The 114,739-nt window shown below is 41.2% G+C and overlaps 2 protein-coding genes across 2 annotated transcripts; one reads left to right on the plus strand and one right to left on the minus strand.

Moving 5' to 3' along the window:
• Positions 1-24,509: 24,509 nt before the first annotated feature.
• TMEM266 (transmembrane protein 266) lies at positions 24,510-82,218 on the plus strand. The gene is made up of 12 exons (XM_082290353.1): positions 24,510-24,639; positions 25,750-25,850; positions 26,836-26,942; positions 28,977-29,165; positions 39,598-39,752; positions 43,468-43,541; positions 52,905-52,961; positions 54,710-54,848; positions 56,330-56,445; positions 63,807-63,993; positions 74,395-74,445; positions 81,105-82,218. Exons 3-12 carry the CDS (start codon positions 26,929-26,931, stop codon positions 81,695-81,697), a joined length of 1,575 nt encoding a protein of 524 aa, XP_082146479.1. The 5' UTR covers positions 24,510-24,639; positions 25,750-25,850; positions 26,836-26,928; the 3' UTR covers positions 81,698-82,218.
• Positions 82,219-82,350: 132 nt separating this feature from the next.
• Positions 82,351-111,945, minus strand: ETFA (electron transfer flavoprotein subunit alpha). The gene is made up of 12 exons (XM_082290354.1): positions 111,861-111,945; positions 105,911-106,060; positions 104,057-104,138; positions 103,873-103,955; positions 102,290-102,389; positions 100,994-101,104; positions 99,747-99,848; positions 98,874-98,942; positions 97,789-97,871; positions 86,746-86,811; positions 83,307-83,387; positions 82,351-82,448 (listed from the first exon to the last, which is right to left on the minus strand). The coding sequence occupies exons 1-12, from the start codon at positions 111,897-111,899 to the stop codon at positions 82,410-82,412; spliced, it is 1,005 nt and encodes a 334-aa protein (XP_082146480.1). The 5' UTR covers positions 111,900-111,945; the 3' UTR covers positions 82,351-82,409.
• Between the last annotated feature and the right edge of the window lie 2,794 nt (positions 111,946-114,739).

The following is a 114,739-nucleotide window of genomic DNA, read 5'->3' on the forward strand; positions in this document are numbered from 1 at the left end:
CGGCACGGGCAGCGGGACTCTGTCGTGCCCCGGCGCGGGCAGTGGGTCCTGCCGTCCCCAAACGGCGGGACTGTGCCGTGCTCCGGCGCAGGGAGCGGGTCTGTGCTGTGCCCCATCGTGGCCGTGCGCGTTGTGGGGACCCCTCTCCCTCCGCCTCCCGGTGCCGCCGCCCGCCCCGCCGCCCCCGGGGTCGGGCAGGGCGGCCCGGCGGGCTCCCCGCGCTGCGTTGGCGGGGGCCGCGCTGGCAGGGAAGCCCCTCCGAGACGGACAAAGTTTGGTGGCGGGCGCCGCCTCCCGCCAACTTGCCGGCGGTGGGGCCGGGGTCTGAGGGCGCTCTGCCGTGGGCCGGCCTGTGGCGGGGCCTGAGCCCCCTCGCGCGGGGTCAGTCGAGCTGCGGCCGGGCCGGGGGCGGAGTGAGGGTCGCGGCCGCCTGTAGTGCGGGGCCGCGGCCGCGCTGTCGCAGCTGGAGCGGCGCTACTCCTGCAGGGGAGGGGGCTGCGGGGGGCTCTCGAAGCCGGCGGCCGCCTCACGCACCGTAGTCCCCCGGCACCGCTCGTCAGCGGGGCCCGCGCGCCTCCGGACGGGCCCAGCTGGACAACTTTTGGTGTCAGGATCCCGCATACAAACAGCCCCGGTAATGCCTGAGCGTGAAAGTTGCTTTTATTGTCTGCGTGTATGCAAACCCACCCAACGGTGGTGCCTCAGCAGTGTCTTCACCCAAGAGTACTCTATATTTGTAAGTTGCTGCAGCGCTTCTTGGAAACCCCCTGTCCTGGAGCAGCATCATTGCTTGCCCCAACGAGAAAAAGAGTAGTAGTTTATTTTCTGGAGTTGAAATCCATTTAAAGTGGTCTTTACTAGGGAATTTTCGGTTTGCCTTCCATAAAATGTAATAAACTTAATAGGCCTTTTCTGTTAGATTTGTAGAGGTGAAATCTAAATTGTGGGGATTGATGAGCTATAACAGAACAGCATGTCACTGTAACTTTTCTTTAAAATAGTAGTACATGGACATGCATGGTTTCTGAGCTTGTTAGTGTACTGAAGTTAGGAAAAGGTTCTACTAAAGGTGTCTCCAGAATTTCCTGGTTCTTACATGCAGATTTAAGAGCAAACCGATCTACAAGCTCTGTATTAGAGCATGCACCTGACACCAATTGTAACAACTGCAGAAGACTGTACTGTAACAGAAGTAAAATGAGTAATGGTGTAGGGGTATTTACACCTGTGAATATAATCAGCAGAGAAGGCTCATTTGTCTGAACACAGGGCACCTGTGATAGGCACACAGTCAGGAACTGCCGCTTTGCGATGTCATTGTTAGGAATCCTGCTATTTTTGCAACACTTATTACTGGACTTTGCACAAAGTGGGGTAAGCAACCCATGTACTTTTAATGTGCCGTAATAACATTATTAACCGAGTCTAGATTAGATGAAACAATACTGATAATCGTTTTTTGGTAGTTCCTGTGAATATGCTGCAAGTTCCTGCAGGACACTTGTAAAAGGGTTATTGTTACCACAGTCACGTTAGGTGGGAATTATAAATTAGACCATACAATAGTAGCACATAGGTGCTTTGCAACGAGATACTGCGATTAGCATTGTGCTGCAAGTATCCTGTATGGAAAAATTTGTGTCTTGATGTTGTGAACAATGTCTGTCTTGTGAGGCAGAATACTCTGTGCAGAAAAGGGGAGGAATACTTCTCATTTACAGGGGATGCGGAATAAGAAGCAAGTGTGTGCTGCTTCAAACGTGTTATGGTTCTTAAATGCTGGGAAGAGTGTGCCTACAGTCAGTGAAGGGACTGTGTGAGCGAGGAGCCCGTTCCCGCAGCGATGCATGCGCATACTCATCATACTCATTCCTCTTATGTTTCTGAACAAAGTGGAGTTTTTGCAGCTCTGTCTTGATGCTACTTACTGCAAAATTGTTTAGTGCAAGGTGGGGTTTTTGCCTGAAGGGTGAAAAGAGCTGGAAGTTGCACACAAAGTTAGATGTGGTTAGTGAGTAGTAATTGTGTTAAAGACATAAAAGCAGTGGACAACGAGGACATGAAGCAAGAGTACGCATCAGCTATTTCAGCCACGGAACTGGAGTAGTAGGTGAGCTAAAGATCTGAACTCGCACTGGTTTATGAAAAGGTCAGTAAGAAAATTAAGATGTGAGCTATGTATGCTTGGAGTATGAGCAGCAGTGCAAGCCTGCTACTCAGCTGAAGTATTTTCAGATCATGATTGACAGCATAAATGCAGAACATAACACACAGTGTAGCTGTCTCCCCTCTCACTGTGCCGGTTCCCAAAGGTTAGTTGCATGTAAGTGTGATTACAGTTCTGAAGGTGCCCTGTACGAGATGCTTACAGCTCATTACACTTTCCCTCTCCTGGCCCCCAGTGTTGTGCTGTTACTCCAACATGGGTTCAGTGGTGACTCCCCAAAACCTGGCTACCTGGCAGCTTGCTGTTTGTCTCTGATGGTCTCTACACTGCGGAGTCTGACGCTGCAGTAATATTGCGTCACAGATTACTTTTAGCATGGAGGGACAGAACTAGCAAAATCTCCAGCATGATGAAGTGCATGGTTTCAGTGTTATTACACGTGATTAGGTCCAAATTAGGAGGAGAAACTGCATTGCCCTACGAGATCCTGACATGACTAAAATTTACCTGTATCATTAGTATTCATTTAAATTAATTGCATTATCTGGCAATAGCACAAGAATTAATAGAATTGTGTTATGCAGGACAAAACTGCATATTTTATCAGAGCAACAAATGGGGTGTTACTTCAGTTATAGTGGCGCTCAGCTGAACTGCTTCCTGGACAATGGGATTAACTAACAGAAAAAATACTTTATGAGCACTGCAGAATCAATATTGACATGGGACACTGAGCTGCCCCATGTATTAACATCATGAGTGTCCAATAAGTGCTATTTGAAGAATCTATGTTGCCAGTTGGTATATGACAGGAAGACTGAGATTTGATTCCTCTTTTTCTTCTCCTTGCTGGTTCTAGAGTGATACCGTGTGCTGCTGAAAGGTGTTTGCCACACTCTTGTTAGGTTCAGTAATACGAGGGGTAAGTCTGGAATCAGGGGTGTTGGAAAATGGGAAGTTTGGGTTTTTTTTACTTGGAAAAAATTTCTGAACTTTTTGGGAGTATTTTTGTAGTGTAGGTGGATATGAGCATACTTGGTGAAATGCCATCTTCAAGAGAAAACTAGTAAAAAAAATAGTAAAAAGTTGGCTTCTTATCACTCTGGGGTAGAGCCTTGCTGTTGTTCATTCTTTGGCTCTAGAGGTTTCTGTCCAAGGTGAATTGAAACCTTTTTTCCTCTGAATTCTTAGCTGGTCTCTTGTGGGCAGCAGCAGGGTTACACGTCAGTCTGTGTCATATTTCAGCCCACCGATTTGCTGGGCTTAGGATTTGGTGTGACAAGTTCACGTATTAGGGTTTAATTCTTTATTTAGTTATAAGGTCCCAATGAGGTCTGTTATCTCCATGTAATCTCATTGAAATCACTGGGTTTGCATGAATAGAGTGAGATCAGGCCTTCTTGTAAATTCAGGTAGCAATAGAGGTTTTCTAATGGTACTTGTGTTATCAACTAAGCATTATAAAATGCAACATTGGCTTATTTCTTGCTTTATTCCTCTGTCTCACTTGCATTTTATCATGTCTAGGGTTCAGTGTTGCTTTGATGTGTTTCAACTAAAATTTCTTTGTGGCAATTATTATATCTTGCATCTGTAAAGCATCGTGTGTGCTTAGAGCGTTACAGATGAAATGACATTTGAAAATGTATCTTTAAATACACTGGTTGCAGAGTTAGACCTGTAAGTCAGCAAATACCTGATTTAAGGTTGTGCAGATACAGTTCAGTGTTGTGAGCCACCCTGCTCACTGAATGAGATGATGATTTGCAGGAAAAGTAGTATGTGATCTTAATAGTTGACAGGACGATTCATGCAAATGGAGCTAAGGTAATGCGCTGTTTTAAACGTGGTGCTTCCTAATTTTCAAGAGCTTTACTTTCAGCCCAAATAATCTTCTTACAAATTGGTTTCTAACATGGAACCTCTTGGTATTGGGAGGCTTAGCCTGTTCGGTTGCTTGGTTGGTTTGGGGGGGTTTTTTGTAAAATTACACTACATGGAGATATAAACTTCTCTTGTTGACCTTAAAAAAAAATCCCTGAATGGGATTTGAGCCTTTAGTGGTGATTTCTAATTCAGGTAATTGCCTTACTTGGTAAGGTTGTTACTTGATGAGCAGAGGAATTACCTGTGGGTTCTCTGCTTTGTGTAGGGAAACAACAGGTGAAGTCTGACCTGTTTCATCCTCCTTTTTGCTCTCTGTTCTCCCTCTGCTTTCTAGCTTCAGCAGTCTGCTAATGCTCACAGCACACTGCCTTTGGTCTGTCAGAGCTACGAGGTGCCCAGCCTTTGTGTACAGGGAGTTCATGTCCATTTGGATTGGTTTTTGAGAGGCCACCAAACACTTGATTAAAAAAAGCAAGCAGGCATAGGAAAAGAGTTCAGTTTAACTTGAATGGATTGCCATGAGACGAAGAGCATCTCTGCCGTTCCAGCGAACTTCAAAGGGTGCCTGCAGACGAGGCAAGTGTCAGAGCTTCTCAAAAAAGTTGTGAAAGTCTTTGTAGTGGAAAGTGTTATGTGTCTGATATTTAAGTGTGCCTACCAGCTTTTTTCCACTAATAGAAAATGAAAATTCATGTATAAAAATAGCAAAATACAAGTTTTATTGAAGTTAGTAAGACTTTTGCTGTTGAATTATTTTGTAATTTTTCCTTCAATGTTTTTGTTGAAGTTTATCAAATAATTTCTTACAGAAAAACAGCCATTTGGACTACCAGTCAATTTAGCTGATGGTACAAATGTAAAGACAGCTCTTCTTTAAGTGAACTGAAGAGCTCCTGTCTGTAATAATTAAAGTTAGCAAACATACAGGATGTAAACATGAGGCATGTGGTGTGTCTCAGCAAGCAGTCCATAATTTTTCTCTGTATATAATAGCTGCCTGGATTTTACAACCCACATATAGTAAATAATTGCATTTTTATCTGGAATGGTAAAAGTAGACAGCTTTGAAAGCAACTTTTTAACAGGAAAGTGAGATATGGATCAAGGTTCACATGTTAATTGCACAAGTGTATATTAAAAAAGCCAATCTGAACGATTTTTCTTGTACATACTTGCTGTTTTTCGTCTGTTGCCAGCAACTGCCACCTCCAGAAATCCAAATGCCTTTTTTTTTTTTTTTTTTTTTTTTTTTTTTTTTCTGTTCAGTCTTAAGAAGAAGGACTTTCAGAGCAGGAGCAGTAGTGTAATTAAATAGATATGTTTTACTTGGAAAGGTGTTATTTTTAGGACTAGCTCAAAAGGGCAGGTACTCCTTGGAGGCATTATAATATGGCCAGATTGTCTGCTTCAGCTAAAGAGCAGTACAAGACATGGGGAGCATCAAGGTTTACTTAAAATTTTTTGACACGTGTTACTTCTGGGCAAAAAAATTTGAGAGGAGGCTGCAGAGTGGGCACAACTTCTGATCATCTGGGCTCTTGGTGCTTCATGGGAAAGAGTGCAGCTTCCAGAGAGGCTGCCCCGTGGAGGGATGTCCTTGTTCCCTCACTTTCTCAGGGCCATGCTGTTGGTTCTCTTCCCTGTGCTTGTACACTGGCTCCTCTCAGGAAGGCACCACTGCTGGCTGGAGCACAGAGATGCACCTGCCCAGCAGGGATTGTGCTGGAGACAGCAGCTGTTCTGAGCTGCCCTAGTCACTGCTCCCCTGAATGTAGATCCTGAGGTAGGAGGAGCAGGGAAGTTTGTGCATGCTTCTGGTAGGAAAGGGTGTGTACATTAATTAATGGGCATACTGCAGAGATATTTTTCTCCCTACTCTCTGTTCTTTTTTTGTGGTTCACATTTGCTCACTCTTCCACCTCTGAGCAAAGGGGAGCATATGGCGGTGTGCTGTCCATCTGGTTGCCACTTACTTTGAAATCATTATGCCGGCAAATTTGGCCCCATCTTGAATTTCTTAGGTAGGTAAAACTGTTACTAGAATGACAGCTGAAGTGTTTATACTGAGCTGTAAATGTGAGTTAAGCACAGAATGAACACAAAGGGCTCTTTCTGAATATTTTCAATCTTCTACATAAAAATCCCCAACTTGTGCTATGCTAGTATTTAAAGCAAATAGGGCTGGGATTCTCATTGTGAGAAGTAGACTCTTCAAGTATGGATAAAAGACAAGTCGTGTCCCAGAGGATTTACAGTCTAAATACATTTTAATGAGAATATAGTGAATGGTGACAGATGCTTAGGAAAACCTTAGTTACGTAGATAATACTGTATGTATGTCATGAAAAATTCCATTGACATTTTTGCATCCTAGCACAAGCTTGTCACATAGTCTCTTGAAATGCATAGCAGATGTTAATTCAGGTCTGTGCATTTTGGGTATACCCAGGTATTTCTTGTATACTTGCATATCAAGGATCAACACTGGCAAAGAGAAGTCTTAATATCTTTGGCACCATGAGCGTGTGTACATTTATGTTATCACATTTCACTTTGCAAACATTGAAATAGTAATAACCTAGCTTTCCTCTAGTTATCTAAAGGAGTACCACTGAAAAAAACAATTAGGTGATATTTATGTTGTAATATTCTGATATCTTACCTGCAGACAAGAGTACAGGCTGAAGTATTTTTAAAATTCAATTTATTTTATACCTTGGAGGGCTAACTTTTGTACATTTTCTGAGTCATGAACTTGTTTTTCATGTAGCCACATGAAAAAGTCTGTATTTTTTTAAAATTGGAACAGGTGGCTATAGAAATAGAAAATAAGTCAGAGGAAAGTAATTTTTCTGAAACCATCTTTCGTGCTGTTTAGATCAGGCATCCTCATTTTTTATTGTTACATGCATATTTATCATGTAGTACTGCTGCAGTGATTCCACTGTGATATGTAATATGAAAGTGCTTGCGGACTGGAAAGAAGAATTTTGTGTTTGTGGAGGAGAGTGGCTAGAGTTTGTTCACTGCATTCTTTAAAGTTTTCATTTTGTTTTGAACAAAAGTGGTCAAGATTTTTAATATTGTAAGTATTGAGACTTTTTGCCTTTTTTCCTGCAAGAGCCTATTTAAAGGACTGTAAATAGCTTTCTGAAAAATTTTTATTTGGTACTGCAACATGCAATGAGAGAAGTTCATTTTAAGTTTTAAAAAAAGAATCCTGAGTTTGAGACTTACTCCGAAGAAACTGTGTTTGAACAGATACTCTGTGCATTATTATGTCTTCCAAGTATTTTACAATGGCAATTCAACCCTCAGTACACAGCTGTGAAACTAGGCTGACAGTGGGAATTCTGAGTAGATTTGGAGAGGAGGAAATATTCTGTGGCTTGTTTTAGAGTCTCATGAGAGCTGTGGCCTATCTATCGGTGATCTATAGCCAATACCTGTTGTAGCAGTACTGCAACTGAATGCCAGGGTCTGCTAAATCACTGCTGAGCTGCACCTTGCACTACTTTGTTGAATGACTTGTGGTCTGTGGAATTTTTTTCCAGTTCTAAAGAAGAAATAAAAAAGGAGGGGTGGCACAGAAAAATTCAAAGCTTTTCTTTCAGCCCCAGTTCTTTAGCTCAGAACATCGGAGCGTACTTCCTGAGTAGTAGTTGGGGTTTTTAAATGCATGGTGTCATATGTCTTGTATTGAAGTTTTCTGAAGTATATTTTATTCAGGGGTTTGTTGTAGGGTAAATCTGTGATGGATCTAAATGTGACATGCTGAGTAGGATTTGTGGACATCTTCACCACACTTGTTTCCCTGCTATTGTTTTTTAATGTGGAAATGAGGAAGAATTCCTTTAGTAGTTTGCTTCTCAGGAGATAGAAGAAACTGGTAAGGCAGTTTTTCTCTGGTTTTAGAAGTCGGCATAGTCACCGTAGTGACTCCTGAGACTAACATTTGAAAAAGATTATGTTTAGTTAAAGATTCTAAAGGTTTTTAGTTTAATGATACTGGCCATCTTCCTGCATCTATTATTCTGCTGTAGAAAAAGAAGTAACTGTTGTGCAGGTAAAAAACCATGGTTCTAGCTAAGCAAGAGACTGTAACAGTTGTCTTGAAGAAGCTGCTTTTAGGCTGGTACCCAGGCTTCATATCCTGCCAGAAGGTGGGAGTTTTGATGTGTAAATGAAGGTATACTTTAAAATGCTGGGAAGGCCTGGAGTGCCAGGCAAAGGATTCCCTCAACAGCCCAAGGAATAGGAGCTCAGGGACTGTTACAACCCTTTGAATCTCAGCTACGGACTGTCCAGTTGTAAGGGTGATATTTGGTTTATTTTTTAATTACATTCTCTTTTGATTAAAAATGCTTGTCAGCAGCTCCCGTGTCTCCCTTGTGCTTTTCTGAAATTTGGGAGCGATGGAAAGAAACTTAGTCTTTTTTCCATTAGCAGTTGGATGTTTTACCCAGTCTGACTGCACCGCTTCATTCTGAAGCAAAGATGGGCTTGTTGCTTTTGAAGAACTTCTTCCAGTAGAAGATGATTTCCCTTTTTGGGGGGAAGGGAAGGGACTGCAGTCCAAGTAGCTGGTAGCCTGCCAAGGTCTGAATCTGAAAGCACTGGGTACAGTGAACTAGCAAACAAAGACTAATTGGTTATTTGTTTGACGCATTTGGAAATGCAGCCAGGTCTCGGAGTGCCCAGGTGACTGGCAGCAGCTGGTATCTGATTGATGTTTGCTGGGTTAAATGAAGAGGTGTATCTCTAGTGAGAAGTGTTCCACAGCCTCATCCAAGAACACTGTTAACTGGTGCTTTCACGGGCTGCCTTGATGGAGAGATTTTATGGACTGAGTGAACACCTGAAGTCAGCAAGCTTTCTTCTGCTTCATGCCTCCAAATAAGGATTAAGGTACGTGGGACAAATTGACTGGGAAATACAGGCTTGCACAGTTCATTTTGTTAAGAGAGGGAGGACTTTATGCCCTAGTGCCTGTGTATTTCACAAGCTTTAAAAATTGCTTTTAAATGTACTCCCTTTTTGTTGGTGGCTGTGTGGGGCAGGAGCTTTCTCTCCTGGTAATGTCTAATGAAATTAAATGTTTATCTTGGTTATAATGTTATCATAAGGCAATGCCAAGTGTTCCTTCCTAGAACGAAGATAGAAAAAAGGGAAGGCCAGTGTTCAAAACATTAAATTATAAAATGGAGGATTCGATATTAGAAGAAAAACTGATAGCGGTGGTACTTTCCTTCCCTAGATGGACATCTGATCTTGGGGCTTTTACTGGTTGTGTTTAAAGGATTTAGCAAAGCAGTTCAGTCTGAAAAAGACTTTTTCTCTTAGTTTCACTGAGTATATAAAGCACGCTGCATGAACAACATTTGGCAGGAGAAAAGCAAAATGTATCTGAAACCTTTAATTATATACTGTAGGCAGCTCTGTCTAGGTCAGAAGACACTGTATTATCAAATAACGTATTACAGGCACTCAGAACTTGCACAGTAGCTTGATTATTCCATGAATAATTGGTCTTTGTTAAGCAGATAATGGCACTGTTTGCATTCAGAGCCTAGGTTTGAAGTATATGACACAGAATATTTGTATTTTAAATCATCTGTTATCCCGTTGATGTAAGAACTAAATAGAACAGAGTTCAGTAGAAGCTTTTAGGATGGCAGACTGCCTCTTCTGCTGTACATGTCTCACTGACTATCATACCTGCAGTTCTGAAGGTGTCGAAGAGATTTTATTTTGTTTATTGAATTTAATTTTATATGGGTGTTTGCAGCAATGCTTGGGACCATATAGACTGTATTAAAAACCAAACAGAAAATGCCCTGAAGAATGAAACAGTTTAGAAGCTTCCCAAACTGCTTGTTGGCAGAAAGGGAAGAAAATAAATAGTGAAGGAGAGCAAGTGTATGAATAAGACAGGCAAATAGGATTTATGAGAGAAATGGCATGTCTTTCTCTGTCACACACCACACCTTATTTTGCTTATCTAGAGGAGAGAAAGTATTTCTGCCTTATGAATATTTACTTAGGCTTTTTAATCCTTAAGGATCCCAAGGTGGAATACGAAATTATTGACTGCAGTGTCAATAGCTGATAATTTTTACAAGTATGTCAGAATATGAGCTCAAGTAACTTTGCAGGTTCCTCTGGGCATTCATTTATGTAAGCTTAGGCTTGGAGGTAACTGTCAGCCTGGTAGAATCCCCAGTGCTACAGTACTCTGTTTTGTACAGGCTGGGGAGCAGGTGATGATGAACAGACCTTTTTCATCTGGATTTTATCTTACTTTCTTTTTCCCAAGATGGAGTTTAAAAGAAAAGCAGTAAGGTGATAAAATTATTCCCTTAAAGGACAACAAAAGTGATCAAACCCACTCAAAGTAATGTTTTTTTGTATCAAGTGCAGCATAGTCAGCTAATCAAAACACATGTTCTCTATCTGTGACTGTTTAGCCTGCAGAAGATCAGCCTGCCTTACAGTAGAGAAGTTGTATTTTCCATATGAGCTCAATGCCTGTTTGAGCTGTGATCAGCACTCTGCCTTCCCTAAGGAGATGGCAGTGATTGTAGCATTTATCATACATAAAGGAATTTGTCTTGCTCTATATATCTGCCAAAAGACATGTGAAAAATAGAGACCAAGGCAGCAGCATCCATGATCTTAGTAACCCCTCAGACAACAAGACTGATGGTGAACTAAAGAAATCACTTCTCCACTTCTCACCCTAGCCCCATATTTAGCCACAGCAATAGTTTTGAGTTCGGCTGATTTAGAAGCCTGTCTGTAAAGGAATCTGCTAGCAGAATATTGGCTGAAAGGTTTGTGTAGTGCATGAAGCTGTTGACCTGTGCTGCAGAGACATGCACCTCCAGGTGAAAACAAATTCTTGTTCACACCAGAAATTGTGTACCTGGATAGAATGCTGCAGCTTACGTTAAAAATGGTTACTTGAAAATTAAATGACATAGCGGGCAAATATTGGAATTGTTGGTGTTCAAGGAAAAATTGTAGTGCATACCAGTATTTTAATAAAAGCAGGGAGTTTGTCTGGATTATTTAGGAATGAAAAAAGCACAGAATGTAATGCGTGTTCTGCTATCATCAGGCAGCCCTGTGACTGAAGCAGAGACATAAAACCAAGGGCAAAAGTTCTATTCAGGGAAGGAAAGATGGAGCAGGCTGAAGTTGCAGAGCACTTTTTTCATGGAAAAGCACTGAGTATTAGAATTTTGCTTTAGTCCTCTGCTTTATAACATGTAGCAAAAATGATGGATTGGTGATTCTTCTGACTTGGCAAAATTAGGGCTGCTCCCTGGAAAATGCAGCAGAAGAGCCTCAGAGGCTGCTCTGGGTATGCTTACAGATTTGTGCTCCAAAGAGAAGTGTGTGCCTTTGCAAGGAAAGGAGAAACAAAGGACTTGCAAGCCAAGATCAAAACAAAAAATTATATATAAAAGGTGCCATACATGACCTGTTTTTCAATTCTCTGCTACGGGCAATGAAGCTGCGCGGTACGTAATTTCTAATGATTTTCCTTGTACCAAGCTAAACATTCCCTTCGTTTTTCCCTCTTAAGGACTGAACTATGAGGGTTCTTGTGATTCGAGCAAGGACAGACATATATGTAGCAGCAGCAGCTACTGGATCTACATGCTGGTCTGAGCTGCTTCCCTTCTTGCCTGTCATGGTGTGTGGTGTCAAGGTGTTCAAGTTGCTGATTGTTAAATTAAACATCCACATGAAAGGAAGGAGGACAACATTTGTATGTCCATAGCTAGAGTTTGCGTATCCCCTGTGCAAGGTGTATGGCAGTGTTTTTAAGCTTAGATTTTTGTCAGTTGTGATGGTTTTGTCTCTGTTTTGGTGCATGGATAAGTGCATGTTTAAATTAGTTTTCATCTTTTCTCTGAGATAGTTTTGCATTTTTATAATCATTTATAACTGATTGTTACAAATTATATATTATACAGCTGGAGTGTTGGAGGAAATCATTCAGGCATAGGTTTTTTAATGAAGTAAGATCTAATAACACTGTTCACTATTGCAATTCATTTGCCTAGAAAATCTAAGTCTTTTCCTTAAATAAACAGGTAAGCTCTCTTTCCCTTCCCCAATTTTCACAAATTTCGACACTGTATCTGCTGACAAAGTGAGTAGGTGGGGTTAGGAAAAGCATTTCTGCAGGTGGACTTTTTGTCATTATCTCTAATGTGTGTATGTACATGTGGATCCTGTAATTTTTCTGCCGTCTGGGCTCTCATTAGCTTTGTTCTGCTGCAGAGCTTCAAGTTTGATTCGTACTTTCCACCAAGTTGTCTCTGGGGTAGCCTCTCATCCCATTGATTAGCTGTGATATTTTTATGCTAACTAGCAAAAGGAGATTTTTAAGGAGAAATATTTTAAGAATTGTAAATGTGCTTTTCATCTTCTGGACACAAACTGGTACAGCAAAGGGGAGAAAAGTCAGCATAATGTGACCAGCCATTTCTGTAAGTTGTTGATGGAGGAGAGTTTGAGAACATCTGGCCTGTGAAATGCACCTCTTGAACTTTCATTGATTGGTTCCTTGGGCTGTCAGCCAGGAAGTGTATTTTTAGATACTTGCAGCAAATCTTATTGCATGTGAGAGAATGCCAGATCCATAGTTTGTCAGCTGCTGTTTTTCAGTAAGTAGGGAAAATGGATTTGTGTTTAAGTTAAATAGTTAATTTGGTGCTGCATTGCAGGCTGCAATTTGTACAGCTGTACCTGAGTTAGCTTTAAACTGGGCGGCCTGGCAACTTCTCCCAGAGTCCAGCATGAACTGTGGTAATCCTGAGTGCTAATCCAGAGAGGAAAACTATTGGCCTGGACACAGTAAAGTGATCTTTTCTTTCACTTAGCTATGGCCTCTGAAAGCAGAGATGGGAAAAATGTGTGTGTGTGTTTAGTTCTTATGGTTCACCATATATTTTTTTACCAGAACAAAGGGTAATAATTTAGTAATAAAAGGGCATAGTAATTTAATGGCAAATTGACTCCTTGTATGAGTGAAATGTGATGCAATGCTACAGTTACATAGCACACTAGAATACAGCTATTCCTTGGGACTTTTGAAATGGGGCATGTTCTTGTTAAAAGCAGGAGAAAATAGTTCTGCCCTTCAGCAGCAGTGGGCAGGGCAGTGGTGAAATGTATTTAAAGTGTGGGGCTGCCTGAACTGATCTAATCTCACTGGTTGCCTTGGTCCCATTGCATTCTGGAAGAGTTCTGCTCTTGGCTGAGGGTGCACTGAGTGGTTTGGCCTGCCTCTGTGTGTTGGATTTTTAGCCTTTGGATGCTGCTGGACACAGCTTCTGAGTAGTGTTATTCTCTGAAGCTCATTACACTTGGTTTGGACACCTCTCTGTTTTGTACTCAGTAGAAGAGTGTGTCCAATATTACCAGCTCTTGAAATTACTTGTTAATGGACTATCTTGTCAAAACCTTGTTGAATCTTTGATTCAAGACAGAATTTTCCTATCCTGAAGCATTCCCCATTTTTTCATGCTGTCTATCCTGCAATTTCTCCTGAAAGATCCTCTGTTCAGCATCAGTGTGGTAGGTCCATTAAACCAACCTATGTTGATAAGGTATTTAATCTGTGCTTGCTCAAAACTGTGTGATCTTATTACTGCAAACAATGCCTCAAATTAGATTAAGTACTTTGGAGCAGGTGTTATGTCACTTTAAAAACCACCTTCTAAATCACCTAATGTGTCTCTAAGTAGCATGTGAATAACTAAAGTATGGGCCAGCTTTCTTGTCTGAAAGACTGTTCATTTCTAGGACCTTAAAAAGCATAGGATTCTGATTGTCCTTTTGGTGTCTCTCCCATCTTGGCCTGCAGTGGACTCCTTTTGTCAGCTCTCACTGGGAACAGATGCACGGGACCATCTGAAAGCTTTCTACCCTCTACTGTTCAAGTGTTGTGAGCTTTACAGTTCATAACCTGTCAATTGTCAACATCATATTTTAAAAGAATATGTTGAGAGTGAGAAGAATTATACAGGAGAATAGGTTTTATTAAGGACCAGTGTTTTGGAGCTATGAAGATGAGGGAATGAGGGTTCACAAGATACTGCCCCTTTAAATCCCATATTGGTCTTTGCAGTAGGTTGTCTTGTTTCTAGTGCTTGTTTTTACTGTGACAAGTACAGTAAATCTCTCACCTGATGCCAGTATCATCTTAGTTCCTTGTAGGTATTCTTGGTTTATTGGAAGATTTGTGTTGATTTTGATTTTTGTATTTCTATTTCAAATAAGATTTCAAAAAGCAATTAATTTTTATTTTTTAAAATATTTGTGTATGTAAAAAAACAACCTACGCTTACAATACTGGAGGCTTTTCTTTCTTTTGGAAGGTGGCAGGATTTTTACCAACAGAATGCTCAACTGAAAGTCAGAAACTTGAGTACTAATCTAGATTTTGGCATCCGTTTCCTATGTGGTCTTGGGCTTTGTGTTTAGTTAGGAAATATATACTCATTAGCTTATTTAAATTCTATTGAAGGTGCTGGGGAGTCTTTGGCTGAGAATGATAGATTGTTTAGCAGATAATGATTGGGTTGGAGGGATTACTGCAATGGTGATACATAAAATATTTCTGAAAAATTTCTGAGCTGTTTTACCAACGCTTCATGGTTTTAATCTGGAAGCTAATACAGATGTAGCTTCTTTTCTCTCATCTGTCTGTCTTTGAACATGGTTTTCTGAGTTTCCTACCTCCTAAAAATGTTTGATAACTAGACCAGTAAAGTGGTTTGAGGTTTTTTTAAATAAAGATGAGTTGATAAATCTTGCCAAAAGTCTGTGTTTGCAGCTGTAACAGATGCAGTTCTGTTACAAGCAGGTGACTGCTATGTGTTATAGGTTGAAGAGCAAAAATGTGTTTTATTTATATCTTGACATTTGTTTACTGTTCTGGGGCTTGCACTGCAGTATGGATCCCTTGCATAACGTTTGCTTGAAAAGCATCCTTTTATCTGCTCAGTGTATTAGACAGAACCTCCTTATTGGATATGGGTCATGGGACTTGAAGTACTAAATAAGATACTGCTAAAATAGAGCTGAGGAGGGTGGCAGGATGACTGCTATGTTGGGTCACACAGTGGCCAAAGCTTTTCTGCCTCTATGGTGCCACAGAATACTGAAGGATAGAGAACCAAGATTTTTTTTTGTGGGGCAGTGTTGTTGGGGTTTGCTGTTCTCTTTATGATCTTCTGTTTTAAAGAAAATAGATACTAAATAGTCAAACATGTGTTTTATATATTCCCTGTGCTGAACTCTAGGGTAGCAGAGTTTGTTGCATAAGCTTCCATTGTACATTTCTCCAGCAGACACTTTCACGTGTGATAGAAGTGTTCACAGAAAATTATTGTATCTCCTTTAATAGATGTTTGTTGTAATTATTTAATACACTGGCAAAAGCCACTGAGGTCTGATTTGAAGTTACTGCCAGGCATTTTAAATGGGAATAACTTCTCTCTATCATCCCCCTAACTGCAAATGAACTACTATGGCTGTATATTAAAAGAGCAGCCTAGGAATTAACATGCATGACTTTTAATTGAAAATATGTGAGAGATTTTTGTATGCTATTTATTCCTTCCCATCTTGCTATGATTTGATAATTGATTCTACTGATTGGGTAGAGCAACTACTGCAAAGTTTACTTGTGGGATTGCTGGAGAAACTGAGGGCAGGTCCCTCTCTTTGCCAGTCCCTGTCGTGTGCTTTCTGGCTGTGTTGTCCGTGACAGCAGGAGCTTGCTGGGGCAGAACCTTTGGGATTCTTGGGGCCACTTCAGGAAGGCTAGCTCCCAGGCAGGGACCCGTTTTTTGCTAGATTCATCAGTTTGCTTTCCCTTATCATGGTGTCTTATCACTACAGTTCCTTTAAATTTATGACCAAAACTTTCCAAAGGCAGGGAAATTCTTTCTTTTTTTCTTTTTCTTGTTTTTACTTTTTTTTCTCTCTCTTCATTCTTCTTCTTCTCCGTGAAGGAAAAACTGGGGTTGAGGAAGCCACGGTCTCGTCCTATGAAGGTGCCTGAAGTGGCATTCAGGCACCAAAGTCCAAACAGCTGAATCAGCATCAGAGCATTAACACTTCTGTTTGCACCATGGTGCATATTTTATCTGCCTCTAAGATATTGTTGTTCTTATTGCTCAGTGCCTCTCACTTGCTCATGTTCTGCTGGGGCTGTAGTTTTACCATGTGTCTTTAAGGCCCTGGTTCAGAGTGCGTTGCAGAAGCCTGAGGGAATACTGAAGTAAATTTTTTATCTGAATCCCAGAGTACCATCCTCTTTGCTTTACAACATGAATTTCTTAGTATGTTAGCAGTAGCACCAAATTGGTGTGCCACAGGAAAAGCTGGTTCTAGGCTCACAGTTTTAACACAGTTTTAAATCACAGTAAGAATAATTTCCTATTGAAGAGTGAACTTTGTGAGCCTTTAGCAACTGAGAAGTTGATTTTAAGTTTATCTTGCTGATGCTATCAGTGGAAGAACACAAGCTGACAGTTCTCCCCTCTAAATCAAAGGGAGTTTATGGGTGGGTGTTCCTGCATCATCTTTGAAATTTATTCAGTAGCTTGTGATGCTCTGCATTTCCTCATGTGACTAGAGTATCAGTCCTCTCTGTTCTTGCAGAGTTTAAAAGAGATGAGGGCTAGGCAGGGATGGTGATGTTAGGTATTCTTGAAAGGGGAAAAAGATAAATTGGACATTTTTACTTTCCATGTATGGTTTATTTTATTACCAGTAGCTGAATGCATTTTAATATGTATTTATATGAATAAGCAAGTAGCTTCATTCTGAAGGAATTCTGCATGCTGTGCAGATCAAATGCTTTTTAACATTTTCCAAAAGTACTTCTCTTGCATACTTCATTGTTCCTTTTTGCATTCCATACGAAATAACTAATGAATCAATTACCTTTGTAAAAGAGCCCTCACTTCCTATCCCTTTTCCAGGTGCAGTGGGAAGAACTGTTGCCTTATCTGTGCAATTTGCAGTGGACAGGCTAGGCAGACTCCAAACACGGGCTGGCCATGTGTGTGTCCCATGTTTCAGGCCTCAGTTAGAGGTGAGGGAGGAAGGCACACACTCTGCTGCAGGTGGGAATCCCTGGCCAGCTGACAGGGCTGCACTGGGTGGGCTGTGACTCCAGGTGCTTCACAGGACTGCTTGAACTGGACCTGCTTGCTCACAGCTTGGACTGAATCCCTCACCATCAGTACTTTGTGGCAGAAACCTGGCCTGTAATTTGTAGTAAGTGCATTCCATCACCTGCTGAGGGAACCAGGGTGACCTGGTTAAATGCACCAGCCATAGATTAAATAATGGCTGTCTATAAGACATGCTATAAGAAGGTAGTTAAATCTTGCCTTTTAGGCTCCTGGTGATCAGGAAAGACTTTGCCAGTCAAAAGCAGTTCAGCTGTTGTGTCCCCACACCTCTGTGAGATAACTTGCCTCTGAAGTACAAGACAGATGTGAATTTAAGAATTTAATGTGTTTTTGCAGAGTGGAGTTTATCCTGCATGCATCACCAGGATTAAATGCTGCGACTATTCATAAATTTGCATTCAAAACAGCTGGGCTGTTTGTTTCCAAAAGCTGAATTAAAAAGCATGACACTGTCCGAGAGAAGAGCAATAAATTTCACATCAATGGGCTAATTGTTATTTACTTGCTTTTAAGATACACAATAAAGCCATAAATTCATATAAATTTATTGCATTTTGTCTGGAAGGTTGCCCATAATACTTTCCAGGAATGACAAAACATATGTATTTCTCCAAAATATATTTGTAATTTACCTGGTTCTTAGAATGAAATCTTTGGTTCCAGATGCTTGTTTTGGTTTGTGTAATAACTGGGTTTAGTACCAGTCTAGTTAGGTTTGTTATGATTGTGTGAGAGACAATTGGTCTAAAGGACTCTCTTCTCACTCTCCTTCCTAGATAGAAACATAATATTTATGGGCCTCACAGAGCGGTAGTTGGCAAGATGCTTGGAAATCCTCAGCTTCAAGAGATGCCAACAATTTCGTGTGAGATTTTCTCTGTGCTTTCCCCCATTCTTATTGTAGTGTTGTGAATCTGTTGTATTTTGGTTGGCATTAGATCCTCTAGAAAACTAGAGGATACTTTTAAAGTTTCTAAAGGCCTTTCATTCCAGAATCCGTTAGGCCCAGGATCTGAAGAAAATTAAAATTAATAGCTTGAGGAAGAGTCTTAAGGTTGAAGGCTAATGGCTGAAAGACAGTCTGAAAGTTACATTAATCTAAGGGTATGGGCAGAAACTCAAGCTTGTATTTATTGGAAGGTTAACCTCCAAGTAAGATGGGCAGCAGATACAGTGGATGAAAATTAAAATGTAGTGAGTTTTGCTCATTTTCCTGACAGACAGGTGGTGACAGGCGCTGGTACTTTCACGTGACTAAGACAGATTGCCAGTGTCACCCCCCTGTACTGACACACACCTTGCACTCAGGGTGTCTCAAGGATTTGTGTTACTCTGCTGCTGTTGTTAAAAGCCTGAGTGAAATTCTGGCTCTGTCCAAATAAAATTTCCTCTTGGATTCAAATGGACTTCTGTTCTTACCTCAAAAGCCATTAACTGACTGCAAAAATTAGGTTCATGTGTGGTAAAGTCAAATCTAATCAGAGATGACCAGCCAGGTATCCATATAGACCTAGAAACATTCATTCTAGCATGTTCAAAAGGGTATGTATTTTTTTCTTCACTATTCTAAAAAGTGTCTGGACCGGTCTTGCTTGGCTTGAAAACAAAAAGATGTCGGTGCACATTTCTGGTTTGGCTTTTCACTGCAGATCCAGGGAGTAGGAAAAGAAGAGCTAAAAGCAACATCCAAGAGTTGACTCTTGACACATGAAAGCAAAAGTCCAAACTTCTCTGAAACTAAATTGCTTCCAGTAGTAATAATTTGGCTTAATACAAGTTGACTAGGTTAGTGTCATCCCCAAACATTTAAAATTCAGAAATGCAATTGTTGTTAGCCAAGCAAATACAAACCCAACTTTGGGTTTCAAATTTAATATTTTAATATATAATCCAAGGGAGATTTGAGGGGCATTTGGTGTTTTTTTTCTTTGTTTGAGGGGGGCTTTTTGTTTGGTTGGTTTTGGTTTTTTTTCTTTTGAGAAACAGAATTTGTGACACAAAAAATCATGACTTGTGGGGGGAATGGCTGTGTTATGAAATTTGTCCAAACGATCTTCTGACTATATGCTGTCTGAGCCCAGAGTCATTTAGTTTCCCAGACCAGAAAAAGCCAGATGTTTTCAGTCCAGTGGAGCTGTTGATGCCAGTCTCTTTCCTAGCAGCATGTGCAGTGGCACATTTCAAAAGCAAACTAATCCTGAGCTTCCCAACAGTGAGCCCAGAAGCAGCATTCGCACGGCATCCTGCTGGAGCCATTTATCCAAGCCCGTGGTCCCTGTTCATATCCTTGTGCCATGCTGTAAAGAGGGATCATCTCCCTGGGAGCCCTGTCTGGCCCAGGTGGTACTGCTCTGTGTGTGCAGGTTTGACCTCACATTCCAACCAAGGTCCCACAGCTGCAGCCATAGGCAGAGCAGGAGATGTTCAGGCACGTGGTGAAATGCTGTGAGCTGCCAGCCCTGTGCCTAATCCTGATGGGAAACACTAAGCCTGCTTTTAGGCTCTCCCTGGCTAAGGAGGCCCAAACTTTGAAGACTGAACAAATCTGTAAAGGGGCCTTTTAGCTATGTGATTGCTCTGTTTTGTTTGTTCTCTGGACTCAAGAACCCTGTGGTGTGGAGACTTTTTCTACCACATGCAGAAACTATAGATAGCTGTTGGGATCACCAATTTATTACAGCTAAATGAGAGTGGTTTGTAAAATGGATAGGGAAATGGCATGCTTGGAATTACTCCAAGAGAGAAAGAGATCAAATTAATAATCTGGCTGAATGAATGCCTGTTGTTTATTGAGGAGCTAAGAACAAACTTGGTATTTGGGTAGCCTTTTTAGATGGACAGGTTTTGCACACTTTTGAGATCCATATTACTCTCATTATTTACCATAGTATTAAAATTCCTCAAGCAGAAGACCCTCAGTGCAGAGAATACCTTTTCTCTGCCCCATGGCATCCTCTGAATTAGCAACACTGTGGATTGCTGCAGTACCTGCCAGACCTCTGCCTTTTCTGGAAAATGTTGGGAGTGTATGAGAACCATGAATTCCAGCAGTGCCAGTGTGCACTGTGTAGCATGAGCTGAACGAGATCCCAGAGGAGCTGTGGGGCAGCTCTTGTGCTGAAAGCATATTGATGCTGGAGTATTTGCAGGGCCCAGAACCTATCTGGAGACCTGCTACACAACCCCTGCCCTCCCTCCCCAGTTCTATGTGAAGAGAGAGCACAAGGAAAAAGGAGCATGAGCAGAGTCTTTTCATAACCTTCCCAAACAGAGCAGCTCCTCCTGTTTCTTTTGGTCTGGAAGTACCATGTGCTGCACACCTGCAAGCTCCTTGGAAGAGGGTGGGCTTGACTGGGCTCTCCTCAGTCTTTTGGATTAGTCCTCTTCTAAAGGCTTGCTTCCAGCTACTGTTATTTGTTCTGTAGTCCAGATTTGCAGTACTGAAATGTTCAGGATTCAACCAATGATCATGTTGCATTTGTGAAGAGTTTATTGTAATTGTGCACAAGATCATTTTTCTTTTTTTTGGCCCATCTAAACTTCTCTCTAGAAAGTGTGAGTTACACTTAGGAATAATGAGAGTCTTTAGTTACATGATTACATGCTCTTTTTTTCCTAGAACAGCATTCTGCTTAATTTCAGCATATAGGATGATTCCACAAGGGGATAGAATTATGACTGCATGAGCAAGTGCAAATCTGCCATTTCCTAATTAGTGAATGCCTGATGCGTTTTTTCCCCCCCAATCTAAATACCTTTCCTGTGATCAAGGGGTTTTTTTCCCCTTTTTTTGTAAAAAGTGGTGTATTTAAAAACTTTGCTGTCAGTCCCTCCATGAAAAAGATGCAAAATTCAATGTCCCTTCTTCCTTGCAATAAAAAGCTCCATCTCTTGTGCCTCTTTTCTTTTGAATGCTGCATAGGAATGTTAAAGATTAAGGAAGTTAATTTGCTGTTTTTCTGTGTGGCACCTCAGCATTCATATTTTTTTGACAAATCTAATACTTTATCATGCTCTTCTCTTAAATAAGGCATTAGGTCAGTTTAATCAAAAGAAGGTTTTTTTTAATATCATAACCTGTGATTTTTCCCATTGGGGAAAAAAGAAAACCAATTTTGTTTAACCTGAAGCAAAGCAGGGAAGTGCTGGGACCACTCCTGCAGATTTGTCAGGCTTTCCCCTTCAGATGTACAAGTTGCTGGATTCCTGAAGCGAACAATTTTGGCATACATTACCAAAAAAACTTTCTAAATGCAGATGATTGGAGCTAATTAAAAATCTCGGGACAAAACCAGTTGTGATCCTAGGGAGCCTGGAAATTTCGGTTCTTGGAGAAATGGAACTTGCAGTAGTAGCAATGAGTGATCACATCAGGTTTGTGGTGATCCTCAGGATGATATCTGTGGTGTTAATCACCAAAAAAATTTGGCTGGGCTAATTCACAAGAGCTAAATACAGTTACCCCATAATCACTCTTGCCCTTTCTCTTTGAAAGCTTCTGGGGTGCTGTCTGTTTAGATGTTTCCCCTACTGTTATTACTCTCATTTCAGATTATTTCTTTTCTTCCTGTTTTTCTGAATAGCTCTCTGACCTCCTTAGGATTGCTCAGCTGGCACATGAGTAGCCGTCATTTGCATTTGAGCTTTAGAGTGCATAAGGCTCTCAAGTTATAGACTGAAATAAGAATGTGACTTGTTTGTACAAAGGAAGCAAAAGTCTATTTCTTGTTGTGGACTAGATTCAGAGGAAAAAGCTCCATTGTGACACAGAAGGAGAAAAACCCCCATGGAAGCCCTCTTCCTTTGCACCCTTTCCCCAGTCTCTTCAATGATTTCATGCTGGGTCTTTGCTCCAGTTGAGTATTGCCAATGGCCAGGGCTCTGCACATTGTCCTTCAGTAATTGTGTCTTTCTGCTCTGTGGGGTTTGTTTCTGTGCACAATGCCTTGCCCTGTACTCTCACTTTTGCTGACACAACTATTTTTGGAGCTGTACTATGACCTGTATCAGGGAAGCCATCCTGCTTTTTTTTTTTTAAATGGATGGGGTGTGGGCAGAGGAAGGAGCCAGAGCTGGTGAGAACACCAAAACCCCACATTGCAGCCGCAGCAGTGTCTCCTCAAGTGGGGCCTGTGGCATTTCCTTTGAATGCAAGCTCTGAGCCTGTCCATGTGTCTTAAGCTGCTGTTGGGGGACTTACTAGAAGAACATGTCAGAATTTGGTTTTGTAGCTACCTTGTAAGGGCACAAACTTGGATACTTCAGTTAGCATCTGAATTTTGTACAGGAGCTTACAGCTTCATGATAATACGCCTCAGAATATAAGCAAGTGCAGCAAACAGCTCTGAATCATGTTGTCTTGACTTCAGCTCAGCTGAATAGGGTACAAGTTAGTAGGGACTTTGGTACAAAAGGCTTAAATTAAATCATCTTCCTACTCCCCACCCCCAACTGGGCCCACTACATTGTGACACATATTTTGTAAGACTGTGCTTAAATCAATGCTAAAAGCCATAGTTTTCATGTAACAGTGGAGTATGGATTTTTTTTTTAAGTTTGCTCTTGGAGCTTTGTTTTGGTTTCTTTTTTTTTCTTTTAGCTTAGAGTGTATGTGCACCATGTGCGATGCTTTAGCATACATTTTCCAAACTCTGTTCTATGCTTTTTGTTGTTTCAGCTGGATTTTATCTCCTATTAGCAAGCTCCAGCCAAGGTGAGGTGACTGACAATAGAAGGTTCATCTAAACATTAACAAATTAACTCAGGCGTGATGTGTGCTGGGCAAGGCCAGCAGCCCGAACCTTTGCTCAAGTGCAGCACATGACCCCAGTGCCTGGCCTGCACAGCCTGGGAGCTGTAAGCAGGTGCTTGCCAGTGCCCCTGCAGAGGAGAGGGTGAAAAATCATAGTCAACACAAGGGCACCTCACAGAAGCTTTGGGGAGCAGTGGCATGTGTAGTAAGTAAGGGTACAGAGAACAGAGCAAAGCTGAAGGGCTGGGAAGGCAAGGACAGTACTTTTAAGTATTTTGAAGGTCTTGCCTCAGAAAGAGCTCAGTGATTGGGGTACAACTTCCTTCAGCTATTGCAGAGGGGTGAAGAGCTGAATCATCTTGGCTGAGATCTGAGCTGTGATCCCACACATTTTAAGCTGGGCTACTAGTCTGCAAACTTACACACTTCCCATCAGATTGCACTGTCCTCGTGGTACATAGAGGATGTCAGTCATTTAGTCCAGTGGATGTTTCTGGTTGTTATACTGCTTGAAAGCTTGTACTAGAAACTAGTGGGACAATTCTTTCCTTTCTGTTATATCTCCCTTCTAAACTGTTTCTGTTAAACTTTGGAAACTGTGCTCCTTGTACAGCCATCTCACCTGGAAAACACACCACGGAACGAACAGAACTGCTGAACTCTCAGGGAACAGGCATTGCCCATGCTCATGTGGCAGCTCAGCATGTACTGTGTGCTGCCTACTCTCAGTTCAAAGTGGGGAAAAAAGCCAAAACCCCTGGACCTGGACCTGTTAGTAATTCCATCAGTTGAGACTATGAGAGATAAAGCTTTTTTGTCTACTGAACATTGAGTGTGTTAGGTGGGGAAAGGGCTGTATGGAAAAATTTTCACTCAGGTGTTGGATGGAATACCCAAAAGTTGCCCTTTGCCCATCTTTGGTGGCCAGGAGAAGAGCAACATCATTCCACTTTGCCTACAGGAAAATCCTGTAGGAATGCAAGTAAGAGATAAGTTTAAAAGAATAAAATCTCCCTGCTGATCCCTGCTGCCTTTAAACACCACTCAGTTGCACAGAAATTTCATGTGGAAGTTGCAAGTGGTTTATGTTGCTATAAAATGTGATTTTTGGAAGGAAGTTAAAAACAGATGAGGTGGAGTGGATGGTAAAAAAATACGTTTTTGCAGAATACCAGTATATGTTGAGATATTTCTATTGCTTGTATATAAAGCCTGGACAGAAGCATGAATCACAGTAATCCATTTAGGAGATAGATAGATACATATACACAACCTATTACATCTTTTTTGTCCTCTTATTTCACTTACTAGCTCTACTTGTCTCTTCAAATCATTAGATTAGCTAATACATTAGTCATTTTTACCAGAGATTACTCACGTTTTGCCACGTTTTCTTTTAGGAAGGTTGCACTGAGTCCTTTGGAGAGTTGAGTCCTTGTCTCTCCTTTCAGGTGTCTCGGCGTTGCTCGTCTCAGCCCGGTGAGCTCCTTGTGTCATGGTAGTGATCCCTGCGGCTGCAGCAAGCTGGACTCTGCTCCCTGTGGAGCCAGCAGCGCTGTCAGAAGAGCTGCTGCCCTCCTGCCAGCAGCTCCTTCAGGCCTGGGGTGAGCAAACTTTACCTGTAGAGCTGCCAGCTCCAGTAGGAGGGAGCTGGCCTGGCTTATTGCTGCTGTCACTGGTCACATCTGGTTCAGAGCCCCGGTTGAGTTGTAAGACACAATTCTGTATGATTGCAAATGTGCTTCCAGCTTTGGGAAAAAAAGAGACTGTTCTGGAGGGACAAATATTTAATGTTTGTCTCCTGGCCTGTTTCCTCAGAATCTTAGGGTTAACCAAAAAAATTTGATTTCTTAAATCTAGATGTACAGTTTTTGTCACTGTTTTCTTTTCTAAGTCTCCTTTGGGAGGGAGATTGGAGTTACCAGCACTGTGCTGTCTCCCGAATAAACGGTGAGGTTTTTGCTAGATTGAGAAGCTTCCATATGTATGTTTGCCTGTCTTCAAAGGCCAGTTTCCATCAGTCTTATTCCCATTTCCTAAGTCAGCTGTATGCCCACATACTTTTTATTCTCCAGGCCTGCAAATGCAGTTTGAGCAGGATTCTCAGTTTTCTCAGTCTCACAAGACAGATGCACAGTACCTCATTCTTGACCATTTTCTCGTGCTGAGTGCTTAAAACAACTGGTTTGGGTAAAGTTTTTCATTCAAAATTGTTTGGGGTTGTTTTGTGTTGTAAAAATGTCAACTCAAAGTGAGATGTTAGGGAGCTAACATTTCAAAACAAGCCTGAGTCTTATATTTTAGTTTTGTCGTGCCGGTAGGTGTAACAATTGCTATCAGAAACCTCTGTTTGATTTAAATATTTGTAATTTTAGGCAAATGTTTCAGTATTTTGCTGCCTTAGGGATATAGTAAATAAAGTAATTTAAGGAGTACAAAGGCCAGGGAATAGACTCCTATTGATACTTGCATGGATATCAAATCAAGTTTCTGCTGTATTAGCAAAGCTTTATCTGAAAAACATTTACTTCTTACTCTGTCTTTGGAAGTATTACAAGGTTGCAAATAAATGGAGGGTGTATGTCTTTCTAATGTATGTGTAGTCTTTTGTTTTAAAGTTGTCCTCTTCATATGACTAATTAAATTGCTTTTGGCTGACTTACCGACCTGAGGAGGATGATCACAATGTAGAACTTTTCTTCTTGCATACCCAGGCACATTATCTGGAAAATGTGAAAATGTATTGGCTCCATTATACGTTTTTGTAAAATTACAAAACATGAAGTAAAGCCTTGGAAATGGCTCTACAAAAGATGTAAGTTCAATTTTATTTCTTCGTATCAAGTGATTGTTAAGGATCTTAATGTAGCTACATTTGTATGTCTCCAGTGTAAATACTTAACTAACAATTCAGCCTGTAAGTGACTCTAGGGTAAAGTTTAGTATAAGAGCATTTTCCATGATCATCGGTGTTATTGTAAATAATTCTAATTTGCCAATGTTTATTTCTGCTTAATCAAAGTAAGAGTCTGTTTTTATGTTACTTTTTAAAATTATGTAGCATATACTCTTCACAATAGCTTCACAAGGTCACTCATGATTTTTAAGAGGTTTTGTTTGTTGTGTGGTATTCCTCATTTTTCCTGCTATCAAAACCTGTGTATCAGTCGGTTTCATTCTTACAGGCTTGTCCTCTTTTTCTCTGGTGGCCGTGCATTGCTCCAGGTACAGCACAAGTGGCGAATTTGCCTTTTCCAAATGTGTTACTGGGTTTTGTTGGTCAAAATACAGTCCTGATAACAGCCCATCTAGAATGCTTGACAACATGAATTAATTTCTGGAAGAGACTTCCTGAGGTAGCAAAGGGAGTCAGGAGCAGTTCAAATTGGAAAATGGAGAACAAACCCCTGGACGTCATTGACAATGTTAATGCTCGTGTCTAGAAAGTATAAAAAATTGTAGAAAATTGTTTTCCAATAGAATTTATGCTCCTGAAGTCATGAGCTTTCTCTGAAAATCCGCTTCCCTCTCTGATCTTGGTTATCTTTCTCAGCAATCTAGTGGTTTACAGCAAGACCTGTGTTCTTGTGGAATTATGTATGTGTCTGAGTGTAAAAATAAATGCACTGTAACTGTACAGCTTCCATAATATGGAGGAATTAACCTGGAATAAAAACACTTCGAAAAAGAATCATGGGGGGAATTAAACTATTAGACACATTTGCAACATGACAGAAATCAGTGTAGCTCTTTGGATTTCTTTCAGCTGTGTTTTAGATAACTTTGTTTTGCTTCTGCAGAGACCTAATCTTGCAAGGCTAGAACTTTTATGCAGAGCAGCTGGAAGTAGTTAAAATATTGGAACCACTGCTGATTTGGTTGCATCCTCCAACATGACCAATCCTCAGTAAGTACCATGTGATACAACTTACTTTAAATGAAAGGGAACAGGCTGCTACTTGGAGAAGAATGATGTTGTGACTTCAGGAGGGTTTTGTATTTGTCTAAAGAGTGTGAATTAACAGAAAATAAGTGAATGATGCTGTAACACATGCCTGATGTGTTACCAACAGCAGTGGCTGAAAGCTAGAATGTTATGTTACTTTTACATCTGTTTATCTTTTTCCTGCCACCAAAGCTGTCTGCCAGCACAAGTCTGGTTTTCTTTTCAATCAAATCAGAATATATCTGTCATTTAGTCTAAGAGTACAGAAACTCAATACTGTTTGGGGAGGGAAGGTTGCACCAACTAATTTCCTTTTTCCTTTATGATACTGGAAATTTGATCATTGTGTGCTCTTTCATGCAAAACTGAACCAGCTTGGACTTTAAAACGTAAATGCCCACAGGATAGCACTAGAGGTGAAAATCAAAATTCTTGCTAAAATTAGCTTTTACCTCTGGATTTCTGATTTCAGATTGTTTACACAGGAATACGGTTCTGTTGGAAATTTAAAAATCTCATTACTTTCCGTTATTAGTTACACATGAATAAAATAAAAGCTTTTAGGTTGTTCAAATAGTACTTCCATTTAGCTCCTTTTTCTGCCACAGTATGACACAGCTGCAGTCTTTGCCTACCAAATACACTACATAAAACAGCGTTTTACTTTCTTGGGTAATTTTGGCAGCAGTTAATTCCTTTTAATTCAAGAGTAATGTCTTCCATCTGGAAGAATTAGTCTAATGGTGAGATTGACCAATGGAAACTTTCAACACAGAATTTTAGTTCCTTCACCCACATCCTTAAATTACATCCTTATACAAGACACACCGGTTAAGTGGTCTTCTAAAGTATTCTCTTATTTTTTGGGGGAGATAAAGGAACTACTAATCAGGTTTCTTAAATTGCTGGAAGATTTTAATAAGCTTTAAAATAAAATCACCAATGCAATTTTTGCAGTCAAATAGCACAGGGTTCTAAGAACTTTTTAACTGTACCCCTATGGAAAAAGAGTATCTTCACACCTGCTGTTGAAAACCTCTGACTATAGTCTGAGATTTCTTCCAAAGTTACCAGGCTCCCCCTGGAAGAAAGCTGGAGAAGTTTGTGCTTGCACCTACTTGGAATCAAACAGGGCAAGCAGCTTTGCTGGGTGCTGCAAAGATCAGCCCTTGATGTGCAAGTGGTGTCCTACAGCCCAGTCATCCTGTGCATGCACTTAGTAATGGTAGCGGATAAAGTTCCTACAGAAGTAGTATTTTGTTCTAAATGTGGGAGACATACACATTGTCAGACTGTTTTTCCCTGCCTGGAGTTTCCATTAGTGTTAGTGGGCTGCTGTAAGAATACATGATCAGATTTAGAAGCTGTACATAAGGTTAGTTAAGATAATCTTTATGGAGGAGGCCATACTTCTTCTGAATCATTGTTCCCTTTCAGAACTATTTTGAAATAACGTGTAACAGAATGATCCTTTTTGGGTGAGTGTAACAAAGCTGCCATCCATCAAAACTATTTGAATCAGTATTCAAATCTACAGTGGAAGAGAGGTCAAACTGCCTCAATTAACAGTTGATTTGTGTATAATTAATAAGTCTAGCTGTTCATTGCTCACTGATCTAATTTACCAAGCAGTGAGTCTTTAGTTGGCATAGTTACATGCCTTCTTTCTGTTTTGCACAAATGTTTTCCTTTTGGGTTCATGTATCTTTTCTGTATTTTTATAACACAGCCATTTATATTTAGTGCTTTTGAAGCAGATTCAGCGGAGTGAAGTGTTCTCCTTTGTGAGGTGTCTGTTGATACAGTGAAATCGACTAAAGTTTGGAGAGATTTGATCTGTCTCTTTAATGACAACACCTCCCTCAATGACCTCGTAGAGGCCTTTTAAGTTGCAGGCTCTTTGGGATTCTATGAAATTCTTGTCTCTAACTTTCTTTTACTTGCTTGATCATTTATATTTCTTTATGTGTATATGTGTGTTTATTACGTTTTCAGGCCTACAATTGAAGGCAGTGTTTCGGAAGTTGAGATCATTTCCCAACAAGTGGAAGAAGAGACCAAAAGCATTGCTCCTGTGCAGCTTGTTAATTTTGCTTATCGAGATCTACCTTTAGCTGCACTTGATCTGTCTGTGGCTGGGTCCCAGCTTTTGTCAAATTTGGACGAGGAGTACCAAAGAGAAGGGTAAGTACAAAGGGCAGATTTTTGTTGTGTAGTTTTAGATTACAGAAATTTCATGGCCTGTAAAACAGAAAATCTTGAGCTGGAGAAGTGTAGCCAGTTGTCCTCAAACTCTATATAAAATCATTGTCACAGGATGGAAGTGACCTTTTCTAATAACGCTAATCTGGGCTGCTTTACGGCTGTTTATCATTTTAAGTGGTTCATAGCTACTGTTTGACCACAGTACCATAGTACTGTTTGACCTTGAAGCTTTATCTCAGGAAAAACTAGATGAAACACCCTACCCTGTCAGACAAGCAGAATGGTCTGGTGAAAGCTCCTTGAGAAAGGTGTTTCAGGATGACGAGAGTTGACTGCCATGATTCTTGTACATAGCTGTACATCTCCTGACTGAGAGATAATATCTAGTACTGCTGATTCCAGGACAGACAGTGTACGTGTCAGCCAGTAATTTGAATTGTGTTATTTCCTTATGTGAGAATGTCGTCTTTGATAATGTACACAGTACAGGCATACTGCTCCCGTTTTTGTAGAACGGTGGTTGCAGGTTTACTGGAATAAAAGATCTTCATCAGTTCATAGCGTTTGCCCAAACATAGCCCAGTGTCAGATTATGTAGCATTGTTGTCCTACAGGACATTAGAAGTCATCCTTATGCCTTGTTCAGGCTTGAAGTGGCTGTAGGTGGACTGCTGTACTAAATTCTTTATGAAAGATTTGGGTCAACTGGAGAGAATCCAGAGGAAGGCAGTGAGAAAGATTAGAGGCTCAGAAAACCTGCCGTGGAGTACTGATTGAAATAACTGTGTTTCACATGGAGAAGAGACTTTGAGGGGAGCTTCTAAGAGACTTCTGTAAGGAAGGGAACAGCCTGTTATTGATCTCCATGATGTTTAGGACAAGAACTAAAAAGCTTGAATTGCAGCAGAGATTAGTGAGGGCAGCAAAGTGCTGGGGTAGACTGCTGGTATGTGTGGGAAGGAGGGGGATAGAGGTACAATTGCTGGATGTCTTCAAGAAGATGCATTTGTCAGGAATGATAACACTGTATTTAACATCCTTTGGGACAGAGATGAGGTGAGTGGTGGTGCCTGCCCTCCTGATTCTGTTCCCGGCTGTTCCCTGTGTGTCACACTGAACACAGTAAGGTCCAGTGAGAGCACTTCCCAGTAAGCCGTATAGAATGCTCACTGCTGAAGACTTTAAAAGACTTTAGATAAGCCTCCATTTATTAACAGTTCAATGTGTTTTAACCTGTGCTCTGTAATCAGCAGCGACCTGCTTGATCTCAGCTCAGCAAGTATTTTGTGTGGTAGTCAGGAAGCAAGATGTGGGGAAGGCTCTTGCCTTTAATTTCTTTCCAAATTGGACTTTTTGAGACTTCTCCAAAAAGTTGTTACTCCAAACAAGGGGAAATACGTTTCGAGTAGGTTATATAAGTATGGTACAACTGTAACATAAAATACCCTGCATAGCAAAAGAGGCACTTGAAAATTAATTTGAGTATGCAGGTGTAACCCTCAGGCTATTTTGGTGCTGAGTCAATACCAGTTTAGTTCAAATATGCATTTTTATAGATTTTTATGATATGAAACTCAATTCTTCACTGTGCCAAAGGGCACAGATCTCTAACTGTAACCCTTCGAACAGCTTTGCAGTCTTAAGCATGGAAATAGGCTTGTCATTCTTTTCTTCAGCAGAGATCTCTTCCTTCACACAGACTTCTTTTGTGGCTTTGTCAGTCTCAATGGAAATAAGCAGGTGCCATCCAGACCTCCCAACTATAGAGTAAATGCTCTGAAGTATGTTGAAAGCTTAAGTATGGGCGTCCCAATGCATTTTGGCCAAGTATGTTCAGCCACCTTGTGGGAATGGTGGCTTCTTCCTTTCAGAAGCATTCACTGCAGCTGATGCCATGAGAAATTTAGGAGCAGAGCTGGGCTTCAGAAGCCCAGCAGCAGAAGTAAAATACTATCCCTGTTCCACCTCCTGGCTTGGTTGGGAATATGTCTAGTTTTATGAATGGTGTAGTTTCTTTCCCATGGCTTTGTTAGTTGTAACTGGCTTCAATCAGAGTGAGAAGGAGGTAGGGTGGGTCAGATCAGTTTGATACAGGAACTGGCAGCCACATCTCCCTTATGTTCAAAGAGAGGGATGTGGGGAGGGCAGCACAGGAGGTGGCAGAAAATGTCAAAATCCCTGGAGTTTCTGCCAGCATCCATCTTTGTAACTGAGGCTCTGTTACCCAGTGCTGCTGTACAGAGTGCAGGTGGAGATACCAGAAGATATTGCTGATGCTAGAGAGTATAAAAGATTCCCTTCCCTGGAAGTCTGCCTTTTGTTGCAGACTCCATGTGTTACTTTCTATATGCATTTCCCAGAGAATTTCAGGGAAGGTGCCAGCCTGCATGGACCTGCATGTGTGGCTCTGTTCTAGATCTGCAGCTGATCTAGCCAAGCTGTAGTTGTTTTAATTGCAAGGCTCTGGCACATCCCTGTGCTTGGACAAGACTGGGTAGTTGTTACAAGCTACAGTTATCCATGACCTTGTTGGACAGCATAATTGTCCACAGTCACTAGTTCCTGGTTACTCTGGGCATTTACCAGTAAGTCTTCATTTCCTTCCATGGAGCAGCAAGAGAGACATCAGACTAGAGATGAACGAGAGCACAGGAAAGGAGTCTTCTGATTTAGCGGTTTAGTTGTGTGTGCCTCAAGGTGCACACAAGGTTCTCCTCTATCTTGCCTTCTTAAAGGCTACAAGGTGTTCAGGGTCCAAGCACAGATGTGACCTGATTGCTACCTAGGGGAGCTTTTTGTTTCATCTGAGGGAATGTTTCTCTTAATAAAGCCGATATTAATAGGCAATCAGGAGTAGGTGGGTCATAACCCTCTTTGTGTGCCTGGAAACTGTGAGATGGCATCACACTAGCTACCCCTCCCACAGGACAAGAAAAAAGGAAAAAGAAAATTTTAGTGTGCTTTAACTTGTTAGACAGACCATATGTAAGCTGGCATTCCAATGGCCATAATACTGGAATAAAAGTCTTACTTTGTGCAGTTTGATAGGTCTTTGCTTTTTCAGATCAAATTCTCATGGCAGTCAGTTCCTGTCTGTTGGTGTTGTCGAAGGAATTTTGTGGACAGTTTGAGCTGGTTTTGTCAGAAATTTAGGTAACAATGCTGATCACTGTGCTAAGCAACAAAGAAAGGACTTCATATTAGAGGCACATTAAGTCTGTCCCTGATGTCCACCTGTAAGTAGTGAAAGGGTAATCAGGCAAGAAAAACCGTTCTGCTCTACCTGAAACCCTCAAACAAAACACAAAATGTGTTGTCCTGAATTTACCGGGGAGGCTGTGACTGCACTGAACTCAGTTTGCAGGAAAAGAGTATGCCAACATTTCTTTAAGGAGACTAATCACCCAGAAAGGTGAGATGATTTTTAAATGTTAACGTTGCTTTAAATGCCACTCTTAATTTCTTTTTTTTCCAGTCGAGTATTCTGTTTTTCAAAAAATAGTTTCTCTTTAGTGCTTTTTTTGCATCAAGTCCAATAAAAGTGATGGAGAATAGCAGAAAAATTGTCAACATGCAGAAAGTAATACATGGATAGGGAAAAGCTCTCCTTTCTATATTTTCTGTAAGTTCCAGTTAGGAGGTATCAATCACAATAAATTATTTAAAAATTTACAGATAATTACACTACAGACTATATATTTGTGTGTGTGAAGATAGACAATGAGCCTCTCTCTTGATAAAGATCTGTATTTATTGGGGGTTGAGAAACAAGGGGGGAGAGATATACACCAACTTTTAAATTATTTGTTGTATTTGTTTTAAATTGCAGCTCTTGAGTTTTAATGTTAAACATCTGAAACATGAAGGTGCTTTCAAATACTGTGTTTTACATCAAAAGCTGTAAAGTTTGTGAGTTCACACAGTTAATGTGACTCATTTGACATTAGCTGTAAATAGTCACGCTGTTGTAATTTAATAATTTATGATCATCTGTTCATAGCCTTAGATTTGTTTGGTCACAGCTAGAAAGGGCATTAAATAGTGGGAATATCTGAAAAAAAGAAAACCATAAGGAGAGAGAGAGAAAAGAAGGGAAACCGAAACTGAACAGAGATTTACAGAGATGCAGAAATTAACACAGAGAAGAGCTGTGAGTTCACATTTTAAACTGGTTGCAGGACCTTGCTGGTGAATGTATTCCCCCATCCTGGGAAAGATCTGTCTTCTGTAATTGTACCAAGTAGTAGATGCCATTATTTTGGTTTTCGTATTCATCTTTCAGATATTGCTTGGATCTTTTTGAGGTATTTTACTTGTGCTCTCTACAAAGCTTAAAGGTGCTTTATCTAAAGGAACTTCACTAGATCAAGTGCTCACATTTTTCTTGTTTTCTGCTTTTCTTGTCTTTATCTGGTGGCGTAATTAAAAATAGTCCATTTTCTGAAAAGTTTTGTATACCTCATGCAGATCCCGGGTGCATGGTGAATAATGAGGTCCAAATCCAAGACAAAGTGCAAAGGTTTTGGAGGGCACAACTATTTCATGTAGCAAGCAAGCTCCTTGCATTTACAAAAGTGACTTGTAATTTATTTTTAGCTGCCAGTCATAGTCTGAATCCAGAAAGATGGTGCAAAATCCTAACACGAGGATGCAGTGAATGAGACTGTAGTGCTGATGTGTTCTTTGTGCAGTACTATATCACTGCTATCTCGGTGCTGTGGTCCCAACAGACCTGCACTGCAGCAGAAAAGGAGCATTCAGCTCAACAGAACCTTTGAGGTGCCCAGCTCTTCAGCAGAGAAAACATGAAATTTTGGGCTATGTTACAGGGGTATTCAGTGATCTAGAAATTTCTGTTTCTGTACACAGCCTTTTAAGTGTTTTGTTTTGTAAATTTTGTTTCCCAGAATAACTCATTACTGTGTTTATCCCAGTACCTAAGTGCTTTGAGTGTGTCCCTCCCATGTCTTTTATCAATTGGTAGAGAGAGCAGTACTGTAAGTAAGACAAAGACTTAATTTTCTAGCTCAGTGATTTTAAGATTTTTTTCGGTTTGGAGATATTTCTGTATTTTTCCAAGAGAACTTGCTTTTCCCAGGTAATTTTTGTGGGTAGAAATGTAGCAATTGTAGCCCACAGATCACTGTTTGCAGAGCTCTTTACTGGAGACTGGAAATTACATGGGTCTAATTTGTCTGGCTTGACACTGGAATTAATTGTCTAAATTGGGGAAGATATGGCTTGGGGGCAAAATTTGAAATATGGGTAAGCAATGGGACAGAGGGGAAATGTGGAAAAGAGGAGTATTTGTCTGAAAGGCAGGTCTGTAAAAAAAATCAGCTAAATGCTGAGCAGCAATCTAAAAGCAAATCAGATCTTAGGATTGCTTAGGAAAAGGAGCAAAGAATAAAAGAGGTGTTGTGCTGTTGTGCCTCTCTGTATATCCAGGCTTTGCCCACGTCTTGAACACGAGTGCAGTTCTGCTCCCTGTCAAAAAGGATATGGTAGATATAAAAGAACTGGAAAAGAATCAAAGGAAAACAGTGATCAAAGATGTGCTACAACTTCCATTGGAGATTACTACGTAAACTAGAACTCTGCAGTCTGGAAAAGAAGGCTGACTGAGATTTGACTGATATTACAAAGTCAGTGACACAGAGAGGTTAAAACAGGTTTGACACCCACACACCCCCTCCAAATACAGTCTCTAAGGTACCTTAATAGATTAAGGCCCAGTTCCAAAGAAACAAAAAGAGTTTGCTCTTGGCACAGAGGGCAGTAGATGCCTGAAGATACTTTCTGAAGGATGTGTGGCTGAGAGTAGCTTATCCCCCCAATGGGAGGTTGGATGGGTTTGTGGAAACGAAATTCATTGAAGGTTACTAAATACAATGTGAGAAAACACATCTGTCTCAGGAAGTGACCAAATGGTAAAGAATTGGATGCTGTGAAAATGTTAAGGGGAAGGATTTATATGTTTGCTATGTTCTTAGTCATCTGGAGATATCTACTCATGACCACTGTTGGAGACAGGTTGCCAAGCCTTTGTTTGGTGTGTTCTGGTATGGCTGCTCTTATGTTTCTTAAAGAGAGTTTTTGAGGCTGACGTTAATATTTCACTAAAGATCTTAACATAAAAAGGAAAAACCTAATAAGCAATTTTCTAGTGTGAGGGGTAGAAGGCCAGGTAATCACAGGATGTCTGTGAGCAAAGGGTGTAATATACACCTATAAAGAAAGCACAAATGATCCTAGAAAGCTTCAAGTACTTCAAATAGAGCTGGCAATCATTCATGTAATTAATTAAACCTATTCCAAAATATTATCTATGGCTCCAGTTGTCTGTATTCACATGCAGAAGAGGCTGCTAGGATAGTTACAGAAACTGAGGGTCTGTTCTACAAAAAGCATGGGCTTTAATTAAATTACAGAAGTGGCTGCCATTACTGTGTATAATGCATCGTGGGCAAAATGCCAGCTAGGGAAAAGACCTAATCAAGCTCAAGAACAATATTGGCACAAGAATGAGTGTGTATAAACTGGCCATGGGTGAGTTTAGGAAGAAAAAAGGGGGGAATATCTCTTGCCGTTTGAGCAGCAGAGTTTTGCAGGAGTCTTCCAAGAAATGCCATGGGGCTTGAAATAGTACAAGTTTTAGTGGGGGAAAAGATGAGAGTCTTCTCAATAGTTAAAGTTCTGTAGTTAAACCAAGCTTGTAGAAGTCCAGAAAAGAGGTGCAGAGCTCTGTTTGTTCCTTGGAGTTGGCTGCTCAAGGCCTCCAGCTGCTCCCTGAAGCCTGCTGTGAGGCTCTGCTGTGTTGTCTCAGCCAGATTTTGTATTGTTATTTAGCCTGTGTTCCTGTCACTTCCTGACCATGGCCTTTCTGCTCCTTCAGATAGCAATTTGGATCTCATCCATCCTTCTGTTTTCTGATCATAACCATCTTGTGAGGTGCAAACACTTGCTGTTTAGCCAAAAGAAAGAAAAAAAAGGGTAAGGTATAATGCAGATTTTGGGGTATTTGTTTACAAGACCAGAAAATAGAAACAGTGACAGCTGTTAACAGCTTGAAAAAACTGTTTGTAGTGATTCCTTACCAGATAAATATGTTCAACCCTTCCCAGTTTTGCCTTATGTTCTTTCCTTTCCAAGCTGTTTATTAGTAAGACTAACAGGATGATGACAGATTGGTTTTGCACAAAGCCATGTGTGAAAGTATTTTTTTAAAGAATTACCCCTCGTAAAATTCCACTAAATATATTTTAATGTCTCAGAACAAAACCTTACGGCCCAATGTCACCAACAATTTAAAAATTCCTGTGCTAGTACATTTATTTACTTCATCCAGGCATTGCAAGAAAGGTAAATGATATTTCTGTTGTAGAGACAAAGTAGCTGAAATACCTGATGAATCTGTTTGAAGTCATGCAGGAAAGTTTTCCGAAGTCAAACTTGTCTGTGAGTTCAAGCAAACACAGTCAGGACACCAATAGAATGTGTACTTAATCTCTGAACAAAATAGGGGACTTTGTTACTAGTTTGTGGGGTTTTGGTTATTTAGTTTTTTGTTTGGTTTGGGGTCTTTTGTCTGAAGTGAGGGGGAAAAGGTCTTTTACTTGTCTATGGTTAGTATGAAATCTCTTCATAAATTTGAGCTGTGTAAGTTATATTTTGGTTTGTTGGGCTTTTTGAAAATTCTGTGTAGCTGACTTTCTAATCTGAGCTTAAAATTTTAAGTGTAGCTTTGCAGTGTCACAGGTGAAATGGCCAGAATTTGGAAGGTAAGTTTAAACGCTCACTAATTCTGGTAGGGGTTTGTTTTTCTCCAAAACCATATTTCTCATCTGTTGAATGGATGAGCCCTTGCACATCAGAAGGGAGAGAGAGAGAGAGAGACTACTCTGCTAAAACAGGTTTCAGGGTTAAAGAGGTGAGATTTGTGTATTAGGGGTCAGGGTGGTTAGCATGTCAGCCTGTAGACAGCGGTGTGCAGGTGCTGGTCCCTGTCCATCCACAGGCCAAGTGTCCAACTAAGTCACCTTGGTGTAGCAAGTTAGGATACAGCACTGAAGGTGGTTCTTCAGTGCATAAATTTCAAATACATTTATGTCTTTGAAATCGCCTTATATATGAGTGTGATTTTTTAATATATGACTTTTTCTGAGTGTGATACAGGTGGAATTATGCAGGTGAGCTGCACTTGACTGCTTAAGCTGATTGCTTTTTCAATTGTAAACTGATAATTTAATTCAGAAGCTTTTTAGAATTGGTGTTCTAAATATTGAATAATACTACTGAACAGACAGAGAAAACTCCATGTTATTTAGGACTCTATAAGTAATTAAAGCTTGAGTAACAATTATCGTGTGTATTGTATGTCAAGTATGACAGTTGGTTTACTCTTACTGGTACATTTGGTATATTTAAAAATCTTAACTATGCAGAGCTTTTAAAGGCAGGTACTTGGGCCCTCTACTGATGGTTCTGTGAATAGGAAAAGCTGCCCTGCAATATTAAAACACTGGCATAATGGGTCTTTTGAAAAAGGGAAGATAAATATAAACAGAGAATAGAACTAAAGCCTGTTATGTTTAAACAGAGCCGTCCCTCCTCACTGTTTTTAGAAATAGCTAAAAAACCCCAATCCTAAGCCCAAAATCACAGTTGCATTAAAAACAAGTTATCCTGTTTTGAGATTATGTGAAATAAAATCCATTAAATGATCAAGTTGACAAAAAGGCTTTGTCCCAATGCCTTTTTTTTTTGCTTTGTGTTTTAACACAACCTATTTAAAATCTAGTGCATTCTGTATTCAGGCTGGAGCCACAACAGAGTTTAACCTAAGGGCAAGTTCCTGATAGTAGCACTTGTCAAATCTTCTCTGAAGCTTTGAGAGTCAATTGAGGAGGTCTTTTACAGTCAGGCAATCAGGCAATCTGACTACAAGTGTTGTTGATATGCTTAATTCTGAGAAGCTGCTTGAAAATGTTGAGTCTCTGAGCGCTGCTTGGCATCACTTTCTCCCTCATTTGTGAGTATGTCAGAGAACATTTTGTGGTGTTTTTCCAAGTGTTTGATTATAACATGAGTTATTGAGTCTAGGACTGTTTATTAGGAATTGATCAGTATCATCATATTTTCTTGTACACCACTGATTTCTGTGTATTGATATTTTAGTTAGTGGGGTTACTGCATCACACTTGCAGCTTTTTAAACCCTGTTAAATAAATCATGTCAGCTTTTCATTACCTAATGTGTATTTACAGTGCTTTGAAAATCTGAAGTGTCAGGCAACCATCCCATCTGAACTTTCTGAGGTGAGCCAGTACAGGAACATTGCAGAACACTGTGATGAGAAATGATGTGATACTGCATCAAAGTGACGGTGAGGGGGAGGAGTTAGGAGATAAACAGTATCAGGATGGGCTTTATGCTTCTGAAGTCCCTGCTACTGTTACTCCTATTACCAATACTCCTAAAAGAAAAAAAAGTATTTTTTAGCAACCCTCTTGTAAATGTGTATCAGCATTAGCACAACACTAATGCAACGTTTACTGTTTCATCAACTTCCCTCCAGAGTTCTGGTCCTCAGAACTCAGCCTCCTCACAGCTTCCTGCATCCTGCCGAGACCTTATTTTTCCTCTGAAAAAGGGTGACCTCATCCAAACTAGGTTTGGGAGCGGTCCCTGGTGCATGCTGTCCCTCCAAACTCTGGCAAGGTAATTCTTGGCCTGATCCACAAACAGATTGGTGAGAGTTGGACAAATAGCCAGGTGAGAGAGCCTTGACCAGAGGCTTGACACTTTGCCAGGCTGCGTACCTTTGCTACTATAAAGTGTAGCTGTGGAGTCACTGAGCTTATTCTTTGGTGTTTTCCAGACTCCTGTTGTTCTTTTCCATGATGTCATGGACTGATTGTTGCAACCCAAATTTGGCAGCCCTTGTCGGATCTGTCTCGTAGTAGAGCAGGTATAAAGGTGCATGACCAGAAAATTCAGTAGCAGAGAAATCCTTTAAAAAAAGTCATTAACTTCTAAATAGCATAGTCCTTGGTACTCACTGATAAGTGAATGCAGCATGTATGTCAAGATAAGAGCACATGAACACTAGTGAGATAGGAAGAAAGTGGAAATGTGTATGATAATTAGGGCTGCATGACTCAGTACATTGAAGGCACTTGGACACCACTACATTCCAGAGCTGGGGAGATCCCAGGGCAAAGGTTTTTCTTACATTTTTCTTGGTAAAGAAACTAGTGAAAGTGAACTTTGAAAAGTCTTTGTGCATTATTGCTGAGTGTATCCATAACAGCAGAACTTAAAATTTTGAGTTCACTGCTCTTTAGCTCTTTTCCTTTTTCACTTCTTCTTCTTTTCTTTTCTTGTTTTTCCCTTAATTTTATTTCCTTAGATCTAACTGGCTAAAACCATGCTGTGGGAGACGAGCAGCTGTGTGGCAGGTATTTTTGCTCAGTGCAAGTCTCAACAGTTTCCTGGTAGCCTGTGTAGTATTGGTGGTGATTCTTCTGACTCTGGAACTCCTAATAGATATAAAGCTTCTCCAGTGTGAGTAGGAGGAATTTTTTTTTTTTTTTTTTTTTAATTTTTTTTTAGTTTTGATGAAAAAAGGCTTACCTTGCTGGGCGGTTTTTGAAGGGGGAGGATGTTGGGGATGTTTTTTTCCTACCATTTAAATGATTACTAGGCTAGGTAAGAAATGTGTTCTTGTGGAACCCTGGTATAGTGAAGTCAGTCTCTTCCTTATTAGTCTGACCAAATCCAGGTCAAATAACAAATTCAGTACAGGACAAATTTTCAAAGGATGCCAGCAAAATGTACGTGCAGAGATTCACACGTGTTGTCATTAGTACTTGAAAAGCTCTGTCCTCTACAGACGTATTACTTATGCGCAGAAGAAAAATCTGTGCATCATTAATCTCTGGTACCCGTCACACGTGGATATACAAAAGCGATGAACATATAAAAATAAATAGGGTATTTGGTGTTACCTCTTATTAATTTACTTCTGCTCAAGTGGATAGGAAGTGAAATTATAGCCTTCTAGCTTGTAATGCACTGAAATGATACAGGCTTTCATTCTACTTTGCTAACACACTATGAGTGAAATAATGGCTTAAATGGAGTTTTGCTTTATCTGAATTCACTCTACACAGGTTCCACAATGGAAGTTTTAATGCTGCTGTTTTGCTTCCTAATTCTTTTTTTTTTCCTCTACTCTTCTTTTCCTCCATTCCACCCCTTTTTTTCTTTTTTTCTTTTATGATACCATGTTGACTTGACCACAAACACCACCTACGCTTTCCCCTGTGGTAAATGTTGAGGAGCAGTCTCTAGGATCTCCATGCAATCTCAGATGTGTTGAAATGGCAGCTGGGGTTCAGACAATCGCATAAATGCAAGAATACATAGCACGAAAGAGTCATGGTCTGGTGTCTTCTGTGGCAACTTTAAACTGAACAAACAAAATTTTTATTCTCTTGAAGTCCTTTTACTGTTGTAATTTGTCAATTGATTGTAGTGGAGTAAAGATTTGGGTATTGCAATTGTATTAAGATGACTTTAAGGGACTTTACTGATAATTGCAGCCATTTCATAAAGTCTGTAAGATGAATAAATGACTGTGTGTCATTCCACACTGTTGCTCACCATTTCCACCCATCTGTCCGTACTGCACACACTGTTCTGAGCATGGCCCCACCATTACAGCTGTTTTCTCTGGTCGCTCACCAGTTTTGGATGAGGAAGTCCAGGATTTGGATGAGTCTGCCACTTTCAAAAAAGTCAGGAATGCTCATTGTTGGTGTAAGTCCTGAAGAACTGAACACGGAAGAAGCTTTCAACAATATTTGTTGAAGTGTCACATCTTTTTGTTTATGTAGAGAAGTTTCACTTCCTGTAGAGACAAACAGTTTACAGACTGTTGATTTCTCTGAGTTTTAACAGTTTTGGTTACTCTCCTCTGGAAGCACCCACTTTCTCACCATTTATTTTCTGAAGAACTTTCCAAAGATAGCTTTCCAAAGATAGGCATCATTGCTCCTCTGCATGTCTGGTGCGTATAACACTGTTGAAAGCTCTGCAGCTTACACCTTGTGCACAACCTGTAGGTGTTTGGTTGAGCTGGGTGACTTCACTGTTCAGAGGTGGCCCCTGCCTGGGTGGATTTTCTCGGGATCCATTCCACTTGTGTTACTACTTTACAGTTTAGCTAATGAATCATCATAAAGCCATGAGGCTTTTTCCCTTTGCCAAGTTTGGGTACCTTCCATCTTGTTTTAAATCAGATACAGGCTGGCTGGGAGATGCTGATAGAATTTTTCCAGCTGTGCCTTATGAGGGATGTGTGTCACATTAAGGTTTTGAAAACCCATTAGCCCATAACTATGTTTCTCAAAAATGTAATTATGGTTTTAAAGAGTTCTTTATTCTTTATAAAACCAAGCAGTGCATTAAGATACTTTACAGCACATCACTTCCAATTCTGTCCATAATGACAACTGCTAATCCGTGCTATAGACTGTAATTACTTAGGAAGCCTCCCTTTATTAAAAGAAAACCAAAGCAACCAACCAAAAAAAAATGCAGCAGAAGCAACCTGGTGTTTTCTTTGGCTGTGACATTTTTAGAGCATATTTTTTCTCTGCTACTTTCAGTGTAATCTTTGGTTGCATGATGCACTTCTCCTATGCACGAAGCTTTTGGTTTCAGAGATGGACACCAGATTTGCAAACTAGGACACACACATGAAAAGGTCGGAGACCTTTTAGGGTATTTGGGGGAAAGAAACTCAGGAAATCATGTTAGTACTGCCCTCCTTCTGCAGTCAGCTTCCTGAGCAGTGTGGAGCTGAGAAGCTCTGCTCCTGAGCTGCCGGCCCTGTGCCCTGGCTGCGGCCGTGCAGAGCTGTGCAAAGGGAACACTGCCTGTGCTGCAGCCGAGCCTCAGTAACGCGGGGTTCAGGGCTTGCCCAAACCAAGAGCATCACATACACATGCTTGCAGTGTATATCTGCCAGGAAATCAGAGGGAACAACATCCACTGAAGGCAAGGGTTTCTACTACGAGCTTCTGTAATGGTCACTCAGCGTTTGTCAGGATGCATTTTCGTCCCAAATTCGTGGTTGCTGTATCTTTTTGAGTCGCTAGGGGGCAGATGGAGCCTTTATGTCAGTCGATCCCTGTTGGAAAAACTGCATCCAAAGGGTTTCTGGTTCTTCAGGCTGCCCAGTAAAGATAGTGCCTTAGGATAACTTTATTGTATTTTATTTTGCTAATTTGTTTCACTTTTAAGTAGTTCCTCTGCTGCAGCACAGCAAATGCTCACTCATCCAAGCCCCAAAAGAGCTTCAGCCGTGAGAGTTCCAGTGGCAGCACATACTCAGTTTTATTTGTATCCTGATTTCTTCCTACATCCCTCTCCTCTCCTTCTCATATTAATCGATTCTGATTTAAAAATAAAATTGTTCATTTAGTGTGTGCCCTGTATGTTCTTGGGACATAGTTAATTCTGCCACCGCCTTGCACCTCTATGCACACAGCCACTGCTTGCCTTACACTGTCATTCTGACACTGCAAGACTGCACAGACTGCTCTGGTCTGTCTGCTGTGGAGATGGTAGACTCACAAGTACCCTGAATAAGGAGAGAATGTTTTCTCTTCGTTCCCTTAATCCAAACTTAGGAGCATGTGGAAGTAGGAATTGCTAGCAGTTGAGTTAGTGGGCCGTGTCAACTTCGCATTTTTCTGTCAGCGTGAAATGTATTTTGAAGCCCATTTTGAGCACTAGCTTTTAACTACCTGTTCCAGTTTAAGTACTGATCATCTGAGCTGAATTGTCAGAGACTGAACACGAGAAATAATGTGGGGATTGTAGAGCATTCTGTTTCCTTACTGAATCCTAACTCTGGAATTTTAGGTACACAGGAGTCGGTCACACATCTCGTACTAAAGCAGTGCATGGGGCGAGAACATAAAGCAGTGGCAGAGCATCAAAGACCTGAGCTGTGTGTCTGCCATTGCTTACCAGCAGGAGTGTCTGTAAAAGCTCCAGTGAAGAGCTGCTAACATGGTGAATTAGGGTGAGCAGCTGGCAGGGCTGGAGTTCCATGTCCCATTGCATCCCATCTTCTTTGTGGTACTTCCATTGCAAAATTTAAGAAAGCAAGCTTTATCCTGTGTAAGTTGTGGCAGTACTAATTATACTAAACCTAAGTTGCACTCTGCTACTATAATGACCCTTTGTTGTATTATATTAATTGCAGTTTCAAGTGCTTCCCAGTTTGCAGGAGTAATTCACTGGATCAGCCTAGTCATCCTCTCTGTTTTCTTTTCAGAGGTATGTATAACCAGTCTTTCACCACATACAGAACTGCAAAGTATTTTTAAGTTGTCACTGGAATTAGCAAGAGTTTTACAGTAGTTTGACTGTAATTAATGTAGTACAGTGTATTTTAAGGAAAAAAACAAGCAAAAATGTACTGTTGCTGCTTCTACTTAGCAAACTAAAAAATGTTTTTTAGATTAGCACTGTTTGTCAGTTACTTAGAACTGGTAAGGAAACATGGAAGAGGAGATATTGCCTTACAAATTATAATTGGAAAGCTGCAGAAAGAAATAATAATCTCTGAACCACTACAGGCACTGGACACAGGATAGTTTGATCCATTTGTTATCAGTGTCATTGGGTATAAGGTATAGGATTAAGATGAAGATATGTTTTTCAGGGATAAAGATCCACAGGAGTTTTTACAAAAAGATCTGTTTTGAGAATGGAATTATCTCCTCTCACGGTTTATTAAGGTAGTTTATATATTCCAGGTTGCTGCAGATAGACCTAGTCAGAGAATGAAACTAATGGTGAATTTCTTTGCCAAAATGTGTATGAGTGTATGCATTGGAAAAGGCTCTAATCATGATGTAACAAATGACCAAACTGGAATAATCTGCTTTTCTGAGCTTTCAGCTTTGTTCCAGAAAGAAATCAGTGGAATTGAGACATTGAGTCTGCTGCTGAAATATTCAAAAGTGCTTTTATGGCTATTTTTCAGGTTGTGATATGTGACTTGTCACAAAAACAAGTTTTATGTTTGTTAAGTCGGAGTACAGCTTGGACTTAAATATTTAAAAATATTTTTTTCTGGTTCCATAGGAGAAAATATAATCCACAGAGATTTGTTAAAGTCTTCACTCTGTAGTAAATTTAGATGGTTACAAGGTGAAGGTTACAAAAAACCAATAATCAAAGAGCTGTGATATCTGCAAATGATTTGGATCACTTGTGTTGAATTCATACTCATCATATTATATCATTGGTAATTTCCATGGTGCTCCTGATGAAATACATTTACAGGTATCATTTTGTATTTCTACACAGGGTTTTTCAGCTGGTGTTGTAGGTGGGTGCTTTCTGAAAGGATTGTTTGATGGCAGGCAGGAATCTCAGGCTGCTCTGCATCCCAGCCCTCTGGTGCTGCAGGTATGCAAATAGGTCCTATTACTGTCTCCATCCTTTGACAGTGAGGTGGGCTGTAGGTTACATGTAAGCTGACTGAAAATAATCTCTAGACAATTTTAAAAATTTTGCAGAGTCTTTCCTTTGTGAATTGCATATCCTAATTCCCAAAGACTCAGGTTTGCTAGATGGTGTCCATTCCCTTTAAAGAAATACTTTCCTCTCTCCTCGGTGGGGATTAGCACCCTGGAGCTCCCTGTAATCCTGAGCTTCCCAACCGGATCAGCTTGTAGCTGATGCTACCAGCATGGCTGCACAACCCTGCTCACCTGATCCCCTTTGCTTTCTGGAGCTGGTTACACCAAAAGCCTCTCCTGTGCTCCTCAATTCCTTTCTGCTGGACTGCAGTCTCCAGTTCTGTTTTCATTCACTTGCACCACCAGCACTCTTCTCACACCTGCCACAGTGCCTTGCTCCTATGTCGCTCCCTGAGTGCATAGGTGTTGTCAGGCTGTTTGTGGCACTGCAGACACATCCTCGAGGCAGGGACTCATCTGGCTCAAGGAAGGGAATTAGTTATTTCAGTTCTATTGGGACAGGGTACCCTCCAAAGTGGATGAACTGGTTCAGAAGTATTTTGCAGGAAAAGAGTAACAGAAGTGTATCACAGAGCCAAAACAGGTTTACTGACTCACCATCCTCATTTGGGATCTGTGCTGGTTTTTCTCCTCTCTTTATTAGGTATTTGGAACTACTTTGTCTTCTTGCTGCTCTCATTTATTATAAACTTACCATGCACTTCATTATCTACTTCTGTTTTCCGAAGTATCTTCCTTCAGCTATTTGATTATTGAATTTTGATCAAAGAAAAATGAGGCCACAAGACAGCCGTTGTGAGGTGCACAAACCAGGGTAGATTTTTGGATATAAGTTCATTTGGCAGCTCAGAGACAAAGGTGGCTCCACAGACCAACTGGATGTGCTTCAGAGGCCACCAGTCTGGGACAGAGTTCAGGTGTACCTTTCCTTTTGGGTTTGCTGAGGTTGGCCTTATGCCAAGTTGAGTGCATATCGAATTATGTCTTATGAGAGGGAAAACAGAGGGTATAATTTTCTGTCATCCAAATAATTATTTTTTTTTTCCAAGAGGTTACAAAATACAGCAAAAATTGCAAGTGGCTTTTTTTTTATTTATCCATCATAATTTTATTTACTCCTTTGGTCCCTTCAGGGGATTTTTTTCCCCTCTGATTCCCATACCATGAGTCAGCTGTCTTTGGGATCATTTGTTGAGAAGATCATGTGATCAGTGAGATTCTGCAGTCTGTGACTTCATGCCAGGATGATATACCAGAGATGAACAGGTTTAATTAGTTTGCCTGGATATAAGAGGCAACTGCTGAGGATTGATGAGTCCTTGAGCAATCCTCCAAGCAAGGATTCAATGATTCTGGTGTTCAAAAAAGGTTGTTGCCATAGCAAGTACCGTGTTCTAAGTTTGGATGTGTGCTGTTTTTTCTGTAATTTGGTTCCCATTGGTTGTAAATATGGGTACACAATTCTGCAGAAGGGTCTCAGCTTAAAGAACAAAGTTGTAAAAGACTTGTTAAAACCTAGAAAACTTTCAGCACAAAATCTGAATGTTTTGGAAGCATATGACTGTTTAAAGGTGGTGCTTTCAAAGCATTGCAGGTAATTGCAGTCATGTCGTGTTGGAGTTAAACAGGCACTGGCTTTCTGCTTGGTTAAAATGAGGGGGGCTAAACATGCCAGCAGCTGGCAAATGCCACCAAAACAGCTGCCAACAAAGCTGAGTAGCTGCTCTCAGAGCATCCTCCTGCTCTCCCTAGGTTTGTATTATAGCTACAAACCTTAAAAGCACTCCGTTCATTTTATACTCTGTCACTGTCTGTGACTTTCCAGCATTAAAATATCCTTTTTCAAGTGAAGTACACATCAGCTCTGTTTGCGTTTTTCCAAGTGTTTGAACAGGATTTACTAGTGGTGATGATTGTGTATGTTTGTCTCTGTTTAAGTACATCAGTGTGATTTGTCTGTGCACCAAATGTTACCTAGATGTTAAGACAGAAGAGAAGAGAGAGACACTGGGGGGAAATCCCAGTATCAATAGCAAGGCAAGGCCGGGGTTACACCCTCTCAAGAGGGCGAATTCAACCTTGGTATTAGTTGAGAAAAGGAGGATGGGGAATGTCACTGTGTTTTGGTAAATGGATTGAAGTCTGCTTTTAACAGTCTTATCACACTGCCACAAATACATGGTTCTGTGGCTGTTGTTCAGCCCTGCTTTTCCACTAAGACTGATGAGACTGCGTGCGAGAATGGCGTTCCTTGATGTTAGTTGGTTGCGTTGCTCTGTGTGTGCTTCAGTCAGCCCAGCACTCAGGCCTTCTGCTGAAGGGAAGCACTTGAGTGTTTCCCTGGGAGGAGCCAAGTCTTATGTGCTCAAAGTCAGGCAAGCACCAAACTGTGCCTTTTTTCTGGCATCTGTGTCCAAGAAATGAGTTCTCAAAGCGAGTAGAGTAAGTGTGGGATCCCAGCTGATAAACAATCTGCTTTGTTAGCTATGGCTCACAGGAGGAAAGAACTCCAAGGCTTTTTCCTCATCCTGTATGTCTAAAAGAAGTATTGATAGTAACCTGCCACTTTTCTGCTTATTAATAGCAACCCTTGAAAGGAGTGAAACCTCCAAAGGGAGACTCTGCTGTTAAAGTTCTATTAAAAAGAAAAAACCATCCCAAATGACAGAACTAAGTAAATAATGCCTTTCCCTCAACAAATTCATAATTTATGTTAAAAACTCAGGTATGTTACTTTTGTTATGTTATTTGTGAGCTTCAAAGAGCTGCATGGAAAGACAATAATCTATTAATCTTCTGTAAGCTGTGGTTTCTCTTTTGTGCGTTTACTTTTATTCCATGTACACACAACTTTTCTCAGGGTGCATCAATGCATTTCATTGCTGGTTGTGTATGTTTTGTTTTTTAAATGGATTCATTAGTGGGGTCTAGGAACAAAAATACAGATTTTAAATATTAATATCATTTATAAAGGTAAATTTAGGCTTCCTTCTTTGCCAGCATGTATAAAATAAATACTAATATACTGGGAAATTTCTTTACTAACCAATTTTCTGGCTTCACAAAAAAGTAGTTACCATGGAAAATGGTCCTGTAAAGTTCTAGGAATCTAGGTGGACATCTGCCTGAAATGCCAGTCTGCCCATTTCATTTCCAATAGTATACCTGTCTTACAGTGTGCTTTATCAGTGCTTCATCTGTGCTTTCATCTCTTGATTGTGGCAGTGCAGTGCCTCTTACACCATGTGTTTCAGAGATAAATGTTAATGTTTGTGTGACCACGCCCAGAGAGAACTTGTGATGCAGGGCTGCTTAAGCCCAGTTCCCTGGCTGGTCTGCATATATGGTAGAGTCTTTGGTGAGCCATTCCCATGCCTGAAAAGGCCTGTCAAATCTATACAGAATTATCAGTTGAAAACTCATTGGTTTTCCCCATATTCTAAGAATTAAGATTGTGAGAATATTGGGAGAACATAAGAAGTAGAACTGCAGAGTTTGTGCAGAGGTGCATTTGAGTATGTGATGTCCTGGTGGTGTTAGTGAGAGAGAGCACAGTGTGTTCATGTCTGTTCATGGCTCCAAGCTTTGGCAGGGAATGATTTCTGTAGGACCACGTGCTGATGGAGCCCCAGCAGTTCCAGAGTACAGGACATGGGAGTAGGTTGTACTGGATAATGGTGACGTGGGGTCTGTAGTTTAGCATGTCATTTCAGAGCCTTGGTTGAAGAGAAGCTGTGTGAGGAGAATGCCTGTGCCCTGGAAACAGAAGGATGTGTTGGTTTAAACATGACAGCACGTTCCCCTGGGCTCTGGTGGCCTGGGGACAGCGTGTGCTAGGACAGCTAATGCAGTAGGTCGGGACAGGCACAGCAGATGGCAAAAGAGGATTCTTCTAAGGACTGGATGAGCTAAGGCCTCTGTGGAGTGACCCAGATGAGAGGAGTTATAAATTACAGATTGGGTACAAGGTGTTCTGGGAAAGCTTTCAATAAATACTTGGTCTTATGAGATATATCCAAAAGGCAAAAGCTTAATCTACAGAGTTTCTGGAACCTCTGTAACAGATTAGTTCTGTGGCAATGGAGGGAAGGAGGGGCTTTTCTACGGACATCCTCTCCAGCCTCCCCCATCCTGTCTATCTCCTGCCCAATCCCTACCCCATCTTGAAATGCAGAGTTCCTCTCCTTTGCCTCATGCTGCTGGGCCAGCTTCCCCTCCTGTGCTGCCTCCTGGTGATTTCTTCACACTACGGAGGGATTTGACGCAGTGACTCATTGAGTAGTAAATTGTATATTAAATGTGCAAGCAGAAAAGTACTTAAAATTACCTAATGTACTGTGCAGGCAGCTGACAAATGCAGATTGTGGGAATTCACACAGCTGGCTCAGCAAAGGACTTGGCCAAGTTTCCCTACAAAATTGAGGAGCGAACCTGCAGCATCACACAGCTCATCGTAAACTTCACTGCAGACAGTTAATGTCGTGCAAACAATTGTGTGTCACCAGGAGACATTGTCAATTTTGAAACTGGATTTCTGTCTGAAAAATGGTTTAAAATTTTATCTGGGTTTACTTTAGCTTAAAGAAGTTAACAGAACTGTTCAGTCATTTGCCTTTTATTAGTGCACCGGACAAGACTTTCATGTAATAAATCAGCTTTTAGCAGAAAAAAAAAAAAGTATTTCTGATACAGCTGAAAAATATATGTGTTAAGGGCTTTCTAATTAAAAGATTTCCAGTCAAAAAATATTAAAGCTTTCTTTTTCAAATACAAAAATCCGAGCTGGCAGTGGCCTTTAACAGGAAAATACTCACACTGATACTTAATGTTTTTTTTTTCAAATCTGTGTTCAGAAATGCAGAATGCCTGTGGTGTAATGCAAAACTATGTGTGTGCATTTACTACAGTGCTCAGAAATGCCTGCATATCAGTCAGGAACATCAGTACTACTCCCTTTTTTCCTTTTTTCATGTAGATTCTTGTATTTATAAATGGTAGATTTGACTAACATTTTTGTCTGTGATGAATGTTTTGCAGTTGCAATTCTCTTTTAATTCATATGCGTCTTTCAGTTTGGTCCTTGAACAATGCATAGGAAGTTTCCTGGATTATTAATTTCTGTCTCTGTGTTTTTTCGGATTCTGCTACAGCTCCTCATTTTTAAAGTTCTGTACAGAGACAATATACAATCAGATGTAATATATATATATTTGTTTGAAACATGTTTTTGATTGCTTTGGAAAAAATACGAAAATGTTATATGTAAGAAATACCAATGCTTTCATTGCAGTCAAAGTATTTATTATATTGAGCAATCAAGGAGGTGCCCAATACAGTCCAAATTTCTTTGCTTCAGCCTCCTCTGGGTGAGAGCTGTGTGGCAGCAGCAGTGGATGTTCTCTGGTGCCATGGACACACACAGGCAGAGTGGAGACAGCCAGAGCTCATCTGGAGCTGTGCTGGCCCAGGGGCACCTCAGTGTCCCGGCTGGGACTCACTCGGGTCACCAAGGGAAGTGCCTTGCCTGGCTCTTGTCACTTCAGTGGTGATGGGGTTTTTTTCAGAGTGACAATGCTGGTGCACAGCTTGAAGAGCTTTCATACAGAGCAAATGTTTTCTAAGCTTACCCCCAGTTCTGCCCAGCTGGTTCTGAAGGATGCAGCTCTGGGATGGGGAGCTGGATTATCCCATGCTTACCACTTCACCTTCCTGCAGTGTCTGCTCTAGCTGAGAGCCAAGGTGCTGATCATCTGGGCATGTTTTACTGGGCACCAACACCATTCCTGCATTAAATGTCTGCCAGGTAGACTTCCAGTCACTGCTGACTTGTGCTGATTCACAGCAGCAGAGTGGGAATGAAAACATTTGTGTTAGCTTCCAGCCCTTGGAACTGCTCACACCCCCATTAACATGACAGTAGCACAGTCTGATTTAAACACTGCAGTGAGGAATTAAAAAGACAGAGAGTAAAATCCTTTTTTACATTCCCTTAACAGTCCCATGTTAAATCATATTTAGGGTTGTGAGGTGGTGTTTCAGTTTTCTTTGTGCAGATATGCCTCCTTTCAGTGAAAATACCTTTGTGCACACCTGTCCAAAGGAAGAAAGATTTTAACCCTCAGTTTCTGTAAAGGTGTTAAGTGCTCAGCCATCCTGTAGTTAGTTGCTCATTGACCTGGCACTTCATAAATCCTGCCTAAGCATAGCAAAGAGTAAGCTGTGCTGTCAGCAGGGTGGCTGTAGGAAAGGTGGTACCCCAAGCTTTATAGAAGGCTCTACTTCTCCTTGTGTTTCCCTGTGGCTGCCTGCTGTGGGTCCTGTGTGGGGGACCCCAGGTAACTAATACAGCTGAACTTATGGGCACACAAGTAACTAGTATGTAAGCATTTTGTGCAGCTCCTCAGTGAGGAGTGAGGGAGATGCTGGCAGAGGAGCTGGGATGCTTTTGCCTGGCAGAATTCAGCTCAGTAGCTGAGCTGAGGCTGCAGGAGTACCTTGGCTGGTTACAGCACATGTACTTACACCTTGTGCCTACATCACATTGGGCTGGCCAGTTTGGGGTCATTAGGGACTTGAGCACCTGCTCTTGTGTATCTCTCCCTCCACACAGTAAATAAACCTTGGGCATACAGGTTAATATGGAAAGAGACGTACTCCCCTGCTGCCTTTGTAAAGTGCTTTGGAAGTACAATGTTTTTAGGAGTACAGACATTGGCAGATTCTGCTGTCTGTGTAGAGTATCATCATTTTTTATAGAGGAAAGAGGATGCTGCATTTTGTCTTCTGGCTCACGCCTTGCTTTCTCAGCCAGACTTGGCCTGTGCCTTTGCGTACACCATTTCTGAGTAGGTGTTGGCTGGTTCACTTTCTTGCTCCTTGGTGATGTGGGGCTGGGCTCTGGAAGCACCATTTGCCCCACAGCAATGTCTCCCTTGGCAAAGCAGGGTTAAGTGCTGTTACCCAGGTTTGGAGTGCCAAGAGAACAGAGCAGTCATCCCGGCCAAGTGAGGCAGTTGAGCTCATGGGGTTTGGCAAAACCATGCATAGGAACGCTACTGAAAAATTCAGTGTTGTTCTGCGATTAGGTACTGATGGTATGTTTAGCATAAATTCAGAGTTACTTGGGATTTAATATTTGTATTTGTAGTGAAGAGGAGATACATGTATTTGTTGGAGTCACCTTTTTCTGTGCAATTCCGTGCATGGTTACCCCTCAGCATTGCCTGCTGAGCGCTAAGTCATTATGCTGCTCTTTAATGGAGAAAGTAGCATTTTGGTGGTCTTTGTAAGGCTCCTAGCTGCAGGTAGACTCCTCATGTCTGTCAAAATCTGACCTTGTTGTTGCTGTTGGCAGGAAACATACCTACCAGTTAGGTTTTTATGTGAGTTCAATTTCAATCGCAAGTTGACTGATGGATTTTTTTCTTCTACTGTGTCTTCTGAAAGCCAGGTTAAAAATTAGGAAAGATGCTATTGGATTTTTTTAATGGGAATTCACCATTGGTTCATTCTGTGTTCTTTATTCCTCTTGTTTTAGCTGTTGAGGCTACTTATTGCTGTTTTGCTTCGTAGAGAAGGATCACAGAGATATTTTTCTCCCTTATCCTATGACTTTCTGGGCTCTTACGATAAGGCAATTGCCTTAGACTCCAGTTAAGAGCATCTGCTCTTCAGACTGATGAAATGTCAGTACCTTTAGGCATCAGGACAGGACAGTGCCTCTTCTCTTAGAAAACAAGTAAGTGCTGGCATATCAAAGGTGGCCAGAAAAGAGCATTTTCCCCCATTCTGACTGAGGGGGCCCCACAGTGGTTCTTATGTAGGCTTGGGTCAGGGGCGTGGGGAGGGTTGGTAATCTAAATCATGCAAATCTGAAAACAAAATTTTAGGAAGATGGAAAGACTGATGAGCATTTGAACTTGGAACTTGTTTGTGGAGGTTTTACTAAGTCAATATAGTGGTTGGAAAGCAATATCTTCTTTTTCAATATGGAAATTTAGCTATTTCTAGAACCTGATTATTATTTAGAATAAATGTATAATGCTTAAATAAGACAAAAAATTATGCCCTAAATAGGTAAGGGGCTAAATGTTTACCTAAGACTGCAATAACATTCATAATCTATTTTCCCCCTAATCTATTCTACTAGACTGTTTTGAGGATTGTGGTCCTTGGCATATGGGATTACATTGAAAACAAAATAGAGGTAAGCTCTCTCTCAGTACTGTTTTCCAGGCAGCCCCAGTAAGACCATGAAGAACTGCTTTGGATGACTTTGTTATTAACCTGATGCAATACAGTATCTTTTAAGGCAGATAAATACACACATTCTTCTCCTTATGTGCATTATCCATAGCTGTGTGATGCAGTCCCTTTTTCTGTGAGAGACTCAAAAGAGTGCTATATTTGAAAATATTTTATGAAGGGAGGGATTTTGCCCTTCTTGTTCTATGTGTGTCTTTTATTGTTAGAGCTATGCTGGTCTAACTGATGATACTGCTACCCCGAGATGTAAAAATTGTCACTTGAGTTCTGTATCGCCATTGCCATAATTGAGTTGAATTTAGTTGAGTTAGTTGAAAAATTGCATGTAGTTTCCTGATAGAAAATACTAGCTTGGCAAACCCTGTATTTTTATTGTTAAATTGTTTTGAAAAACACTGTAATTATTACCTCAAATTGAAAATTAGGTAGAACGTGCATACTCTTTTAGAGACAGATAAGGAAATCCATGTGTTATGAGTAATACATAATCCCAGTCTGAGCAGAAATATGGAGATTGGGAAAATTAAAAGCGCTTTCTTGATACTGCCTCATAAACCACTGCTGTGCAGGAAGAACCAGAAGACAATCCAAGTGTTCTTGGAGTTTAGGCAATCTAGAGTCTTGCACGTTTTTGTAATAAAGTTGTAAAGATTTTAACTTATTTTGCTAAAACAATGACATGAAACTTTAATTGTTGATTCAGGTTTTCTTATTATTAAGGCTAAATGCAGTAGTTTTTGATAATTCTTTTTGGTAATTTGGAGTAGTGATATTTTTTACTGCCCATTGAGTGGCTGCAGTAAGAAGTATTTCTTTTCAATACACTGAATTGTTATGCACAGTTCTGAATATGTAGTTCTTACAAAAATCTGTGCCCTGCCTTTTTATGCAAACCATTAATCAATGGGTTTTGGCAGCAGAGGAGGGTCTCAGTAGGAGTGAGAACATGGTACTCTCTTCTACCCTGCTCGGCCAGTGTGGGACAGACACAACACTACGGGCAGTTTGCTCTGAAACATATTTCCTAGCTCATTTCTGTCTAATGCTTTGCACAATTGCTTTTTCTGATCGAATCCCAATACAGCCAGTATCATATAAATCATTCTGAATGGTCCCAGTTGTCAAAATCCTTGCAAAGCTCTCTGCCCCATAAAAGTGAGAGCAGGCAGTCCTTCTGTCTAGGTGCACAGCCATTCCCCACGTGTTGTGTAGTCAGGGAATGGCCAAGAGCCATCAAGTCTCTTTGCTCCATCTTTTTCTACTTGTCTTCTTGATCTCTTCATTTAGACAGTAAGATCTATGGGCAGGGACTGCATCTTTTTTTTAGATGACATTATGCCAAGTAACAGGTAATAAATACCAGTGATGATAAAACTCTTTGACTGCAATAACATTTAGGCTATCACTTCTTCCTGGGGATTTTGGCCAGTATTTCCAAATACCTTTCTCTCCCCCTGCCCTGCCACCACAGTTTATCTCTCCTCACCTCATAAAAAGTACTGAGACATTCTGTTGTGCTACCTGAAAAGGATGCAGCCTTTCTGTGGCTTGGCCACCTCTCATATCCCTTTCAAATAGGTACCACAATTGCATTTCTTTCGGACAAAGAGGGAGTCCTTCAAGATTCCAAAGAGGAATGGCAGGGATATGATTTTAAGGAAAGGTTTGCAAAAACTGATTTCTCTCTAGGTGTTTGATGGTGCTGTCATAATCTTGTCCTTGGCACCAATGGTGGCCTCAACAGTGGCTAATGGCCCCAGCAGCCCGTGGGATGCTATCAGCCTTATTATCACACTGCGGATATGGAGAGTGAAGAGGATCATTGATGGTGAGTAGTGACTCAGTTTGTGACTCCAAGCATTACCTGGCAGGCTGGGAAAAAGTGATTTTAAAAATACAGAAAGATTGCTTGCTACCAGTGTTTCTATCTATTTCTTTCTCTTATTTTGCTAGTACCGAACAGAACAGAGTTATGACTCCCATGGAGGAGAGTAGGTCTCAAGATCATGGCTGTATCTCCTGCTCCTTAGGAGCTTATAATTCATTGGTTTGTTTTCCTGTTAGGCACCTTCCCATCCCCTATCCTGTAAAGTAAATGCCCTGACCTGCTTCATGTCTTTTGCCACCAGGTGTCATTCCCGATTCTGCAAAATAATTTATTTCAGTCTGCTTTTCTGACATTTGCTGCACCCTCCCTGTAACCATACAGCCAGCTCTGTCTTGGGACTTTCTTTTCTGAGTTTTTGTCAGTAAATACGTTTGTCACATTCCACGAGGATTTTCTTACCCTGGGGATTCCCCGCTGGAGTTGCTCTCTGGCTGCTGTACATCCTAGAAATGAAGTGAATATTGGTGGTGTTTTGCACAGACCTGTGTGGGGAAGTACCAGGGGAGATGAAAAAGCCCCAGCAAATCAAGGTTGCAGAGAGAAAAGTCTGTGGCTGGGCCTGGAAGAAAGGACTTTAGTGTAGGTTGCCAATGTTCTCAGCAGCTTCAAGCAGCTCAGAGAAAAGAAATAAATGAATGGTCATTTTGCTCGTTTGTGAAAAATCAGAGTTAAGTTGTTATTTTGGGTTTAAATGCCCAGGAAACTCTGTATTCATAGTTCAGGAGAGGTCATAGCACTCTGATTGAAGCATGAAAGAAAATTTCAGGATCTTGTGTAGCTTCAGAAAACATTAGGAACTGCAGTATGTATTGACTATCTGTTCTGATCAGTCTGAGTTTGCCATAGTTAAGACAGGAGCAAAATTTCTAGAGCCATTCAGAAGACCCATTGAAAACTGGGCTGTAGCTTGGAAAGCAGTAGAAGATAAATGCCTTTTTTGTTTCTTCAAAATATCTTTCTTGGTCTTCTGTGTCCATTAAGGACTGATTTCTTACCACAAAGTCTAGGAAATAAATGCATAGGCTTCTGGAATAGTTCTTTTCCCGAGGGAGCCATGCTGTTCAAGTTCAGAGGTAGTGGGACTGACTCTAAACAGAAAATCATCCTACCCAGCAATTCGGGAAACCTGTGGTAAATACTGGGGAAGAGCTGTACTAGCATGGAATCTGGGAAGAGCAGGCAGCATGCATTTCAGTTCAGCCAGGCAGATGGAGGTCTGACCAAACAACATCTAGACCGTGCATTTCCTATGTTAGAAATTCTTCCCTGAAAAAAGTACTCTAGTGCTGCTTCTATTAGGAATACTCCAGTTCTCTAGATGCAAGGGAGAGGGCTGATGTTCTTTGTCCGGTAAAGGTTTTCTTTCTGATAAAAAACCAAATCACAGCTGGGTTGCTTTAAGTGTTATTTGTGTTTTCCAGCATATGTCCTTCCAGTGAAAGTGGAGATGGAGATGATGATTCAGCAATATGAGAAGGCAAAGGTTATTCAAGATGAGCAGCTGGAAAGACTAACCCAGATCTGCCAAGAACAAGGGGTAAAGTTCAGTTATGTCTTTATTTACACATATCTTGTCAAGGCAAATCAAACAGTTCATGTACTTTGATGCAGGCTGAGCTTTGAGAAGTACCACTGGGACTTGTGTTGTAGGGTGACAGGTCTCAGTGCTAAGGAAGCATTAGCTGCAGCCAGGATATTGTCAGCATGGTATTTGTCAAACAGCAGTCAGCTGTCTCTGCTGCTGTGCTTGTGTTGTCTGAGGTGAGGAAAACAAATGTGAGCAACAGAAAACAAATGGTTCCGGTATGTAATTTATTGAATGAGTACAGCTAGCTTGACATAGTACTAACATACAAAAGCCATTGTTGGAGACTGCAGCTAGTATTCCTAGGAAAAGTATGTGCAGTTAAAAACTAATGAATTTCCCTGCTTTGAATGCAGAAGGCGGCTTCCCTGTAGGTCAGTCAGAGACTCTTGGCAAGTTCAAAATGTTGCAGTAGAAGCTTCCAGTTCCTGGAAGCAAGTCAAGATTTAAGATCCTTCCCAGGCCCCTGAATGTTCAGTGATTCAGTCTAGAGATAGGGGAAGGTAAAGTTTGAAATATCTCAAATGAATATATTTACATGAAAAAGGTGTAAAACCATTTTTTGGGGCAATGAGCCAGGAGTTTTTGCCATTTGTCTTATGCAAATGAGTTCTTGACTGATTTGCTTTAAAGTAGAAACCAGGGATAGATGTCGAGGCTCGGGATGGGTGAGTGTTGAGGTGACCATCAGACCACAACAGAATGATCCCCGAGTGATTTACTTCTTGTTTCAGTTGAAAGGGTAACTATGAGATACAGTTCAAATAAATCCTGAGGATTTCTAGCTTCCACTCCTGGCTTATGGCAGGTACTTTTAAGATACAAACCCATCAATATTTAGGTCCCCAACTGGCTTTTTAGATTTAGGTCCAGATCTCCTGGATCTCAGCCTAGGATTCTGCAATGAACTCCTGGTGGTGGTGAATTGCCTTGTCTGTGTGATGCATTAGGAAGAACTGTAGACAGTGTGTCATTTCATAACACTAATTTTGAGTCTGTCATATTCACCATAACAAATTTCTAAACCTTAGGCTTGGCTATCTGCCAAAAATTGGGTGCCAACTATATAGGTGTCTTTGGTGGCAAAACTGCAGTCCTCTTCATAACACCTTTGCACGATGGTATTTGCACAATGGTATTTAGTGATTTGGGATTCTGTCATGGTTGTGAAATTGCCAGGTAAATGGTATACACCCCATTTTACAAGGGCAATACTATTCTTTGACCAAACCTAAGCAAATTGGTGATTTTTTGAGAACCAGCGCAGTATTTTGTCTGTCAGACCATACTAACGTTCTTGACAATCATAAATTTTAAAACATTTGTTTTTAGGAACTTTGTTATACAGCCAGATAACACCCTCAATCTCTAAACAGTTTTTGGTATTATTGTTTCATAGTCTGAGTAAAGGTGGGCTCATTATCTCAGGTGGGGTTCAGGAGCAGCTCTTGCTGCTCTCCATTCTGAGCCAGGTACTCCTGAATGTCTGACCAGATTAGCCCTGAATCCAAACTCTGATGGTTGTAACACCCCGTACATCAAACACAAAGAAATACTGCACTGGGAGAGGAGTAAATCTGAGAAAACAGAGCAGGTTCTCTTGTAGCTTTCATGTGTGATCTGCTATGGAAAAATACAGTCTATAGAAAGTTGACAGCACGCTAATCCCTCTTACCGGCCTGACTTGATGCCAAACAAATGTCTCAGCTATTTAATACCAGGTAAGTGTACTAATTTGCTGCAGTTAGCAACATAAGACATTGACACAATATTGCATCCTTTATTTGTAAATTATTAGCTTCATAATTCAGTCAAGAACAAGTTGTCAGCATTATAATATTCACATTAATGTTGTGTACAGCATTTGATGGGAAAAATGGCTCCTAATGGTATTTAATGTCTAAAATTCTGCCAGGTTTTTGCTTTTTCGTTTGATCATCTTTCCTGAGCTTTTTAAAGGATTGCTTGTCCGTGGTGTTTCAGTGTGCTTGCCTGTGTTTTTGAGGGAAGGTTTGCCTGCAGTAGTCTGGCTGTGCCCAGATCCAGAGCAGCAGCCAGGAGGGATTGATTCCAGATTGCCTTGTCTGTGTGGTGCCAGCTCTGTCACGGCATGTCAGTGTCTGGGGCTGCCCTGCCCTGTTGCCTCCCCAGTGCCGGCCCACAGGGGCAGAACAGCCAAGTCACTGTGGTTCCCTGCGGCCCAGCAGTGGAGGCAGGCACTGCTTCACCTGAGGCTGCACCTTTGTGACCACACTGGTGATATGCATCTCTTTAATAATTAGAGATGGGGCTGTGAACATTCCTGCTGGAAAGGTTTCCCAGTGCTTCCTTTTCTGGGATCCCGTGTTCAGTTTCTTACTGCTTTGCTGCTGCTCAGGCAAGTGGGGTTAGAATTCTCACAGTCTGGCATATTCTGCAGATGAAACGATCTTGAAAGTTTCAAGCAGAATATTAATTATTTCATTAGAGGAATTGGGAAAAATAGTTAGCCTGTTTTGCTTGGGATTTAAAATAGTTGGTGGCCAGTTCTCTGAGAAGTCCCATGCTGCTTTGAAACTGGTGCTTAACACTGAGCAGACAGAACCAGAATTTCTGTTTTAAATATTAAAAGCAGGAAAGATACAACCACCCTTCATCTTTTTGAATTCTTTTTCTTTTGTCAGTTGTGGGGTTTTTTGACCAGTGATGGGGTATCACAACTATAAAGTACATTTCCATTCCTGACTGACATTGGAGATGTACTTTTGCAAACATGAAAACTCTTTCCACATGTTGATTTTTGGCTAGCTGTACATCTGAAAAACAATATATTTTATAAATTATACTTGCATAGACCCCCACTCTGTTCTCTGTAGTACCCCACTGCAACTGTTTGAATAGTTTGCTTTTTATTTATTCTCCATTGGCCAAAAAAGAGGTTGTTAAACAGGAATGGAGCATGAAGGATTTCTAAAAATGGGTAAAGGTCAAAGGAAAAGAAGTCTCACTGCAGTCACTGTCAAAAATATGCAGAGTATATTGCTGATGGTTTTGTTTTATCAGAATAACTTAAATTGCAAAACAGAGTTCTAAAGTTTCATTAACTACAAATTCCAGTCAGGGGAGATTGCTTTTTTCTTCTGGAATCACCTGTAAAGGAATTTCTATTTGCTATAATGGATATACTTACCTGATCTTTTCTCTTTAACTTTCATAAGAGTAATTCAGCTGAGTACAGCCCAGCCAAGAGTATGTGTTCAGCCTTACCACACCAGAGCTCCTTTTTTGTCAGCTCCTATAGGACTGGGGTTTTCATCATTCTTAACACTGCGACAACTGTGGAAGGTGTAATTTCTTTTTTTATCTTGGAATATAATTTGTAAAACAGCTGCTAGTTTAATGACAGGGCTATTTAGCTGGTAAAATTACCTATTGGAGAAATAACGTATGCTATCCTCTTGCAATGATTTTAATTTATTTCTAACTACCAGTCATTTTCTTGGTGGATGGAAGGCAGCCAAGGTCGTCCCGTGTTTTATTCTACCTGTAAATCATTACTTTGCAACTGTCTCCTGATTTTTATTGTTACCAACAATGGCTAAACTAATGGAAATAAACATTGGATTGTATCCCAGTGGCAGATGAGTTTAAGGGCAGGGCATTCTGTACAGACAGCACTGATAGAATAATAGAGTGGAGCAAAGTTATTGCTCCTGTGTTAGACACAAGTAAGCTTCTGGCTAAAATGTTCATTGATCTCTTTGAAATTATGTCAATCCTACTCTGTTGTTAGACCATTAAAGGGGAGTACTCAATGATTCACTGGTAAGTCTCTTTTCGAGTCTTACATGTGTATTATAAAATATCAGATAGGATGGTTGGCCCACTTAATCACACCAGGCATGTAAACTGAGATGTTATCTAGAGACTGTTATATTTTATACCTCCTAATGATTTATTTTAGCTGCCCCAAACTGCCTGAATGCAGTCAGAGCGATCTCATTAACTCTTTTACACATCAGAACTGCCTGAGGTCAGTGTGCAATATAATCTTCAATAGACAGAAGCACCTACAACCTAATTTGCTCATGCAGCCTCTCATTGCATTTTGCCGGTAAGGAACACGCCCTTAGACTTAACCTTTTGTTTTTAGGGGGTTGCTTTGAGTGGCTAACAGTGTGTTCCAGCATCTGCAAGATCCTGGGATAATTGTTAGGAGACAGTTTGTTTCGAACCAATCTCCTCTGTAGATCCATGCCTTTTATGAACAAAAAGTCTGTTTCTTGTCTGTAGCAGGGTGCCATCAGTACCTGGGTTTGGTGTCCATGACAGGGTGACACTGGTGCTCAGGTTTGGTGTCTGTGACAATGTGACACCAGTGCCCAGGTTTGGGGTGTGTGACAGGGTGACACTGGTGCCCCAGTGCGCTGCCTGTGACAGGGTGACACTGGCAGCCAGGCCCGGTGCCTGTGACAGGGTGACACTGGTGCCCAGGCCCGGTGCCTGTGACAGGGTGACACTGGCACCCAGGCCCGGTGCCTGTGACAGGGTGACACTGGCGCCCAGGCCCGGTGCCTGTGACAGGGTGACACTGGCGCCCAGGCCCGGTGCCTGTGACAGGGTGACACTGGCAGCCAGGCCCGGTGCCTGTGACAGGGTGACACTGGCGCCCAGGCCCGGTGCCTGTGACAGGGTGACACTGGTGCCCCAGTGCGGTGCCCGTGACAGGGTGACACTGGCAGCCAGGTCCGGTGCCCGTGACAGGGTGACACTGGTGCCCCAGTGCGGTGCCTGTGACGGTGCCCCTGGTCCCGAGTGTCCCCGCGGGGGTGGTGGCGCGGCTGCAGTTCCCGCTGTGGCCGGCAGGTGGCAGCAGAGGCCGCGCTGCGGGCCCGGTGTCCCCTGGCGGGGGGATGAGCAGGGCGCAGTTGAACAATAAAACTCACGGACTCTGCCGGTAAAAGCTGCCGCTGACCGGGCATGGAGCTTTTAAGGACTGGCAGTAACCTGTGGTATTTGGAAATGCTCACTTTATCCACTAGAACAGTGAGTGGGCAGGAGAAGTCTGGTCTCTCCCCCATTTCTGCTGTGGGCTCCTTCCTTATCACACCTGTATAATGCAGTGATGCCCTTCAGTCTTCTGATTGTTACAATGCTCAGCAAATCTTTGTAAATGCTTAAGCTCCTTAAACTGGATGTGATGCAGACATAGTTGCTGAGCTGATTTTTTGCTAGTTCTACCTATTTGTGTTAAAAAATACCTGCCAGATTTTTTGTCTTTCATGAAAAAAGGAAATCATACCATACCTCTAAGCCAGAATTAAGCATTTTAATAACAGTATTTCTTTTTCTGACACACGTGAATGTTTTTGAAGGGTGAAATGTAGAAAACCAGAAATGATGCCTAATTCTTACTGCCTATTAGTTTGAGCTAGACAACATGAAAAAAAAATCTCCAAATTTATTTTTTGCCTATCACGTTTGAGTGCATTTCTTCCATTAAACTGAGGGAGTGTCTGAAAGGGTATCTTTCCCCTTTTAAAGGTGGAATATAAGGTATTTTGTGATTCCTTGTTTTTTTCAAGTCAAGGATAAAACCTGAAATTCTCTATGTTCATACTGGCACAAGCACCTTAAGCCTCAGGACGCTTCAGGCTGGCTGGGAACTGAGTTAGCAGTTCTAGTTTGCTACTTCTTCCTAGCAATAGGTTAACACAAAAACCACCCACAGGAATCTGCCATGGAGGCTTCATTGCAGGAAGTCGGGGAGTGGGGCAGTATTTTGACATTTGCTGATTCCACCTGATTTCTGACTGCCACTGCCAGAAGGCCTTTGGTTAAGAGCAATGAGCAGTTGCAGCCAGCTGTTTGCAGCTGCCAGGCCTCTGTGCACTGGTTTGCAAATGGAAGAAGAGCCGTGTGCTTTGTTAGAGCCCTCTATTAGCTGGTTTGAATGTTATCTGGAAAGCTTGAACTGCCCTTTTGTTTTCTAGATTTGAGTTTTGCAATGGGCCTTCCAGTTACTGTAGTTCCTTCCACATGTTCTGGAAAGCAGATAGTCTCCAGGTGTGGCAAACTGGAATCCCTTTTTCTTTCCTAAATCTGGAAGTTCTGTCTTATTTCCCCTTCCCGGCGTTTGCGCCACGTCTGACTGCAGTGGAACAAACTGGGTCTGCAGATGGGTTCCAAAATCTGCCAGTGAAGCAGGTTTGAGTCACATCTGAGGGACAAGAAGCACAGCCAGGTGCATTCAGCCTAGGGCTGTTCCACACCAGTTTTCAAGCATGGAGGTGCCAATTCCGTGTGTGCTGTAAATGTGGAGTGGTGGCTGCATCACGGCTGCTGTGGCCTCCTCCTCTCCCATGGCTCTTCAGGCCCTGAAGCAGGGCAGGCCCAGGAATGCTACATTTGGAATGTGTTTGTCTCTTCCTCGCCTCCTTTGTGTTTCCCTCCCAAACTCTAGAATCAGACATGACTTGGTCACTGCTGTACTACTGATTTTAAAGAGTTTAGAGGAAACTCTTCCTTGCAGCCCCACAGCTGTGCTGTGTGGCACAGGGGATTTTGTCCTGCTTATATAAGGATTTAAAGGGTTTCTGCAGCCTCTGCAGAAAAATTGTTTTCTTTCTTGCATTGTGCAAGATGCGTGGCCATCAAAAACAATAGAAATCTGCTGTGTCCTTCAGTCAGATTGTACCTGGTAGCTTCTTGTCAGGTGTCTGCTTTATAACACCAGTCATGAGGCAAATCCTCTCCTGGCTGCAGAAATTCTTTAACTGGCATGGCTCATGTGTTTGAGCGGAATGGCCAGAAAAGTGGTAACCTTCCCCAGGGTTTTCTGCACACTTCTGAGTACAGAAGATTTCAAGTCAGAAGAGGACTGTGATGTCCTCCCCTTATCTAGTTAGTGAGGGAGGACCATTCTGGGTGCTGCTCAGAGAACCTCCCCTCATTACAAAGTCTGTTATGGGATATTTGTCATGAACCTAAATCCCTAAATTCCTGTTAAAAGTGATCTTTTTCTATAAAGGTTACATGAAGTTTGGCAGTAAGACTTGTTAAAATTGTCCAAATTCTTAACCTTCAGGACACAGCTGTGCAAAATAGACCAGCATGAGGCATTGTCTTTAGATTTTGTGAGCAATAGTCCATCTCACATAGGCTGTGGGAGAGCACCAGCAGCTTGGACTCATGTCCTGGCTCATCCACATTGTGTTTGTTTTATCAGACTGTAGTGTTTAGTGATGAAATGAGTAATAGGTCCCCAATTGTAGCATGTAAACTTCTGGCCATGCTCACATTACATCAGTATGTGGTGTTGTTTTTACCTCTAGTTTGAAATCAGGCAGCTGAGGGCCCACCTTGCTCAGCAGGACTTGGACCTGGCTGCAGAGAGAGAGGCTGCACTGCAGGTCCCACACATGCTGAACAAACAGAGCAGCAAGAGGTACAAGGTGGTGGCCACTGAAGACTCGGACGACGAAGCCACTGAGAACATCACTGAGCTGCGACCTCCACGAGGTGAGTGCTGCCTGTGCACAGCTGATCCCTCCTCAGTGGGAGCTACTGAACCCACTAAACACCTCCATTCTAGCAGGGATTGATTGCTTCCCTGGAGGCTGCAGTTTCCCATTGCTGCAAAGAGGCTGCATCTGCTCTGAAGTGGCAGGAGCTGTTGTATTTGGGAGCAGGTTCTAAACAGAGCCAAAGAAATGACATGGGAAGAAAATTACTATGATGTACCTTCCCAGTGTCCTCATGATTAGATCCATCAAACACTAAAGAAGCAGCAGCCAAATGCAAGTTGGCCAAAGGATAATCACTCAGAGGTAAAAGCAGGGAAATTGAGAAGAACACTGAGAAACAGTTTTGGTCTTTGGCCACTTGCATTTCTGTGGTTTGGAGAGAACTCCTGCATCAGCTATGGGGCTTGCCTTGCCTGAAGGCTGTGCTCTCACCAGTCCCCTAAAGCTGCCAGTGTTGGGCAGGGCAGTGCTGGTGCCAGGAAAGAAGGGAAGTGCCGTGTGGGCATCCTGCTGGCATGTCTGAGTGCCACGTGGCTGTGGTGAGGAGCATTCTGCTGCCTCTGGGTGTCTGTTGGGCAGGTCTGTGGTTCAGGGGAGTAACAACAGTTGAATTTATTTGGATCAGTTTTTATTACATAAGTGCTAGACCTGAATTTTTTTCTGGAAAACACATAGCTCCTTTTCCTATGATCCACCAGCCCTTACAGTGGAGTGCAGAATGTCTCCTGGTTTAATGTAATATTCCAGAGGAGACAACACTTTCTGCTTTAGTCGTCTCTTAGTCTTTCTTGGGCATCTTAGCTTGATTATTGTGAATCTGCTGGAATTAGAAGTTTGCATGGTATCTTTATGTTGGTCAAAATCCTAGAATTCAAGGCACAGACACTTTAAAAGCTGTTAGACATTTTCAAATTTCAAATCCTCTCTTTACAGAGTAGTGAAAGCATGTAGAAATTGTTTTGGTTTTTTCCTCATCATAATGTTTAAGCATTAACTACAGTAAAGCCATTAATTATTCCTGATTTGAAATTGTATTTAAAAGCAGACAGTTGAGCAGACTGACCCCTAAAATGCATTTCCCTCTTTTTTGTAGTATTTCAGAGGTTTCCCCAGTGGATATATTATAATTTATGCATGTGTTCCTTGCGGGTTACATTTGGAACTGAAGAGTGTTGTGCACATTGTAAGGAGGCTTGCTGAAATTTTAGTGCTGTGGAGGTTGATCTTAAAAATTCTCCTGTCCAAGGTATTCATCCCAACATCCAGGTTAACAGAGTTACTCATTATTCATGTGTCCCTGTAAAATGCTGCCCACACTTGCAACAAAGTAGACACCCAATCTTCAGGATTGATTTCTGCATTCAATTAGGTTACATGATTAGAGGGATCTGTGCTTTTCACTGAGAAAAAGACATTCAGCAAATAAGAAAACATGGATTGCTTCACATATTGGGTAAGGTGCAGTTATATTTAAACATTTATACTGAGTATGCAGAATAAATTTCCATTTCCTGGAGATCATCTAAAAGTACCAGAGGAAATGTTTCTTGTGCATTGTATTATATATTGTATACAAAGTCTTTTAGATGCATTGAGTGCTTGTTGTCAGAACCTAAATTACGGTGGCTGTATTTGAACAACTAGTTTCTGTTGAATGAGACAGGAGCTGGACAGAAGAAATTCTGTGTTCTTACAGCAAGGGCCAGCAGCCTGTGCAGTCTGTCATCACACAGGGCTACCAACACGGGGCCCAACTCAGATGGCATGAGACACCACACCAGCAATAGTGTTCAGTGTTCACAGTCCAGGGCACAGGCAGTCAAGACAGAGGATTTCACATGTCATTTCCTGGGTTATTTTGCAAAGAGAAAGGTAGTAAGATAACAAGGCTTTAAATCCTGCACTAGCAGTGCTAGCTTAGGGATTGCTTCTGTGCAACTTGGAAATCTCAGCTCACAGCTGGAGAAGGCAGTTACCTCTGGGCAGTAAGGATCCTGGGCCAGCCCTGCCTCATTCTTCTCCCTTCCCACCTCAACTGGGGCTTTCTTCTCCAGCACCAACTTGTACTCCCAGTGATACCCTGCTGCAGGAGCTTTCACCATCCTCACTTTGCCATGCTGCAGTATCTTCTCATTCTGCACCATCCTGAGCAATGCAGGTGTCAGCCAGAGCTGCCTGTGCTGGGTCAGGTGGAAGCAGGGCCTGGCTGAAGGTGCCTCCATGTCCTCTGTGTGGGAAGGGCATACCAGTTGGTGTGGGATCGTCCATGTCCCCACCTACTGAGGCATGTGAAATACTCAGAGATGTGGCTCTGTAGAGCACAGGCAGCCAAGACAATTTCTGAACCCTCCTGCTTCTCCCAGTCACACTGGCTGTGCTGCCGTCAGGGCTTCCCACACCTCTTGCTCTGCCTGGAACTTCAGCCACCAACGTTTTAACACCTGACCTTTGGGTCAAGGGTTATATTTTGCAAGTTACCCTCAGTGTTAGACCACATTAGGGATTGCTTTACATCCATTTTCTCTAAGCTGTGTTTTTCCTCCTTAAAGATTCCAGAGTGATGGCTGCAGTTAATCATTCTGAGTGCCACATGGCACTCGTGAGCTCTGAAACATACCTGCCATGGCCTATTGCGCTGACTGGGGAGAGGAGAAATGAGGGACCAGTCACTTACACTGTCGAAAGGAAAGCAACAGTGCAAAGCCACGATTCAGCTGTTTGGCAGAACAGGCTCTGATGTGCTGTTCTTTTATGATCTGGCAGAACATTAGCTCTACATATAACACCTGAGGCTGGGGAATGGAATGGAATGCATGTGTTTTTGCCAAACTTAACTTTGTCAGCCTTCAAAAAATCACTGTCTTCAGAGAGCTCTGAATTCTGCCAAACCAGCAAGCTTGAGTTGGCTAGAGAACACACTGCATGAGAAAATGGGATATTCCATCTCAGACTAATCTTATTTCCCCCATCTATATTGAACAATGGAAACATTCAGTGCAGAATTCTTCACCACGAAGGGCTCATGGAATAAGAAAGCATTGAGACTTTTTACTCATTTCCCTACCTGGAAGTTTTATGGGATAGTGTATAAGTTAAAGCTCCTCAGAGGCAGCTGTAGCTTATACTCTGGTATTTACGCAGAATTTTGTGCAACCATTTTCTACAGCATTCAGTAAAGTAAGTCAGGTAATCCTGACAGTAAAGTAAGTCAGGTAACCATGTATCACATGGTACATGCAGCACCTCAGAGAATTCGTGTAGAGACACACAGTGACCTCCACCAGGAGAGCTGTGTGTATGTGCTGGGTGATTTGGGAGTTTTCAATTGCATGTTTTCACCCAGATTTTCCTTCAGCAGATCTCCTGCTCTTTGTATTTAAAGTGCCTTAATTGCAGGTGCAAGACTGAGAGAAGCAAGAGCTCTGGTTAGGTGGACAGTGGGCTCTGAAAGAGTCCCATAACTCCCCAGCCAGCATTTCTTGAAGGCCAGTCCTGTGCTAATTCTGTGAACAATGAGCTGTGTGTTCACAGCATTGAAGTGTGCCTCACACACTTCTGTCTCCCCAGAGCAGTTGACCAAGAGATCTCTTGACATAGTAGGAATAACTCTGTGGAAAATATATGGATATATGGTATTTCCCAATTACTATGGTAAAGTACCAGGAATTTTTTTTCACCTTTAACTTGCTTTGAATTGAGGTTTTATTTCTCTTGCCAAGAATTTTATCTCCAGAGCATGTGGAGGCTAAAACACAGTTTTCAGCCTGCAAGTCGAAGGGTACCAGTATCAACACTGGGAAACAAACAGACCCAAGAGAAGGGCAGGGCTGGAGGAGCCGCAAACCCAGGGAAGAGCTCTGACATTTGCTGTGCTCTCAGAGCACTTCAGCTTCTCTGCCTCTGTTTTTGAAGAGCTTGGGCTGAAAGCTGCTGCCTGTGAGTGCACAGCAGCATCGCTAATGATGTTCAGGACCATTGTGGTCAGCCTTTCTCTAAGAGCAAGAGAAATACCCTAAGTGCTTCTTTCTTTTTCCCAGTGCTGGTTGCCATTTCATATAATGGCAAATATTATCCTATCTATTAATCTCTAAATTATAAAGGAAGTTCTAAATTATAAAGGACTTCTTACCTTGTACAGTATGTAACTGGTCATGGTGAGAGTAACAGCTAATGTTTTCTTGTTCTGCACAAATCATTTTTAGTGTTTGGTATACAAAGTTCCAGGCTTCAGGGAATGCCACAGTGTCCCCTCTAGCCATTAATAACTTCCTTCCAAAATTTATTATTCTTTAATCTTTCCCATAACATATGAATTACAGTCCCTAGTGGAAATTCCTCATTTTCCTGCATATATCATTTCAGGTTTTGAAATTCTACAGTACTGCCATAAGTGTAAGATTAATATGCCACCCTTCTATTCCTTTGAGCAAGAACCGGAACTTCACATTGCCACAAACCTTTTTTTAACTGTTCTGAGTCAAATTTCCATTTTTATGGGGTTAGCAGTAAGTCTCTTGCTTTGGGGGACTGCTGCAATTTATGATCATGCTTTAGGGAAAACTAAAGCTTGCCCTCCCTATAGGTACTCACTGTTTTGTAAGTGAAGAAAGTAGGATATTGGGAGAGGAACGTGAAAAATTCTGGAGCTTCAGAGGGCTTCCCTTAAGATTATTCATAAGCTGTCTGAGAAGGCAAAGCAGGGCACTGGAAAGGATTTTGTCAGTTGTTCCTTGCAAGGCAGTCTGAGCTGGTTGGATGCTTTTAAACTCTAAGCCAGTTCCTTTGGTGATCATCTGTTAGTGCTCTAAGAGAACCCTGTTAGTGCAAAACAATAGATAAAAAATAGTTTATGGTTATTTTCAAATGCTGAAATGTATCTACTTTGAAGTCTACTCCTGGAAATCTTAAGTATCTTAAGTGCATGCCACTTCAACTTGGCTTCTCTCTAGGTGCCTCTTTCAGGCTTTGTGGTTCCCTGTGCACTGACCATCCAGGCAGGAATCAAAGGAATTAAACCTTAAGCAACACTTAGAGAAATGTGTGTGCAGTTAGTGGAGTTAGGCTCTTGTATTTCATAGTCACCAAATGGGTGGGGTAGAAGCTGCTCACTCCCAGAAGGGCTGAGCCTACAGTCACGCCTGTGAGGTTGAAGTTGTCTCTCATCATTAATGTGAAGATGTGTGAAGACATTGCTGACAGGTAAAGGAACACAGAACTGGAATGTTTTCCACTGTCTAAGCATGCAGTCCTTTCATAATGTTCCCTTTCATAAGCAGATGGTGCTTCCTGTGACAGCAGTGATGTGTTCTGCCCTCTGCCGCCATTCCAGCAGCTTGGTTTCTAAAGTATTAGAAGTCTTTTCCTAATTCTCAGATTACATTTGTTGCCAGTATATAACAGTTTGTTCTTGAATCCTTTTGCTTAATTTATTCTTGTCTTGATGGTTGTTTTGGTGGCAGCCATATTCTTCCTTAGCCTTTTTATTTTAGACTCAGCAGATGTTGCTGTTTCACAGAAACAGACCCAAGTTCCTCTGAGTCTGCTTCAGGCTGACTGTAACGAGCCAACTCAGATGTGGATCTGCTGATCCATACTCATTGAGAACAAGGTTGGAAAGAGCACTGAGAATCCCCAGGCCATCCTGTGCCCACAGCCACGCTGACACAGAGCTGTGCTGCATCCCAGCCATGCTCAAGTCAGCTCACAGTGCTCTTGCTGCATCATCTGCTCAAGTGAGGCCCAAAGCCCCCCATTTGTTGTCTGGATTTTGAGTTTCTGTCCCAGTAGTATCTGCTGATAATAGAGCCTGTTCCATATCCCAGATTTCTTTTTGCACAATGATTTCGACCACAGGTTGATTTCTTACTTAGAACCAGGCTGAAGCTGTTGCTCTGTTTTCTCTGCAAGCTGCCTTTACAGTTGCTCTCAAGATGGAATATCCATGTGCTCAGGCATCCATCCAGCCTCTACAGGGACTGGATGTGTATGTGAATTAACAGTGGTGTGAGTACTGCAGCTTGTGCTAATGTGGCAATCTGTTTTCAAACCAAAAGCAGGGGAAGTCTCCTGGAAAGTGCCAGCTGGCTACTCCTGGTTCCTGTTGAAACAGATGAAAGACCTGCCTCTTTAGAAACCTCCTAGTAAAGATTGTTTCCTGGAGGGAAGTTGGGGTAAGACATTACTCTGAGGACCCACTTCCTCAGTGGGAGGCTGCACAGCAGAAAAAATAACTTCCAGTTCAGAAAATTCAGCTTGGAGAGACAGAAGGCAGTACAACCAATGGCAATAAAAATATGAAATAAAACACTCTAATAATGAAATATTTCAAACAAAACCACCTTTTTAAGGCCTTTTCTTGTATGCAGGGGAGTTGCAGATCATTCAGTGAAGGCACTGATGGAACAATTAAAAATCGCTTTTGAGGCATTATAGAGCTGAAAAAGATCTGCCTTGGGTAGAATGTCATTTATATGTTTCACCAAATTTATTAGGTTTTTATGGGGCCAAGAGAGAGAGATTGCGATGTTGTCTCTCGGGTCAGATGAGATTATACGGCACTGTACTCTAAATAGTTTATTACTCCCTGAACCATTGCAGTGTGTGTTTTGAGTCCTACAGGAAAAGAACAAGCAGATAACTTGGAAACCTTCATCAGACAAAATCCAGTGGGTTGTCAGACAGATCCTGACTGAGAACCACACGTTTTTTCAATAACAGGGATTTGGGCAGCAGGCAAAGAGATGGGACTGCAGTGAACAGCCTTGCAGGAGTGGTTGGTTACAGTGCCAGGGGAGGTTGGGTTTATGTGAGATAGGTCAGAGTCTCAGCAGCCTTCCCTGCTGAGGGAGAGTCAGATATTCCCTTCTGTGGAGTGAAAGTGCCGATCATGTTGGAGTCGGCCTCACTGTCCATTTGTGGTCTCTGCTGCCTCACCTCTTGGAGCTGTCAGCCCACACTGCTTGAGCAAACACTGCTCATGGATCACAGAGAACAGCCTGTTCTGCTCCTTCCTTCTCCTGCTCAGCAGAACTCAGCTGAATTCCTCCACAGTGCTGCTGTGGATCTCACTGCCTCCCATACTCCCACTTTGCAGGGAAGATTGTAGATCCATCCTTGTTTGCCACAGGTTTTCACATGGAGAAGAGCTGCCTCACTCTCCCCATTCTGCCTTCTCAGCTCACACCTTTTGGATCTTAATCACTAAATTTCCTGTCATCCAGATTTCCTTGGGGTCATTCGTATGGGTGGATGTGGCACAGAGGGACATGGCTTAGTGGTGGGCTTGGCAGTGTTAGGTTTACTGGTGGACTCAATCTTAAAGGCCTTTTCCAAGAGAAAAGTTTCTATGATTCCTGCTGGTACATGTAGCAAGAGGATTCCAGTCACCATCCACAGACATTTTCCTAAGATTGCTGTTTTCATGGGAATTAAGAGGGAAATGCTTTTCCTTTCTACTTACTGCCAGTTTTTTCGTTTGATATAAATACCATGTGGGCATCCTTATAGCTAAAGATGCAAAGTCTGTCTTCTGGAAAAGGAAGTGCAAGTTAACATTTCTGTGTATTGGAGGAGATGGATTTATTTCTAGGAAAGGAGAAAAATTAAATCTGGGTCCTGAAAATTGCAAGGTGATAGAAATAATTTTTTTTTTTAAGTTTCTAAAAACCCCATGGAAATTTTGAAGAATTAAGTATTTCTTAAGACAACTCCCTTTCTGCAGCTGAAAACACTGTGTAGAATGTAAATAATACAAGTGCTCTGCCCTTCTTGTAAAAGCTGCTCTTCCCTGCTTGCTCCTACAAACTTCCTGTGTGCCACAAGCCGATCCTGATCCCATGGGACTCCGACTCCAAGCAGGGACTTAATCTTGGAATCCCCACGAGCACTTCAGCAGTGTTCTGTGTTACTGTGCACAACTGTGGCTTTGTGGGTACATTTTATATGCACACATAGGTGCTTTCAGTTGTGTATTTGTTGCACTCTTTGGAACTCCTTTTTTCTCAGCAATGTAGAATATAATGGGAGGTAACTGGAATTGTTTATAACCTTCAATGCCCAAAGCAGCTGAGACTCCCATATGACTCAGATGAGTTTGTTAATTGTCAGTTTGCTTTAATGTAATGATTCAGAAATGTAATCTGTTGTTGAAGTATTTATTCTGCTACTGTTATTTCATTACTCTTTATTGGTTTTTATTCATAAGAAACTACTCATGGTTAAATATATGTTTTATATTTACATACACATGCACATATGGATATATTTCTACATATATATTTAATTTATAGCTAAAAGATAAGCAGTGGTAAGCAATGACATTAATAAGGCCATCACAGAAGAGCATTAAAGTAGGCAGCTGGGAGCTCCCCCAGTCTTGTGTGCAAGTGGCCACACACAGGGCCAGGCCAGTCCAGAATTCTCCTCACAGCTCAAAAGGAGCAGGGGCAGTGCATTACTGGAGTTCCTCTGCAGGTGTTTGGCATTGTCCACTGCTGACATAAAGAGCAGCTAACTTGAACACAATGGATGGGTTTGGGAACAGTGCCCTGGGAAATTCTGTCAGCTGACAGACAGGTGGCCAGGGGCAGCAAATGTGTGCAGTCCTAAAGAAGCCTTGATTTGAGCCTTGTCTTTAAGACATGAAAAGAGAGTGAGTAACTTTTCCAGGTGTTTTCTGTCTTTGATGCGAAGTGTCTTGGCATTTGGAGAGACTGTACTGGGAGCACCCAGTTTGTGGCTTTTGCCAGGTGACAAGGAGGGGGACCCTTGTCCAGCCAGGGTGCTGTGCTGTTTTCCTCGTTTGTCTGCTTAGAATTGAACTCCAAGTTCAAGATGCTGAAAATGCCCTACCAGAAGTACAGCTACACAGGTATCCTCTGAAGGTTCCATGCCTGAACCAGAACCTGTGTCTGTACGGCTGGCAGGTTTGGTGGCACTGAGAGTATCAATTATGCATGATTGAAATGAAGTGTATTTTAGTAGCAGATAGCTGAAAAGCCTTGCAATGTATTCCTAATTCAGCGGCATCGCCTTGAGCTACTCTGAGGCTTCTTTTTTAAACTCAGACATTAGCACAAAGCACACCTCTGACTGCAGGCATTTAAAGATCAACAAGGGCCGAAAAAGCTTTTAAGATCCAATGAAACCAGGAAAACAACCACGTTGCCTTTCAGTGTCAGGTTAGATTGCCTTCTTATGAGTGCAGCTATTTCAGGTACAGAGTGCTTGGTGGTTTGGGTTTTGTTGTGTGAGGAAAGTGTTCCCCAGAAAACATCTGTTTCTTTCACCTGCAAACCGCAATGTGCTGTGATGAGGCAGGACTGTAGCCACAGAGGCCCAGGGGGACGGAGGAAATCTGGCTCAAAGGGATGAGCATGGGTTTCTGAAACATGGTATCAAAAAGAGCACTTAAAAGGAGAGAATGCTTTTAGAGCACAGATACACCGCAAACTGGGCAGGTCAGGTTGCTTGGAAGCCTGACATTCTCCAGGCCTGCCGATACTGTTTCTTAGCAGCAGTGTTTGCCTTCTGCTCAGAACAAGAGAATTTAATCTTCTTTTTCCACAACAGTGAAATGTTCAGCTTTTCCATAAGATAATAGTAAATTTCCCTGTCATCTGCAGCATCTAAAAATCTATCCATGCAGTAGAGCTGCTGCTTTCCCTTCTGTGGTCACATCTTCATTTTTAACTTGCTGTTGAACTTCAGGTGTAGCTCTCATGCATGTACTACAAGTTAAGTACTACAACCTTGATTTGTAGAACACTTTATAGTAGGTTTTAAGCCAACAAATAGTGTAATGTTAACATTATGCTGTATATTTATATGCATGTGTTACATACACCAAAATAACTCTTCATTCATTTGAAATGGAAAAAAAAAAGACATCTTAGAAGGTAGGGAATTACACATTAAAATCATACATGGTGTCTCCCTTTCTTCTGTGGGGAAGGAGGTGACTTGGGGATGTCAGTGTACAGCAGGAATAAGTCTGCCTGTGCTGGTGCCCTTGGTTCAGCCTGTCAGGATAAATACAAGGTTCTGTGTGCCCTGTGTAGGAGGGGAGGGCCCTGCTGACCAGGGAAAGGCCAGTGTTATGTTTGTCTCTACAGCAGCAAGGGGACAGGCCTGGGGAACTGGCCAGCCCCACATCAGCCTCTGAAAAGATCACAGAGCACCTTTCCTTTGGAGCCCAAAATGCCTCATCTCCAGGCTGGTGCGCTAAAGGACTGTGACAAAGGATAATCCAATCCCTGTGTTGGTTGCAGCATTGTGGCCTAAAAATCCAGAGCAGGTGGCTCTGGGCATGCAGGGAGAGGAACGCCTGCCATGGGGTGGGATTCAGCCATTTAATTAAATAAATGGTCTTCTAAGGGCTGCCTTTTTGATCTTTCAGAGGATGACATGAATAATTACATCAGTCGATACTACAATGAGCCCAGCAGTGGTAAGTGTTGCTTGAAAACACAAACATGAGTGGTATTTTTGCATTGCATTGTGTGCTGTAAACCAGACAACACTGAGCAGTGGGTGGTGGAGATCTGTCCTGGAAGTGAAACCCACCACAGAGTCTCTGGGTTTGGTCTATGGAAGGGTGTGCTAACAGTAATTCTTCTGAAAGTTGAAGGGCCCCAAGTTTGCTCTTGCTGATGGCACTCAGGATGGTTTGGAGATGTGGGAGAGGTTAATTCCCTGTAGCTGGGTTGTCCAGCCCACAGAGCAGTTCAAATGGATCTGAGAATGAACAGCACGGACAAAACAAATGAAGAGAAAAAAAGTGGGGAGACAGCTTAGCCCAGCACCACGCTGGGGACCTTTCAGAAAGGTTAAACTGAATGGTGGGAAACCTCAGCAGCAGGGCTGTGACCTGAGGGCAGCCTTCAAATGGATGTTCCTGGCAGGCGTCCTGCTAGCACAGGGGATTCCTGCCTGTGCTGGGGGCTCTGCCCATGGTGGGGGCTCTGCCCAGCCCTGCTGTGCAGCACTGGGGGCTCTGCCCATGGTGGGGGCTCTGGCTGCCAGCACAGCAGGGCCAGAGGAGGCTGAGGGAGACATAAAGGTATGTGTGATTTAGTGTAAACATCCAGATATATCTTTATATAAAGACATGTGAAAGGCTGTGTCTGTGTACATACCCAGATATTTTATTAAAATATATAAAATATATAAAGGAGTGTGAGAGGAGAGATGGTCAGAATATATGTGTATGTATTACAGAAATACATGTGTATGTGTTATAGGAATGAAAATATGTATCTCTGTATAATGTATTAAATATATTTATAATCCTGTATATACATCCACACACATGGAAATAGATTTATATGTAGCCAGAGCTACATAAAACAGAAGAGTTGTGTGTGTGAGTGTCTGGTTGTAAATCCAGCTGGGATCCAGGAGGATCCAGGCAGGCTGGAGAGGTGGGCTCCTGAATTCGCCTGGAGTTAAGCAGGGCCAGGGGACGGTCCTGGTTCTGTGTCCGGGCACTCCCCAGCACAACGCCAGACTGGGGACCAAGGGATCAAGAGCAGCCCTGAGGACAAGGACCTGGAGCTTGCCGTGACCTGGCGCTTGCCATGACCTGGCCATGCTCGCCTGCCCTGCTCAGGTGAGCCCCACCTGCAGAGCTTCCCCAGCTCCAGCTGATGTCAGCAGAACGTGGAGCTGCTGCAGCAAGTCCAGAGGAGGCCATGGAGCTGCCTGAGGGCTGGAGCTGCTCTGCTCTGGGGCCAGGCTGGGAGAGCTGCTGGGCTGAGGCCAGGCACAGCCTGCACAGAGAGGCTGGGGCTGGTCCATCCCTGGCAGTGCCCAAGGCCAGGCTGGATGGGGCTGGAGCACCCTGGGATAATGGAAGGTGTCATGGCAGGGGTGGGACTGGATGAGCTGGAAGGTCCCTCCCAAGCCAAACCATTTTGTGACTCTAGGAATACATGGATATTGTATTGTATATGTACATTGTGTCATATATGTATGGGGGGAGATACATATGCTTGGTAAAGACAGCTTCTGTATACCCGTTTATAGATTAATATATGTGCGTATGAATACATCTACAGTATGTTCCTATATATTTAAAAATCTGAAAAGGCATTTGTACATGTTTGTGTCTACACATATATATTTTATATGCACTATAAAAATATGTGTGTGTGCATATATAGCTGTAATGTATTATGTATCTATAGCCATATCCATGCATGGAGAAATAAATACTTTATAAAGATATGACTATGTATCTATACATAGTCTGTATAAAGATACATAAAGTGAGGCATATATGTGTGTATATATATGTCTATCCCATATATATGGGGATATATACATACACATTTACTTATATATAGATATGCGTGAGAGAAAGTATATTCATATTTTATATTTCTTAGGCAATATATATCAAGGGCGTGTGAATGGCTATATATATATTTAATATGTATCATATGTATGACATATAACATGGATATATCTGTGTGTGTATCGTGTATAGGTATTATATTAGATCCCTATATACAAATTCCCCACATAGACACATACAGGGGGAAAAAAGTATGTCTATATATTTTATTTTAAAACATAATTGCATATATTTTAGAAGTGTGTATGACTGTCTGCATATACGTATCTTTTAAATCTGTATTATGCATGTTATTGTGTGTATTTTTATATATAAAAGATATACTTGTTTTATATAAATATATAGGTATATCCTATATCTGTGTGTGTATAAATAAGGCTGTTTATGCATATATATGCAGACATACAAAGACAGGTAAAGATCTGTGTACTACATTGGTATTTTATACATGTATAAATATATGTAAAGATATATATATATATATAGGGAGAGATACATGTGGGTAGGTATGTGAGAGCCACTTTAAATACATTTATTTAATATTTTATTTAATATTTTATTATTTATATTTTATATATTAGAAAAAAATGTGTGTGTATAGACAGATGTATTATATATAGAATATGTGTACATATGTAGATATATTATGAAGGGGAAATGTAGATATATGCATAGAGACATTCCCTCTATAAAAATGGATGTGTATATATAAAGCTGTGTATATGGGTATATAAAATCTGTATGTGTGTGTGAGAGAGCCTCATATGGATACATATCCATAGACACATGAATTATACAGAGAGCTGTTTTAAAAATGTACACACATGCACACAGAGGTATACAGTATTGGTTTTATTTGTGTCTGTCTCTCTATATACATCCCCAAGCTATACAGGACTATATATATAAAGATGTATGAATCTATACATAGGTGTAGGTGTATGTAAAAAGGAGGGAAAGGGGTGAGGGACCATGTCTGTGCATATACATGTATACATCATGAGTGTGTGTGTTTACATACAGCAGTGATGTATTTCATATGTATATCCCTGTATATATATTCCACGTGTCTACAAAGAGACTCATATATATGTGTGTAAGCATTAGAGCTATATACATTGTATACTATAGATGGGGCAGATATATATACATATTCCCCCATCTACATGGATAAATGTAGATACAAAAGAGGGGGGACACACCCTGTATATATACCTATGTATTTTACAGAGAGAGAGCGAGCGTGTGTGTGTGTGTGTGTGTGTGTGTGTGTGTGTGTAGCGCCAGAGAGATACATACACAGGTATATGGTACTGTTTAGATGTATATCCCTGTAATATACATTGAGAGACATTAAAAGGGGGGGGTGTACATACAATTTTGTATGTATAATTGATGTCATGTATCATGTATTATATATCCGTATATATGCAGTCCCTGTGTATATAGAGACAAAGTTGTATATGTGCATATATGTATGTATATGTACATATGTGGGGGGGGTGTTCTATTTAAGGACAGCAGACTGTATTTAAAGGGAGTATTGTGTGTTCCATGTATCAAATGTCCATATGTCTGTATGCTGTATTTTACAGGGGACTCTTCATATATACACACACTGCCTGTATCACTATAGAATGTGTATGATGTGTGTGAGAGACTGTGTGTGTATGTATGTATATATGGTGAGCAGGTATATAGAGGCATATCCTATTTACTTATAGATGTGTATGTGTGTATATAGATATACGCACACATCCCTTGATAATAGCCCCCATTATACAGATAGTGATAAAGATATATGTGAGTTTTCAAGTAAAGGTACAATGTATTTTGTATTTTTTTATATATATTTATACATATATATTATGTACATGCATCTTATATAGAGAGAGAGGTGGGATCTTTTTTATTTAGTAATAAATAATTATATATATTTAAGGGGTGGGCTATGTACTATAGTGAATATATGTGTGTGTATATATACATATGTATATATGTATGTGTGTGTGTAAAATATTCTGTATGGAGCTCACGTATGCACATATTGCCCATATCTGTAGGGAGAAATCTAAAGATTATGTGTATGTAAAAGAGAGAGGGGAAGAGAGACTATATTTATACAGCTATGTATTCTATAGAGGATGTATGTGCACGTATATACAGGTGTACAGCACTATTTGTACATTTCTCTCTATATATCCCCTTAATACACATGAAGATCTCTAGAAAGGTGTATGTATGTGTATACACACACACACATCTCATTGTCTATGGATAATACCTATTACATATAACATGCATGTGTCTCTGGGTGTGCTTGGGTGTATAGGTATAATGTATATCCCGATATATACATTGTCCATGTACGTACACATGGTGACAAGTCGTGCATTTATACAGAAAGGTAAGGCTGTGCATGTGCAAGTGATACTTGTATGGAATCAAAGAGGGGGGACTATGCAGTGTATTTATAAAATGCCTGCATATTCATAGGTACAGTGTATTACTGTGGGGGGACCGTATACTACAGCGTGTGTGTGCATGTATATGTAATGTGTTATAGAGACACACACGTACTCCCCACATCTATATGGAGAAATCTATGCAGGTTTAGGTTATATATGTATTTAAACTGCGGCAGCTGCATATATATAGGTGCACATTGTATTATATACAGATGTGTATCCCTATATATACATCCCCATAATAAACTTTGGTATCTATAAAAAGTTGTATGTATATATTGTAAAACATGTATGAAGGTTGGGGGTGTCATGTATAGATATAGTGTTATATATGTATTATTTGATACACATTATATATATATATCTTCCTGTATATACATTCCAGAGTTATATACACACACCAGAAGACATAAGTATTCATACACAAAGGTAAGCATACCTGTATGTAAGTGCATACATTCTATTTAAAGAGGGACAATTATGTTTCCAAAGGTGGGAGGACAACAACTATGTCCTATAGATAGTACATGTATATGTTTTATCTATGCACACATGTACACATACACACACAGATATGTATGTAGAAAATGTTTGTATCATATGTATGTATAGGTCTAGTGTATTACATATGGGGCTTGTATGTATGTATATGCACAGAGACAGCGCTTCCCCATATCTCTATGGTTAAATCTATATATAAAGATTAGATATGTATAAAATTAGGTGGGTGAGAGACTGTGTAGATACACCTATGTATTATATATGTGTGTGTCTGTACAGGTATAGAGAGAGGTATGTGGTATTACATATTTTTATATATATCTCTCTCTATAGATCCCCATAATGTACTGGGAAAGCTATAAAAAGGGTCCATGTATATGTGTGTGTGTGTATATATATATATATATATATATATAATATACATATATATTATATATATATATATATAATATTACATAGATGTATATATACATTAAAAGACTATAAGGGGGGAGGGGATGTTCATGTATAGGTAAAATGTATTCTGCACATCCCTATAACTATGTTTGGAAGCTATACACACACAGTAAGAAATCTATGTATTTATATATAAAGGTAAGTGCGTGTGTGAAAGCACAGGTGTGTTCTATTTATAGATAATAATTATATGTATTTAAAGGTGAGATGTATTAATAGTCTCTATATCCTGTGTTATGTAGAATCTCCATATAGTTTAAAGATGTGTATATAAATAGCTATGTAAATACAAAGGAAGGTGTGTTCATGTATAGGTAGGTATCATCTCTTACATATATATCTATCCAATAAATACATATACACATACAGAGAAATATGTATGCATTTCTACAGAAAGGTAGAGGCGTTGTAAATATTTTATGTAATGGTAGGTAACTGTATGTCTTTCAAGGGGGCACTGTATCTTGTGTGTGTATAACAGAAGGTCTGTGTATCATGTATTCTATATGGGCCTCATACAGACAGTTCCTCATCTCTATATATAAAGATCATGTGTACATAAAAGGGGGGGGAGGAGAGACTGCATCTCTACGCCTGTGTATTTTATGTAATAAATGTGTGTGCTCATGTATGTATATACAGGTATGTGGCATTATGTATAGCTGTGTATCCCTGCCCTAACATCCCCAGTGTATATAGAAGGAGATAGATAAAACGCGTATGTGCATAATTTAAAGATGTCTCGATAGGGTGGGGGTTGTTAATGTGTAGATAAGTGTGTGTGTATCTATTTATGTATATCCCTATGGGTATACACACACATATAGAAAAATGAGTACAATATGGGGGATTGTATGCTGGTGTAGCAGGACCTAATTCCAGATATTTAAAGGGAGGGACTATGGCCTATAGGTACTTATTGCCTCTCCATGTATACATGCAGGCAGAATGCATACATACATACCCCTTTAGCTATATGACTAAACCTCTAGGTGTTCATGTTTGGGTGTGACTGTATATACACACACATATTTAGGCATACAGTGTAAGTTACAGCTGTGTATCCCTCTACAGCTGCTCCCCCTTGAACAAACAGAGATAGGCATAGAGAAGGCTGTTCCTGTTACTGTATACATAAATATATGGATGGATTAAAGGGGGACTGTGTAGTATAGTGTGTGTGTGTCTCAAATGGCTTTGTGTACATAGATACCGGTACAAAGCATTACACATGAACTTGCTGTGGCTCTCTATACACCTCTCTAGCCACTCACCACTGTCCCTGCCCACATGGGCTCTCAGCTGCTCTGTGCTCTGTCCCTGCAGACAGCGGAGTCCCCGAGGCTGCCATCTGCGTCGTGACCACGGCCGCCATTGATGTGCACCGGCCCAACATCTCCTCGGAGCTGTTCACGGTGGAGGTGCCACTGCGCCTGGGCAGCACCGGGACCTCTGCCAGCATCACGTCAGGCAGTGCCTCGCGCTCCACCGTCAGCTCGGGCACACGGGGCTGCAGCGAGAGCAGCCAGACCCTGGGCTCGTCCCCAGACTGCAGCACGGCCTGCGAGGAGCCGGCCGAGGCCGGCGCGGGACCACCGCCGGAGCTGGTGCCCACCCGGCAGCGCGTGGCCCACGCTGTGGTGCAGGAGCTGCTCTCGTCCCTGTCGGAAGAAGCCTGCTTGGCACAGAAGGGGCTGGATCCTGTCAACCTGAAGCTGCCCAGCCCAGCGGGCTCAGTGGGGACCAGCCCCGACCTGGGCCACCGGCTCAGTGTCTACAACCGCAGGAACCAGGAGAGTCTTGATGTCTTCCAGCTCAAGCCACTCCTCGACTGCCCCCAGGCTGCCCCAATGATTGAGGAGAAATATGGGGCCCTGGGGCCCCCAGAGCCACGGCTGGGCAGGGTTCCTGAGGCATAGGGCCAGCCTGGGGGATAGGGACTCCTGTGGGGAACACACTCTCCATGCTGGCCCACGAGGTTACCACAGGCGAGGTGGCAGTGCTGAAGGCAACCTGCGGCATCTCCTGCAACAGGCACCAGCCCAGGGCAAGGCCAGCGGCACCTCTGCTTGCCAGTGTCTGTGGAACGTGACCTCCTGCCCTGCCACCAGCTCTGGGCCAACTGGGACCTACGGTGGCCATCTGGGAACAATGGACCTTCCAGCAGTTTTAGGCCAATATGGACCCACAGTGCCTGGAGGGACAAATAGATTGTGCCGGAAACACTATGAACCTTTCACCAGTCCAGGGCCAGCAGAGCCCCATAGTGCCCAGGGGCAGGACAGAGCTGCTGGACAGCTTGGGCCCAGCCTGGCTCCCCAGTCAGACCCCCAGCCTGACCCTACCCAGGGGCTGAGCACGGCTGGGAGGGGTGTGGAGATGGGAATAAAAATTGACAGACACATACTGCCTTCCTGCCTTGTATCGCTCTTGCTGCCTTTTCTTACCTGTCTTCCCTGTCTTGCTTTCTTCCACCCCACCACTCCACGTGCCATGCAATTGACCACCAAAAAAAAACCCCAACAAAACCAAAAAACAACCATCCCAACACCACAGTGACCAATCCCACCTCTTTCCAGTAAAATCCTTTATTTGCCCTTACTCCACAGCGCCAGGTCCCATCACCAGCACTCACTTCTTCTTCAGGAGCTCCGTCATCTCTGGCACTGCCTGCAAACACGAGTGCCAGGGTAGTGCATGTTCCCCTCTGACCCCCTCAAACTCACCCCTGTGCAGTTTCCAGCCCTGCAATTATACTGCCCACCCTCCCACCCAGCACACCACTCCAGGGGCTGTGGGTCACCCCAGCTCACAGCACTCCCCACTTCTCTCCTGCTGAATAAAGCCTCTTAATTATTTAAGAGAGCTACATTTCCATTAGGTGGAAATAATGCATTCGTACAAAATTTATTAAGGAAATTGTCTACATCGTGTTTCTTCAGAATGTGACTTTGTCTCTGGCTTACAAAGAGGCCCGTGCTCACCACGGAGCCAGTGGGCATCATTTCAGGAATGGCATTAAGTGCTGGCAGAGCTTCTGCCTGTGCCTCCGTAGAGCCACGACACTCCTGCCACTCACACGTGTGGCCGTGCACAGGCAGTGACACACAGGCCCTGGGACAGGGCTGGCTCACGGCTTGGGGCTCCAGAGGGAACTGCAAGCTCCTCCTGGGCACTGGTCAGTGAGGCAGCAAGCCCAAGCAGAAAAAATCACGCCTCCTGCCAACTCTGTACTTCTAAACTTTATGAAGCTTAAAAATACATGCAAGAACCTATGTGCGGTTATTTCCAAAATGGGTCAACCTCAGGAAACCAGAACCAAGGCGGGTTGGCTGTGACAGCCCCCCCAACACAACCTACTTGCAGGGATTCAATTTTAAGCATGTAAATCATGACATCAGAAAGCAAATTTTTAAACAACCCAAAGGAAACACCCTCACACAGACATTGTTAACACTCATTAGATTATATTACGTAAGCTCCTGTCAGCTCTTCCAAAGTTATCCCGCACATCAAGTTTAGCCTCACCTGAAATAAGTCTGCTACCAGTCCATAGTCTGCCACTTGGAAAATTGGAGCTTCTGGATCCTTGTTAATAGCAACAATGGTCTGCAAGCAAAGTTAAAGCACCATATGAATCTAGATATTGATCATCCTCTGGAGCTGGATTACAGTGCCAGGTCTTAGCCAGGAAATGGGCTATATTCTCTCCAAGCCCCAAGAAACAGATTTATCTGGGTATTTAGTATTTTTCCATCTCAAAACCAAACATCTCCCCCTTCTACATATACCACAGTCCCCCTGAAAAAAAAACCAAACCCCTCCCTTCCCTGCTCATCCTACACATCTCTGCCATCCTTCCCTGTTGAAAAGCTTAGAAAAAAATTACTACAAAGGATTATCTGCTCATTCTAAACTGCACCACTGCAGAACTAACCTGGAGGCAGCAGTTAAAAGCACAGTAAAGCCCTGCCCAGAGGCCTCTCTTCTTAAAATGGGATATGCAGCATTTAGGTTGTCAGGCAGTAGAAAACAGCACAACAAATCCCAACACAATGATCCTGAAAGGGTCTTGGTTTAAACTCTGTTATACAGGTAAATCATCTTGTAACAGCCTGTGAAAACTTCCAGCAAAATAAGCACGGGTGGGTGTCCACATCAAAATCTGCAACAGGATGGGGAGCACTCCACAGAGGGAGGGTAAAGAATCCTGAAGCAAACCTATCAGCTCACAGAAGAGCCTTATACCAAGCAGGAGCCCAAAGCACAGCACTGGGGCAGTTCTGCGTGCCCGCCTCCACGCTGCCACTGCAGACAATGACTTGGGGCAGTTCCACCCCAACGGGCAGCTGAGGCACTTACCTGCCACACCCAGGGAGCCACACTCCATGTGTGTTTTACTGCCTCCACTGAAAGTCCAACAAAATTAATAGCTTGGTGAGCATGGGCCTAGTGGCAGTAACTCAAAGAGAAAAGTTTACAAATCCTGTGGTTTTAGGCCCACAGAAATGTTATTTCTTGGTAGGCCATTTGTCCCCTGAGAGTCCCTGTAAAGGACCCCATCAGATGTGCAGGCAGTACCCACAGCAGAGTACTGCCCTTGCCCTCTGGCCAGCTCACAGCCAAGGACCTGCAAGTGCTGCAGCAATGCTGCCCTTGAAATGTTCTCCCCATAGGTTTATTGGTTTTATTTCAGTTACCCTTGTTTGCAAATACAAGCCTCCCCTGACAAGCTGCAGTGCAGGAGGAAAATCCAGGCTGTGATCCCCAAAAATACTGGCCCAGTAAAGACTTTCTCTGACCCTACTGAGGCCTTGCCATGCCTTGCAGAATTATCCACAGGGGCTGATGCTGAGGCCCAGCCAAGGCCAGCAGTCAGTGACACCACAGGGGCTGCCAGCTCTGTCCTTAGCACAAAAATAATTAACACTAGTTGCTTGCAAAACTGTCTGATATTTTGGTTTGGCAGCCTAGCCCTCCCTCTGCCTCCTTTAGCTGAAGTAACTTCAGTGAGATTTGCTTCCCAACCTCATTGCTAACTCAGGTAAGCAGCAAAAGCATCACCTTGCTCACAACAGAACTTTGTGAGTTAAATCTCTGAATAAGAAAAGATAGGGGAACTCTCATGAGGGAATTAGAAATAAGGAAAAATTCTTTCTCCAGGTCTCCTCAAAAGCTGCATTTTCTACCTTGCTGTAAAAGAAGAAATAAATTATACATTTGACTTAGTAGAAAGCATCTGACTGCTTTGGAAAACATATCCTGAAGTGTACAAGTTCACAATGCCAGATTATTCAGAGTGCTGAGAGAGGACGGGAGACGCTCCAGAGAGCTCCCATGGCTGCCTAAGTCTTTTCCATAACTATCCCACCTAAATGCTTTAGCTAAAAGAAAGGCAGAACACATTCCAAATACCAGTAACTAAATCTGAATTTTACAACACACTTAAAAAACGGTGAGATATGGGAGAAATAGAAGGGTTAAATATGCATCTCATATCAACAAGTTTAATCTGTCCTTATTTCTTATAGCAGAATACCTCAAACTATCAAACATGCCACTGGAAAAGCCATAAAAGCAGAGGTTTTACTGTTAGGATAGCACTGCTCAATATTTTTCTGTCAAAGGAAATTTTGGCACTTCAAGTCAGAGGTTCCCAGTGTTGCTGGCAGTCTAAATTGAGATAAGGCAGCAGATAAACACAAAGAGGGCCACATCAAGTCTTACGCAGCTTTCAATACCCAGTTTTCGGTCAGTGGCTGCTACTCATCCCACCTGCCCATCTCCTCACTGACCCAAGGGCACAGCTGGAGACTGAACTCCTCCAAACAAAGCCACTTGTGCCACTGTGGCCCAGCAGTGTCCAGAGGAGCCGAGGTGGCCATGGCAGCAGTGCTGCGCCTGGACTCTCCCTCTGCTGCACTGCAAGCAGGAGACACTGTGGCAACACTGTTCCACTAAAGCCCTTGGGAATACACTGCTACAATTCCCACCTCTCAATAGTGACCTTCACCCCTGCCCATCATTCACCCTTAAAATTTTGAATTTTGGTTGTTTTTTCTCCACTGCATCAACTAATGCTAACACCACTCAAGTCCCTGCTTTTAGAAAGTGTATCATCACCCCCCACCCCCAAAATATTTAAATAATACATGAGGAAAAAAAAGGTAAGAAAGCAGAGATCATCCTACCACACAGGCTGGCTTGTGAGGACAATTACCAGTCACAAACTCACTGGTCTGTCACTGGTTAAACACGAGAAACTACCTACAAAGTTTTGCAACCCTTTTCCTCAGCTTTATAAACTATTCAAAGTTGTGGCTTGGTTAAGGTCATTCCCTGAAAATAGAAAAAAAAAAAATACATACCCTTTTAAAAAATTATTGTGGGAGGCAGGACCTCCAGTTTTTGATGTCTGGCATTTGATAGTATCAATCAGCAGCTAACTCTGCTCCTCTTTCCAAACACTGCATTGTGGACCAAACTGGCAATTCCAATTTTGGATTATTTGCTTTGGCAACTAACGAGTTAAACCTTTTAAAGTTTTACTGCCATTTTATAGCAGGTTTCCATTTGAATGGCTAAATGCAGGAATGTCAGAGACATCTTTTACTTTATGGAATAGTAAGTTCATAATTCAAATTGCACATTGTTATGCATGAATTAATATGTCATAGTCTGGAATAAAGGCAAATGGAACAATTGTATAGAATTCAGGCATATGTGCTTCGGGTTGGGGTTTTTTTAAACAAAGTCAATTAGCTGCTTCCACTGATCACTTTGGGTTGTAGTGCAAAGGTTCTTCTACTGTGTGAGATGTTTTGGCACAGTATCTGTTTTTTTTGTCAAAAAGTGTTTTAGAGCAGCACAAAAGTAGGAAAACCATCTAAAGCACTGATGCAAAAGCAAGGGAGTCAACTAATTTCCTTCCTCAAAAATATTTTCTAGTACATCCACCTTTACATACCTTGCTGTCTTTCATTCCAGCCAAGTGTTGGATTGCTCCAGATATTCCTACAGCAATATAAAGTTCCTAGAACAAAACAAGAGAGAGAAATTTTTGGTACCCACACCATAGTCTCAGTAAGCTCTCTCAAACCTTAATCCAAATCAATTACATGCAGCAGTTTTTGCATTACAGTAGTTTTCAATACTAAAGGCAGCTGACGATGCAATGATGCAATCCTGGGGATGCAATGTGACTGCAAAAGGAGAGTCCCAAAGGAGCATCTGGCAAAGACAGATGAGAGGGAAAAAAAATAAATGAAGTCTGCATCAAAAACATACAACAGTGCTCAGCTAAAGGACAGGGCAATCCATGTTATCCATGACCCTGGAGATTCCCAGTGCAAGTATTAAGCAAGATAACCAACAGATGGATAATGCAGCTGTCCGAAGAGCAAACCAAAACTTTTGTCCAAAGCCCCTCAGAGGCTTTAAGACAGAATGCACAAAGCTGAAATTTGGGTGTTAAACTTTGAAAGGTTTCCTATGGAGCAGGATAAAGCTTTGAGGTACCCAAGTGGGCTGGTGCATTGCACACCTGCAGTTTCTGTTCCTTACCCCAACCCTCCATGTCCACATGGCCTGAAGCGTTCCTTCCCCGCTCACTGTCCCCTCCCACACAGGATGAGTACAGAAGGTTACACCAGGTACACCAACATCTTTACACTTTGGGGTTCCCAGTTTCACATCTCCAAAGAGTCTTACATTCAAAAGAGATGAAAATTTATAGGCAAATAAATCTGTATCAGCTGTTTTATTCACAGCTGAAAAGTATTACTTCTCCTTGGGCTGAAAGTCATCCATTCTATCATCTATCCAAAACCAAGTGTAATTCAGCTCCCTGACAGTTTTTCCAGCACCACAAGTCCAAGCAGCAGTCAGAGCTGTACTCTTTAGCTAACTAATATTACAGAAGAAAACTAAAGAAAGTATTTTTCATCAACTGATTCAGTAACAGAAATTAACACAAATTTAGTTAGGGGCTCATCTGTCAAAAGCAATCAAAAGGTGGTACTTCACACATGCTTAGAAAAGACACAACCTCAAATACTAACAGAATTTCTCTTTTAAAAATACCAAGGATACTCCATATCTAAGAAAATACAAGTATAATTTAATTCAATAAATAATTCTCGGGGGCCAGGGAGGGTAAGAGGGTCAAAAACAATCTTACCACTGTGCAGCTGAAACTGCATTACAGTTAAGTGGCTTTTAGCATGGCAGAGATAAAGCCCAGCTGTGGGATATGCACAGACCTACAGAGGAGAGTGGCAAACGAAGGTGTTCAAACACAGACCCACAGAGGCTTCTGCCATACAAGCCTCAGAGTCATTACATCAATTAAAAAAAAGAAGACAATTGCTTTCTGATGTTTCTACAGCTAGAGACTCTGCTCATTATATTGTTTTTTAAATAGGAATAAATAAATGAAATTTATGAAGTTTTTCTATATTCTTATACAAAAACTCTCCTGTAAAAACTGAAGGGAAGGGGAAATACAGCAGGAACAAAGTATTTCCTATCAAAAAGGCTTCCTTTGAAATTGAAACACAGAATCTAGTCCATGTACTTCCACAAAACCACACAGCTGGTGAACACACTCAAACTCCTTGGCCTCAAGTAGGCTTTTACCAAGTGGATTACTATTGGAGGTCAATCCATTTTAACCACAGCTGCAATGTAACATAATATGTCCACATTAGAACTCATGGTAAGAATGCAATATTTTAATTACACCAAATAAAAGAACAGATGTTACAGGAGAAATTATTCTAACATCATGCTGTCTTTAATACAAGCTCTTTTTAAAGACACATTACTGTAATTTGATTTTTTTTAGAGCAATTCATTAAGTGCCAGTCATCCAGACTACCAGATACTCTTATCAGTCTGCTTAACATTGTGAAGTTCAGTCTTGGAAAGAATCCAGCTAACCAGGAGCCAGATGCCTATGAATATATTCTATTAAAATATCTAGGAAAGACAAGGATGTTTCATTAGAAGGACATTTGTAAATCACCAGGCTTGTCTAAAAGTATTTATTAGGCATCTAGGCCATGGCCTTCTAGATTATGTGCTTTTGGCTCCCTGGTTCAGACAACTGGTCCTTTCAGTCAGCTCCCTGATGGGAGATCACCTCAGCAATGTTTTCATACAGAGAACACACAGGACAGCAGGGTTCTTATCAACAGTTCTATGCTGTAAAAGATTTGACTGCTTAAATACTAGTTTTAGTCTATTCTGCAGTTCAGTAGAAGGGACCCAAAGGATCCACAATGTCTAAATGACAAAGCTTCAGGTCTGTTCACTGCTGTCCATGAAGAGAATTCAACTGGTCATCCAGAGAGGATATAAAGCATTGAGAAATTCAAATCCTTATTTATTTTCAGAGTAGTAACCTTGTTTTGATGTTTTCCCTGAAATCACTAACTTCTATCAGGCCTTTTGCTGAGTCCTGTCATTGCTGTGTCAAAGTCCCAGGTCAGGACTGTAGCCCCAAGCCCCGTAAAGCAAGTGAGGGAGGGAAGCAGAAAGCAGATGGGTACCCCAGGGCAGAGTCCCTTCCAGAGTGTGCTGGGCCACGGCTGCCATGGCAGCACAGAGCACAGCAAGCTCTGCAAGGAGCTCTTGGTCCTTCAGAGCTCATCTGTGCAGGAGACCCACAGCAAGGCACAGAACAGATGAATCAGTCTGGGTCGCACCTCTCAGGGGCCAGACATGGCTCTACACCAACTTCAAGTTCCAGCTTTCTGGAACCCTGGAAGTTGCTCTAATTAACTGCTGTCAGGCAGCTGATCCACAGCCCACAATTACAGGCACTTAGAGCAAAGTTCAGGACATGGAGTAGCATTTATCAACTCCCTAGTGTTGGGAACAGGGAGATTTTTACTGAAGGGCTGCTGCCAGCACTGTGCCACACAAGAATGGGCAACAAAACATCACACACTTTCCAGACCAAAAGGTTCACAGCACTGTGAATAAATGAAGTGCCAAAAAGCAACTGAAGTCAAGGAAGTGAAAGTTTTGGTGGTATAAGAACATGACATCAGGTTAGAAAATTGCCTTGGCTCTCAGTAACTTCATTTCACACAGGAAATACTGTACATACATCACAGCCATGCCACAAATATTTTTATGAAGTCACTGGCAGACATCAGCACAGGGAAAGGACACCAGAGAATGAGTGCTGATGGCAAGGAAGAGCAGGATGGAGGGAACACATGGCACAGGACACTGAATGCACCAAACAGCCTAAGACTGTACAAAGCAGAGGACAAGGAGGCACCATGAGGAAGCACCAACACTCCAGATCTGCTGCTGCTGGAAGGGCTCGGTACATCAGTAGTGGGCAGATGTGAAGGGGGGCACCAGCACCCACAAGGCTCCTCACAAGGGCTACAGCAGCAAGGTGACTCTGCCAGCAAACTGGCAGAAAGGCCAAGAGAGCTTTAATTTGTCCTGCCAGACAGAGACCTCCAAGTTTATAAGCACAGATTTGCATCACAACCACCCCAAAAAAGCCCAACAACTCCAACTCCCAAATTTATCCTATTCAAAGTCAAGATTCCAAATCAAAAATCCACCTTCTCAGTTGCTAGATAAAATATTCATCTAGACTTACATTTTTTCAACAAAAATGACCATGGTACATCTTATAGAGTCATTACATGCTAATCATTAAAGTGAAAAAAATCCTCCTTAGCTATTCCCTAAACTCTATTTCTGCTTCGGACATACCCAACTCGTATACTGGCAGACTTCACAAGCACAAATTTGCACATCTGGCTCCAGAATCCATACAGCCAGTCACATGCTGTTTGGATTAATGCACAAGAGTGCTGTATGTGGGTGATTGTAATTACCAACATGCCAATGCAGTTATGTTCCTGTGCATACAGACTCTTCCAATTATTTACAGAATAATTTGTGGCATATGATATTACTTCATTTATACTTACGAGAATATTTAAATATGCCTTAGGCTGCCTTGAGGCAGTTAAGGGACATTTGCTTAAGAGAACTACAAGAACACTTTTTATTTCAACTCCCAGTGCCTTTGAATGGTGCTGTGACAGACCACAGTGCAGCCACAGGTGCCCCACAAGCTGAGGTAGCTACTTTGCAAGCATGTTGTCAGCTGCTATTGATTTTTATGACAATTTTTGAATTATGCTGAAAACCTCCAACACACATCAATTTATCATCCTACCAATGGCATGCTTTTAAACAGGCCAGTTTAATAAACCCCTCTGGCACATGCACTATTTTTAAAAGCAGCTCAGATATTTTATTTTCTTTGTAAGAGTGAAAGGACAATGAAATTAGAAATCTTTGTGATCAAAATTGCTTTGTACAAGAGATTCCTTCCAATTACAAGCTATTAACCCAATAAAATATTTTCTGGCTTGACAGTAGTTCATCTCTATTACACTGTATATCACACACTTCTCCAGTATATGCTGCTTTGACGTAGCTGAACACATCCTATTCAAGAAGCAAACATTACTAAACTAGAGCCCAGCTACAGTTTCTTTTTCGCTTTAAGAACCTTTGATCAGCCAAGCTATGTAATTACTCTTCAGCATGGTTAGGGTGTCTGCTGGAGTGCAGGGCCATACAGCATTTTTTTTCCCCCTCTCTCCAGGGAAAAGCACATCAATTGCTTTCAGCTAAATGCACTCACATATGAATATTTTAGTACAATTTAATGTTTCTGCACCAACCCCAAAGGAGCAGAGCATCAATTTGTGAACATAGTTTTCTTGGAGTTAAAAGCTACACTGGATAATGCAGGATGAAAGGGGTTGTCAATCCTTAGCTTTTTAGCAAGTCGGAGAAAGACAGTCTGTAAATTCAGTCCCAGCTGCATCTCTAAAGTTTGCCACCATAAAGCTACTTTTCAACAATAGTGAATTATCAGAGGAGATATTCCAAAAACAATTTCCCAAGCACAGCTGGTTTCCCCATTGCTATTCCCATCTGTTACCTACCTAACAGGCCCAACCATTTATACCATGCAAAGTGCACCTGCTGGTCTGTTAATAACACCCACAAACCTGATGTACTAATAGCACATTCCTACAAAGCAGTGAGCTGAACATAGCAGAAATTATGTACCATCCTTTTAAAGAGAGAAACTTTGGCATCTCAATATTCCCTTGTATGTGAAACAAATGAGGAAGTAATTAATATCTCATCATTGATAAGCAGAGTAGAATATTTTTTAAAGTAAGTACAATCCAGACGAGAGAAGTGACAATTCTCATGATGCCAAGGGAACCAATTTAGTTCGTTATGTTGTTAGTCATTTTAGAAAAGAGCCAGGGAACACAAAAGAACAAAAATACTAGAATAAAATATGCCTTGTTTCACTTTCCTTATGCTTCCTCACAAGAGAGTGAAGGGAAACAGCAAATAAGCTAATCTGAACAAGCAAAGGATCCCTAAGAAAGCAATGGGAAGTAACACTCAAGGACAGTTAGCATCCACTTATTACAAAGAAATACAAAATACAGGAATTATGTAAATGATGTGATACTGTGCCTCCCCCTTCCTGCTACTCCCAAAGCAAGATGAAAACTACTAAGTGCTAAAAAGCCACTCACTGCAAGGGATGCCCAGTAAAATACTGGGACACAGAGGGGCTCAGAAAGCATCCCATTCTCTTGTAGAAGATGGGGAGCAACAAGAATTCCACTGTTCTTCCACAACTTTGGTGCCTTTCAACTGAACCAACATCTCACTTTTCAGCATCTCAACTGAAACTGCACCTCTTTTCCCCTCGTTACAGTCAATTCCTGACAGTTCAAATCTGCCTCTTTTGAAGTTCCTTCAATCTACTACAGCCAAAGAGACCCTCTAGCATGAAACTGAAGCTGAAACAGTGAAGTCAAGCAGTTTCCTCCTGGCCATCACATCAGAACTACACTGAATTCCCATCTGCCTTGCCCACCTGAGGTTTCTCAGCAGATGCACCTGCCTTCTGTGCAATCATATCACACTTCTAGCACGAACATTTAATCCAGTGCCAATTATTACTACATCATATATTTCCTAATTCGCGCCTTCCTGAGTTTTCCACCTCAGTTTCTTGTCATCTGTTAGCATTTTGTGCCCAGTGTTGAAAGTAACAAGACAGCAGTAACTGAACACCTTAAAATAAAAAATAAAATAAAAAAGAAAGTAGTTTTGTCAGCTAGGAAATCCTATAGCAAAAACTAAGGCAGTTCTAGAGTTAGACCCTGAAAGAGCACTAATTTTAGAAGAGTGAACATTTAAACTCTGAAGAGATTAAGCTAGAAGGACACCTTTCAGGCAGCAGTTGATCCTTCACAAGGTCAGAGGGTAACAATATAAACACACATTTGCCATAAAAAGCACCCCTCAGTGTCATTGAGGTTTTGGCTGTTGACTGGGGACAAGAAGTTGAGTGTGAGATAATCCCAGTACAACCCCATCCTCCTTCAAAAGCTGAAGGAAGGATATAATTAATTAAAATAGAATGCAAGGGAAAACCTGGAAAACCATGGGAACAGTTTGGGCATTCAAAGATAGCTGCCAAGTGGCACTGCAGTGTAGGACTTCCCACCTGGATCATGGATGCTGCTCCAGAAGGAAGTGTCCAGGTCCCACACAGTCCCCAGCAGCCCTGGGAATGCACTTTTCATAGCCCAGCTGGCTCAATAGCATTAGACCCCCACCAGTGACCATCAGTTCCCCCCACACCTCTTCCTCACCAACCTGCACTGCAGAGGTCACAGATCAGCAACCACCAGAACCTAGGAAAGGTTTAGAGCAGTTGTTTTCCTTTTCTCACAAGTCAGAGTTTATTTTTTGTTTGAATATCAGACAAATTGCACGAGTTCCTGAGAAAGATTTCATACTGCTTTGCATGTTAGAAATGTTACTAAATATGCCTTGGGTAAGGAAAGCTAATACTGAACTAATAAATGAAACAATCATGTTCCATTTACAAAAGTTTTAAACAACTGGAAAAAACATTTTTTTTACTTTCTTTCTTCTCCACATCTGTTTTGTTCTTTCTTTCTTTGTGAACATGAGAGAAAGAACTGGGAAGATATTTACTGTAAAAATTAACACCCCTATTTGAAATTTCTTATCTAAAAATAGCAGTTACTCTGCAGTAGTGGTGGTAGGCTTGATTTGTGTAGGGAATTTAGTATTTTCTAACTGGATATACTTAACTAATATCTAGTAGTAGGCACTCATAGGAAGGATATTTTTATCCAAAACCAGCTAATTTGAACATTCTTACAAGGGCTTTTTTCTTAAACAGAAACTATATACAGTACTTAACCTGAGAACTGAATTTCATTTTTCTGCAGAACATCTGCATATAAGAAGTAGTGGGAAAAACTGGCTTCTGATTATAAAAAATATGCTAACATGATTGTCACTGATTAAAGACACTGAATATACTAAATTGCTTTTTTTAATTAGGAAGAAAACATTTTATATTTTAATATATCCACTTATGTCTAAAAATTTCCTTCCTTCCATCTCATCAAATAATACAAATCAGCCTTCTCTTTCATGAGACACAATGTTCAAATAGGAGCTGCAATCACCTGAAATCAACAGGTTAAAAAAAAGGTACTAACAGAAACAAAAATAATGCACTGAATATTTTAGCAACTGGACTAAAACTGTATGCCAAAGATCCAGTCAAAACCCAACAAAATGCAAAAATACCAACATGAACAAAACCTTGAAGTTTAAGAGTCCAAGGCTACTTTGTGAAGAGCAGATGTGCTGTGCAGAACCAGGGATCAAACAGACACAAGGTGAAATCTGTACTATTTAATTAACTGCATTCTTCCATCATTTAAGTAAAATGAACTCCAATTGTTCCTTGAGTGACAGTGTGTTCATGTATTAATACCTCAGCATTTTAGAAAGCTGCTGTGGCTGTGAGGTTCTTGGGGCCTGTGATGCACTGGGCAGCACTCCTAAAATCTGAAACCAGTCACAGTATTATGAAGGACCAATGACCAAAATTACCCTTCCTTCCCCAAATCCACAATTGAAGGCACAGGGGAAAAAATAGGCAGCCCCTTCAGACCATTATGTTCTTACACAGTGATGAGCACAGAAAAACACCCCAGCAGTCATACAGAAAAAGCAGTAGAAGCACCTCCCCTCTTCCTGAGCTTGTAACTAACCCTTGTCCCTCTGTAGTCTCAAAACTGACCCAGTTCCAAAATCTTTGAAAACAATGCATTCCAATCCTCCACTGAGACTGGGCAAGAGACTATTAATAGAAGTGTAAGAGCACACACTAAGATACTTTCCCATCAGAAGTTAACAGCTGCGCAGGAGAACAAGCGTGTCTCAGGCTCCAAGAGTTTCTTGTATCTGAGACTCTTCCCCTGCTTAAAACACACACACCCAGGAGGGCACACACCATGTCAACTGTAGCTCAAAACTGAACACAAAACTCAGGTCTCGGCTACTCTACCTGACCAATGCACAAACCTGCTTTGCAATTCTCCAGATAGAACATCTCCAGGAGAACAAGCTCTCCCTGAATTGATACTGAGCACATCTCATACAGGGAGAAAGCAGCGTCTTCTGAGAACTGCTAAAATAGCCAGTGTCATCTTGACCTGACCAAAAAATCTCCGTTCTTCTTCAAGTCAACTCTTTTCCACTGCAGAGAATAATTTTCTAGCTACAGTACCAAAAAGACAGTGAAGTAGAATTAGGAATGTTAAATTAAGAATTTGCAGCTTTCAACTGCTTCATATTTAAGATACCTATCCAGCACACTGAAAAATTTAAACCTCTAGTCAGCAACTCTGTGGACTTAGTATCAATTCAACTTGCACTTTCATTACAATTAACATTTAATATTTTCTATATTTCTAAACCACTGAATGCTACCCTTGCATGTATTTTAAGATCCAGACTAAATATCTGAAATTTGAAAGAAGAGGCACATAATTTCCAGTACTCTGCACAACTCACTATTTAATAAATATTTGTTAGAAGTGAGATGAGAGAAAATGCATCAGCCTGCAGACAAATAGATGGAGCATCATGCAATTGTGCCAGTTCAGATCATTTATGACACCATAGTTTAATATTCATTCACCAGTCCTGACTAAAGGCTATTTAACAGTCCTCTAGAAGAGGACAATGACGACACTGATGTGATCCTGTGATGTGGCTTTATGTTCTTATGACACTCACATGTTGCTATGGGCCATCTGTAGTAAAATACAGCACTGTAACATCATAAAAACCAGCCTTTTTTGTTTCAACATAATTGTTTATGTGCCCTTGACTCTGGAAAGAATGATCATTGTTGAGCCTTAACACACAAACCAGAGCTGAGCTGTCTTCAAATTAATATTCTCCACCTCATTAAAGGATATTTGGATAGTGAAGAACTAAGGATGGTTAGTCTCATCTCATGCCCTTTCAAAATACACACTTAGCTTACACCCTGGTAAGCAGAAAGAATTAGCGTTGCATTTATAATCCACGGAACCTCCCAATTTCCTTACACAGCAGACGTTAATATCACTGCTATCAAGATTTTGGAATGACCTTAGTCTTATCAACAGGTCTACTTCTCAGAAGGAGTGTTTTGTAGCAGTTGGTTATATAGATTTACAGGTTGAAACACTAGCATGCCTAGAAATAGCTCCACTCAGCCTCACAGGGTCATCATCAGATGGCCTCTAATGAGGACTTGGAGAAAAGTAGCAAACATCCCTAACCACAATTCAAGACAAGAAATCAGAAGCACGAAACATCTTGTCCAAGACAATCCAGCAGACAGAGTTGACAACAGAATCACGAGTTCTTGTCTTTGATATCAAAGTATTACTCTATCCTGCTGGATGTATCACTGGAAAAATAATGGTCATGGTTTGAATTTCTTAAATTTGCAGCAATGGTACAAAGGCAAAACATTTCAGATGTTATCAAGACTTTGAACATGCACAGCTTTTTAGTATTATTTAAATTGTTATGATTTGGTAAATGCAGCTGATGAGTTTCTCTACTAAGTTTCAGCTCACTCTTCCTTTCTGGTCTCATTGAGCCATTAACAAGTAAAAAGTTGCTCCTTGGTGCCTTGTGTTGCCATACACAAAGAACGGCTTACTGAGAGGCTAAACCTTTACTCCACTGTGGAGCTCAGTGTACCCCTGACAGATCATCACATCTCAGTAGGTGCTCTGCCCCACACTGAGGTGAGCTGCATTTGTACCTTCCTATTTACAAACACTCAAATGTGCTTTATCCAGCTGTAGCTTTCCTTGCATGTCCTCTGGTCATAAAGAACAATGAAAGTAGTCTCAGACTTCTGCATGACAGAAAGCCCCAAACAGATACAAAAAGACAGAGAAATCAGTTCCTTGTGATATTGGGATGTAGAAACAGCAGAAAAAGATGTGCAACATGTTACTGCCCAATATTAAGCCACTCAGTATGTCCTTCTTGGTATTCCACTCTACAGCAGCCAATCTCTAAATTACTTCTCTCTTAAATTTCTTGCACTTTTCATTTCTTACAAAAATTTTGCTTTGACTGTACTGCAACAATACAGTGACAGTTACTAAAAGTTTTTTTAAAAACCATCACCTGTAAAAACCCAGAACACACAACTGCCAGAGATAAAGCCATGGATTGATATAATTTTGGGTTTATGACAGTAATGACATCTTTTAGCATATCAATGCCAGCTGCTAGGCAGCTAAAAAAGGGTCAGGCAACTATGAAAAAATCCAGCATGCAAACCCCCTGACAAAGCCAAGTCAGAACACACCCCACTGACCCAAAGGAGAGATTTCCATCCCAGCTTGCTTCTGTCATTTTGTAAATACATGGTCAAGTGACAGTATCACAGTGGGCACACTGATGTTCCTGTTAGGCTCAGTATTAAGACTCAGCTCATCTGTAAGTGCTTGCTCTGAAGGGAAATGCATGCTAGAAAACATCCCAGCTCTAAGATGAGAGATATTTCCATACTTACTGGTGCTACTATTTTGCCCGTCTGTCCAACTTGCATGTCATTAGGAACAAAGCCAGCATCAACAGCTGCACGGGAAGCTCCAACTAGTTGAAAGAAAATATTTCCAATGTTTTCTTTTAAAATATTTGCAAGCCAAATTTATATCACCATAAAAACACATGTAGTACTGAAGAGTCCCACACTCTAAGGGCACGTATTTAAAACTTCCCTCTTAAAAGCTCTTATGGTAATCCCTCTCTATACCACTAGCTAAAAACTTTCAAATACTAAGTGCTAATGCACTTCATAAGCAACAGGAAATCCTTACTCCCATCACCAAAGGGCCATATATTTAAAACCAAGGATTTCAATCTGGCATATTTCCATGGTTTTTTCTTGTTGCTTTGTCAAAAGAAGATTTTCCCATAAATGCCTTCCCAAAATGTTCCTTCAAGTTTGAATGGAACATATGTGCCATCTTATATTGCTGTGAATCTCAAAAGTCAGGCATAGTAAAGAAAAATATCAAAGTAAACTCGAAAATGCCATATGGACATTTAGCTAGCAAAGACACCAATTTAAAAACAAAGCCAATCATGTAAAACTATAAATTTATACATATGCAAAAGCTAAAATTAATGGAGTTAAAACATTAAAGCAAACAGTTTCTCCTTCTTTCCCAACCTTTATACAAAATACTTTGCTGAAACGTATGTGGTTGATTTTCTCCTGTTAATACAAAAGCAGGGCAAAAGGACAGAGCCACTCAAACTACAATGTGAGTGGGATTCTGTAAAGAAGAATATGAAAGGATGTGTGCAGAAAGTATCGGCTCTTCAAAATGACCTATGACAACTTCACTTTTTGTTTGCAAGCTTCTGTTCTGGAGATTTGACAAAGACAGGGAATATTACAGGTTAGTATTTTACTTCATACACAGGCATTTAAATATAGTTGACAAAACTTCATCTATTACTAAACTAAGAGCATTTTAACAGTTTGATAGAGACATGAAAATAAAAGACTCCAGGTGAATTCTGGTTTTAATGTGACCTTTTTAAATATAATAAACAGGGTTAAAAACATATGGAGGAAAACAAGTTTACCTGCAGCATGCAATTGATCCGCAAGGTCATATAACAACTTGAAATTTTCACCACTCTTCAAGCCCCTCCCTCAAAAGTTAAGAACAAAAAAAGATCAAGAAAGAAGAACATATGTTTTAAGATTTTATTTTTTGCCTATGTAAACTTTCTGTATGAGAATTAGCATTTGCAAAGACTCAAAAGATATGCTTGCACAGGGTATTTTTGGATAGATTACTAACCAGTATTTAATATTTAGAGATTCAGCTTTTGTCTTTGCCATTAATATTTCATATGTATAAACCAACACCATTCTGTCTTGTTTACTTCCTGCACACAGCACCATCAAGGTCATTCTCCAAAACCAGGGAAACAGCATTTTTTTAACTAATTTGTGCTCCCTCTGCTGGCTTCAGGAACAAAACATTGTAGTGGAATTACTAAGAAATCATTTTAGCTGTAGGCATACACTAAAAGTCACAGTCCATCACCTGATACCTAAAGAGCAGAACACAATCATAACAGGTTTTAAAATCATTAAGGTGATTAAATAATAATGTTCGGACTGACTGTAATAAGCAGCAGTAATTTTAAACATGATAGATTTCCATCTAAAAACACTTCATCTTGCTAAAATTTTGAAGAGGCTCACCAAATATGACAATGCTCTTACAAAGCCTCCCAGCATATGCTAAACTCATGTTCTACCTCTTCACAAAACATGTATGTTGGGCGCTTCCCCAGTGGCCCCTATGGAGTATTTCAGAATTTCATCATAATTTCCTTTTTTTTTTTAAATGTATCACATTACAGTGTTCTGCTACAGATATTATTTAAGCAAGAGGTACCATTACTTAAATGCAACATCAGACAGTTTTAATGTTATCCACTCACCACCCGATACAACCACTTTTGCACTGGTGAGCTCAGGTCGATCGCTTTTTGTCAACTTCTGCTCAATCCATTCAGAGATACCGACGGGTGGTGGAGGGGTCACTGCATTCACCAGATGAACCAAACACCCACAAGGAAAACGACAAAGCATGTGTTTTCAACCTGAAATCTGAGCTTAAGCTTAATTCAATTCTATAACCAATTCTACCGCAAGCTTTTGATGAGTCTCAGTAGTTGCTCTGTGGCTCTAACAAGCCTCGTGCACTAGTTGTGTTTAAAGAACCTACAGTAAAAACTGCACTAAAATGAATTCTGTTGTACAAATGTTAGACCCTGATACCAATCCAGCATAAGAAGTGTGAGTCTTACTATCACAGGCAAACCAGTCAATCAGGCAACGCACCAACAGTGCAATACACTAACTTCAGCAACACTTGATTTCTAACATCCACAGACGTTAGGAAATACAGGATGGTTCAGAGGCAGGTACTAAGCCACAAAACAAAAAGGCCCACAGTGAAAAACAGCAGAGGTCACCAAAAATGGAACAGGTTACCCAGAGTAGTTGTGAAGTCTCCACCTGTGGACATACTCAAAGCCTGACTGGACACAGTCCTGGGCAACCTGCTCCACGGGGCTGGACTAGATGATCTCTAGAGATCCTTTCCAACCTCAAGTACCCTGTCATTCTGTGACTGGATTTCTCAATTATCAGAGCTACGCTGGCTTCATTGAATTGTAAATTAAACTGATATAGTTAAAACTGATCTAGAACGACAACTGGGTGTTCTCAAATCAATTTAAACTGCCACTAATTTAGCTTGATGATGTAATAACCTATCTCAATTGCAATATGATTAAACCAAAACTGTGGAGAGCTAAGCACTTCTATTTTTGCTCAGTCTTGTTTTGAAAACCAGTCTGGTTCTTCAAACAGCTGTAACTTGTCCTTACTTAAAGTTGCAAGACTGCAGGGGCAGAAGTTTAGGCAGTGAGTGAAACAAGTATAGATTTCAGCACAGATACTCTCCATTTCTGCTCAAAGAAAAGGAAACTAACTGTGCCATTAATCCACATTTTCTCTTACCAGACATCACTAAAAAGTGCAAGTACCTGTAATTAAAAGTATAAAGCTAATATTACGACAATCAGTTTGCTTTGACAAATACTTCTACAAAACATCACCAAGCAGTGAGCAAAACTAACTCTATTAAATAAAACGACAGCATCCCAGAACAAATACTCACACTTTTCTACACTGGCACTACCACCACTCACTGGTGCAGCCTCAAATGAAGTTCCCCGTACAGTAAACACTTTGATTGCTTCATCACACTGCACAGTACAAATAATATTTCCTAAAAAAAAGGTCACATTAAAAATTCAAATATTATCAGACATACTGTGCTTTAAAAAAAACCAAATAAAATTAATATCAAAAACACATTAGCAGTTGTACTAGAATATGCAACATCCACAAAGGTATTTCCCAAAACAGCAATTTTAGATTACTAAAATGTAGCACTTAATAGAAATTACAAATACTTTAATTTACATTTTAGCCCTATGTTTCTAAAGCATGAATACAAATCCCCTATTTTTAAAGGATACAAAGCATTCAAATAATCTCTTATGAATGAGCTTTTAAATTTCAGAAGGGATGAAAAAAACAACTTTGAAAATGCCATTCTTAAACATAAAGGATGTCTATAATTCAAAGTAGATCTTTTATCCTGTTGCATTAATTCATCAGGGCTGAAGACAATGAGGCCTCCCCAAGTATCTGCAGGACTCTGTTTCTCTCTATAATATAATACAATACTTCACACTGGAGGCTGCAGGGAACACTAAAAGAAAACATGCTGCAACATTTTTCTAAACAAACTATTCTTAAACAAAGTCCTCTTAAAACTGTGGATTACTGGGAAGCAACTTAGAAGTGCAGCACAAAACCACATTCCGGTACCATAACTGAAAATGTAATACCCTGCTGGTACATGTGGTACAATCTTTACAGTAAAATTAACAAACACAAGCTAATGAGCTCATATCTAAAATAAAACACAGTGTTAGCCAAGCATTAGAGAAACAAGACTGAAAAAATAATTACAAATTAAATTAATTAAATATTATAAAGAATTTGTTCAATGTCTTCATAATTAGAAAAAATGTGGTATCTTAAATCAGAACGAATGCTAATCCAGTTAAATAAAGCTGGACAATTAACTTTATGTTTTACAAAACCTGATCAGAAGGGCATTAACAAACACAGTACATGGAAAGGACATCACCAAATTCTATTCCTTAAGGTGACAACCTGGGTTTGACATGCTCGTACTAAAGCCCTTGGAATTACTTGCTTTCTCACACAGGAAGCATTATGTCAATCCCCAGACTTCATTTTTTATGAATCACAGCAATTCAGATTGTAAAGTGAAAATTCCTATCCTATTCCAAGGTTTTAACAATAGGATCATGCAGAAAAATTAGCAGTACTGGATCCTTCATTGGACAAATACCACACAACTTTTGTGATTACCCACCTGCATAGATAGTTCTTACAAAAGTATCTGGGGACTTAATTTCAATAATGTCAGAAACAGGGGCAACATCGAGTTTGCCAGCCACTCTGGGAATAAGATTCTAGAAGTTAGAGATGAAAAGTTAGCAAAATAAATGCTAAGTAAAACGTACATGGTCAGTAAAGGAACACTGCTGACCCAATTTTAACTTCATATAATGCTGTCTCTAAGACATATAGAACTAAGATTTTTGTAGGGCTACTCATGTAGCTTTAGCAGCCAAATAAAATCCCATTACTGTAATAACATTAGACATTTTATGAGACTTACTGTAAGTAAACCCTTAATTCAATATCTTAAATGAGGAGACTTATTTGCTTCAAATATTCTAACACTGAATACAGATGCCACTTACTCAGAGAATTGACAATTATGGATTGCTGAGCTCTTGGCACTTCAAGGGAAAACTAAAGGTGCTTTTAGAAGTTAGATACCAGAAATAATAGGAAAAAAACCCTGCACTCTTCCCTCCAAAGAAAAAAATATTTTTAAATTTAATATTAAAATATATATTCTCTTGCTCCAAAATTTACTCTAGAAAATTACTTAGCACCTCTAGGAGTGGGAAGAAGGATAAAAAGAGCAGCAGAAATGACAAAGAAATCAATGATAAGATGATTGCTTGCTTTTTGTCTGCCTCCTAATCTGGTACTAGAAAAAAGGGCCCAGTTCTGAAATCTTTACTCACATGAAGCACTCGAAAATGGCAGTGTAAGCTTTAAAGCAAAAGCCACTAACTTTTGCTACGACACTGCAGTTAAAAAAAAAAATTTAAAAAAATTTTAAAACCTAAGGCTTGAGGTACATAAAGATTTCTCTCAGCAAAAATACAAGCATATGGATTGATATTGATTGGAAGTGAAAGCAGTCAGATGGAAGGCCGATGTCATTATTTGCCCTACATCGGCAAGATTTCTGAAGGATCCTTTTTCTCTAATTTAGCTGCACCACAATGTTGCTCAGATTCTTGGTACTGAGGCTCTCCATGTACTTATAAACACATTCCTTAAAAAAACAAGTTTTGAAAAATTGTATTTTCATTAAAAACCATCTTGGCTGGGACTTAGATCTGTGTTATTTATATATGTTTACAGACATTTCAATGTACAAGACTTATATCACAGACGCAAATCCCACCCAAAAAAAAAAAAGGTTTGCTTCCAATAAGTCTGCATGCTTTCATTTCAACATGCAAATAACAGATTTTTCATCTCGATTTGCTGTGCTTTTCCATACAATTTTCATGCTTTCAGATCACTTAATCTGGTTTGCCTTATTGTACATTGTGCCTTGTGTCCATAGGACTGGCTGGTTACCACAGAATATTTATTCTACACTATTTTTTTCACATCAGCCTATAAAAGAACTCAAACATGAATCATGAAATCTAACTAATGACCTCTTAAGCAAACTACTGTAACATTGTTTGCAAACACAAAACTGTCCATGGATGATGTCTCTCAGGCCTTTGATTTGCACTCCTATATACAGTAGTGTCTGTCTCTTTTCTACAAGAACTTTCTGATGCACTTTGATCTACTTACCTTCCCAAAGGCAGATGCTCCAGCACAAATGTGGGTGTAATTAAATTTTTTATGAGTTTCCACAATCAAGGGAGTCAACTCCTCTGAGAATAAAAATATATTGCTCAGAATTTACAACTGTCTTATTTTCAATCATAAACACACAAATAAATTTCTTTTGTCAATAGATAAGAACAACTCTCACCTGCTAGAAATCCCTTGTACACATCATGCTGAGCCACGAGAACTTTTGCAACACCCTGCACTTTGCTGAGTTCTGATGCTACCTATGATTACAAGTGAATTATTATTAGCTTGTGTTATAACAGGCACCACAACAAGGGAGCCCCCACTGCAAATAGCTCACAGCCTACAGATTAGCTAAACCCAGAACCAAAAGTACACTGATTTCAAAATCGGAACAAACCTGAATGGAATAAAATGCACATCTTCTGACTCACAGCATAGTGCCTTATGGGATAATGAAAATGAATTTGTGAATAAGAAACTACAAAGCAAATCAAACTTAGGAAAACTTGCCTCCTGCATGCAGGCCTCCACACTGATTCCAGCATTTCTTACAGCAGCCGATAACAATCACGCTTGAGGATTACTGCTCAGTATTCCAATATAATCATCAAGAAACCAATCCTATTTTCTTTTAGGTCAGTCAATATCTACCACACAAACAAATATAAATGTACAATGCTGTTATGATCTTTGTCAAAATTCTAGGAGCAACCCTTTGTTTGCATCTGACTTTTTGCCCACTGATGCGATGTATATTTTCAATTTATATTTATGCATTTTTTTCCTTTAAATTGGCACAAGTGAAGTTTAAATGATAAAAGGGTTACTACAGATCAGAGAGAAGCGGACTGACAGCGAGGTCTGGAGACCACATGCATCGTCCGAGAACCAGCACAGTTTTACTGAGTTTGATGAGTATCAGTTTACCCTCAAAAATTAACAAAAGGAAAAAATGAAAAACTCCCTAATAGCTGCTGCAGAATATGTTTGAGTAACTGGCTCTTAAACAAAATCTCCAAACCTTCACTTTTTATAAATGCTTTTTCCCAGCATGACATACAGTCTCCATATTAGTATTAAAACAAAAAAAACCATTCACAATCATTTTTCTACTATGCAAGTGTGTAGAATAGGAAAAATTAAAGACACACATATTAGGCAATTTTTTTTCTTTTTAATTTTCTTGATTTAGATAAATCTTTGCTTCATCTCCACCTCGAATAGCTGAATAGCTACTGAGGTTTCTTCACCTATTTGTGAATAAGCTGCTCTATGTATGCGTTCTTCATGAGATACTATGTGTTGCTTTCAAAGTAACAGCTCATAAACAGTGTGTAAATATTAGGCATCGTTTTTTGTACTTCTACTGCTCACACAAGACAAATCATGCAGGAATAAAAATGCCACTAATGTACTAACTACATTATCTCTAGATTTTGCACATTCAAATTACACTGAAAATACACAGCTAACATACAAGGAACTTTTTTCATACAAGTTGAGCTGTGTCAAGTTTCATACAAGTTTCATACAAGTTGAGCTGTGTCAAGAAGTCAAGAAGCACTAATTTCAGAGTTTTAGGTTGCAAACACACTCTATACAACTAGTGATTGGTTAGTAAAAGCAACTTGCTCAAAAGCCCAATTTGTCACTGTTGTTTCACTTCTGCTGGTTTCCATTTAAACAAGCACCAGCTTCTTTCCAAATTCTTAGCACTGCAATATTTGTCATTTAAACTTCACAGAGAAGTATCTTGTTTTAAAAGTTAATTGTCCTTTAGTCCTATAAAAATTTGCTTGCTCAAGCATGTAACAACTGTTATTGATACTGTCCCTTGTGAAATGAAATCTATATCCGTATTTTCTCTTGAGAAGAGAAGCAGTTCCAAGTGCAGGACTTTTCTGGCAGATTAGCAATTCCTGGCACTGTTTCTCCTCACTACAGATTATTTTTCAGGCTGCCCAAGATGCTGCCAAGTATTGTTTCACTGCATTCTTCATTTCATTGGTATGAAAACAGCATTTCCTACCTTATCACAGCTGGTACCAGCTACCAAACAAGAAACTTCCCCTCCCAGGCGCTTTGCTGCAGTGATGGTATTGAGCGTAATGGGTGTGAGAGACTCATTGTTGTGTTCTGCAACGACCAAGGTACTCTGAAACCTCTGGAGCACTGACACCTGGAAAGAAAGGGAGACACAGAGGAGTTGGAAACTTAGCATTTAAGTAAAAAAACTGTTCCTTTGAGCATACAAAGCTTTACAGAAATTCATCAATTATACAAATCGTAAAACACTGCTGTCAAACAAAACAGGCTAATTCTAGATAATTTTTATAAAGTAAAAAGAATACATAGGGTGATACAAAAAAGAAAAGACATAAACCCACTTGACTTCAACTTGTCTATAACATGCTGTGTTTAAACTAAAACTCCACAGGAAAATACTGAACAAAATTAAGAAAAACGTTTTAACACATTACATTCCAGCTCAGTTGATCAACTTAAATCAAGTACCTTAAAGAGTGAGGATTAGACAAGCAAGAGTAAGACACAAGGAAATAAACAGTTGCAAATATTTACTTGGTTTTCTAGGGTGGTTCTCTGGCAGTGTTTTATTACAAGTTTTTAAACAAAATCTAGCTACAGAACTCACTTTTATATTTAGATATGTATAGAGGCAAAATTTTATGCAGTGGCTGGATGACAATTAAGCAGCAGGGGCTCACAGCCTGCAAACACACTAGTAGAAATCTTTATAGGCATCAGGTTAATTTTTCCCTCTTTTCCTTTCAAACATTTGAGCAGTTAGTCTCTCACCACAATTTAGTGGTCCTCAAATAATAATTTTGACCAATTCACCATCCATACATAAACTTGAACTTCTAAAACAAAAATGAAAGAAACAAAAAAGATAGGGAAAAAAAAGGCAAAAAACTGCCCTGAAACCAAACCAAAATATTCTAAACTCTGAGACTTTCCTCTCTAATATTCAGGTGAAGGTGTGAAAGGCATTATTCCTCCAAGACTAATACTACAGTAAGGAAAACATGTGGGATGGGAACAGGAATATTGTCCCTCAAGTGTTTGTTTACCCTACATAAAGCCTAACTGAAGACTTGAGTTATGATCAGTGTAGGACAGAATACATGGAAAATCAAATAAATTCATTAATATAACCAAGGAACAAATAGTAACATAAAGCTGAAGACACACAGCCAAACACTACTTTTTTAAACGTACATTCCAACCACATCTTCCCTCATGCCAAACATGCACTTACCTACAACTTCAAATAAAGAAAGCTTCAGAAAATACAAGAGGCTAAAATTTGCATCTGGACTTCAACCTCACAAAGCCTACCAACATACTGAATTTCAAACAGAGAAAGCAAATCCCAAGGACTTCCCTGAAGCTAATCACGGTGCACAAATATAAATACAAAGATAAGCTTTGTCAGAATCCGGATCATAATTTGACCTTTTGATTAAAACAATATGGATTCTTGTAAAAGTGCTCTGTATTTAATCTCTTATGCTTAAGGTTACTTGCTGTGATTAAGCATTCTAAGCTCCTTTAAAACCAATTGCCAGTAACAAAATATTTATTGCCAATATAGATCAGACACTGTATTTTTTATTATGTTTCATACATCATTTGCAATAAAAGTTATGAAATTTTAGTCACCACTTGAAGAATAAGTCCATGCCTTTGTGGCAAAAAGCCCACTTCTCCAATGATTTACAGTTGTGTCACAGGGTAAAGTGAACCATGCTCCTGGAAAATCCTCAAGTTTTCAAGTTTCCAAAGGGAGACACATGCATTTTAAACACACACTTATTTCTGCCTATATTATCATTTTTTTCCCCTAAATAAGCACTGCACCACCACCATCATTCTGTCAAACCATTCTAAAATAAACTGAGAAATAATTGTTTTTTAGCCAAAACGAATAAGAGCAATGGATGTTGCTTGAGCAGACTGGCTATCACAACATTAATTAGGTATTATTTCTAAACTGATAATCCAACATTTTATATTTGTGGGAATATACACAATATGCATACCAGAAGGTCACTTTATGGATGACATTTCTGAACATAAAGACAAGACCAGATTCAAAAGAAACTTAAAGCCACATTATATATTATGGGTAAAAATCTAGATGACAAAAGAGATTTCTATGTGAGTCTGAATTAATATACTAAGACACATTAAATAATTTTTTCAATGAACAAAACCAAACCAAACTGGCTTTTGTTTGTTATAATAAAGAATCTGCAGTAAAACCAGAGGGCAATTCATCCAGTCACATGGTCCTGAAAACTAAGAACCTGCAATGAGTCAATGATCAGGACAGGTAGTTATTTTGAAGAAATTACTGTCCAGCTGCACATGTGGGAGAACAGCCCATTACTTCATTGACATCATTTCTGCACTTGGGCAGGATGTCTACTTTGAAGCTTAAATAAAATAGGAAGGTGGAGAATAAACCTAACCAGCTGGCAGCAAGGGAAGAAAGCACAAGAAATAAGATACACAGATCAATCAAACTATTGAAAACTATGCCTTAAGAAGGAACAGCACTCACCGCTTGTGCCACAGAAGGTTCCTGGTGAAAACCAAGCTCTGGAAAATCAGGCTACTCACAGAAATCACCTCCAGATAAACATCCCACCAACTTGAGCAACTGAGTAGCTTCTGCAGCATGGCAACAGATAATGATATGCCAGCAACAGAGAACTGGGAAGTTTATTTTCCTCAGGTTTAGGTACAAATCACAGCTAGACACCTATGTTTCCTCTACAGCAGAAACATCTGCACTTCCTCTATAGTGGAAACTCTGGACAGTGACTCAAGTTTATACCAAAATTAACATTTGTGAATGAAAACCACCCAGAATTTCCCCTTCTCTCCCCAGTATTTACTGTACAACAAACTTGGCCTCTGACTTCCAGATGTCTAAAAGTTGCTAAGATTAACTCAGATGTACAGTACTGATCAATTAAGCCACTTGCAAAATAGCCATGGATTCACTGAATTGATTGTCTCAAGTTTCCCCAAAACATCATTTTACTCCCCACTGAGAAACTCATCAGTATTTTCCAACCAGAGCACAAAAAATTTAAGTACAATATCTGGATTTCTAGGCTTCAGACAAAATAATGGATATTGATCACTGCTACTGTTCCAGCAAAACATTAGCAATCTGGACACATCCCGTACACGTGCACAGGTAAAGCCAACACCACACCCATCCAAGGCACCCACTGAATTTGCACAGGTGATCTGCTCTTCACACAAAGCCACTGCAAACTGAGCATCTGTTGGTCTTTCAGCACACAGACAGGTCACCTGAACAGCACATATGCCCAGCACCTCTTAAATATAGATTTGCTGTTTATATGCTAAAAAACATATGTATCAAGAGCTGGAAAATCCCAGAGGGAAGTGTCATAAATCTTTACTTGCTGCTGGGTGAGATTGGTGTGCAGCATCCATGGCCTCTGCTGGCAATAGGGGTGGCTAACTGCCTGTAGCCTGCTCCAAGGACACTCATAAATAACACCAGAATTAGGAAATCAGCTCTAACACATGTGGCGGGCACAGGAACACAAGATGGGTCAGCCAAAAAGTCATTCCAAAAAATGCAAGAGATGCAGCAGGTGAATTCTACATGGCCCCATGCTCCAAACATGCATCAATAAGAAACAGGGTGCTAGAAACTTCACCTGGGAAAATAAATTTTGTCTCCCTTTAGAGGAGCCACTGGAAGTTACAGGAGCTAAACCAAAACAAGACAGTCACAAGGCAGAACATCAAACAACTGGACCTACAAAGGTATATCTAGAGCTGCTTTTCTTAGCTGTAAAAGCAAACTGGCCAGAAACTAAAATTTTAAAACTGCTTTGTAGGAATTCTGTATGTCATGGAGAACCATTAACACTGGGCAAAGTTCCCAAGAAAGAACTCTAGGAACTAGGAACTGGGGTATTGCTAAAGATAAGATTAAGATTCCTAAACAACAAAGCAATGCCTAATTCTAGTAAGAGACAGTCTTGTAGCTGCAAAACTTTTAAACTAAATAAATGAATTTGGTAAACTCAGGGAGAGAAGGGAACTCTAGCAGTAAAGCATATACTTTTGGAATCTCTCTAAAGACTTGGCTACAAAAGAGGTCTAAGAGACAGCTCTATAACTCCAGGAAACACTGATTAGAAAAACAACACAAAAGGCACCTGAATTAAAAAGGAGCTATAATTGCAGCAAAGAACAGCAACAAAAAAAATAAAACTACTTTGCAAAAAGGATTTTGCAATCATAATAAAGACTTAACATTACAAAGGGATTGAAGCAGCAAGAGAAAGATGTAATACACAATAAACTTTCAAACACACTCCTTGCATACCATTAATAAAAATCAACAACGCTATTTTGAAATACAGACAACACTGTCTGTACTTCAACACAGTGAGCTCCCTAAATGGCTTATTCCCACCTCTGCACCAACTTTTTGTGCACTTGCATTCTCATTTCTCCTTAGTACTCCCATCTTTAAGTTATGCAAAAGTCCAACTTTCCTTCCTCTTCATACTTTACAGGTTTCTCTCATCCTGTTTTCTCCTAGACTCCACTCCCTCTTCAACTATGAGTGTCATCAGGGTTAAACTTTGCACTTTCTAAAAAGTGAAACAAACTGTGAGTTTGTTTCACTTCTCTCACAGACTACATTGTTACACATACGTTGAAGACGCACACAATGTTTTACCGGCTTTATTTTATAAAGTTACAAGTTTCGATGTGTATGACTGAAAACCAAGGAGCTGAACTCACATATCCGGACCATGAAACTGAATTGTGCAGAGAGCATGAGTAAAGTACTATTTACATAGCAGTACCATATGATTCAGAGATCATTAAGACCTTTGCTCTACAAAGGCTGAAGCCTAACAACAACTGAGACATGTCCATGATTACAACAGTCACAATTTTCTGATTAATTCAATCACGTCTGACCTCATCTACCTTTCCTCCTCTTTTAAGAGATTCTCATCAGCTGAAACCATGTAGTATATGCATAACTACTACGTTAGAGCTGTACTGAACTGTAATACCTGTAAAAGCCCTGGAGAGCTCAAAAAGAAACTCGCAAGATACAAAGTTGTTTACAAGGGCTATTTATACACAGTTCTAGTGGTGGGAGTATTTCCTGGTGCATAGTAAGATATCGAGCAGATATTCGGGGACATCTCATCAATCATCTACTCCAATTAACCTTGAGTTCACCTAGACCTTGGTAACACAACCACAATGACACACTAAGCAGCAAATGGCCTCCAAAAGCCCAGCACTCCTCCCAGCTGAGCACTATGAAGGTCAAATTAGAGAAGCAACAGGTGTTTTGCATTAGCCTCATCCACAGGTTGTGATAACTAAGGCAATCACATTTCTGACTGAGAAACGCTGGATTAATTTGCCAATACCCCAGAAAGCGTCTCCTTGAGCCACAAATATTTTTCTATTGCTCTTAAGAGTTTGCAGTAACAAACTTTAGAAGTCTTCTCCACCTGTTGCTCAGCTTGTCCTGCTCAAGGGTGGATGCGAGCGAGCACTCCCAGAAGTTCAGGACTTCCCTATGCCTACGTTAGCTTTCCACACGGGACAACAGTCCCCAACTCCTGCCTACTGTGACCGCTGGAAGGGGCTTCTGGAACATCCCGTGTCCACTCGAAAACTTTATTTTTAACAGAGTGGGAGAGAAGTCCAGCGGAGGAGTCCGAGCCCGGCGGAGCGGGGCGCTCGCCCCTCCGAGATCCCCTGGACCACCGCTGCCGGGCAAGAGGAGCTCGGCCCCGCGCCCCTCCCCGCGTCCCCTTCGCCCCACTGGGCGGGGCCCGCACGGCCGGGGCGGCGGGTAAGGCCCCGGTCCGTGCGCACCACGCGGCCCGAGGGCGCTGCCTGAGGGCTCGCCCCGCACTCACCGCCCGCCGCAGCCGCTGCGCCACCGCCGCCTGCAACATGGTTCCGCCGGCCCGCACCGCACCGCGCCGCTCTCGCGAGAGCACGGCCAGCCCCGCCCCGCTGCCCCATTGGACCGACCGCCGGGCCAATGGGCGGCGGCGGCGGCGCGGGCGCAGAGTAGAGCGTGGAGAGTCCGTGTTCCGCGCCCGCAGACTCCGCACCGCGTGTCGAACCTCGCACGGCCGGCTGTCCTCCCCTCTCTGCCCGGCTGCTCTCCCCTGCTCTGCCCGCTGACGTACGGCCCGGCTGTCTCTCCGAGCGGCCCGCTGCGGCTGCGTTCCCCTTCAGCGCTGGCGGTGTCCCTCGGCCTGTTGTCCCCCCGCACCATTGTCCCCGTGCACAGCCGGCTGTGACCCCCTGCACCGCCCGCTGTCCCCTCGCACAGCCGCCTAGCCCCCCGCTCCGCTGTTCCCCCGTACAGCCGGCTCTGTCTCCCCGCCCGGCTGGCTGTATCCGCCCGCCCCCTATGCTCTGGGCCGTACCGGTGGGCAAGAGCGAAGTTGCCGCTGCCGTAGGGGGCCCGCCCAGCTCCCGCGGAGCCCCTCGAGGGGAACGGACCCCGTCCAGCCCAAACTGACCAGGTACCAGTGCCAGCCTCCTCCGGCCGCCTTTGCCCGGTTCCCCTGCAGTGCTTCTGCAAAGGGTTAAAGCCTTTAAAGAGAAGAAAACAACAGAAAGCCGAGTTATGCCTTCAAATGCCGGTGCTCCTTGCCAGATCCTATCCTAAGCCAGTGAAAATGTGCCTTGCAAAGAGAAAGAAGGGAAAAGTCTTAATTTGCGGCTGTGGAGCCAAGAGCAGCCTGGGAGACTATGGCCCCTGCCTTTGGCTGCCCATGAGCTGCCAAATTCCCCCCGGTCACACTCCCCACACCACGAGATGCAACAAGAGCAAAAGAGATAATGTAGGCATGGAGTGCATGGCACACTGGAAAGGCCAGATAGCACGGTGCTTCCAAAATGTCGCACCCCACCAGTTGTCCAAACCACACCGAAGCGTCAAAAACCAGTCAGGTATCACCAGCCCTGGATGGCATCCTCTCACCAGGACAGATTTCTGGCTGCCTCACCCACATCCCTGTGCTTGGCCCCAGGCAATATTAAGCAATAGCTCATGAGCTCTGAGTAATTTATAGGTCTATTTTGTTATTATTATTCTGATTTCCCAGAACCAAGGCAAGACATCTTGTGCCTGCCCCTATCACGGCACTAGGGTGCCCCAGGGACCAGAATGAGACTTGCTGTTTTTCCATACCTCCAGATGTTTTTTCTGGGTGGCAAGGAGAGTGATTTTTTTAAAAATGAAGCAAAATATTTCAGGCCAAATTCACTGCTAAAATGTGTGCTGTGGCTCTCTGAAAACCTGATGTCCTGGAGAAGCTGGCAGGAGCTGTCATACTGGACCAACTAGTCCTGCCAGCCCGGGAGCCCCAAGCACACATGGATTTGGGACACTCCAGAATGGAACTCCCATCCCAGAAATTACAAGATGAGCCATGAATGGAGTTTCTTCCTTCCCATCCTGAAGTGGTTTAGAGGGGAAAAAAAAAATCAAACACAACCCCCCCTGAGCAATTATGGCCATTGGACTGTTCCTCCAAGAATCAGCGGTGATCTGCAGCATGTCAGTGATTCGTTCTGCATTACTAAGTTGCTCCATAGGAAAGCAAAAGGCAGACTGATCAAAAAGGCTCTTCGAATTTGCCACAGTCTTGGCACAGGATAACCTCTAAAATTTATTCTGTCACATGATTTTCACATCAGATGCTAAAAAGTGCTGCTTTACAGCAAAAGCTAACCAGGTCCAGCAACTCAAGCATCTAAATGGACAATTGACTTCATCTCAAATCTCAAATGTCTCTAGAATAGAAGAAAAGCAGCTGTCCTGTATATTCCAGCTTCCTGGCCCCCCAGCACTACCTTAACTCCGCAAGCCCCAAAGGAGAGCTGTGAAGGGAAGAGCTAAAGGAGGTGGCAAACCTCCTTCAGGGCCTGTGCCTGATTATACGGATGAAAGTAGCTCCAGGGCTGCTCTGACTTCTGCCTGGTCTGGCTCCACCCTTCAGTCCCCAAAAAAGGAAGAAAATGAGTGTTTGGAGCTGCTTGTGCATCACCTGATCTCTGCAAATGACCATGTGAAAAAAACCCGCTTGTTTATACGAAGATGAGAGGGGAAATGGTTTTGCAGAAGCCACAGTACCCTGAGAGGAGTTTAAAAAGAGGATAAATATTTGATGTGGCTCTTTATCACCAGTTTGAATGATGGTTAAGGTGCAGTGTAACTCTTCAGAGATGTGGTGTTTTATACAGTATAGAGATCCCTACCTGCACCCTAGGTAATCCAACAAAAGCAACAACAAAGGCAAAAAAAGGGTGCAGAATAAGAACATCCTAGGCATCCTTAATTTGCCCATTATGTCTTTTTAATTGGGGTGTTTTATTCATTAAAAGCATGGCATGTAATTTCATAATCCTATTTTAGGCTCCAAAACTAAGCTTCCAACATGCACATCTCATGCAGACGAAATCTTTACAACAAATGTACATCTAAAAATTCCAAGTCACAAAAATAAACAAAGTGATCTCATTCAAGTTTGGGCTTTACTACCTCACGCTAAAACAAAAGTGAGCTACTATCAAAATTAACTATTTGCATCATAGCCAATAATAAATTGATCCTTTCACTGTGTATCTGGCTTCATAGCACACACATCATATTTTCATGAGCAGAGTGACATTGCCCCTCTTTAGGTCAGATTTTGAGGTGTAGTATCACCAATTCAGAGACATGACAGGCTTTTTATTATATTTTCTGTTTATAATTTTGATTCAAATACTCAGC

Source organism: Coloeus monedula (assembly GCF_965178545.1).
Source record: "Coloeus monedula genome assembly, chromosome: 14".
NCBI lineage: Eukaryota > Metazoa > Chordata > Aves > Passeriformes > Corvidae > Coloeus > Coloeus monedula.

Excerpts from the sequence above, each read along its gene's own strand:
- TMEM266 (XM_082290353.1), top strand. Across the intron at positions 43,542-52,904 it reads TCTCTGTTTTCTTTTCAGAG|ACTGTTTTGAGGATTGTGGT; the intron begins GTATGTATAACC and ends CTATTCTACTAG. Across the intron at positions 56,446-63,806 it reads AGATCTGCCAAGAACAAGGG|TTTGAAATCAGGCAGCTGAG; the intron begins GTAAAGTTCAGT and ends TTTTACCTCTAG.
- ETFA (XM_082290354.1), bottom strand. The coding sequence starts at position 111,899 with ATGTTGCAGGCGGCGGTGGCGCAGCGGCTGCGGCGGGCG. Across the intron at positions 98,943-99,746 it reads AAAAGTGGTTGTATCGGGTG|GGAGGGGCTTGAAGAGTGGT; the intron begins GTGAGTGGATAA and ends TTAACTTTTGAG. Across the intron at positions 82,449-83,306 it reads TGGTAGCAGACTTATTTCAG|GCAGTGCCAGAGATGACGGA; the intron begins GTGAGGCTAAAC and ends TCGTGTTTGCAG.